This window comes from Capra hircus, chromosome 19, assembly GCF_001704415.2.
Source record: "Capra hircus breed San Clemente chromosome 19, ASM170441v1, whole genome shotgun sequence".
Classification (NCBI taxonomy): Eukaryota; Metazoa; Chordata; class Mammalia; order Artiodactyla; family Bovidae; genus Capra; species Capra hircus.
This window is the reverse complement of record NC_030826.1, coordinates 19,058,808-19,180,164: the sequence shown is the minus strand read 5'-3', so window position 1 is coordinate 19,180,164 and position 121,357 is coordinate 19,058,808. Positions and strand designations below refer to the sequence as shown.

Here is a 121,357-nt window from a genome sequence, read left to right as displayed (position 1 = left end):
TTTCGAAGATACCCATCTTGTGTAAACACATCACCAGTTGTATGACAACTTCTAAGTGAGCACCCAGTCTGGCCTCACCCATGACATTCTCCTTCCTGGGAAGCTTTGGGGGTACCTAGGTAACCATGTGTGGGGCCCCACATGTCTCTTCCTGCTCCTTGGTCCCTGCTTAACCACCCCAACCTTGAACCCTAGTAAGGGCCCCCACTCCCACCTCCCATTTGGACGATCTCCATATGTAGCCCTCAGGACTTGAGAATAATAATCCTTTTTTTTTTTTTCAAAGCTCCCAGACAGTTGTTGCTGAGCTGCATCCTGTAACAGGAGTAAGAACCACAAGGGCCAGTCCAGCCACTGCACTGGCTCCAGCTGGGCTAATGACCTGGGGGCTCCCACAGGTTCTAAAGACCCACGTGAGTGCCTCCAGATGTTCCTAAACTGACAGCATCACCATGCATAGGCTGAGATGGATGTCACAAAACAGTATGGAGGTTCCTCTAAAAACTCAACATAGCATTACAATATGATCCAGCAATTCCACTTCTGGGTATAAACCCTAAAGAACTGAAGGCAGGGACTTGAGATGTTGGGACACCCATGTTCATGGTATTATTTACAACAGCCAAGAGACAGAACCAGCCCAAGTGTCTATCATGGATGACTAGATAAGCAAAACGTGGTCCAAACACACAATGCAATGTCATTCAGCCTTGAAAGGAGGGGAATTCTGACCCAGGTTTCAGCATGTGTGGACTTTGATGATGTTGAGGAAGGAAGAAATTTTCCTCTACCCGTCTAGGTTCTTCTGGCCAGTATAAGAATTAAATTGACAGGAGACAGATTAACAGGAGAAAATCTAACAAAAGTTTAATAACACATATACACGGGAGAGACCCAGAAGAACTAACTCACCAAAATGGCCAAAGCCCTCACCTTAAATACCACCTTGAGCTAAGACAGGAGAGAATGTTGAGGGTAATGATTGGGATTTCAATGAGGAAGAAGCCAGATAAGCAAATGCTTGGTAAATAAGTGCTTGCTGGGTGCAGAGTGAACTCTGATCTGTACAGGTGAAACCCAGCACACCTCACCCATGTTCTGTAAATATCTTAGGTCACGGCTCTATTATTGGAACAGGTACTTTATCTACATTCTTTGCTTCAGTTGAGGGGGAGTAACAAGAAAATCTTCAGGTCATCAGGTTCTTGAAAAATTCAGCCTAAATGAATCCTCATGCCCAAGTGACGCATTTGGGGATGGCAAATTTTGCTTCCCTACACCGATTCAGTCTTTCATCATTGCAAGATGTAGCCTGTTGCAGGCCTTATTTGATATGATTGTCATGAGCATTGATTGAGCTGAGGCTGGAAAGCACTTAGTTTGGCTGTGACTCACCAAACTGAGTCCCAGTTGTCTTCCATCAGGAGATTTGACACCACTAGGAGCAAAGACTCCCCTTTAACCTCCTTGGAAGGGACTGTACTAGGTCGTCCCAACTAACCAGATGGCAGTCAAGCTCCAGGAACTTGAACCTTGGATACACATCTCACAACTGAAGAAGACCCCACCCTGTACCTGGTGCTGTTCGAATGTTGGAGACCTTGAACCAAACTGAGGAGGAAGAGTAGCTAACATTCAGGTAAACTGCTTCTGCCCAAGATGATGAGTCAACTCTTTAATTAAGCATGGGACCCTTCCTCCTTTTCCCTTTCCTTTCCTCCAGCATTGACCTGGAAAGACAATACCCTCATCTAAACCCCCCAAGCCATTGCTAAGGAAGGTAATCTTTGAACTGAATTTATCATCTAAGTTTCCAATCCATCTGTAACTAGATCAGATTTACCTCCGCTCACTAACAGCTCACCCACCTGCAGTAAAGCTGATCTACTGACACTGGGTGGCAGGGAAGGAAAGCACAGCATTTACTGCAGGCGCCAAGCAAGGAGTCCAGACAGCTAACGCTTGAAAGGCCTAAACGCTCCCACAGCTTTCAGAAACAGGTTTTAAAGACAGGGTGAGGTAGAGGGTTGAGTGGGGCATGATCAGCTCATGGATATCTTCTGATTGTTGGTGTTGGCTAAAAAAAGATGTACAAATGAGAGTTGTGAGTTAAGTTTTATTTGGGGCAAAATGAGGATTATAGCCTGGGAGGCACCATCTCAGATAGCTGTGAATTCAGTTCAGTTCAGTTCAGTTCAGTCGCTCAGTTGTGTCCAGGTCTTCGCGACCCCATGAATCACAGCACGTCAGGCCTCCCTGTCCATCAGCAATTCCCAGAGTTCACTCAGACTCATGTCCATCGAGTCGGTGATGCCATCCAGCCATCTCATCCTCTGTCGTCCCCTTCTCCTCCTGCCCTCAATCCCTCCCAGCATCAGAGTCTTTTCCAATGAGTCAACTCTTCACATGAGGTGGCCAAAGTATTGGAGTTTCAGCTTTAGCATCATTCCTTCCAAAGAAATCCCAGGGCTGATCTCCTTCAGAATGGACTGGTTGGATCTCCTTGCAGTTCAAGGGACTCTCAAGAGTCTTCTCCAACACCACAGTTCAAAAGCATCAATTCTTCAGCACTCAGCTTTCTTCACAGTCCAACTCTCACATCCGTACATGACCACAGGAAAAACCATAGCCTTGACTAGACGGACCTTTGTTGGCAAAGTAATGTCTCTGCTTCTGAATATGCTATCTAGGTTGGTCATAACTTTCCTTCCAAGGAGTAAGTGTCTTTTAATTTCATGGCTGCAATCACCATCTGCAGTGATTTTGGAGCCCCCCAAAATAAAGTCTGACAATGTTTTCACTGTTTCGCCATCTATTTCCCATGAAGTGATGGGACCAGATGCCATGATCTTTGTTTTCTGAATGTTGAGCTTTAAGCCAGCTTTTTCACTCTCCTCTTTCACTTTCATCAAGAGGCTTTTTAGTTCCTCTTCACTTTCTGCCATAAGGGTGGTGTCATATCTGAGGTTATTGATATTTCTCCCGGCAATCTTGATTCCAGCTTGTGCTTCTTCCAGCCCAGCATTTCTCATGATGTTCTCTGCATAGAAGTTAAATAAGCAGGGTGACAATATACAGCCTTGATGTACTCCTTTTCCTGTTTGGAACCAGTCTGTTGTTCCATGTCCAGTTCTAACTGTTGCTTCCTAACCTGCAAACAGGTTTCTCAAGAGGCAGGTCATGTGGTCTGGTATTCCCATCTCTTTCAGAATTCTCCACAGTTTATTATGATCCACACAGTCAAAGGCTTTGGCGTAGTCAATAAAGCAGAAATAGATGTTTTTCTGGAACTCTTGCTTTTTCGATGATCCAGCAGATGTTAGCAATTTGATCTCTGGTTCCTCTGCCTTTTCTAAAACCAGCTTGAACATCTGGAAATTCACAGTTCACCTATTGCTGAAGCCTGGCTTGGAGAATTTTGAGCATTACTTTACTAGTGTGTGAGATGAGTGCAATTGTGCGGTAGTTTGAGCATTCTTTGGCATTGCCTTTCTTTGGGATTGGAATGAAAACTGACCTTTTCCAGTCCTGTGGCCACTGCTGAGTTTTCCAAATTTGCTGGCGTATTGAGTGCAGCACTTTCACAGCATCATCTTTTAGGATTTGAACTAGCTTAAGTGGAATTCCATCACATCCAATAGCTTTGTTCATAGTGATGCTTTCTAAGGCCCACTTGACTTCACATTCCAAGATGTCTGGCTCTAGATGAGTGATCACACCATCGTGATTATCTGGGTCATGAAGCTCTTTTTTGTACAGTTCTTCTGTGTATTCTTGCCACCTCTTCTTAATATCTTCTGCTTCTGTTAGGTCCGTACCATTTTTGTCCTTTATTGAGCCCATCTTTGCATGAAATGTTCCCTTGGTATGTCTAATTTTCTTGAAGAGATCTCTAGTCTTTCCCATTCTGTTGTTATCCTCTATTTCTTTGCATTGTTTGGTGAGGAAGGCTTCCTTATATTCTTGCTTTTCTTTGGAACTCTGCATTTGGATGCTTATAGCTTTCCTTTTCTCCTTTGCCTTTTGCTTCTCTTCTTTTCACAGCTATTTGTAAGGCCTCCCCAGACAGCCATTTTGCTTTTTTGCATTTCTTTTCCATGGGGATGGGCTTGATTCCTGTCTCCTGTACAATGTCATGAAGCTCCGTCCAAAGTTCATCAGGTACTCTGTGTATCAGATCTAGTCCCTTAAATCTACTTCTCACTTCCACTGTATAAGCATAAGGAATTTAATTTAGGTCATACCTGAATGGTCTACTGGTTTTCCCTATTTTCTTCAATTTATGTCTGAATTTGGCAATAAGGAGTTCATGATCTGAGCCGCAGTCAGCTCCCGGTCTTGTTTTTGCTGACTGTATAGAGCTTCTCCATCTTTATCTGCCGTGCAGATAGCTCTGAGAGACTGCTCCAAAGCCGCAGTGGGAAAAGGTCAATATGTAAGGTTTTGGTGAAGAGGGAGTTCAATACCATGAAACACTCATTTTACAAAAGGCTTTTTGTTAGTCATGAGGATCTGATGTCACCTTGAAGAGGGTTAGTGCTTCTCTAGATATAGGGCTTCCTGGTGGCTCAGATGGTTAAGCGCCTGCCTGCAACGTGGGAGACCCAGGTTCAATCCCTGGGTCAGGAAGATCCCCTGGAGGAGGAAATGGCAACCCACTCCAGTACTCTTGCCTGGAAAATTCCATGGATGGAGGAGCCTGGTAGGCTACAGCCCATGAGGTCACAAACAGTCGGACATGACTGAGCGACTTCCCTCCCTAGATATGAGGAGATGCAAGCATTGAGATAATAAAATCTGTTCCTAAAAGCGGAGAAGGCAATGGCAGCCCACTCCAGTACTCTTCCCTGGAAAATTCCATGGGTGGAGGAGCCTGCTAGGCTACAGTCCATGGGGTTGCTAAGAGTCGGACACGACTGAGCGGCTTCACTTTAACTTTTCACTTTCATGCATTGGGGAAGGAAATGGCAACGCACTCCAGTGTTCTTGCCTGGAGAATCCCCGGGATGGGCGAGCCTGGTGGGCTGCCATCTATGGGGTCACACAGAGTTGGACACGACTGAAGTGACTTAGCAGTAGCAGTAGCAGTTCCTAAAAGCATCCAACTATCTGAAGACCTGTCCCACCTGATTCCCTGGAGCACAGAGTGCCTCCCTCCACCCTGTACTCCCTCGGGGTTGTTGAAGGTCATCGGCAGCATGGGGTTCGCCCTCCGTAGAGGCAGATGGCAAACGCCTTTGCTGTTCCGTCTTTGACAATGCTCTTGGTAAGTGACAATTTGTAGTTGACAGTGGAGAGGTAATGGGAGTCAGTATCATCAAGCTTCTGGTTCCAGCCTGTTTGAGGTCTACATGCGTGTGGGTGGCATAGAGATAGCTCCTTCCACCTAGTGGAGGTTTCTACGTCTGCAAAACAACACAGAGGATTTGGCTCAGAATATTATGTATCGCCCCTGAGGAAGAACTAAAGGAGCTAAACACACAGACCATGTTTAATGGCTAAACTATTGTCATTTTGACCTATTTGACTGTTTTCCTCCGTTTCTGCACTTTTCTCACTTCTTCGATTAAATTTTTTTCCTTGGACTTGGGGAAGGCCTAGGAGGCTAACATTTTTACTACAGACAGGGAGGTAGGGGTGGGTCTGTCACGGGAAGACTCCATTGGCCCTGCTCCGTTACAAATGTCACGGAAATTAAACAAAAACATCATGACCACTGAATACCATATCAGAGGTCAACAAAGCGGTGGGGACTCCAGATCAGTTATTGAGAGTAACGCCAATGCCTTATCTCTTGGTTAACCTGAGAGTTTGCTCAAAAGTGGGGAATATTTAAAGAGAAAACCACAAGGTCAAAATGAAGACACTTTTGCTAAAGCCTTTGATACCAAACCTGGATGTAATACCTGGCCTACTTACAGCTTCCACCTTCCCCAGAAATGTAGTCTTAATCAGCCAGTTTGGAATTTTCTGGTCAGCACCCTGGAGGTTATCTGCCTCCTGGGCTCTCTCCATCCTCAGGAGGAAGAAGCAATCTCTCTGACCTTTTTTTTTCCCCTAAATGGTGGTGAAATGCACATCACAAAGAACTGACCATCTTTAGTATTTTAACTGTACAGTCTAGCGATGTGAAGTTGACTCCTATAGACGGGGAGCCAACAAACCACCCTGTAGCTCTAGAATTTTTCATCTTGCAAAACAGCTCCTGACCTTTTCTTTTTTTAAAAAAAATTATTTAATTTTAATGGAGGATAATTCCTTTACAATATTGTAAAGCAATATTGCTGGTTTCTGTGTTGATTTCTGCCATACATCAACAAGAATCAGCCATAGGTATGCATATGACCCCTCCCTCTTGAACCTCCCTCTCATCTCCCATTCCTCATTACCATAAGTAAAATAGATAGCCCCTGGGAATTCGCTGTATGACTCAGGGAGCTCAGCTTGATGCTTTGTGACATTCTGCCCTTTATGAATTGTAGACATTCAAGAATTTGAAAACACAGAGAGGGTCAAATAGACTCAGCTGTGACCCAGACAGACTATTCTGTGCCCCCTGATGTAGAGTGCCTCATCGAACTCACATGAAAACCCCTGGGACAGCAGACCATGCTCCTTCCACAGGTGAGCAAACCGAGGATGGGAGAGGTGAAGTCATTTCTGAGATCTCCCAGCCGATGAGAATGTCAGAACTGGAGACTCAAACCGGATTCAGTTTTATTTCCAAGTCTGGGTTCTTTCTAGAACCACACGGCCACCTAACCAGGATAGGGGATGGAGAATGGGAAGAGATGAGTGGCCAGCTCCCCTCCCGTCTCCCCAAGCCCAGAGACACCTCTGCTTGCAAAAGCAATGTGCAATGCCCTGCAGAACTAAGCAACAATGTAACAGAAAAACAAATGTTCCCAGGGACCTGACCTGGGAGAAGGGCTAGAGCAGAGGAATGGAAATAGTTTGAACATTAGACTCCAGAGGCCAAAAAGCACTGTGGTGATTTATCTGGTGCTTATTTCCAGAGTAAAGAAAGGAACAGGTGTACCTTTACAGATGCAGGTGAAAATGTGTAAGGGGACTGCAGCCTTACAAGGAAACGGTCCTCTTTTCTGTACAAAGGTGTTGCTCACGTGACTGTTTAAAGACTGCTCAATGGGCCTGACTAAGCTGGGGGACAGGCAGCTGAAGCGAAGAGAGGAGAGTTCCAACTTACCTTGAACTCCGAGCTCTGTTAGTGGAAGCAGAGCTCAAACGGACCTTCCCTCTGGAAAGGAATCTCCCAGATCCTCACCTCAGTCCCCCATTTCCCTTCTTGCCTTGTGTTGCAGACCACACACTTGTTACGTTTAAACTGAGGGTTGAAGTGGAAGACATTGTCATTGTCGCTGGTTTGAAAGCCCGCAGCAAACCTGGATGGTGGGAAATCAGACAGTGTGCTGGCTGACTGCCAAGGGCGGGAACAGGAGGTGCTCACACTTTGACTGGCACCCGTCTGGGAACCTGCGAGCAATCTGCGTGGCTGGTTGGTGCCGCGCCTGGTTTGCTGCCGTCGCTTTTGTCTACCTAATTGCATTTAGTGTGTTTTGGTGCAGTTACCACAGTTTGCCCTTAGAGTGTGATTTTCGAAAAATAAGGAGGGAATGGGTAAAGAAATTTGTGTCCAAGATGGAAGGGGAGAGATGTGCCTGGTTATGAGAGTCTTTGGGGACAAGTGGCAGTTCACAGGAGGCCAGCCCAGGTCTGCTCAGCTGGTAAAGAAGAGGACAAATAGAAAGAACAGGTGCATTGATGGGACACCTACAGAGATGGTGTCTAAAGGAGACACAATAAACACTAGGTCTCCAGGTGTTGGGATCTCAGAGTGTGTGTCTGCCCTTCAGTGGAGGCTGTTGTGTGTCCACCTGACCTGAGTGAGGTCAGCAGGCCTGGACCCTGACCCCAGCGCTGCACTCTTTGTCACTTGCAGTGACCTTGCTATCCTCAAGCTGCCTCACCCAGAGAGGGGGTGACTGCCTTCCTTTGGGAATGATGACTGAGGCAGCCCAAGTATGCTCCCGAGCAAGTAACACATTCTCAACTCTCCTCTGAGAGAGCCCCTCACGTCTCAATTTTCTCTGAGTACAGCCGTGACTATAAGAAGCGTGAACACAAAAGGAGCTTCCAAGGGACCTGACTCACCAAGCATGCGTAGTCAATCGGTCCTGTCCAACTCTTTGAGATCCTTTGGACTGTAGCCTGCCAGGCTCTTCTGTCCATGGGGTTTTTCAGGCAAGAATACTGGAGTGGGTTGCCATTTCCTCCTCCAGGGGCTCTCTCCAAGCAAGGGAAGGAACCCGTGTCTTTCGTGTCTCGCACGTTGCAGACGTAAACTTTATTTGCTGAGCTATCAGGGAGAGGGCACAGTAAATGTTTGTTTTGCCTTTTTCCAGTTAGCACTCACTCATGTTTCCAAATCAAGTCCGTCCAATCTGAGTTTCTCCAGGGAGTGAGGGTCTGACTTCCACCACCTTGCCTGAACCCAGTACCTCTATGTTTCGCAGCTTCCTGGGGTCACTCAGGCTCCCTAGCTAACACACGGAAGTCAGACAGATGCCTCGGCCCCACGTCCTCCCCACAGGGCTAGGTGCTGGACCACACCCATGGGTGGCCCTTGATGGATATTCTACCTGGAGATCCTGTGTTTTGTTTCGGTTTTTAGTTTTTGCGGCTTGGCTTGCAAGACGTCAGTCTCCCAGTCAGGGATGGAACCTGCGCCCTCTCCACTGGGAGCATGGAGTCTTAATCACTGGACCACCAGGGAATTCCTGAGAACCTGTTTGCTTTCTTACTTAAGGGGGCAAGTTCTGGATGCTGTCCTCAACACTGGGACACTCTGTAAGCACTCAACCAGCAGGCCCCATGGGAGCTGGCTTAAAGCTGAACCTAGCTGCTCCCTCTGGAAAAACCAAAAGGAAAGGAAGCTCTGGGTGATCCTAGAACAAGAAAATCTAAGTTCCTTCTCCTCTTAAAATGAAGAGTGTTTCTGAAATATCTCTGGGGGTCGTTTTCCCTTTGCAGTCCCCCAGCTTCACTGTGGTGTTCCTTTGAAAATTCCGTCCCCGGGAAGGAGAGAACAAGAGCTCCCACCAGAAAGGGGACCCTCGGAGGTAGAGACAGGCTCTATTAGACAGAGTGGGAGTAGCAAGCCGTCCTGTGCTGGGAGGAAGGGTCAGCAGAGGGAGAGAGAGAGGGATGGAAGTTCAGAGTCAAGGGGCTGATTCCCCTGCTGGGAAGGTTTCTGGGGACTTGGGTGCCTCACTTCCCTCCGAGTCCTCTGGGTGCACGCAGAGCTCTCAGAGTCCCATGGTCAGTGTGGCTGTGTCACCTGGCAGGGGAGGCAGTGGCAGAGGAAATCATCCAGAATCCAGGTGCAGAGGTAGGGCTGTGGGGGAGGGGCCTGGAAGGATCCAGAAGGTCCTGAGCCCCATGCAAAGTGATGAGAGGACCAGTGAGGGCAGAAGCCAGCTGAGATTGCACAGAGAGGCTTGCAAGATAGGCCACATGTCCAGAGGGGCTCCCGTGGGAACTGTGGACCTCAGGGTGCAGCCCATGAGAACCCCACCCAAACTAGGCACAGGTCCCAGGCCTCCCAGCCCCCGGAGCTCAGTAGAGCTCCTTGTGAACACCTGAGGACCCCTCCCAGCTCTGAGAATATGTGCAAGTTCTCTGTTCCCAGACAGCCCACCTTGGGAAGGAGGGAGATGGGAAACAGAGCTGAGATACTAATGTTTTGAATTGGCTTAGCATTTTCCAGAAATGATCTTGAAACTGAAAGAGACCAAATTACAACTGTGAGGCAAGTTTAAATGTGTCCACGTCAGCCCACACGAGGTTCCCGAAGTCGATGCGGGCAGCTGTAGGAAGGAAGGAAGTTGATGTGTCTGAGACGCTGGGCCATCGTGTATAAAGTTCAGTCCTAGAACTTCTTCCTCTGGGCTGGCCTGCTTCCTCCCTAGACCGTGAGCCTCCATTCCCCTCTTTCTCTGGGGAGTCTGCTTAACGGTGCCCTGGATGCTGCGGACAGGGGGCAGGGGTGCCGAGCATTGCTGGCAGGGCCGGGCCTTCCCCTGAGCCAGATGTGGGTGCTCAGAGGATGCTGGGGGACCCTTCTGAGCTGAGAGCACTGTGGCTCCCTTAGGGGTGAGGCTGAGAGACACCACAATTTCCGGTACCTGTTTTTGTCTGAGGGAAGAAAGGTCTCGATGATGTGACCTTATATCCATCCTGGAGACCCCCTGCTATCATCCCTGTGCAGGACAGGGGCTGCGGGGAGAACACAGTGGTCAGTGGGCCCGCCTCCTTCTCTTTGTGGGCTTGAGCGTGAGCTTCAGCAGCCCCCCAGCACTTGCTGCCCCCCTTCCACCCCCACCTGTGAAGGGCTCCATCAGCCCACCTGTCCAGCCTCTCAGGAAGCTGAGGCCGGAAGAGGCTCCTACTGCAGGGCCGGGCCAGGACACAGGGAGCATAGCAACCTCCTGGGACCTGGGCTGCTGCCGCCTGCCTGCCTCCTCCTCTCCCAGGGCTCTCTCTGTGGGCACCTCCTTCCTCAGCCACTTGCTATCTAGGGACCTTTGACAAGTTGCGTCTACCTCTATAAAACTCAGTTTTATGTGTATGATATGGGGATGATAAGGATTTAAACCAGCTGTCCCCAACCTTTGGTAGCAGGTTCTGGTATCATGGGAGACAATGTTTCTAAGCTCGTGGGGATGGGAGTGATGGGGAGTGGCTGGAAATACAGACAAAATTTTTCTAACTCTCTTGCCACCCAACTCCTGCTGTGCAGCCTGGTTCCTAACAGGCCAGAGACCAATACCAGTCTGTGGGCTGGGGTTTGGGGAACCCTGGTTTAAGCAAGGCTTCCTAAGACAGTGCCTTCACAAAGGAAGCAAAAAGGCAGCCATTTGTGCCCCCACAGTGCAGAGGCACCTGCTTCCCTGACCCCTGACCCTTGACCCGCCCTGCCTTGCTCTCAGCAGGCTGACACCTCTTCAGGAGGGCTTCCCTGCTGTCCGCAGACTCCTGACAATTTAAAACACCTCCGTGGCATCCACGGTCGGGTAGACACCATTCAAGTTCTCTTAATGGACTAAGTCACTTATCTTCCCCCCAGCCCTGGGCGGTGACTGGAGGATTATCCCCATTATACAGATACAGAAACTGAGGCCCATTTGCTTGACGTCACCCAGTTATTAAGTGGCTGAACCCAGGGAGGACTTCTTAAGGTAAGTACCCTTTGCTGCCATGGTGAGTTGTTACTCTCCCAGAGGCTCTGCTTGCCTCTCCCTTCATGCAAAACAATAAAAAAAAAAAAAAAAAAAAAACCAGCATCTCCTTCCTAGTTGTTACGTAGGTCCTTCTTGCTCCTCTGAGCACCTAGAACAGGAGAGGCACCTGGAGAGAGCTCAGGAAACGTGTGTCACATGCACAAACATGCGCTCCACACCCGCTCCAACCCAGAGTGACACCTGGGACACGGGGGTGGGGCACAAGTGTGTAAGGTTGCCATAGCTGGCGTATCTGTCCTTGCGTTTTCTTTAGGACGCCACCCTCCCCCCAACCCCCAGTCACCAGCAGGAGCTGTTTCCTCAGAGCCCCAGAGCTGCTGCTTCCCGCCCGCTGAGGCTGCCCCCAGCCTGGGATCTCACTGGATTCACATAGGCAGCCTGGGTGTCCACGAAGGGCATCTCACTACCACCTCTGTGCCCACTGCCACTTTGCACGCTGAGTGATCAGGCCCTGCAAGAGGAGGACGTAACGAGATGCAGAATCCAAAACGACGCAGCAGTTCTCCAACGGGGAGGCGCCAGGAGTAAGACGATGTGGGCTTAGAGAAGAGGAGAAAGGCAGGGTGGAGGGCGGAGGGTGGAAGTGGGTGCTCCTCAGCCAGGACCCTTTCTCTCTGCTCTCCTCCTGCTCTCTGATCTGAGACTAGATAATTCATAGAGGTTCATGTATGTTCAGGAATCTTCACCACATGCACACCACAGCGAGCTTCTAGAAGACACTGCCCCTGAGCGAGTGGCTGTGTCATGAATGTCCAGACAACAAGCCCGAGTGATGGGACCTGCCTGTGTATGGGATGGCAGTGCTCCTGGGAAGGCCTGGTTATACCCATTTTGCAGACAGGGGAACTGAGGCTCAGAGACTCTATGGGTCATGCCCAAGGTCACACAGCTCATTAGTGGCAGCCTGAGCCATATGAGGCTACTTTGGTTCTTAAAGTGATCTTCCTCCCCTTTAAAATTCTATTCCTCACATATAAACATTATCATGTAGAAAGAAATGTCTTGCAAATAGAAAACCTCGTACTGGAGGTTCCCTTATCCTTGTGTACAATGATGTTCTGGGAGCTTCTGATCCCCCCTCTCTATGAATTTCTCTCTTCTCTCTCTTAAATCTGGGCTTTAGAATGGGGAACAGAGAGGTCTCAGACATAATACAAAATTTCAAGTGACATGACAGTGGGTGCAATATATTGAATGAACTGTTTTTAATGGGCACCAGCACCTTGTTAAAGGAAATGATTATCTGAACCAGAGACTCAGGATCAGCTGGGTAAGGATGCAGGGTGGGGAGGAAAGACATAAAGACGATAGACTTCCATGATGTCAAGTGGGTCCCACCGTGCCCTAAGGACAGGGCCCTAGGGTCCAGCCCGGACAGGCAGCTGACATCCTACAGGCACTGAGGGGGAGCAGGTGTCCCTAGGTCCGCACATGGGTCCACACCTCTCTCCCTTCTGGCACTTACCTGGGTGTGCCAGAATTTGCAAAGACTGACTTCTTTGACGTGTTCCTATAGACTGAACCAATTTGCTTCCTCTATCTACCCTCCATCCCAAGCAGATCCCTGGATCAACCGGAATTCAAATGGATTTAAGATGCAGAAGACACAGCTGGAGCAAAAAGGAGGAAAAGAAGGACGCATTCTTTGCAATCCTCTTCGACGCCAGGGCAGCAGGGACCATTTCCTCACTGACTGGGATACACAGCATCTGGAACTCATTCACTGCAGGTTGGAGTGTGAAACAACAGTATCGAAAACATGTTGGTGGGTCTAAATCAGGTCAGACCTCTACCTCTCCTGTGTCCTGGCTCTTCTGCTCCTAGATATTTACCCAAGAGAGACGGGAGCATATGCACACGTGCATAACAGCGTCACTCATCACAGCCCCGCACTGGAAGCACACCGCTGTTTCCAAGTCGGAGAAAGAAAAAATGAATGGTGATATACCTACAGCGTACTAGCCCTCTGCAATAAAAAGGGACTGAGGATACAGGCAAGGTCATCAACGAACCTCACGGTTGAGCCCATGAGCCAGACACAGCTGAGCACAGGCTGGGAGCATTTTGATGACATAAAATCCAACAACCAAGCAGAAAAGTGGTTACTCGTGTGGGAGCCAACTATGAGAGACCTGCAGGAGCCATCTGGGTGCTGAGGATGTCTGGAGCTCTGTCCGGATGGTGATGACACAGCTGTTTACAACCTGAAATCTCATCCAGCAGCCTAGCTCTGGGAATGTTAAGTGGTGAGGCTGTGATGGGAAATGCAGGGCTGTGCCTGATCCTAAGGGCCTAGCATTAAGCATCTCTTTGCTCAAGCATCCTTTTCAAAGACACGTCTTGAATAAACATCTCCAGCTGGAGACAACGTCAATGCAAGGTGCCAGGCCAGCCTAGCCCATGAAGTTCTGATTTCTAGAAAACCTTGGGGAACCTAGATAATCATGGGAGAGAACTCAAATGTCTCTTCCCGCCCCCTGGCTCCTGCCTAAGCACCCCATCCTTCCATTCAGCTCAGTTCAGTTCAGTCACTCAGTCCGACTTTTTGCAACCCCACAGACTACAGCTGGGCAGGCTTCCCTGTCCATCACCAACTCCCGGAGCTTGCTCAAACTCTTGTCCATCGACTCAGTGTTGCCGTCCAACCATCTCATCCTCTGTCATCCCCTTCTCCTCTTGCCTTCAATTTAGGACCGATTTCCTTTAGGATTGACTGGTTGGATCTCCTTGCAGTCCAAGGCACTCTCAAGAGTCTTCTCCAACACCACAGTTCAAAAGCATCAATTCTTTGGTGCTCAACTTTCTTTGCAGTCCAACTCTCACATTCATACATGACCACTGGAAAAACCATAGCTTTGACTATGCAGATGTTTGTCAGCAAGGTAATGTCTCTGCTTTTAAATATGCTGTCTATGTTTGCCCTAGCTTTCTTCCAAGGAGCAAATGTCTTTTAATTTCATGGCTGCAGTCACCATCGTCAGTGATCTGGGAGCCCAAGAGAAAATCTGTCACTGTTTCCATTGTTTCCCCCTCTATTTGCCATGAAGTGATGGGATCAGATGCGATGATCTTCGTTTTCTGAATGCTGAGTTTAAGCCAACTTTTCACTCTCCTCTTTCACTTTCATCAAAAGGCTCTTTAGTTTCTCTTTGCTTTCTGCCTTAAGGATGGTGTCATCTGCATGTTTGAGGTTACTGATATTTGGTTTTTATTTGGGGTTCAAGGAACCCCACCCTCGGACCCCAAAAAAGGCAGAACTCCAGGTCTGTACTCACTCCCTCTCCTCTCCACTGCCCATCATCGCTGTGTGGCCCTCAGGCCCCGAGAGTAATAATCCTTGAGCTCCATGATGATCGTCGCTAATCTGTGTCTTGCAACCGTAAAAGGAACTCCAAGGTCCTGTAGGTCCCGGTCTCCAGCTGGGGAAATGCTTTTGGCCACTCCCACCAGTGGTAATGGCCCCTGTGAAGGCCCCAGGTATTCCTGAATGGCTAGCATCACTGTGCATAGGCTGAGATGGACAACAAACAGTACGAAGATTCCTCCAAAAACTAAACATAGAATTCCCGTATGATCCAAAAACTCCCCTCCTGGGTATATACCCTGAAAAACGGAAAGCAGGGACTTGAAGAGATATATGTACCCGTCATGGATGACCAGATAAGTAAAATGTGGTCTGTACATGCAATGAGATATCACTCAGCTGTGGAAAGGAAGGGAATTCTGGGAATTACTTGCTGGTCAAGTGGTTAGGACTCTGCCCACTTACCACCAAGGGTGTGAATTTAATCCTTGGTCAGGAAACTAATCTCATGCTCTGCGCAGCACAGCCAGAAAAATAAATGAATAAATAAATAAAGGGAAGGAAATTCTGACACAACATGGATGTTGGGGAAGGGAGAAATTTTCCCGTACCTGACTAGGTTCTTCTGGCTGGTCTAAGAAATGAATTGACATGAAACAGATTAACAGGAGAAAAATCTAACAAGGGTTTAATAACACATATACAAGAGAGAGATACAGAAGAACTAACCCAACAAAAGAGTCAAAGCCCTCACCTTAAACGCCACTTTCAGCTAAAGACACCAGGGACTGTTGAGGATAATGTTTAGGGACTTCAATGAGGAGGAAGGCTATGCACAGAAAAACAAATGTTTGGTAAATAAATGCTTGCTGGGCACAGGGTTGACTCCAATCTCGAGGCTCTTCCAGGTTCCCCCACCACACCTCGCCCATGTTCTTCCACAGATATCACTGGTCATTGCTCTTTTTCTGGAACAGACCCTTTACATTCTTTCTGGCATTGAGTGGCAGGAGGAGAAGGGGACAACAGATGATGAGAGAGTTGGATGGCATTGCCAACTCAATGGACATGAGTTTGAGCAAGCTCTGGGAGATGGTGAAGGACAGGGAAGCCTGGCGTGCTGCAATGCTTGGGATCACAAAAAGTCGGACACAACTGAGTGGCTGAACAACAGCAAGAAAACTTTGGGTCTTCCGTTTCTGAAAAAGAATCAGCCTGGGGACTTCCCTGGTTTTCCTGTGGCTAAGGCTGTGTGTTCCTGCCCTTCCACTGCAGGGTCACAGGTTTGATTCCTGCTCAGGGGAACTAAGATCCCGCTTGCCCTGATGCAAAAAAAAAAAAAAAAAAAAAAAAATCAGTTTAAATGAATCCTCATGGGAAAGCAAAAGCACATATTTGGGGGTGACAAAATTTGCTCCCCTACATCTCTCTAAAGGTTTTCCAAGTGGCTCAGGGTAAAGAATCTGCCTGCCAAATGGGGGCTCAGGTTCCATCCCTGGGTCAGGAAGATCACCTGAAGATCTGAATGCATTCCAATATTCTTGCCTGGGAATTCCAGGGACAGAGGAGCCTGGTGGGCTACAGTCCATGGCGTCCCAAGAGTTGAACACTGCTTAGTGATTGAACAACACCACCGCCACTCTCTAAGCCTCGGTATTTGCTCTTCTGTGAGAAGCAGCTAATCCTGGGCCTTATTTTATATGACTGCTGTGAGCACTGAATGAGCTAAAGCTTCTAAGGCACTTAGCTGATGCCTGACACAAAGCAAGTACCCCATAGATTCCATCTGTGCCCTCCGGTATCTGACCTGCGAGGCCCTGAGAGCATTCAGAGAGGAGGCGGCCCTTGGGCTGGGCTCTGGAGGGTTGGAGGTTCCTCTTCACTTTCTGCCATAAGGATGGTGTCAGCTGCATATCTGAGGTTATTGACATTTCCCCTGGCAATCTTGATTCCAGCTTGTGCTTCTTCCAGCCCAGTGTTTCTCATGATGTATTCTGCATAGAAGTTAAATAAGCAGGGTGACAATATACAGCCTTGACATACTCCTTTTCCTGTGTGGAACCAGTCTGTTGTTCCATGTCCAGTTCTAACTGTTGATTCTTGAACTGCATACAGATTTCTCAGAAGGCAGGTCAGGTGGTCTGGTATTCCCATCTCTTTCAGAATTTTCCAGTTTGTTGTGGCACACATAGTCAAAGGCTTTGGCATAGTCAATAAAGCAGAAATAGATGTTTTTCTAGAACTCTCTTGTTTTTTCAATGATCCAGTGGATGTTGGCAATTTGATCTCTGGTTCCTCTGCCTTTTCTAAAACCAGCTTGAACATCTGGAAGTTCACGGTTCATGTATTGCTGAATCCTGGCTTGGGGGGAATTTTGAGCATTACTTTACTAGCGTGTGAGATGAGTGCAACTGTGCAGTAGTTTGAGCATTCTTTGGCATTGCCTTTCTTTGGGATTGGAATGAAAACTGACCTTTTCTAGTCCTGTGGCCACTGCTGAGTTTTCCAAGTTTGCTGGCATATTGAGTGCAGCACTTTCACACCATCATCTTTCAGGATTTGAAATAGCTCAACTGGAATTCCATCACGTCCACTAGCTTTGTTCTTAGTGGTGCTTTCTAAGGCCCACTTGCCTTCACATTCCAGGATGTCTGGCTCTAGGTGAGTGATCACACCTTCGTGATTATCTGGGTCATGAAGATCTTTTTTGTACAGTTCTCCTGTATTTTTTTGCCACCTCTTCTTAATATCTTCTGCTACTATTAGGTCTGTACCACTTCTGTCCTTTATCGATCCCATCTTCCTGAAATGTTCCCTTGGTATCTCTAATTTTCTTGAAGCTATCTCTAGTCTTTCCCATTCTATTGTTTTCCTCTCTTTCTTTACATTGATCACTGAGGAAGGCTTTCTTATTTCTCCTTGCTGTTCTTTGGAACTCTGCATTCAGATGCTTATATCTTTCCTTTTCTCCTTTGTTTTTCCCTTCTCTTCTTTTCACAGTAAGTCCTCGTCAGACAAGCATTTTGCTTTTTTGCATTTCTTTTCCATGGGGATGGTCTTGATCCCTGTCTCCTGTACAGTGTCACGAACCTCTATCCATAGTTCATCAGGCACTCTGTCTATCAGATCTAGTCTTTAAATCTAATTCTCACTTTCACTGTATAATCATAAGGGGTTTGATTTAGCAGTACATGCATGGGATCTTTTGAAGGAGGTCACCATTATCTTCATTACCTCAACCATAGTTAGGCCCCAGGTAAATAGCAGGGAGGGAACACAGCCCACCCAACAAGAGAAAATTGGATTAAGGAGTTACTGAGTATGGCCCCACCCATCAGAACAAAACCCATTTTCTTCCTCAGTCAGTCTCTCCCATTAGAGGCTTCCATAAGCCTCTTATCCTTCTCCATCAGAGGACAGACAGACTGAAAACCACAATCACAGAAAACTAACCAATCGAATCACATGGACCACAGCCTTGTCTAACTCAATGAAACTATGAGCCATGCGTTTAGGACCACCCAAGACAGACGGGTCACGGTGGAGAGCTCTGACAAAATGTGGTTCATTGGAGAAGGGAATGGCAAACCGCTTCAGTATTCTTGCCTTGAGAACCCCATGAACAGTATGAAAAGGGAAAAGGATAGGATACTGAAAGAGGAACTCCCCAGATGGGTAGGTGCCCAATATGCTACTGGAGATCGGTGGAGAAATAACTCCAGAAAGAATGAAGAGATGGAGCCAAAGCAAAAACAATACCCATTTGTGGATGTGACTGGTGATGGAAGCAAGGTCTGATGTTGTAAAAAGCAACATTGCATAGGAACCTGGAATGTTAGGTCCATGAATCAAGGCAAATTGGAAGGGGTCAAACAGGAGATGGCAAGAGTGAACATTGACATTTTAGGAATCAGCGAACTAAAATGGACTGGAATTTGTGAATTTAACTCCAATGACCATTATATCTACTACTGTGGGCAAGAATCCCTCAGAAGAAATGGAGTAGCCATCATGATCAACAAAAGAGTCCGAAATACAGTACTTAGATGCAGTCTCACAAACGGCAGTCTGCTCTCTGTTCATTTCGGAGGCAATCCATTCAATATCATGGTAATCCAAGTCTATGCCCCGACCAGTAATGCTGAAGAAGCTGAAGTTGTACGGTTCTATGAAGACTTACAAGACCTTTCAGAACCAACACTCAAAAAAGATGTCCTTTTCATTATAGGGGACTGGAATGCAAAAGTAGGAAGTCAAGAAACACCTGGAGTAACAGGCAAATTTGGCCTCGGAGTACAGAATGAAGCAGAGCAAAGGCTAACAGAGTTTTGCCAAGAGAACGCACTGGTCACAGCAAACACCCTCTTCCAACAACACAAGAGAAGACTCTACACATGGACATCACCAGATGGTGAACACCAAAATCAGATTGATTATATTCTTTGCAGCCAAAGATGGAGAAGCTCTATCCAGTCAGCAAAAACAAGACCTGGAGCTGACTGTGGCTCAGATCATGAACCCCTTATTGCCAAATTCAGACTTAAATTGAAGAAAGTAGGGAAAACCACTAGACCATTCAGGTATGACCTGAATCAAATCCCTTATGAAGTGGAGAATAGTGAAAGGGAAAACCACAGGCTTTGCTAAAGCCCATGATAGCAAACCCAGGTTTAACATCTGACATAACAATAGCTTTGATCTTCCCCAGGAATGTAGGCTTAATCACTCAGTCTAGAAATTCTGATTAGTACCCTGGAAGAAATTTGTATCCTGGGCCCTCTCCATACTCAGGAGGAAGAAGCGATCTGCCTGACTTTTTTTTTTTTTTCTCTATATGATGGTGAAATGCACATTACATAAAACTGATTATCTAAGTATTTTTAACCATGCAGTTTAATAGTATAGAGTCAACTCCCATAGTTGTGGAACCAACACCACCACCAGGCAGCTTCTTTCATCTTGCAAACTGCTCCTGACCTCCTAAACGTTTTGAATTGTAGATATTAAAAAAGTTGAAAGCACTGAGAGGGTCAGATAGACTCAGGTGGGGCCCAGACAGGCTCTTCTGTGCCTCCTGGCATGTATCGCCTCACTGAACTCACACAAAGACCCATGAGACAGCAGAGACCGTGCTCCTTCTACAGATAAGGAAACCGAGGCTGGGAGAGGTGAAGTCACGTGTCTAAGATCCCCCCAGCCGGTGGGAATGGCAGAGCTGGCGCTCTGAGCTGGATTCAGTTTAAGTCCCAAGCCGGGTTCTTTCTACCACCACACGGCCTCCTAAGCAGAGTGGGGCTAGAGAGAAACAGAGACGAGTGGCCAAGGAGTCCAGGAGACTGAGCGGGTGTCCCAGACAGAGACAGCGACACAAGAGGACAGCACAGGGGAGCTGGAGGCGTATCCCCAGAGTCACCTGGATAGGAGACTGGCTGGCACCTCTGGGTTCATGCAGCAGACCCTGGGCACAAAGAAGGGGACCCCAGCCCCAGGGACAGGTATCAGGTGGGCAGACTGACCTGGAAACTTCTGCGGGCATGGTGCCCATGATGTAGATGGTGTTGACTTCATTGAAGGGCACGTGGTGAAGAGGTCCCCATACACCATCACCTATCGAGATGTGAGCACATGCCAGGAAGGGTCTCCAGCCAGGTGGGAGGACACCCGAGCCTCTGGGACGCCTGCTATCAGAACTTTAAACCTGAGTCTCGTTTTCATGTTTATTCCCTGTAGGTCTGGTCATCAGCCTTTGGAGCTGTGCCAGTTACAGGAACATGCTTGGGACCCAAAGGGCATCCAAACACAGTCTCCACATGGATTTGGTTGTTGGCTTTTTAATTCTTCTGGTTGTTGGTTTATCACAGTAGGTTTACCTTTCTAGTCCTGGCTCACCTGGGTTCGACAAATGTTTCTGGGGAGCAGAGGAGAGGTGAGATCACATTGCATGATGAGAGGGTGGGGACATTCATGTTCACACAGAGAAACACAGACACAGATGGACTCCCCCCACTTCCCACCCCCCCCAAGCCCAGAGACAGTGCTCTGCTTGCAAAAGCCATGTGAAATGTCCTGTAAAGCTAAGCCATTAATAACACCTGGATAAAGGTAGCAACCAGGTAACAGAAAAAGTAATGTTCCCAGGGACCTGGAGGGGAAGAAGGGCTACACAGAGGACTGGAAATAACTTGAACTTTGAACACCCAGGAGGCCAAAAAGCACCACAGTGACTTATCTAGTGCTTATTTCTGAAGTAAAATAATAGGTGTGCCCGTAGATGCAGGTGAAGGTGTGTCAGGAGACTGCAGTCTTGTAAGGAAATACTTCTCTGTACAAAGATGGTGCTCACCTGACTAGTTAAAGGCTGCTCCCTGGGTCTGATTGAGCTGAGGGACAGGCAGTTGAAGTGAAGAGAGAGGAGAGTTCCAACTCACCTTGAACTCCGAGCTCTCTACCTGGAAGCAGAGCTCAAACTTACTCCCTCTTCTGGAAGGGCATCTCACAAATCCTCTCCTCAGTACCCCATTTTCCTTCCTGCCTTGTGTTGCAGATCACATAGTCACTGCTGTCATCTTCAAACTGAGCATAGAAGTAGAAGGAGAAGGCAATGTCATTGTCCCCAGAGTCTGTTTGAAGGTCCACAGCACACCTGGGGGAGAGGGAAACCAGACAGTGAGAGAGGCGCTTCATAGACCTTCCACCTGTAGACCCTGGTTTTTGTTTCTGTGTTTCTGTGGATTGACTTGCAAGATTTTAGTTTCTCTACCAGGGATCGAACCGTTGCACTCTGCAGTGCAAGCATGGAATCCTGAGCACTGGGCTTCAGGGAAGTTTCCAGACCCCTTTGCTTTCTCGCCTAAGGGGGTGAGGCTTCCCTCATAGCTCAGCTGGTAAAGATGGGTTGGGAAGATCCCCTGGAGAAGGGAAAGGCTACCCACTCCAGTATTCTGACCTGGAGAATTCTATGGACTGTATAGTCCATGGGGTCACAAAGAGTTGGACACGACTGAGAGACTTTCACTTTCACTTTTTCACTAAGGGGGTGATTTATGGATGCATCCTGAACACCAGGGTGCTGTGTGAGCTCTCGGCCATCAGGGCCCTTGGGAACTGTGGTAAATTGGAGCCTAACTGCTCCCTCTGGGAATACAGAAAGGAAAGGAAACTCCAAGTGACTCTAGAGTGAGAAAATTTAAGTCCCTGTTCCTCTTAAAATTGGAGAATAATGTTTCTGAAATCAGTCAGTTCAGTTGCTCAGTCGTGTCCGACTCGTTGTGACCCCATGGACTGCAGCATGCCAGGCCTCCCTGTCCATTACCAACTCTTGGAGTCCACCCAAACCCATGTCCATTGAGTTGGTGATGCCATCCAACCATCTCATCCTCTGTCATCCCCTTCTCCTCCTGCCCTGAATCTTTCCCAGCATCAGGGTCTTTTCCAATGAGTCAGCTCTTCACATCAGGTGGCCAAAGTATTGGAGTCTCAGCTTCAACATCAGTCCTTCCAATGAAACACTCAGGACTGATCTCCTTTAGGATGGATTGGTTGGATTTCCTTGCAGTCCAAGGGACTCTCAAGAGTCTTCTCCAACACCACAAAAGCATCCATTCTTCTGCGCTCAGCTTTCTTTATAGTCCAACTCTCGCATCCATACATGACCCCTGGAAAAACCATAGCCGTGACTAGATGGACCTTTGTTTCTGAAATATCTGGGTGTAATTTTCCCTTTGCCACTCTCTAGCTTCATTGCTGGGTTCCCTTGAAAATTCCACCCCAGGGAAGGACAGAACAGCAGCTCCCATTGGAAGAGGGACCCTCGGAGGTAGAGATAGGCTCTATAGACAGAGTGGGAATAGAGAGCCATCCTGTGCCGGGAGGAAGGGTCTGCAGAGGGAGAGGGAGGGAGAGGGAGAGAAAGGGATGGAAGTTCAGAGTCAAGGCGCCGATTCCCCTGCTGGGAGGGTTTCTGGGGAACTGGGTGCCTCGCTTCCCTCCGAGTCCCCTGGGGGCACTAGAGCTCTCAGAGTCCCGTGGTCAGTGTGGCTGTGTCACCTGGCAGGGGACGTGGCGGAGGAAGTTATCTAGAATGGACGTGTGAAGGTAGGGTTGAGGCGGGAGGGGCCTGGAAGGATCCAGAAGGTCCCAGACCCCATGCAAAGTAATGAGAGGGCCAGCAGGGACAAAAGCCAGCTGGAATTGGACAGAGAGGCTTCAGAGAGAGACCACATGTCCAGAGGGGCGTCGGTGGACTGTGGACCTCAAGGTGCAGCCCATGTGCACCCCACACATATGGGGCACAGGTCCCAGGCCTCCCCGCCACCTGGAGCTCAGCAGAGTTCCGCCAGGGCTGCGTGAACACCTGAGCACCCTGCCAACTCTGAGAATGTGTGTAGGCCCTCCTCTGTTCCCAGATAGGCCCCTCGGGAAGGCGGGGGATAGGAAACAGAGCTGAGATATTTATATTTCGAATTGATTTTAAGGTCTTTGCAGCAAACACCTTAAAACTGAAAGAGATTGAATTACAACTTTGATGACAAGTTTAACTATGTCCAGATCACCTCAAATGAGGTTTCTGAAGTAGATGAGGGTGGGTGTAGGAAACAGAACCAGTTGCTGTTTCTATAACTCTGGGTCATCTTGTAGGAATTTCAGCCCCAGAACTCTGCCTCTGGGCTGGCCTGCTTCCTTCCCTAACCGTGAGCCTCCATCCCCCCGTCTCTGGAGAGTCTGGTTAGTGGTGCTCTGGATGCTATGGCGGGTGGCAGGGGTCTTGTTGGCAGGGCCGGCCCTTCCCATCCCCTGAGCCAGGCGTGGGTGCTCAGAGGATGCTGGGTGGACCCTCCTGAGCTGACAGCATTGTGGTTCACTCAGGGGTGAGGCTGAGAGACAGTTTCCGGTGCCTGTTTCTGCCTGAGGGAAGAACAATCCCGGCAATGGTGACCCTGTGTCCATCCTGGAGACCCCCTGCTATCATCCCTGTGAAGGACAGGATCTGTGGGGAGAAGACGGTGGTCAGTGAGTGTTTTCCCGAAAGTCTTCACTTCCGTCTCAGGTTCAAAGGATTTGTTAACAAAATAAGCCACTCATTGAAAAGTGAAAGTGAAGTCGCTCAGTAGTGTCTGACTCTTTGTGACCCCATGGACTGTAGCCTATCAGGCTCCTCAGTCCATGGGATTTTTCAGGCAAGAATACTGGAGTGGGTTGTCATTTCCTTCCCCAGGGGATCTTCCTGACCCAGGGATCGAAGCTGGGTCTCCTGCATTGTAGGCAGACGCTTTACCGTCGAGCTACCAGGGAAGCCACTCATTATACACAAATAAATAATACCAGTATTTATTAGGGAATTATCTAGCTTACTTTCAATATACTAACATTAAAAGCAAAGAGAAATAGAAACAGCAGAAAATACATCACCCAACTGGGTTTCGACCTCCAGACTCAAACAGCGCTGGCAAGTCCTGTGATACAGCACAGCTGGAGTCCCAGTTGGGAAAGGGTCCCAGGCAGCATGTCTGCTCCATGGGTGAGAGTTCAAAGGTTGCAGTCTGGGGTTCCCACTTACAATCCCAGGACACAAACTGATATCATCACCAATCTGTGAGCAAATTGCAGCTCTGGTTTCATGGTAATACTGTTGCTTTATCTTATAAAACTTAGACTATGGCTAAGCCTGGGGCTTGGTTGACCTGGGCTCCTCCAAGGGTTCAACAGTTTCAAGATTTGTCCACTATCTTATCTATGGCGCCACAGGTCTTGTATTCTGAGCAAACAGTCAGGGCACTCACAGTCAGGGCAGTGTCCAGGCAGCTTAGAAGCAAGGTCAGAGGCCTGTTCTGCTTTGTCTTTGAAGCCTGAACAAGACTACTTATATAATTTGCCTAACGGTGGGCCTGCCTCCTTCTCTACATCCCCTTCAGCGCTGGCCTGGGAATGGGGCACCAGGCTAGGGGCCAAGTGCAGCTGTGAACGGAACAGGAGGCTCAGCTCCACGGACCTTCCCGGCCTGGAGTGAGGAAGTTACGCAGATATTCTGAGGTTGAGAGGAGCCCCTCAGGCTCTGAGAGGATGTGACAGGGTCCGACTTGTGTAGGGAATAGGCTACGCACAGGCCTGTACTGTAATTAACAGGGCTTCTTTGAAAAGTAAGAATGACTCTCTCGTCACCCCCAGGTGAAGGGCTGGGAGCAGTAAAAGGCACAGCGTGGAAAGACACCTTGAAAACAAGGAGTCAAAGTGCTGATGTGACTGATGGAAAACCGTTAGTGACTGTTCCCTTAAGCAGAGCCTTGAGGGAGTCGCTGAGAAAGGGCGTCACTAGCCAAAGGGCTAAACCAAGTCATGAAAGCCTGAGGGTTTGACACTGAGGATTGTGCATTGTGTATCTTTATCCCTGATCTGAGATTGTAAAGAACAGATATCTCTAGAGCATGGACTGAGGAAGTGGATGTTAACAATTAAAGGCATGCTAGGACTAGGATCTGGGCTTTTGCCTGTGAATGGCATCAGCCCCCCTGACCCCCCACTTTATTTCTGAGTCTTCTTTTTCCTTATTCTTCTGCGGCACCGCTTCCTCAGGTCAGTTCATTGTAGGGCTGGTCCCAACATCTGGCGCCCAAACAGGGTCCTGAGAGTGCAAGCAGTTTTTGAGGCTTTTTTTTGACAGTGCCAGAAGACGCGGGGAATTCCAGCCGAGAGATCAGAGGACAGAGGAAGCACTTGGTGAGTACCGCACCCTCCCTGCCCTGTGGATTTGTCAATCAGGGACACAATGGGGCAATCACCTCCTAAGCATGCTGACTATATTGTGCTTCTAAAAACCTTTACTACATAAGCTCTGGAGTGAGAGTGAAAGAAGAGAATTTTTTGGAAACTATTTCAGGCAATTCATAATCACTGTCACTGGTTGGACCCAGAAAAGGGGACTTTGCGTCTTAATGAGGGGCAAGAAGTGATGCGTTGTTTGTGTAGAGCCTGTCAGTCTGAGGAACGCATTCCTGTAAGTGTGTGGCCTCTGCGTAACCTTGTTTATATTCCTCCGGCTCCTTTACAATCTGAACGGTCTGACTCTTCTGATTCAGAATCTGATGCTCCTGCTCCTCCTGTATCTCAGGAGTTGCCTGTCCGGCCGCCTCATATTTATGAAAATCTGGATAAAGGAAGGGGAGAGAGTCTCCATTTTTGAGTCCTAAATCCCATGTTAAACGGGACACCGTCCTGAAGCTTTCCCTCTATCACCAGTCTCCCAGCCTTCGGCTCCTTGGCCGGAGCCCCTATAGCTCACTAGATCCCAATACACAGGAGATGGGGTATGTAGAGCTGTGGTCACAACACCGAAGACATCTGCACCTACTCTCTCATCTTTTCAGCAAGCTGTACAAGCAGCGAGGCGGGAAGGCGACCTTGATGCTTTGGTTTTGCCTGTTATCGTGACTGAGGTGCCCCCTAATGTTCAACTTCCACAAGGCGGAGTACAATGTGAACATACTCCTCTCTCTCTTTCAAAACCATTAAGGAGATTAAGCAGGCATGCACACACTATGGAACTACGTCTCCTTACACCACAGGTCTTGTTCAGGGGTTGGCTCAGTCTGATGACTCATTCCATATGATTGGGAAATGATTGCTAGAACCTGCTTATCCACTTCAGAATTTTTACAATTCTGAACCTCGTGGCAAGGTAAAGCCTCTCAACAAGCTCAAAGAAATGTAGCTGCTAATCCTCCTCTTAATATTACTGTGGAGCAATTAATAGGGTCAGGGGCATATCAAAGGATGCAGAGACAACTACAATTCAATGGCCAACTTATAAGTCAAATTAGATTTATTTGTCTTAGGGCATGGGAAAAGGTTAGCCCCCCGGGACAGTCTTATTCTTCTTTTGTTAATGTAAAACAATCTCATGGAGAAACTTATACTGATTTTATTGCCCAATTAAAACAAAATCTGGTGAGAACTATTGCTCAAACTGAATTAAGGGATATGTTATTACCGATGCTTGCTTATGATAATGCAAATTCAGAATGTCCAAAGGTTTTACAGCCTCTCAAAGCACAAGGAAGGCCTCTAGAAAATTATATTAAGGTTTGTCATGATATTGGATCAGAACCCTATAAGATGCAATTGTTGGCTCAAGCCATTACGGGCTTGAAACAACAAGCGAATCAGCAGGTTAAATGTTTTAGTTGTCATAAGAGAGGACATGCACAGAAAAATTGCAAGACGAATAAAAATATACCTAATAAGCCTACTCCCTTGGAAGGAAAGTTATGACCAACCTAGACAGCATATTAAAAAGCAGAGACATCAGTTTGTTAATAAAGGTCCGTCTAGCCAAGGCTATGGTTTTTCCAGTGGTCATGTATGGATGTGAGAGTTGGACTGTGAAGAAAGCTGAGTGCTGAAGAATTGATGCTTTTGAACTGTGGTGTTGGAGAAGACTCTTGAGAGTCCCTTGGACTGCAAGGAGATCCAACCTGCCCATCCTAAAGAAGATCAGTCCCGGGTGTTTCATTGGAAGGACTGGTGTTGAAGCTGAAACTCCAGTACTTTGGCCATGTGATGCCAAGAGCTGACTCATTTGAAAAGACCCTGATGCTGGGAAAGTTTGAGGGCAGGAGGAGAAGGGGACGATAGAGGATGAGGTGGTTGGATGGCATCACTGACTCAATGGACATGGGTTTGGGTGGACTCCAGGAGTTGGTAATGGACAGGGAGGCCTGGTGTGCTGCAGTTCATGGGGTCGCAAAGAATCGGACAGGACTGAGCGACTGAACTGAACTGAACTGAAGCTTACTCCCACAAATGAAAAGATACCTGGATTGTGCCCTTGCTGTAATAAAGGCAATCATTGGGCTAATCAGTGTAGAGCTAAATTTCATAAAAATGGATCCCCTTTGTCCGGAAACTGGAAGAAGGGCCCCGCTCAAACAATATGAGCTCTCAACAAACCTGGAATGCTGCCCCTCTTGTGTACCCAGGCAGCGAACAGCAACCGCATCCAGCCCTTCCAAACCATACACCTGGGCTGCCAACCTCTTTCCTGCAACGTCCGAGAGTGCAGCGTTAGATATTCCAGCCATTGATAATTTACTTCTTATGCCAGCTGTGGCAATTCATAAAATCCCTACTGGAATTAAAGTTCCAATACCTAAAGGAAGTGTGGGATTATTATTAGGATGCAGCAGTTTAACAAGTCAGAGAAGGCAATGGCACCCCACTCCAGTACTCTTGCCTGGAAAATCCCATGGATGGAGGAGCCTGGTGGGCTGCAGTCCATGGGGTCGCTAAGAGTCAGACACGACTGAAGCAACAGCATTTTAACAAGTAACAGAGTTCTAGTCCTAGTGGGGATTATAGATGAAGATTATGAGGGTGAAATTTCTATTATGATGAAAACAGAGTATCCTTATCAAATAATAAAAGGAGATCATATTGCTCAAGGGTTATTATTACCTTATATCACTACTAGTAAATCTCATATTAAAAGAACTGGAGGATTTGGAAGTACAGGAAAACAGCTATATTGGCAAACTTTTGTATCTGATTCTAGACCTACATTATCTGTATTTATTAATCATAAGCAATTTTCAGGACTTGTAGATTCTGGAGCTGATGTTTCAATAATATCTAAAAAGCATTGGCCAATTTCTTGGCCTTTAACAGATGCTCCTATTATGTTAACTGGAATTGGAACTATGCAAAATATTCAAAAAAGTACTAATATTTTGACCTTTTCAGGTCCCGGCCAACAACCTGCCACTTTACAATCCTTAATTGCAGATATCCCTACTAATTTATGGGGACGAGATCTATTGATGCGGTGGGGAACTTATGTAACAATTCCTACATATCTTCTCAAGCTAAACGAATTATGACAAATATGGGATGCAATCCTGTTCAAAATACACAGGCTTCTTAGTGGAGGCCACTGCCGAACAACAAAACAACAGCACTTAAATTGACATGGAAATCTGATGAGCCTACTTGGACAGAGCAGTGGCCCCTATCACATGAAAAGGCGCAGGCTCTTGAACAGCTAGTAGAGGAACAGTCATCTCTTAATCATCTTGCCTCAACTCCTAGTCCTTGGAATTCTCCTCTCTCTGTTATTAAGAAGAAGTCTGGGAAATGGAGAATGTTAACTGATTTAAGAAAAGTTAGTGTTATAATCATGCCTGTGGGTGCTTTACAACCAGGCATTCCATCACCTTCTATGATACCACAAAATCGGAAACTGAAAATCATTGATCTTAAAGATTGTTTCTATACTATTCCCCTGCAAGAACCGGATGCTCTCCATCTGGCTTTTACCGTACCATCAATTAATAATAAAAAAGCAATGTCTCGATATTACTGGCAGGTACTGCCACAAGGAATGCTTAATAGTCCTACATTATGTCAATTATATGTCTCCCATCCACTTGAACTTATTAGAAAACAATTCCCTCATGTTTATATTATCCATTATATGGATGACATACTTTTAGCTTCTCCTTCTGCCAAGGAACGTCAACATATTTTCTTAAATACAGAGATTAAATTAAAAGAATGTGGGTTACATATTGCTGTTGATAAATTACAAGAGCAGGAACCATATAGCTATTTAGGATATATATTGCAAAGAAATATTATTAAACAAAAAAAAATACAAATTCAAACTGATTCCTTAAAAACTTTAAATGATTCTCAGAAATCATTAGGAGATATAAATTGGTTGTGACCATCTTTAAGAATTCTTATTCATTCCTTGACACACCGATTTCAAATCCTACAAGGAGACTCTGATTTAAATACCCCCGGGGTACTAACAGAACAGGCTAAACAGGAATTGGATCTTGTAAATAAAGCTATACGGCAAAGACAAATTACATAAGTAGATTTGACTGTACCAATTTCTTGACTTATTCTTCCTACTTTAGATTCCCCTACAGGAATATAATGGCAACTGCAGGGTATCCTTGAATGGGGATTTTTATCCCACACTCCTAAGAAAATAATGACTACTTATATAATGCTCATTTCCTTTCCTGTTTCAAAAATGAGATCCAGATGTATACAACTTTCTGGTTATGACCCATATGAAATTGTTCTTCCTTTCACTAATGATCAAACCCATAGATTATTTGTTACCAGAATGGAATGGCAAATTGCCCCTGCTGGTTTCATAGGTGAGGTTCATAACGATTTTCCAAAATCACCTTTGATTACTATTCCTGCTAAACACAAATGGATAATTCTTATTATTACGAAAAAAATTCCTCTTGCTACCTCCCCTGTGTATTTTACTGACGCAAATAAAACTCTCAAAGCCGGTTATACTGGACCCGCAACAAAGATTTCGCAATCTACCATAGCTTCTGCTCAACAGAGGCTGCTGCTGCTGCTAAGTCACTTCAATCGTGTCTGACTCTGTGCTACCTTACTACAGAGTATTTCTATAGCATTAAATATTGTATCAGATTCTCAATATGCTGTACAGGTAATACAAATTATTGAAAGCGTACCTCTACCAAAGGCTTCTTCTAAATCATCTATTATTATACAATATTATCTCAATCGCAAAATGTAGTAAGGCTTCGTTCTGCCCCTTTTTACATTACACGTATCAGATCTCATTCTAATTTGCCCGGACCGTTGGCAAAGGGCAATGATTCCATCGACTCTTTGTTAACTGCTTGTCTTACTCCTTATGAATTTCATCAACTCACAGGTGTAATACACATGGTTTGATGAATGAATTTCGATTATCCAGACAAGAAGCCCGAGGTATTGTTTCTGCCTGCCCCACATGGACTGTTACTCACCACGTTCCTACAACTACAGGGGTTAATCCCAGAGGCCTTTATCCCAGTGATATTTGGCAGACTGATGTTACTCATGTCCCTTCTTTTGGGCATCTGGGAGCTGTTCATGCTTTTATGGATACTTATTTGGGCATAGTTTATGCCTCTGCTCATTCTGGAGAAACATCTGCTGATGTTATCTCATATTTTTCGCAAGCCTTTTCTTACATGGGCCTAGAAAAACATGTTAAAATTGATAATGGGCCTGCATATGTGAGTCATGGTTTTGCAAAATTTCTATCTGATTGGAATATTTCTCATTCTACAGGTATTCCATATAATTTTCAAGGCCAGGCTATTACACACTCATCGTACTCTGCTCGAGAAGGCGAGGGTGGGATGATTTGAGAGAATAGCATTGAAACATGTATATTACCATATGTGAAACGGATCGCCAGTCCAGGTTCAATGCATGAGACAGGGTGCTCAGGGCTGGTGCTCTGGGATGACCCCGAGGGATGGGATGGGGAGGCAGGTGGGAGGGGGGTTCAGGATGGGGAACACATGTACACCCATGGCTGATTCATGTGGATGTATGGCAAAAACCACCATGATATTGTAAAGTAATTAGCCTCCAATTAAATTTTTTTTTAAAAGTCGAGGGACAACAGCAGCAATTAACAATTATCGCTTTGGCTGCTATGATCACCAATCATCACCAAAAATAAGCTTCAAAAAATAAAAAAGGGAGATGCATAGGGAATAGGCTATGCACAGGCCTGTATTATAATCAACAGGGCTTCTTTGAAAAGTAAGAATGACTCTCTCATCACCCCCAGGTGAAGGGCTGGGAGCAGTTAAAAGTACATGACACTGAAGTACTGATGTGACTGATGGAAAACCGTTAGTGACTGTTCCCTTAACCGGAGCCTTGAGGGAGTTGCTGAGAAAGGGCGTCACTAGCCAAAGGGCTAAACAAAGTCATGAAAGGCCTGAGGGTTTGACACTGAGGACGGCACATTGTGTATCTTTATCCCTAATCTGAGATTGTAAAGAACAGATATCTCTAGAGCACAAGGAAGTAGATGTCAACAATGAAAGCCATGCGAGGATTAGGATCTGGGCTTTTGCCTGTGAATGGCATCAGCCCCCTGACCCCCACCTTATTTCTGAGTCTTCTTTTCCCTTATTCTTCTGTGGCACCACTCCCTCAGGTCGGTTAGTTTCTGGGCTGGTCCCGACAGTTGGCAGCTTCTAAGAGGAAAAAGTTACAGGAACGGATTGGCGGCTGCTAAGAGGAAGAAGTGGCGTGTGCACAGCCCTGAGACGGGAAAAGAACCAGGGGAGTGAGGGGGTGGCTGGACCCCAGCCCAAGCTCCTACAAAGTCCCCAAGCCCTTGCTGGGGATTCAGGGGCCCCAGAGACCCAAAGGGCATCCCAGTTGTTCTCGAGGATAAACCTTCTGCTCACCTGAGCAGGCCAAGAAGTCATCCGGCCCCTCCTGCCCACCCCAGCCAGAGAACAATGGTGACTTTGACCTTTACTCCCCCACAGCCTCTTTCCCAGGTACTCTCTGCAGCTAGGGGGGCAGCCCCTCTTCTGCTCCTGCTCCTGGGCTCCCATCCTTCCTCCAGGCCCCGGGAAGCCTCCCAAGTCCTCACTGGCATCTCCACGCCTCCTGGGCCCCATCACTTTGTCATGTTCCCTTTCCTGAGCCTCTTTAAAGGACCCAGGCTTATGGTGAAGATGCTTCATTTTAGAGCCAGACAACCTCCAGGTTTGAATCTTAATCCTGCTGCTCAGTACCTGAGTGGACTTGAGAAGCTTGTTTAACTTCTCTTTGTCTCAGTTTCCTCATCTGTGAGATAGGGATAAATCCCACCTTCTGGGTGAACTTGTGACTGAGAAAAGTCTGTGGATAAGAATGGCGTGTAGGTTGTCTCTCTACCACCCGCTGCTTCCACCCTGGTCCCTCTAAACAAAATTTCCAGATTGATTATGTCTCTACTTGTCAAGCTTCCTTTCAGAATGCCTTTTATTTAATGTGGTTTTGAAGGAGGAAACAGACAGAACAGGCTCTATCTTGAAAGCAGGACTCCATCTTGGGCCAGACTGTGGACTTTGAGCTAAATGCCCAGTGTCTATGGAAATGACATGCCAACTGGAAAACCAGGCCCTCCTCCAGATGGGAGAGCCCCAGGGCTCATACCTAGACTTTCTGTCACCTAAAAGAATACCCTAACTATCTGTGTAACCGAATAGAATCATAAATTCTATTACACTTATTGGGGTATGACCACAGGCCTATTGATAATTGCCCACTGTTAACTATCTAGGCTTAAGGCATATGAATCGGGGGTTAACTTTGTGTCTTTCTTTGGGGAATTTGGGGAGGTGGGTTTGGGCACCCACACTTAAGGTATATAAGGTTTTCACAAAAACTGGGTGGGGTCCTTGGCTAAGAGGAGACCCTGCCTTGGGCCCGCCGGTGTAATAAGCTGCACTCCACTATCTGCATTGTCCTTCTGAGTGAGTTTGTTTCCCGGAATGCGTGGCTACAACAGTTTCACAAAGTGCCTTCAACACAGTTCTATCTCATAGTCCATTTTCACATGTTTCAAGTTGTTGAAGTCTTTCCTGCCTTCTCCTTTAAGTCAGTTTCGTACAAAACTTCAATGCTTAGAGGAGCCAGGCAGGTGATAAGTATAGGTGAGCTGGCCAGGTATGGTACAGTAGGGAGTGGTGGGGACTGCAGCAAAGTAGGCATCATCTTCCTTATCTAAAGAGCAGTGTCCACTCAGCTGTAACCCGTGATTACCTTCCAGTCCAGTGTGAGCAGAGTTTCCAAGTCCTTAGGAGGAGACAGAAATCTAGAATACTTTTTTTCTGTAAAACTTTCTAATTTGTGGAGAAGAGCCTTTATAAGGAGAAAGAAATGGCAACCCACTCCAGTGATCTTGCCTGGAGAATCCTGTGGGCAGAGGAGCCTGGTGGGTGGTCATCTATGGGGTCACACAGAGTCGGACATGACTCAAGCGACTTAGCAGCAGCAGCAGTAAGCCTTTATAAAGGATTGTAGAAGAGTTTCTTTGTGATAGAGCGTTATGAATATTTGCAATGAGATAATATATCTAGATTTGCTGCCAAACAATCCAGGAGTGGAAAGGGAAGGAGGGTTGGATAGAAGTGAAGCAGATAGGTCAAGAGTTGAAACTGAGGGATGGGTGTATATTGTTGATGATACTGTTCTCTCCACATTATACATTTTCTTTGGCAGCAAATTAGAGTAAACACTGTGCAGGTCAAACAAAAAAGCACCCACAAGCCCAATTCAGTCCTGCCCCGTGTCCTTGAGGCGCACAACCACTCAGAATCCAGGGAAGCCCCTCCGAGCCCAGTGTGCACAGCTGGCCCTGGGAGGTAACCAGTGATGCCAGGATCCCATTCAGACAGACTGTGCTCCCCATGGGCCTTGGGCAGAGGTGTCTTTTGTGGCCCCCCAGGTCAGGTCTGAACTCTGCCAGTAGATACTTTGGTGACCTTAAGCAAATCACAACGTCTCTGCACCTCTGAGTTCTTTCTGTAGTCTGTCCATGTCAGTGATTTTGGAGTAGAATCAGCCTGACCCAGTTAGACTGACCAGCATGGTGCTCTTCCCTGAAAAAGAATCCCCTCATTTGTTAGGGCTTGAAATTCTCTTAAAAGTCTTTGAGAGACAAGGCTTGAAATGCATCTTCCTGGCAGCATGGGCGCCTCCCTTAAGCATATTCACACCAACGTATAAAGAACTGAAAGCGCAGTGTGATGCGATGAGGTCCTCAGGGCACAGAAGGAAGGCGGGATGGAGGAAGCCCTGTGTGGGCCACGGGGGCGGGATGTAGAGGTTAATAAGGAGAGATTCCCCCTGAAAAGTTTTATGAGATTTTAATGTCTTAAAAAAAGAAACCGTCACTCAGTCGTGTCTGACTCTTTGCGACCCCATGGACTGTAGCCAACCAGGCTCCTCCGTCCGTGGGATTCTCCAGGCAAGAGTACTGGAGTGGGTTGCCATTTCCTTCTCCACAAAAGGTGCCCTCAAATTCTGAAACACAAAATGATTTCAGATTGAGTATAACCCTAAAGACAAGATTACTCATTGGTGCATTGTAATTGCAAAGAATTGGCAACAAATCCAAAGTTCACCAGGAAGAAATAGTGAAATTGATTATGATACCCGATCCAGTCAAAAATAAATAGTTTTTTTTTTAAAGAAAGACAAAGAGGAAGCCAAAAACCAGGGCAAGCGGGCAGCCTCTGGAAATTGGAAATGGCAAGGAAACATTCTCCCCTGAAGCCTTGCTAACACTTGATTTTAGATTTCTGACCTCAGAACTGTAACAGAGTAAATTTGTACTGTTTTAAGCCTGAGTGGCCCAGGACTCCTCTGTGCGTGTGTGTGTATGTGTGATGTTTGTAAGAAACAGCAGCACCTGTAGGACTCAGGAAGACAGATTTTTATTTTTTCCTTTCAAACTTTGTATTTTGTATCAGGGTAATGCCCATAAACAATGTTGATAGTTTCAGATGAACAGTGAAGAGACTCAGCCATACATATACATGTATCCATTCCCCCCCTAACCCTCCAAGAGGATGGGTTTTTATGTTGGATTTATGGTCCTATAGCATGGACTTGCCTCCCAGCTCCCCAAGCTGGTAGCTCTGATGCTGACCAAGTCACGTGAACTGTCTGTGCCCTAGTTCCCTGCTCAGAACAGTGAGACACTAGCGAGGCCAGCCTGGTGGTGTCCTTAGGAGGATTAGGTGAAAGGCAAGTGGAAAGCCCTTGGCTGGAAGGGCGTGACAATGGCATCTCTGCATCAGAATGACTTAATCCTTCTGCTGGTTGGGAATTTGGTCTCAGCTCCTGGCCATGCCTGGAGGATGAGGTTCTTTCCCTCCTCTTTAACTCCCTCCAGAAAGAGAAACCAGGCCCTGCTGGCCAGGGGTGGGCAGCCCCCTCCTGGAGACCCAGTGTCACAGAGGCCACCCAGCCATAGCTGGCGAGGGGGCTCACCCGCAGGGGGCAGCACCGCTCCCCTCCTGGTGACCTCCCTTCCGTGTCTGAGTTAACTCATCTTCCCAGCACTGCTGGTCACTATTAGCACCACGTTTACAGATGAGGAAACAGGAACGAGAAGGTTGCCTAACTTTCCCCAGATCACTCAGCTGGGCAGTGATACAGACAGGTTTGAATCACAGCGCCACGCTCTTAGCCCCGACCCGGGCCGCTTCTCTCAGTGAAGCCCAGGACATCCTCACTCTCCTGGACCCAACAGCAAGTCCTGTCCTGACTGTGAGGCCAGCTACCCTCCTGGCCCTCTGGGGGCTGGGCCAGATGGGGCTGGCAGGGTGGCTGAGGAATGGGGGGGCCGGTGCTCCCGAGGCAGGTCCTAGAGACGTTGACTCAGCCGATCAGCTGAGCGGGTGACCTTCCTGACCCACTTTGGAGGAAGTGAGGTCCCAGGCACTGGAGGTCACTGGGTGCCCTGGGAGAATGTGACCTCGTGGGGTGGACAGTGCTCTGGGCGCCTATGGGGGCAGCACCAGCCTCTCTCTCATCGAGACTCCAAGGCCCTGTTTTAACTCTCTGCTGCCCATGGAAGAAGTTCCCATCTTTGACTTTTGAATGCAAGGATGAGAAAGTCATGTCATCAGAATAATAAAATGTCGGGGCCTGGAAGGGGCTCCGGGCCCCCCATCTGATGGAGAACAAGACCCAGGTGATGCATCCAGAGCCGAGGACCCTGTGGAAGCACCCAGGGGGCAGCCCAGCTTCCTCCAGCCCCACCTGGCTGCCCCCACAGGGAGAATCGAGGAGCACTAGCAACTGCCCAGAGCAGAGAGGCCGAGCCAAGACCCTGGGGAGGTGGGCTCGGGCGTGAGCCTCAGCGGACCCCCAGCATCTGCTGCCCCGCCCCTCTCCTGCCCCAGGTAGGGTTCCTTCAGCCCACCTGCCCAACCTTTCAGGAAGCAGAGCTGGGCCCAGGACATTGTGACCCTAGAACGTCCTGGGACCCAGACTGCTGCCTGTCAGCCTCCTCCTCCCCGGGGCTCTCTCTATGGGCTCCTCCTTACTGCAGGGTGGGGGAAATTGTTTTAAATTTATTTATTTTTAATTGGAGGATATTGCTTTACCGCATTGATTTCTGCCATACGTCAACATGAATTAGCCACAGGTATTCATATGTGTCCTCCCTGAACCTCCCTCCCATATCCCACCCTTTCCCATGCTTCTAGGTTGTTACCGAGCCCTGTTTGAGTTCCCAGAGTCATAGAGCAAATTTCCGTTGGCTATCTGTTTCACAAATGGAGTGCATATGCTTCATGCCGCTCTCTCCATGCATCTCGCAGGGACGGGGGATTTAAGGACCCTCCCTCCTCAGCCACTTACCCTCTGGGCACCTTGGACAAGTGGCCTCCACCTCTCCATCAGTTTTACATGTATGATGTGGGGATGATAAGTGTTTAAGTCAGCTGGTCCCAACTTTTTGGCACTAGGGACAGGTTTCGTGGAAGGAAATTTTTCCAAGGACTGGTGAGGGGATGGGAGTGACAGGGTGAGGCCGTAAATACAGATGAAGCTTCGCTCTCTCCCCACTCACATCCTGCTGTGCAGCCTAGTTCCTAACAGGCCTTGGATCCATACCAGTCCACGGCCTGAGGGTTGGGGACCCCGGGTTTAAAGAAGACCCCCTATGACAGGGCCTCCATACTGGAAGCAAAAAGCCACAGAAGGCAACCATTTGCGCCTCACAGTTCAGGAGCACTCTGTTCCCCTTTAACTCCCGAAATGGTCCTTCTCAGACACCCTTGACCTGCCCTGCCTTGCTCTGTCAGCCCTCAGATGTTGGACCCCTGCTCGGGAGGCCTTCCCAGCTGCCCCCACACTCCTAACCATTTAAACACTTTCAGAGCCCCCGCAGTGGGCCAGACACCATTCAAGCTCTCTTGCTGTGCTACCTTGCTTAAACCCTCCCTCAGCCCTGGGTGGTGACTTGAGGATTATCCCCATTACACAGATACAGAAACTGAGGGGCACCTGGAGAGAGCTCCGTAAATGTGTGTCAGATGCACAAAACCTGGGGATACTCACCTGCGCCGGGCCTGAGTGGCACCAGAGAGATGGGCATGGAGCAGAAGTTGTGTCTGCCCTTCTAAGTTCTCTTTGGAATACCACTACCCTCCCCACCCTCTGATCACCAGCAGGAGCTGTTTCCTCAGAGCCCCAGAGATTCTTCCCGCCCACTGAAGCCACCCCCAGCCCCAGCACTCATTGGATTCAGGAAGGGAGCCTGGGGGTTGACGAAGGGCATCTCTCCACCACCTCTGTGCCCACTTCTGCTTTGCAGTCTGGCTAATGAGGCCCTGCACTGGAGAGGACTTAACAAGATATAGAATCCAAAATAACTTGGTGGTTATTCAATGGGGAGGAGCCAGGAGCAAGATAATGTGGGTTTAGAGAAGAGGAGAAAGGTAGGGAGGATGGCAGAGGGTGGAAAGCGGGTGCTCCTCATCCACGACCCTTTCTCTCTGCTTCCAGCAATGCCACTTCTGGGTGTATACCCTAAAGGACTGAAAACAGGGACTTTAGGAGATACTTGTACTTCATGTTCATGGTATTCTTTATGATAACCAAAGACAGAAGCAAGCCAAGTGTCCATCAGTGGATGACTAGATAAACAAAATGAGATCTATACATACAAAGCAGTATCATTAGTCTTAAAAAGGAAGGGCATTCTGACTCAGGTTACAACATGGATGAACTATGATGATGTTGAGGAAGGCAGAAATTTTCCTCTACCCCTCTAGATTCTTCTGGCCAGTCTAAGAATGAAATTGACAGGAGACAGTTGAATGAGAGAAAAATCTAACAAAAGTTTAATAGCATGTATACATGGGAGAGACACAGGAGAACTAACTCACCACAATGGTCAAAGCCCTCTGCTTAAACACCACCTTTAGCTAAGACAGAAGAGGATGTTGAGGGTAATGGTTTGGGACTTCAGAGAGGAGGAAGGCAACTCACATGGGACAGAAAAGCAAATGCTTGGTAAATAAGTGCTTGCTGGATAGAAAGTAAACTCTGATCTCTAGGCTCTGCTGGGTTCTCCCACCACACCTCACCCAGATTCTTCTGTACCTATCACTGGTCACGGTTCTATTCCCGCAACAGGCCCCTTATCTACATTCTTTGTAGCAGTTGATATGGTGGTAACAAGAAAAATGGAAATCTTTTTATTTTTTCTTAAAAAAGCATCAGCCTAGAGCTTCCCTAGTGGTTCAGTGGTTAAGAATCTGCCTTGCAAGGCAGAGGGCTCAGGTTCGATTCCTGGTCTGGGAAGATCCCCCATGTGGTGGAGCAACTATGCCCGTGTGCCACAGCTACTGGACCCACGCTCTAGAGCCTGAGAGGCGCAAAACTGAAGCCCATGTTCCTGGGGCCCATGCTCTGCAACAAGAGAAGCCACCACAAGGAGAAGCCCGAGGGCTGCAACTAGAACATGGCCCCCGCTCGCCGCAGCCAGAGAAAGCTCGTGTGCAGCAACAGAGACCCACCACGGCCAGAATAAGAAAAGAATTTAAAAAAAGAATCATCTTAAATAAATCCTCATGCCGGAGGATACATTCTGGGGTGGCTACGGAGAAGGCAATGGCACCCCACTCCAGTACTCTTGCCTGGAAATTTCCAGGGACAGAGGAGCCTGGTAGGCTGCAGTCCATGGGGTTGCTAAGAGTCGGACAGGACTGAGCGACTTCCCTTTCACTTTTCACTTTCCTGCATTGGAGAAGGAAATGGCAACCCACTCCGGTGTTCTTGCCTGGAGAATCCCAGGGAGGGGGGAGCCTGGTGGGCTGCCGTCTATGGGGTCGTACAGAGTCGGACACGACTGAAACGACTTAGCAGTGTTGCTCCTCTGTATTCTCTAAGCCTCAGTCTTTCCTCATCTATGAGATGTATTAAATAGCTAATCACAGACCTTATTTTACAAGTTTGTTGTGAGCACTGAATGAGCTAAGGCTTGTATGACACTTAGTGGATGCCAGGCACAGAGCGAGGAACCCGTAGATTCCGTCCGTGTCCCTGTGTATCTGACCTGTGTATGCTGAGCCCCTGAGAGAGTTCAGAGAGGCGGTGCCTTGGGCTGCATCTTAAAGTGTCAGTGGCGTCGCTTCCATGTATGGCAGGGGCAAGGATCAAGAAGTATTGGGTTGGCCAAAAGGTTCATTCAGTTTCCCTTGTAAGATGGCTGTAGTAGCGCTTAGTGGTCTTTAACTTCATTAGAGGCAATTTTATTAGATTATATTGTGACAGCTAGCATATCAGCATGCATTAAAAATACTTATCAAAATCGGTGAATTTCTGTGTAGCTATTTAATATTGAAGTAAAAAAAGCAACAATTTTGGCATATTTATGCTCTATTATTAATATTTCAAGAAAGCTAAAAACGCAAGTGAAATGGAAAAAGGATCTGTGTAGTGTATGGAGAAGGTGCTGTGACTGATTGAATGTGTCAAGAGTGGTTTGCAAAGTTTCGGGCTGGAGATTTCCCTCTGGACGATGCTCCACTGTCAAGTAGACCAGTTGAAGTTGATAGCGATCAAATCAGAACATTAACTGAGAAAAATCAATGTTACACCCCATGAGAGATAGCAGACATACTCAAAATATCCACATGACACATTGAAAATCATTTGCACCAGCTTGGTTATGTTAACTGCTTTGACGTTTGGGTTCCCCATACGTTCAGCAGAAAAAAAAAAAAAAAAAAAAAAAAAAAAAAAAACACCTTCTTGGCCATATTTTCACATGTGATTCTCTACTTAAAAGTAATGAAAATATTCCACTTTTAAAACAAATTGTGACAGGTGATGGAAAGCAGATAGTGTAAAATCATGTGGAATGGAAAGGATCGTGGGCCGAGTGAAATGAACCACCACCACACATACCAAAGGCTGGTCTTCATCCAAAGAAGGTGATGTTGTGTATATGGTGGGATTGGAAGGGAACCCTCTATTATGAACTCCTTCCTGAAAACCAAGTAATTAATTCCAACAAGTACTGCTTCCAATTAGCCCAACTGAAAGGAGTACTTGAGAAAAAGTGTCCAGAATTAGTCCACAGAAGACACACAATCTTCCATTAGCATGACACAAGATCACGTTTCTTTGATGACCAGGTAAAAGCTTTTATAGCTTGGCTGTGAAGTTCTGATTCATCTGCCATTTTCAGTAGACATTGTAACTTCAGATTTCCATTTATTTCAGTCTTTAAAAAATTATCAATGGAAAAAAAATTTGATTCCCTGGAAGACTGTATAAGGCATCTGTAACAGTTCTTTGCTCCAAAAGATAAAAACTTTGGGGAAGATGGAATCATGAAGTTGCCTGAAACATGGCGGAAGGTCGTGGAACAAAATGGTGATGATGTTGCTCAGTAAAGTCCTTGGGGAAAATGAAAACTGTTGTCTCTCATTTTTACAAGCGTTTGGGCAACCCAACACTTGCAGCCACAGGATGCAGCACACTCAGTCACTGGTCACACGTCCTCCCTAGGGAAGCCACGTGAGCAAACATTCAGCACCAGACATGCAAAGGATCAGCACTGAGTCAGCTGACTAATCAGACACACAGGTGCTGCTGCCTTCAGGCTTGTGTGGCTTGCCTGGGACCAGCCTTACTTCCCAGTTTCCTATAAACAAACTTATATGCATTTATCTAAAAAGCAAATGCTATGTCGTGACCGTAAATGGAAACCATTACCTCTTCCATATATAAAAACTGCTGATGGGGCTTCCCTGGGGATCCAGTGTTCAAGAATCCTCCTTGCAATGCAGGGGACGCAGATTCAATTCCTGATCAGGAAACTAAGGTTCCCCATGCTGTGGAGCAAGTAAGCTCAAGGGCCACAACCACTGAGCCCTCCTCATGCTGCAGCTAGACTCCTATACGTGACAACAAAGATCTCCTGTGCCAGAACTGAGACCCCAGGCAGTCAAATAAAGAAACAAATCAATATTCTTAAAATGAAGGGCTTCCGTGGCAACTCAGCTTGTAAAGAATCCACCTGCAATGCAAGAGACCCCGATTCGATCCGCTGGAGAGGGGATAGGCTACCCACTCCAGTATTCTTGGGCTTCCCTGGTGGCTCAGCTGATAAAGAATCCGCCTGCAATGAGGGAGACCTGGGTTTGATCTTTGGGTCAGGATCCCTGGTTCAATCCCCTTGGAGAAGGGAATGGCTACCTACTCCAGTATTCGGGCTACCTACTCCAAAATTCCATGGACTATATAGTCCATGGGGTCACAAAGAGTTAGACACAATTGAGTGACTTTCCTTTCACTCAAGGGCCACAACTACGGAGCCCTCACATCACAACTAGACCCCTATATGCCACAACAAACATCCCACGTGCCAGAACTAAGGCCCCAGGCGGCCAAGTAAATAAATATTTTCTAAAACAAAGATGAAAAATTACTTGTGGCTAAAATGGGTGATAGTGGTCATGTAAATTTGGGGGGGGCGGGTACACCATACCGGAACCATCAGTTCAGTTCAGTTCAGTCGCTCAGTCGTGTCTGACTCTTTGTGACCCCATGAATCGCAGCACGCCAGGCCTCCCTGTCCATCACCAACTCCCGGAGTTCACTCAGACTCACGTCCGTCGAGTCAGTGATGCCATCCAGCCATCAAATCCTCTGTCGTCTCCTTCTCCTCCTGCCCCCAATCCCTCCCAGCATCAGAGTCTTTTCCAATGAGTCAACTCTTCGCATGAGGTGGCCAAAGTACTGGAGTTTCAGCTTTAGCATCATTCCCTCCAAAGAAATCCCAGGGTTGATCTCCTTCAGAATGGATTGGTTGGATCTCCTTGCAGTCCCAGGGACTCTCAAGAGTCTTCTCCAACACCACATTTCAAAAGCATCAATTCTTCGGTGCTCAGCTTTCTTCACAGTTCCACTCTCATATCCATACATGACCACAGGAAAAACCATAGCCTTGACTAGACGGACCTTGTTGGCAAAGTAATGTCTCTGCTTTTCAATATGCACTTGAACCATAGCAGTTAACAAATACTCCAAACATCACAAAATTCAGGAAAATAATAGTTTTCTTCACAAATATCCTAGAAATTTAGTACTTTCCAGCTTTTTGGCTGCTCTTTGCTTCTTCATGTGATGAAGATTCGACATGTTCTCTACAGAGAAAGCAGAGAGATCATTCTGTCTTTCCAACGTCCTTCTCTTCTCCACTGCTCACGTACTTTGGGACCCAGGCATGGGACGCATCCCTTCATGACACACCTCATCGAGTCTCCAGTCGATCCATAACTGTCTAGATCAGCCTTACCTCTCCTCCTAAGAGCTGGTTCCCACTCAGTGAAGCCACTCTACTGCCACCAGGTGGTGCTGAAGGAAAATGCAGCATTTATTGCAGGCAGCAAGCAAGGAGTCCCGACAGTTAGACACTAAGGCACAGAAACTCCCAGGAGCTTTCAGAGAAAGGTTTTTAAGCATAGGGTGAGGGAGAAGGTTGCAGGGTCTGTGATCCGCTCATGCATACCTTCTGATCGGTGTGTGGTGAGGAATCAGGAATCAGTATCATCAAGCTTCCAGGTTCTATGTCTTTGTGGGCAGCACACAGTTAGCTTCTTCTCCCTGGTGGGGTTTTCTATTCCTGCAAAACAGCACAAAGGATTTAGCTCAAAATATTATCAACAACTCTTGAGAAGGAAGTAAATGTCCTTGGTTATGTTGAATGGTTATCACTTTGTTTTTCTTGACTGTTTTCCTTTATTTCTGCATTTTCTCACTTCTCTAATTAAAGTTTTTCCTTGGAATTTGGGGACGGCCTGGAAAGTTAAAGGATTATTACAAACATGGAGGGTAGGGCTGTCCCAGAAAGCCCCCATAGGGTCCTGCTTGGTTACAAATGTCACAGGGACTAAGCCAAAAGTCATGACCTCTGGATACCACATCAAGGGTCAACAAAGCTGTGGGTTCTATAAATTGGTAGCTGAGAGTGATGCTAATGCCTTAAATTCTTATTGCATTTCTTGGTTAGGCTGAGAGTTTGCTCAAAAGTGGGGAATAGTTAAAGAGAAAACCACAGGCATCACTTTTGCGAATCCCTAACTTGGGTATAACACGAGACCTAACTGTAGCTTCCACCTTCTCCGGGAAAGTTGTCTTAATTAGAAAGTTTGGAATTTTCTAGTCAGCACCTGGGAGGCAATGAATCTCCTGGGCCCTCTCCATCCCAGGGAGGAAGAAGCAATCTGCCTGACCTCTTTTCCTAAACAGTGGTGAAATATATATCAGGTGAAATTGACCATATTAAGTATACCAAAAGTTCAGTGGTGTTTAATTCACTCTCATAATTGTCCAACCATCACCACCACCCAACTCCAGAACTTTTTCACTTTGTAAAACTGCTCCTGACCTTTTTAGGTGTTGTAGATCCAAGGGATCAGATCTGACAGACAAAGTGCCTGAAGAACTATGGATGGAGGTTCATGAGATTGTACAGGAGGCAGGGACCAAGACCATCCCCAAGAAAAAGCCATGAAAAAGGCAACATGGTTGTCTGAGGAGGCCTTACAAATAGCTGTGAAATGAAGTGAAACGAAACGCAAAGGAGAAAAGGAAAGTATACCCATTTGAACTCGGTGATCAGTGCAAAGAAATAGGGAAAACAACAGAATGGGAAAGACTCGAGATCTCTTCAAGAAAATTAGAGATACCAAGGGAACATTTCATGAAAGGGAGGGAAGTCGCTCAGTTGTGTCCGACTCTTTGTAACCCCATTGGCTGTAGCCTACCAGGCTCCTCTGTCCATGGAATTTTCCAGGCAAGAGTACTGGAGTGGGCTGCCATTTCCTTCTCCAGGGTATCTTCCTGACCCAGGGATTGAACCTGGGTCTCCTACATTGCAGGCAGACGCTTAACCATCTGAGCCCCCAGGGAAGCCCCTGCAAAGATGGCCACAATAAAGGACAGAAATGGTATGGAACTAGAAGAAGCAGAGCATACTAAGAAGAGGTGGCGAGAATACACAGAGGAACTAGATGCTTGACTGAAACAGAGACCCAGGAGCAGGTTTTGCAGAGAAGAGGGGTGGGGAGTAGACACAGCAGCAGCAGACTGAGCTGGAGTCACGAGGGTCCCTGCCATGTGCAGGAGACAGGGAGCCCACGAACATAGAGTCAGCAGCCCAAGAAAATAGAGTCTGCCACTGTCTCCATTGCTTCCCCACCTATTCGCCACAAAGTGATGGGACCAGGTGCCATGAGCTTTGTGTTTTGAATGTTGAGTTGTTTTTTTTTTTCTTGAAATATACATATTTTATTTTTTTTTAATTTTTTTAATTTTTACTTTATTTTACTTTACAATACTGTATTGGTTTTGCCATACATTGACATGAATCCACCAGGGGTGTACATGAGTTTTAAGCCAGCTTTTTCACTCTCCTCTTTCACTCTCATCAAGAGGCTCTTTAGTTTCTCTTAACTTTCTGCCATTAGAGTGGTATCATCGCGTTCTAAGGTTATTGATATTTTCCCCAGCAATCTTGATTTCAGCTTGTGCTTCATCCAGCCCTGAATTTCTCATAATGTACTTTGCATAGAAATTAAATAAGCAGGGTGGCAATATACAGCCTTGTCTTACTCCTTTCCCAATTTTAGTGCTTTTGAACTGTGGTGTTGGAGAAGACTCTTGAGAGTCCCTTGGACAGCAAAGAGGTTAAACCAGTCAATCCTAAATGAAATCAATCCTGAATATTCACGGAAGGACTGATGCTGAAGTTGAAGCTCCAATACTTTGGCCACCTGATGTGAAAAGCTGACTCATTAGAAAAGACCCTGATGCTGGGAAAGATGGAAGGCAGGAGAAGGGGATGACAGAGGACAAGATTGTTGGATGGCATCACCGATTCAATGGACATGAGTTTGAGTCAGCTCCGAGAGATGGTGAAGGACAGGGAAGCCTGGTGTGTTGTAGTCCATGGGGTCGAAAAGATTGGACATGACTGAGTGACTGAATCACAGTAACAACAATGTACAGCCTTGTCTTACTCCTTTTCCAGTTTTAGCCCGTCAGTTGTTTCATGTCCACGTCTAACTGCTGCTTCTTGACTCTCATACAGGTTTCTCAGGAGACAGGTAAGGTGGCCTGGTACTCCCATCTCTTTAAGAATTTTTCACTTTGTGGTGATCCACGTAGCTAAAGGTCATAGTGTTGTTGGTGAAGCAGAAGATATTTTTCTGGAATTTCTTCACTTTGTCCATGATCAACAACTGTTGGAAATTTGATCTCTGGTTCCTCTGCATTTTCTGAAGCTGATTGTACATCTGGAAGTTGTCAGTTCACACACTACTGAAGCCTAGCTTGAAGGATTTTGCTCATAACCTTGCTAGCATGTGAAATGAGCACAACTGAGTGACAGTGAATCGAATCCAAAAAGAAGAGCCCACAGCCCTCTGCCCACATTTGTCAGTTTTTGGTTTTTGAGAGTGTGAGGGGGTTGACCTAGTCAATAAAGCAGAAATTGATGTTTTTCTGGAACTCTCTTGCTTTTTCCATGATCCAGCAGATGTTGGCAGTTTGATGTCTGGTTCCTCTGCCTTTTCTAAAACCAGCTTGAACGTCAGGGAGTTCACGGTTCATGTATTGCTGAAACCTGGCTTGGAGAATTTTGAGCATTACTTTACTAGCGTGTGAGATGAGTGCAATTGTGCAGTAGTTTGAGCATTCTTGGGCATTGCCTTTCTTTGGAATTGGAATGAAAACTGCCCTTTTCCAGTCCTGTGGCCACTGCTGAGTTTTCCAAATTTGCTGGCATATTGATTGCAGCACTTTCACAGCATCATCTTTCAGGATTTGAAACAGCTCAATTGGAATTCTATCCCCTCCACTAGCTTTGTTTGTAGTGATGCTTTCTAAGGCCCACTTGACTTCACATTCCAAGATGTCTGGTTCTAGATTAGTGATCACATCATCATGATTATCTGGGTCATGAAGATCTTTTTTTTTTTTTCTACAGTTCTTCTGTGTATTCTTGCCACCTCTTAAACTAACTATAATCCAGTTGCAATAATCAAGCAACCAAAGGAGCCACACTGATTTTATGAGCTCTCTGCAGTTTCATTGTACCAGCTATTCACACTTAATGCACAGCTTACCCTTTGAGACAAGCATATGTATTAGTGGCAGGATCACCCAGGTAGAGAGAATAAAACAAATCTATCCTTAACTATCTAGATTAGATTAGCCACCACTTACTAATAACTCATCCATGTGCAATAAAGCCAACCTACTGACTGCAGTGGGCAGGGAAGGAAAGTACAGGGTTTGCTGCCGGCAGCAAACAAGGAATCCAGGCAGCTAGTGCTTAAAAAACCCAATCTCCCTGATGGCTTTCAGGAAAAGGTTGTTAAAGACAGTGAAGGAGAGGGTTGCAGTGTGTGGAATCAGCTCATGGATGTCTTCTGATTGGTTGGGGGTGAGGTAATCGGGAGTCAACATCATCAAGGTTCCAGGTTCTATGTCCTTGTGAGGAGCATACAGTTAACTCCTTCCACCTGGAGGGGGTTTCCGTACCTGCAAAGAGCACAAAGAATTTGGCTCAGAATATTTTCTATAGTCCTTGAGGAAGAACCAGAGGTCCTTGAGTATTGAGTGGATAAACCAGTATTATGTTGTCCTCCTTGACTGTTTTCCTTTGTTTCTGCATTTTCTCACTTTGCTGATTAAATTTTTTCCTTGGAACTGGGGAAAGCCTAGGAGGCTAAAGGTTTATTACAAACATGGGGTGTAAGGATGTCTTAGGAAGCCCCCAAGGGTCCTGCTCAGTTACAAACATCACAGGGATTAAGGTAAAAAGTCATGACCTCTGGATACCACACAGAGTATCCACAAAGCTACAGTGACTATAGATTGGTAGCTGACAGTGATGATAAGACCTCAAATTTCTTTTTTTTAATTAATGTATTTATTTTAATTGGAGGCTAATTACTTTCCCATATTGTAGTGGTTTTTGCCATACATTGACATAAATCAGCCATGGGTGTACATGTGTTCCCCATCCTTAAAACCCCCACCCAGTTCCCTCCCCATCCCATCCCTCAGGGTCATCCCAGTACACTGGCCCTGAGCGCCCTGTCTCATGCATTGAACCTGGACTGGTGATCTATTTCACATATGGTAATATACATGTTTCAATGCTATTCTCTCAAATCATCCCACCCTCGCCTTCTCAAGCAGTCCAAAACTCTGTTCTTTACATCTGTGTCTCTTTTGCTGTCTTGCATATAGGGTCATCGTTCAGTTCACTTCAGTCGCTCATTCGTGTCCAACTCCTTGCGACCCCATGAATCGCAGCACGCCAGGCCTCCCTGTCTATCACCAACTCCCGGAGTTCACTCAGACTCATGTCCATCGAGTCCGTGATGCCATGCAGCCATCTCATCCTCTGTCGTCCCTTTCTTCTCCTGCCCCCAATCCCTCCCAGCATCAGAGTCTTTTCCAACGAGTCATCTCTTCACATGAGGTGGCCAAAATACTGGAGTTTCAGCTTCAGCATCATTCCTTCCAAAGAAATCCCAGGGCTGATCTCCTTTAGAATGGACTGGTTGGATCTCCTTGCAGTCCAAGGGACTCTCAAGGGTCTTCTCCAACACCACAGTTCAAAAGCATCAATTCTTCAGTGCTCAGCCTTCTTCACAGTCCAACTCTCACATCCATACATGTCTACTGGAAAAACCATAGCCTTGACTAGACGGACCTTTGTTGGCAAAGTAATGTCTCTGCTTTTGAATATGCTATCTAGGTTGCTCATAACTTTCCTTCCAAGGAGTAAGCGTCTTTTAATTTCATGGCTGCAATCACCATCTGCAGTGATTTTGGAGCCCCAAAAAATAAAGTCTCACACTGTCTCCAGTGTTTCCCCATCTATTTCCCATGCAGTGATGGGACCGGATGCCATGATCTTCGTTTTCTGAATGTTGAGCTTTAAGCCAACTTTTTCGCTCTCCTCTTTTACTTTCACTAAGCGCAGGTGGTGGCGGCGGCCGGCGCACTAAGCGTGGCTGAGAGCTACCCCACTTCCGAGGTCAGGGGCAGCGGCCTAGAGTGCCAGGCTGCGACAGCACAGGAACGGCTGAGAGGAGCTACCCCGCATCCGAGGCCAGGGGCGGCGGCCGGGAGAAGCAACTCCATGGCCAAGGAGTGGTGGCTGTGTGGGCGCAGGAGGGCCTAAAGAAGCCATCCCACGTTGAAGGTCAGGAAGGGTGGCATGAGGAGATACCCCTCATCCAAGGTAAGGAGCAGCAGCTGTGCTTTGCTGGAGCAGCCATGAAGAGATACCCCATGCCCAAGGTAAGAGAAACCCAAGGATGATGGTAGGTGTTGCAAGAGGGCATCAGAGGGCAGACACACTGAAACCATACTCACAGAAAACTAGGCAATCTGATCACACTAGGACCACAGCCTTGTCTAACTCAGTGAAACTAAGCCATGCCCACTGGGCAACCCAAGACGGGCAGGTCATGGTGGAGAGGTCTGACAGAATGTGGTCCTCTGGAGAAGGGAATGGCAAACCACTTCAGTATTCTTGCCTTGAGAACCCCATGAACAGTATGAAAAGGCAAAATGATAGGATACTGAAAGAGGAACTCCCCAGGTCAGTAGGTGCCCAATATGCTACTGGAGATCAGTGGAGGAATAACTCCAGAAAGAATGAAGGGATGAAGCCAAAGCAAAAACAACACCCAGTTGTGGATGTGACTGGTGATAGAAGCAAGGTTCAGTGCTGTAAAGAGCAATATTGCATAGGAACCTGGAATGTCAGGTCCATGAATCAAGGCAAATTGGAAGTGGTCAAACAGAAGATGGCAAGAGAGAACGTCGACATCCTAGGAATCAGTTCAGTTCAGTCGCTCAGTCGTGTCCGACTCTTTGCGATCCCATGAATCACAGCACACCAGGCCTCCCTGGCCATCACCAACACCCGGAGTTCACTCAGACTCACGTTCATCGAGTAAGTGATGCCATTCAGCCATCTCATCCTCAGTCGTCCCCTTCTCCTCCTGCCCCCAATCCCTCCCAGCATCAGAGTCTTTTCCAATGAGTCATCTCTTCACATGAGGTGGCCAAAGTACTGGAGTTTCAGCTTTAGCATCGTTCCTTTCAAAGAAATCCCAGGGCTGATCTCCTTCAGAATGGACTGATTGGATCTCCTTGCAGTCCAAGGGACCTTCAAGAGTCTTCTCCAACACCTCAGCTCGAAAGCATCAATTCTTTGGCGCTCAGCCTTCTTCACAGTCCAACTCTCACATCCATACATGACCACAGGAAAAACCATAGCCTTGGCTAGATGGACCTTAGTCGGCAAAGTAATGTCTCTGCTTTTGAATATACTATCTAGGTTGGTCATAACTTTTCTTCCAAGCAGTAAGTGTCTCTTAATTTCATGGCTGCAGTCACCATCTGCAGTGAGTTTGGAGCCCCCCAAATAAAGTCTGACACTGTTTCCACTGTTTCCCCATCTATTTCCCATGAAGTGATGGGACCAGATGCCATGATCTTCGTTTTCTGAATGTTGAGCTTTAAGCCAACTTTTTCACTCTCCTCTTTCACTTTCATCAAGAGGCTTTTTAGTTCCTCTTCACTTTCTGCCATAAGGGTGGTGTCATCTGCATATCTGAGGTTATTGATATTTCTCCCAGCAATCTTGAACCAACTTGTGTTTCTTCCAGCCCAGCGTTTCTCATGATGTACTCTGCATAGAAGTTAAATAAGCAGGGTGACAATATACAGCCTTGACATACTCCTTTCCTGTTTGGAACCAGTCTGTTGTTCCATGTCCAGTTCTAACTGTTGCTTCCTGACCTGCATACAGATTTCTCAAGAGGCAGGTTAGGTGGTCTGGTATTCCCATCTCTTTCAGAATTTTCCACAGGTTATTGTGATCCACACAGTCAAAGGCTTTGGCATAGTCAATAAAGCAGAAATAGATGTGTTTCTGGAACTCTGTTGCTTTTTCCATGATCCAGTGGATGTTGGCAATTTGATCTCTGGTTCCTCTGCCTTTTCTAAAACCAGCTTGAACGTCAGGGAGTTCACGGTACATGTATTGCTGAAGCCTGGCTTGGAGAATTTTGAGCATTACTTTACTAGCGTGTGAGATGAGTGCAATTGTGTGGTAGTTTGAGCATTCCTTGGCATTGCCTTTCTTTGGGATTGGAATGAAAACTGACCTTTTCCAGTCCTGTGGCCACTGCTGAGTTTTCCAAATCTGCTGACATATTGAGTGCAGCACTTTCACAGCATCATCTTTCATGATTTGAAACAGCTCAACTGGAATGCCATCATCTCCACTAGCTTTGTTCATGGTGATGCTTTCTAAAGCCCACTTTACTTCACATTCCAAGACATCTGGCTCTAGATTAGTGATCACATCATCATGATTATCTGGGTCGTGAAGATCTTTTTTGTACAGTTCTTCCGTGTATTCGTGCCACCTCTTCTTAATATTTTCTGCTTCTGTTAGGTCCATACTATTTCTGTCCTTTATTAAGCCCATCTTTGCATGAAATGTTCCCTTGGTATCTCTAATTTTCTTGAAGAGATCTCTAGTCTTTCCCATTCTGTTGTTTTCCTCTATTTCTTTGCATTGATTGCTGAAGAAGGCTTTCTTATCTCTTCTTGCTATTCTTTGGAACTCTGCATTCAGATGCTTATATCTTTCCTTTTTTCCTTTGCTTTTCACCTCTCTTCTGTTCACAGCTATTTGTAAGGCCTCTCCAGACAACCATTTTGCTTTTTTGCATTTCTTTTCCATGGGGATGGTCTTGATCCCTGTCTCCTGTACAATGTCACAAACTTCATTCCATCAGGCACTCTATTTATCAGATCTAGGCCCTTACATTTATTTCTCACTTCCACTGTATAATCATAAGGGACTTGATTTAGGTCAGTGAACTAAAATGGACTGGAATGTGTGAATTTAACTCAGATGACCATTATATCTACTACTGTGGGCAGGAATCCCTCAGAAGAAATGGAGTAGCCATCATGGTCAACAAAACAGTCTGAAATGCAGTACTTGGATGCAATCTCAAAAAGGACAGGGTCATCGTTACCATCTTTCTAAATTCCATCATAATATACTGTATTGGTGTTTTTCTTTCTGACTTCCTTCGCTCTGTAGGATAGGCTCCAGTTTCATCCACCTCATTAGAACTGATATAAATGCATTTTTTAATAGCTGTGTAATATTCCATTGTATATATGTATCACAGCTTTCCTATCCATTCGTCTGCTGATGGACATCTAGGTTGCTTCCATGTCAGAGCTATTGTAAACAGTGCTGTGATGAACCTTGTGGTACAGGTTCTCTTTCAATTCTGAAGACCTCAAATTCTGATTGATCTCTTGGTTAGGTTGAAAGTTTGCTCAATAAGCGGGGAACAGTTAAAGAGAAAACCACAGGCTCAAAATGGCATCACTGTCGCTGAAGCCCATGATACCAAACTGAGGTGTGACACCTGACCTAGCTGGTAGCTTCCACCTTCCCCGGGAATGAAGACTTAGTCAGCCAGTCTGGGAATTTCTGGTGAGCACCCTGGAGGTAATCTGTCTCCTAGGGCCTTTCCATCCTCAGGAGGAAGAAGCAATCTGCCTCATCTCTTTCCCTAAACAGTGCTGAAATGCATATCACTGAAAATTGACCATACTAAGAGTAAATACATTTCAACTGTGTTAAATTCACCCCCATTACCACTGTCCAGCTCCAGAAAATTTTCATCTTGCAAAATTACAACTGACCTTTTAGATGTTGGTGAAACATTCAAAGACTGTAAAACACAGAGATGACCAAATAGACTCGAGTGTCCCCAGCAGGCTACTTCGTGCTCTTTGACCTGTGTCGCTTCACTGAACTCACACAGCGAGCTGTGGGGCTGCAGACTGGTCATGCCACAGGGGAGAAAACCAAGGCTTTGAAAGGTGCAGTCACGTGTCTAAGACCCCCCAGCCGATGAGAATGGCAGAGCTGGGGATCTGAGCAGGATTCAGTTTGATTCCCAAGCCCAGGTTCTTCTAAGTACCCCATGGCCTCGTAAGCAGGGTGGGGACAGAGAGTGACAGAGACACGTGCCCTGCTAGTCCAGCAGACTGAGCAGATATCCCAGAGAGACACGGGACACAAGAAGGACAGGACAAGCGAGCCAGAGGTGTCCCCAGAGCCGCTGCGTAGAAGAATGGCTGGTGACTTCGGGTCCACCCAGCAGGGCCCCGACACAGAGGACAGGGCCCCACACCCAGCCCCGGGCAGGGGACAGCCTGACCTGGAAGCTGATGGAGGACAGCCGCACAGATTCCATGCCTCAGATGGTGGTGACTTGACCAAAGGGCACGCAGCGTTCATATTGCGTGAAGCTCTTCCCGTTGACCATCACTTGCCGAGATGAGAGCACACGCCAGTGGTGGTCCCTGGCCAGGTGGGAGCACACTCGAGCCTCTGGGACCCCTGCCTCTAGAGGTTTTGACCCGTGTCTATAGTTTTCACATCAATCCTCTGTAGGTCTGGGCATCCGTCTTGAGATCTGTATCAGTTACAAGAATACGCTTTGGACCCGAAATGCATCCAAGCACAACCTGGACGTTTACGTCAGGTAGCAGGATGAGGGGGTGGGGACAACCACGTTCACACAGAGAAGCAGGGACACGGATGTACTCACTCCCCTTCCCATCTCTCCAAGCCCGGAGATACTGCTCTACTTCCAAAAGCAACGTGCAATGCCCTGCAAAACAAGGCCATTAATAACATCTGGATAAAGGCAGCAACCGTGTAACAGAAACTCTGATGTTCCCAGGGACCTAGAGCAGAAGAAGAGCCACAACAGAATATTGGAATTAATTTGGATTTAAAGACCCTGGAGGCCAAAAAGCACCATGGTGACTTATCTAGTGCTTATTTCCAGAGCAAGAGAAGCAAGAGGTGCACCTGGAGTTGCAGCTGAAGGTGTGGAAGGAGACTGCAGCCTTCGCCTTCCAAGGAAATGGTCCTCTTCTCTGTGCAAAGGTGTTGCTCACGTGGCTGTTTAAAGACTGTCCACACCACCCGATGTGGCTGCGGGACAAGCAGCTGAAGGGAAGAGAGGAGAGTTCCTGCTCACCCTGAACTCTGAGCTCTGTACCTAGAAGCAGAACTCAAACTGACTCCCCCACTGGGAGGGCGTCTGCATCTTCCTCTCCTCGGGCTCCAGCTTCTCTCCTGCTTCTTGTTGCAGACCACATACCCACTGTTTTCAAACCGAGGGTTGAAGGGGAAGGCAATGTCATTGTCATTGCACTTGGTCTGAAAGTTCCCAGCAAATGTTTGTGGAGGGAAGTCAGACAGGGCTCCGTGACCTGGGTACTGCCAAGGGAGGGATCAGGAGGCACTGCCACTTTGCCTGACACCCATCTGGGAACACGCATACAGCCTGTGTGGCTGGTTGGTACCCGCCTCTAGTCTGTTGCCATCACTCTTGTTCATCTAATTTGACTTAGTGTGTTTTCGTGCAATTGCCACATTCTGCCCTTAAAGTATCACTTTCTAAAAATAAGGAGGAAAGGGGGAAAGATTTGTGTCCAAGATGGAAGCAGAGAAATGTGCCTAGAAGTGAGAGGCTTTGGGGTCAAGTGGCGGCTCCTTAGAGGCCGGCCTGTGTCTGCTCAGCTGGGAAAGGGGACAGCTGGAAAGGACAGGTGACACTGATGGCACAGGAACAGATTTGGTGTCCAAAAGGGAGACAGAATAAACAGTAGCTCTCGAAGGACAGGGACCTCAGTGTGCGTGTCTTTCCCTCAGTGGAGGCTGGTGTGTGTCTAGGAAGCCCTCTTCTCTCCCACGCCCAGGAAGCCCTCAGTCAGGCCACTTGCCCAGCCTCTTGGGACGCCGAGGTAGGGAGAGGCTCCTACTGAAGCGTCGGGCCCAGCACACGGTGAGCACAGAAACCGCTTGCGCTGGGGCCGTCCCCTCTTTGCCTGTATCCTCCCTCAGGGCTCTCTCTGTGGGCACCTCCTTTCTCCAGGTTCGGGGAATTAAGGCACCTCCCTGTGGGCCAGATACCATTCAAGCTCACTTAGTCTTTTCCCCAGATCTGGGCAGGGACTCCAGGATGAACCCCATTATATAGATGCAGAAACTGAGGCCCAGAGAGGGAAAGTAACTTGCTTGAGGTCATCCAACTAGTAAATGGTTCAGCACAGAGAGGCCATCTTTAAAGTATGTCCCTTGCTGCCATGCTGGCTTGTTACCTGTTATGCTCCGAGCCCATATCTCCGAACCGACCGAGAGAGAGAGCAAGTCCACCACGGTACTGCAAGGGTAAGAAGGGAGTTTATCTCTAGCGCACTAGGGCCCAAGTCTCATCCCACACAAGGGAATCCTACAAGAGCCTCGAACAAAGGAGTATGGCGGCTTATATACAGGCAGTCTTTGTCTCAGTTACAGGAGTAGCTGGCATTACATGATTGGCCAGGCAGGATGAGTGCATATCTTGTCTGTTTCTGGTAAACATGACTCAGGTCCTAGAGACTGTCGTTTGGTCCCTAACGTTCCCCCCTGTCCTTAGATCATATAGAGGAATCTTCCTCTCGGTCCTGAGACACAGTTTGATATTGTTGTCGAAGCACAAACAGCTGTACTGTATTTATGCGTTCCTTTACAAAGGCTACAAGTCTATTGATAATACATGGGCCGAAGGTAAGCATTAGTCAAGGTACTAGCAGGGGTCCTAGCAAGGTGGAGATTAAGGTAGTCAGCCAAGGGGATTGTTGAAACCAAGATTTAAACCATCCCTGTTGAGCCTCACGTTTTTGTTTACGTTGGGGTAGTCTTTTTTTCACTTTGGCCATAGATTTTTTAACTATTTTTGTATGATCCGCATAGAAACAGCACTCTTCTCCTAGCGCAGCACAGAGTCCCCTTTGTTGCAGAAAGAGCAGATCTAATCCCCTCCTGTTTGTTATTTTTTGGATTGAACCTTATTTTGACTTTTGCATAATTGCAACTTTCACAGCTAAAAGTTGGATCTCCGAGGACCCTAGGGAGGCGCTTGGCGAATGAAAAATTAAGTAAATCTCGATTTTTTTATTTCCCAGCGCCGAGGTCCATCATTAGAAGTAACACAATCCCAAGTTTTACAATGAGTCTTGTGCCCCCCCCCTCCCCCCCGCCACAGGTCTTTCAGTCATGTCTGGGTGCGCCTGGGCATGCCCAGAACCCTTGTTTTTGGAGATAACCCCTAGCCCAAGGCACATTTACCATCGGCTTAAGGTCAAAGTACAAGTCTGGCCACCATGTGTTTGGTGGATGTATTGCGGTAGTGGAGTTTAGCACCTCTCGTGTTAGTCCATTTTGCAGCTTCCAGGTGATTTTGACGGGTTGATGCGGGTTCACGCTGGCAACTCCGGAGCAGAGTAACTGGGTCATCCACAAGATGGCCCAGCCGAGTTGTCCTGGTCCTGTTGGCGCCTTCGAAGCTTTAGCCTCAGGGGGTTGGACGGGTGCAGAGATGCTTTTCATTTTTTTTTAGCGTCTTCTGTTCTGCTGAAGCAGCTGGGCATACATAGTTGCAATGCACCCAAGGCCCGATACCGTTGACCTTTAGGGCAGTTGGGGTGGTAAGAAGAACAACATAAGGACCCTTTTATTTGGGTTTTAGTGCCTTGGTTTGGTGCCTTTTGACCCATACCCAGTCTCCTGGGCCAATGTCATGTGAGGGAATAGTTCCCTTATTTTGACCCACATGTATTTTCCGGAGCAGTTTCCAGACACGAGAGTGCACCTTGCTTAAGGCCATCAAGGCCTCTTGGAATTGCCCCAACGTGGGAGGCGGTAGTTTTTTTTTTTTTTAATATTGGACATACAGGGGGAGGTCTCCCATACAGAATTTTAAATGGGGTCAGATTAAGTTGATAAGGACTATTATGCGCACGGAAGAGGGCGAAGGGAAGGAGGGTCACCCAGTCCCCGCCAGTCTCTATAGCCAATTTAGTTAAAGTTTTTTAGAGTCTGATTTACTTTTTTTACTTGCTGTGAGCTCTGTGGACTGTATTTATAATGTAACTTTTATTTAGTCCCCAGGGCTAGGGCAAGGCTCTGAACTATTTGACTCACAAAAGCAGGTCTATTATCAGAGCCGATGGTCACTGGCAGGCCAAACCTGGGAACTATTTTTTTTTTTAAATCTTTTTTGCCACTATCATCGCGGTTTTTCCCTTTGTAGGAAAAGCCTCCACCCACCCTGAGAAGGTATCCACCAACACTAACAAGTACCGGTAACCATACTTGCCTGGCCTTATTTCGGTGAAATCTATTTTTCAGTGTTGCCCTGGTCCTTCTCCCCGATACCTCAGTCCTGTATGTTGTCCTTTTCCTGGCCTCATCTGTTGACACGGCTTACAAGCATGCACTATGTTCTTTACAGTTGTCTGGTGCTGGGGAAATCGCAGGCGCGCAGTCTGAAAGAGCATCAGAGTCTTTTTTTTTTTTTCAGATGAGTAGACAAATGCAAATATTTACATAGTTGCCTTCCCAACTGAGCAGGGATTATCAAGTAGCTGTCTGAGTCTCGGTACCATCCATCTTTATCTTTTTGAAGGTTGGTGTGTTTTTGGATCCAAGCAAAGTCTGTGGATGAATACTCAGGGGTTGGGGGCAGAGTTCCCATACCTGGAGGTGGAAGTCTGATCGCCAACACAGGGGTGATGAAATCTTCATCAGCTACTTTTTGAGCTGCCAGGTCTGCGGCACGATTCTCTCGTGCCGTGGGCTGTCACCCTTCTGATGTCGAGGTACGTGTACTATTGACACAGCCTGAGGCATCTGTACAGCCTCTAAAAGACTACAGATTTTAGGCAAGTTTTTAATTTTTTTTTTTTTTTTTTAGCTGTCAAAAACCCCCGTTCCCAATATATTGGGCCCTGGATGTGTACCGTGCCAAAAGCATAGCGACTGTCAGTGAAAATAGTTATTATTATTATTATTTTTTGGCTCTCTTTAATGCTTGAATCAGGGCAATTAACTCTGCCTTTTGTGCTGAGGTATCCGGGGGAAGGGCCTCTGCCCATATTGTTTGTCCAGAGTCATCTACTACTGCGGCTCCCGCCCGTCTCTGTCCATCTTTTATATAACTGCTGCCATCTGTGAACCATTTTAGCTCGCTGTTATCTAGTGGAGTATCAGTTAAGTCTTTTCACATTGCTGTTACCCCGGCCAGTATCTCATCACAATCATGGAGGGGGCTATTTTTTTCCGGATTGGGCAAAAGAGTGGCCGGATTTAGAGTGCAGGGCATTTGGAAATGAATCCGTGGGGTGTCAAGTAGCAAGGCCTGGTAGTGCATCAAGTGGGCATTAGAAATCCATTTACCTGGGGGTTGCTTTAAAACTCTCTCTATGGCATGAGGAGTGTAGACCAAGAGTCTCTGTCTATAAGTTAGTTTATCAGCATCGTGGACTAAGAGCGCAGTGGCCGCGATGATACGGAGGCAAGGTGGCCATCTGGCTGCCACTGGATCCAGTCTCTTGGAAAGGTAAGCTACAGGTCTCTTCCATGTCCCCATCTCTGTGTTAGTACCCCTTTTTTTGATCCCCCGCTCTTCATCTACAAATAATTGGAAAGGCTTAGATGGATCAGGGAGGGCAAGGGCAGGAGCTTCTAGCAAGTCTTGCCTGAGCTCTTGGAAGGCCTCTTTTATTGGCTCAGTCCATTTTCAGTCCTTGTTTTTTTTGGTCCCTTCACATAGGGGCCTGGCTTTTTTTTTTTTTTTAATCTTTTTAATTTTAAAATCTTTAATTCTTACATGCGTTCCCAAACATGAACCCCCCTCCCACCTCCCTCCCCATAACATCTCTCTGGGTCATCCCCATGCACCAGCCCCAAGCATGCTGTATCCTGCGTCAGACATAGACTGGCGATTCGATTCTTACATGATAGTATACATGTTAGAATGCCATCCTCCCAAATCATCCCACCCTCTCCCTCTCCCTCTGAGTCCAAAAGTCCGTTATACACAGCTGTGTCTTTTTTGCTGTCTTGCATACAGGGTCATCATTGCCATCTTTCTAAATTCCATATATATGTGTTAGTATACTGTATTGGTGTATTTCTTTCTGGCTTACTTCACTCTGTATAATCGGCTCCAGTTTCATCCATCTCATCAGAACTGATTCAAATGAATTCTTTTTAACGGCTGAGTAATACTCCATTGTGTATATGTACCACAGCGTTCTTATCCATTCATCTGCTGCTGGACATCTAGGTTGTTTCCATGTCCTGGCTATTATAAACAGTGCTGCAATGAACATTGGGGTACATGTGTCTCTTTCAATTCTGGTTTCCTCGGTGTGTATGCCCAGAAGTGGGATTGCTGGGTCATAAGGTAGTTCTATTTGCAATTTTTTAAGGAATCTCCACACTGTTCTCCATAGTGGCTGTACTAGTTTGCATTCCCACCAACAGTGTAGGAGGGTTCCCTTTTCTCCACACCCTCTCCAGCATTTATTGCTTGCAGATTTTTGGATCGCAGACATTCTGACTGGTGTGAAGTGGTACCTCATTGTGGTTTTGATTTGCATTTCTCTAATAATGAGTGATGTTGAGCATCTTTTCATGTGTTTGTTAGCCATCCATATGTCTTCTTTGGAGAAATGTCTATTTAGTTCTTTGGCCCATTTTTTGATTGGGTTGTTTATTTTTCTGGAATTGAGCTGCATAAGTTGCTTGTATATTTTTGAGATTAGTTGTTTGTCAGTTGCTTCATTTGCTATTATTTTCTCCCATTCAGAAGGCTGTCTTTTCACCTTGCTTATATTTTCTTTTGTTGTGCAGAAGCTTTTAATTTTAATTAGATCCCATTTGTTTATTTTTGCTTTTATTTCCAGAATTCTGGGAGGTGGATCATAGAGGATCCTGCTGTGATTTATGTCGGAGAGTGTTTTGCCTATGTTCTCCTCTAGGAGTTTTATAGTTTCTGGTCTTACATTTAGATCTTTAATCCATTTTGAGTTTATTTTTGTGTGCGGTGTTAGAAAGTAATCTAGTTTCATTCTTTTACAAGTGGTTGGCCAGTTTTCCCAGCACCACTTGTTAAAGAGATTGTCTTTACTCCATTGTATATTCTTGCCTCCTTTGTCAAAGATAAGGTGTCCATATGTGTGTGGATTTATCTCTGGGCTTTCTATTTTGTTCCATTGATCTATATGTCTGTCTTTGTGTCAGTACCATACTGTTTTGATGACTGTGGCTTTGTAGTAGAGCCTGAAGCCAGGCAAGTTGATTCCTCCAGTTCCATTCTTCTTTCTCAAGATTGCTTTGGCTATTCGAGGTTTTTTTGTATTTCCATACAAATCTTGAAATTATTTGTTCTAGCTCTGTGAAAAATATGGCTGGTAGCTTGATAGGGATTGCATTGAATTTGTAAATTGCTTTGGGTAGTATACTCATTTTCACTATATTGATTCTTCTGATCCATGAACATGGTATATTTCTCCATTTATTAGTGTCCTCTTTGATTTCTTTCATCAGTGTTTTATAGTTTTCGATATATAGGTCTTTAGTTTCTTTAGGTAGATATATTCCTAAGTATTTTATTCTTTTCGTTGCAATGGTGAATGGAATTGCTTGCTTAATTTCTTTTTCTACTTTCTCATTATTAGTGTATAGGAATGCAAGGGATTTCTGTGTGTTGATTTTATATCCTGCAACTTTACTATATTCATTGATGAGCTCTAGTAATTTTCTGGTGGAGTCTTTAGGGTTTTCCATGTAGAGGATCATGTCATCTGCAAACAGTGAGAGTTTTACTTCTTCTTTTCCAATTTGGATTCCTTTTATTTCTTTTTCTGCTCTGATTGCTGTGGCCCAAACTTCCAGAACTATGTTGAATAGTAGCGGTGAAAGTGGGCACCCTTGCCTTGTTCCTGACTTTAGTGGAAATGCTTTCAATTTTTCACCATTGAGGATAATGTTTGCTGTGTGTTTGTCATATATAGCTTTTATTATGTTGAGGTATGTTCCTTCTATTCCTGCTTTCTGGAGAGTTTTTATCATAAATGGATGTTGAATTTTGTCAAAGGCCTTCTCTGCATCTATTGAGATAATCATATGGCTTTTATTTTTCAGTTTGTTAATGTGGTGAATTACATTGATTGATTTGCGGATATTGAAGAATCCTTGCATCCCTGGGATAAAGCCCACTTGGTCATGGTGTATGATCTTTTTAATGTGTTGTTGGATTCTGATTACTAGAATTTTGTTGAGGATTTTTGCATCTATGTTCATCAGTGATACTGGCCTGTAGTTTTCTTTTTTTGTGTCATCTTTGTCAGGTTTTGGTATTAGGGTGATGGTGGCCTCATAGAATGAGTTTGGAAGTTTACCTTCCTCTGCAATTTTCTGGAAGAGTTTAAGTAGGATAGGTGTTAGCTCTTCTCGAAATTTTTGGTAGAATTCAGCTGTGAAGCCGTCTGGACCTGGGCTTTTGTTTGCTGGAAGATTTCTGATTACAGTTTCAATTTCCGTGCTTGTGATGGGTCTGTTAAGATTTTCTATTTCTTCCTGGTTCAGTTTTGGAAAGTTGTACTTTTCTAAGAATTTGTCCATTTCTTCCACGTTGTCCATTTTATTGGCATACAATTGCTGATAGTAGTCTCTTATGATCCTTTGTATTTCTGTGTTGTCTGTTGTGATCTCTCCATTTTCATTTCTAATTTTATTGATTTGATTTTTCTCTCTCTGCTTCTTGATGAGTCTGGCTAATGGTTTGTCAATTTTATTTATCCTTTCAAAGAACCAGCTTTTGGCTTTGTTGATTTTTGCTATGGTCTCTTTTGTTTCTTTTGCATTTATTTCTGCCCTAATTTTTAAGATTTCTTTCCTTCTACTAACTCTGGGGTTCTCCAATTCTTCCTTTTCTAGTTGCTTTAGATGTAGAGTTAGGTTATTTATTTGACTTTTTTCTTGTTTCTTGAGGTATGCCTGTATTGCTATGAACTTTCCTCTTAACACTGCTTTTATAGTGTCCCACAGGTTTTGGGTTGTTGCGTTTTCATTTTCATTAATTTCTATGCATATTTTGATTTCTTTTTTGATTTCTTCTGTGATTTTTCGGTTATTCAGAAGTGTGTTGTTCAACCTCCATATGTTGTAATTTTTAATAGTTTTTCTCCTGTAATTGAGATCTAATCTTAATGCATTATGGTCAGAAAACATGCTTGGAATGATTTCGATTTCTTTAAATTTATCAAGTTTAGATTTATGGCCCAGGATGTGTTCTATCCTGGAGAAGGTTCCGTGAGCACTTGAGAAAAAGGTGAAATTCATTGTTTTGGGGTGAAATGTCCTATAGATATCAATTAGGTCTAACTGGTCTAATGTATCATTTAAAATTTGCGTTTCTTTGTTAATTTTCTGTTTAGTTGATCTGTCCATAGGTGTGAGTGGGGTATTAAAGTCTCCCACTATTATTGTGTTATTGTTAATTTCCCCTTTCATACTTGTTAGCATTTGTCTTACATATTGCGGTGCTCCTATATTGGGTGCATATATATTTATAATTGTTATATCTTCTTCTTGGATTGATCCTTTGATCATTATGTAGTGGCCTTCTTTGTCTCTTTTCACAGCCTTTGTTTTAAAGTCTATTTTATCGGATATAAGTATTGCCACCCCTGCTTTCTTTTGGTCTCTATTTGCGTGGTATATCTTTTTCCAGCCCTTCACTTTCAGTCTGTATGTGTCCCTTGTTTTGAGGTGGGTCTCTTGTAAGCAGCATATAGAGGGGTCTTGTTTTTGTATCCATTCGGCCAGTCTTTGCCTTTTGGTTGGGGCGTTCAACCCATTTACGTTTAAGGTAATTATTGATAAGTATGATCCTGTTACCATTTACTTTATTGTTTTGGGTTCGGGTTTATACACCCTTTTCGTGTTTCCTGTCTAGAGAATATCCTTTAGAATTTGTTGGAGAGCTGGTTTGGTGGTGCTGAATTCTCTCAGCTTTTGCTTGTCTGTAAAGCTTTTGATTTCTCCTTCATATTTGAATGAGATCCTTGCTGGGTACAGTAATCTGGGCTGCAGGTTATTGTCTTTCATCACTTTAAGTATGTCTTGCCATTCCCTCCTGGCCTGAAGAGTTTCTATTGAAAGATCAGCTGTTATCCTTATGGGAATCCCCTTGTGTGTTATTTGTTGTTTTTCCCTTGCTGCTTTTAATATTTGTTCTTTGTGTTTGATCTTTGTTAATTTGATTAATATGTGTCTTGGGGTGTTTCGCCTTGGGTTTACCCTATTTGGAACTCTCTGTGTTTCTTGGACTTGGGTAATTATTTCCTTGCCCATTTTAGGGAAGTTTTCAACTATTATCTCCTCAAGGATTTTCTCATGATCTTTCTTTCTGTCTTCTTCTTCTGGGACTCCTATAATTCGAATGTTGGAGTGTTTCATATTGTCCTGGAGGTCTCTGAGATTGTCCTTGTTTCTTTTAATTCGTTTTTCATGTTTCATTTCTGATTCATTTATTTCTACCATTCTATCTTCTATTTCACTAATCCTATCTTCTGCCTCCGTTATTCTACTATTTGTTGCCTCCAGAGTGTTTCTGATCTCATTTATTGCGTTATTCATTATATTTTGACTCTTTTTTATTTCTTCTAGGTCCTTATTAAACCTTTCTTGCATCTTCTCAATCCTTGTCTCTAGGCTATTTATCTGTGATTTCATTTTGATTTCAAGATTTTTGATCATTTTCACTATCAATATTCAGAATTCCTTCTCAGGTAGATTCCCTACTTCTTCCTCTTTTGTTTGGTTTGGTGGGCAACTCTCCTGTTCCTTTACCTGCTGAGTATTCCTCTGTCTCTTTCTTGGTCGTATTGCTGCGTTTGGGGTGGCCTTTTTATATTCTGGTAATTTGTGGAGTTCTCTTTATTATGGAGCTTCCTCACTGTGGGTGGGGTTCTATCAGTGGCTTGTCAAGGTTTTCTGGTTAGGGAGGCTTGTGTTGGAGTTCTGGTGGGTGGAACTGGGTTTCTTCTCTCTGGAGTGCAGTGGAGTGACCCGTAATGGGTTATGAGACATCAGAGGTTTTGGAATAATTTTGAGCTGCCTGTATATTGAAGCTCAGGGGAGTGTTCCTGTGTTGCTGGAGAATTTGCATGGTATGTCTTGTTTTGGAACTGTTGGCCCTTGGGTGGAGCTTGGTTTTGGTGTAGGTATGAAGGCAGTTGATGAGCTCCTATTGCTTAATGTTCCCTGAATTCAAGAGTTCTCTAATGTTTTCAGGCTTTGGATTTAAGCCTCCTGCTTCTGGTTTTCAGTTTTATTTTTACAGTAGCCTCTAGACTTCTCCATCTATACAGCACTGATGATAAAACATCTAGGTTAAAGATGAAAAGTTTCTCCACATTGAGGGACACTCAGAGAGGTTCACTGAGTTATGAGGAGAAGAGAAGAGGGAGGGGGTAGTTAGAGGTGACTGGAATGAGATGCAGTGAGATCAAAAGAGGAGAGAGCCAGCTAGCCAGTAGTCACTTCCTTATGTGCGCTCTATAGTCTGGACCGCTCAGAGGTATTTACAGAGTTATACAGGGAAGAGGAGAGGGAGGAAGTAGACAGAGGTGGCCAGGAGGATAAGAGAGAGGAAAGAGAAGGAGAGAGACAAATCCTGCCAGTAACCAGTTCCTTAGGTGTTCTCCACTGTCTGGAACACACAGAGATTCAGAGTTGGATAGAGAAGAGATGGGGGAGAAAAGAGACAGAGGCCACCTGGTAGAGAAAAAGGAGAGTCCAAAGGAGGAGAGAGTGGTCAAGCCAGTAATCTCACTCTCAGGTAAACTTGGGTAGTGAAGTTTGGGTTTTTAAATGTACAAAATTGACAACAAAAACCTAAGCGCATAGATTAAAAATGTAGCATAGAGGTTGGATTTTCAAAAATACAATATTAAAGAAAAGAAGCAGAAGGAAAAAGGAGGAAAGAAAGAAAAAAAAAGAATTATTAAAAAAAAAAAACCACCAACAACCATCCAAAGACTATATATGGTGTTTGCCTTAAAAAAAAAAAAAAAGACTTTTTTTTAGTAATAGTAGGTTATAGAAATAAAAATTAGAGGAGAAATACAAGACTTAACAATTAAAAAAAAGTTAGAAAAAAAACCAAACCAAACAAAACAAAACAAAAAAAAGGAATGATTTTAAAAATAGTAAAAATATATCTGGCCCTTCTCTGATGTTGTGGGCCATGTGGGATCACTTCCAAGATGGTTCCCTCTGTTTAACTTCTTCTGTTTGCTGGTTTTTTAGGCTCACTAGTTCAGTCGCGCTGTGGGGAGGGGGGATGCTGCAAACAAATAGCACTGTCATGTGCACGCAGTGTCTCAGCCCCGCTTAACCTGTCCCTTCTCGCAGCGCACAAACCGCTCCGACTCTACAATGCTCAGCCAGGAACCGTCTGAGGCCGGCCCTAGGCTGCGTGCACTTCCGCGGTCCAAGCCGCTCAGGTTCGGCGCTCAGGCAGCCCTCAGAGGCACAGATTCGGCTGGGACTGCGCTTTGTGCCCTTCCCAGGTCCTAGTAGCTCAGGAGTTTGGCAAGCGCGATCGCCGCGGCTTGTCACCTTTTCTGCCGCTGCTGCTCAGCTTTCTGGGTGGACCGCTGGCGCCCCCCGTGAGGCAGACTGTGACTGTCCAGCACCCCCAGAAGTCTTAGCAAAGAAGCCTGCTAGCAGTTAGGTAAGTAAAGTCTCTCCGGGTCTACAATTGCCCCTTTCCAGTCCTTATGGCTCTGGCTGCCTGTCCCCGGCGGGTGATGGTCTGCAGCTGGCTTTTTCCGCTCCGTCCTTTGTTCTGTGCTCGGTCCTGGCGGTGTCTTATGTTCGAGCTTTTCGTGTGGTAGCTATCCCACAGTCTGGTTTGCTAGCCCAAGTTAGATTGTTCAAGGGCCTGGCCTTTTTTGCAAACCCCAAGATCTATAACCGGCAATATCTCACAGTTCCCAGAAATTTTCTCACTTGTCTAGGGTTAGCTGGCTCAGTGATATGGAGGATGGGTTTTTTTATAGCCTGTGTTAGCCACCTCTGGCCCTGTTTTATCTTATAACCGAGGTATGTAACCTCTTGCTTGGCAATCTGGGCCTTTTTGGCACTGGCCCTGTAACCTAAAGTCCCCAAGGTTTGGAGAAGGTCACCTGTTGCCTCTTGGCGCTCTTTTTCTGTAGCCGCTGCCAGCATAAGGTCATCAACATATTGTAATAAAACAATGGTAGGGTGTTCAACCCGATACTCATGGAGGTCTTCATCCAGGGCCTCGTTAAATAACGTGGGCGAGTTTTTGGAATCCTGTGGTAAGCGAGTCCATGTCAGCTGCACAGGGGTCTGACTACCGTCTTCCTGCCATTCGAAGGCAAAGATCTCTTGGCTTGCAGGAGCAAGAGGCAAACTGAAAAGGGCATCTTTTAAATCTAAAACAGTGTACCAAATGTAGTTTGGAGGCAAGTTGCTTAGCAATGTATAAGGGTTAGGAACCATAGGATGAATATCATTTACCCGTTTGTTGACTTTTCATAGATCTTGAACCGGTCTAAAATCAGTTCCCCCAGGCTTTTTCGAAGGCAACAGGGGAGTGTTCCATGGGGACCGGCACCTTTTTAGGACCCCAGCATCTATGAGGCGTTGTATATGAGGAGTAATTTTTTGTCGAGCCTCCTGACTCATGGGATACTGTCGTACCCTCACCGGGGAAGCACTGGCTTTTAGTTTCACAATGATAGGGGGCCTCTGTTTGGCCAGCCCCATTTCTGCTGTTTTAGCCCAGGCTTGAGGGTATCTTTGAACCCATGGTTGTACTTTGGGGCTTATTGTCGCTGGGGCCTCTGGCAAGTAGAGTCTGTATTCATCTTTTAATGCCAGACACAGGACCTGAAGAGGATGCCCAGTCCCATCTAAAATTGACACTTGTCCGTGGTCGAAATGAATTTGGGCATTTACTTTAGACAGTAAATCTCTTCCCAACAAGGACGCTGGACACTCAGGTATCACCAGAAAAGAATGGGTCACCTGGTGGGCCCCCAAGTTCACATACCGTTTTGTAGTCCATCCATATCGTTTAGTCCCGGTTGTTCTCTGCACCCAGCTACTTTTTTTAGACATGGGTCCATGTTTTTGGTTTAAGACTGAGTATTGGGCTCCCGTGTCCACCATGAAGCCAACCGGTTTTCCCTCTACATTTATAGTTACCCAGGACTCGGGGAGGGGCTTCGAGCCCTGACCCCCCTAGTCGCTATCTTCACCTGCGTAAAGGATATGACTGTCTGGAGAGGGAGTCTTGTTTTTGGGGTTCTTGGGCCCCTCTTTTAGATTTTTTTGGGGGCATTTATCTTTCTAATGTCTAAACTCTTTACAAAATGCACATTGGTTTTTTTCAAGCTTACGCCTTGTCGTTTTTTCTTCAGTTTTTGAGTCCAATTTTTTCTCTTTTTGGAACCTGTTTTTGTTTTTAACCCCAACAAAAAATATCTGGGCCAGCTCTTTTTGATTTTTACAGTTTTTTTTAAGCTCTAAATTTTCTTTTTCTTTTTTTTTAATGCAGTCTTTTCTCTCTTCTGGGGTCTCTCTATGATTAAAAACTCTCTCAGCTGCCCTCACTAGATCTTGCAAGGATTGTTCATTTAACCTCTCTATCTTTTGTAACTTTTTTTTAATATCGGGGGCTGCTTGATTTACAAATGCTAACATAACTGCCGCTCGTGACTCATCTGCCTGTGGGTCCATAGGGGTATACTGTCTAAAAGCTTCCATTATCTTTTTCAGGAAGGCTGCTGGGCTCTCATTTGGCTCTTGTCTCACTGGATTTATTTTGGCCAAATTAGTTGGCTTTTTGGCGGCTGCTCTAAGGCCAGCCATGAGAGTCTGACGGTACACTTGGAGACGCTCCTTACCTTCAGCGCGTTTGAAGTCCCAGTTGGGTCGCACCAAGGGGATCCCCTCCTCAATGAGGTTAGGCTGTATTGTGGGCCTCCCATCCACCCCTGGCACATTTTTCCAGGCTTCTGACAGGATCCGTTCGTGCTCCTCTGTAGTAAAAAGTACCTGTAACAGTTGCTGACAATCATCCCAAGTGGGATTGTGAGTAAACAGAATAGACTCTAAAAGATCAATAAGACCCTGCGGTTTTTCAGAGAAGGAGGGAGTCTGGGTTTTTTAATTGTACAAATCACTAGTGGAGAAGGGCCAATACTGATATGTCCATTCTCCACCCTCTCTGGCTGGCCCTGCCCGGACCGGAAACGCATGAATGGTGGAGGAGGGAACCTCCGGGTCTTCTTCTGCTACACCCGCCGGCCATTTTTTTTTTTTTTTTTTTTTGCCTTTTTTCGAGTTCTCTAGGCAGGGCCCCTTTTTTTGGGGAGGAGCTGAAGTCTTGGTTTTCTTTTTGGCTTTTCCCGATGAAACCTGTGGAACCTGTGGAAGCAAGGGCGGGGAAGAGGGAAGGGAAGTGAGGGGCTGAAAAACAAAAGGTTTTAGCCAGGCCAGGGGGTTTTCCACCAGGTCCTGTCAGACCAAAATGTATGGAGTTTGGTCTGGCTGGGTGTCCTGAAGGGTAGGGGGCGAGCACCTTCTCTCTGACCGCTTGAATAGTAGGCAGGCTGAAGGTGCCTTTTTGTGGCCAGCTGACATCAAAAGCAGGCCACTCGGCAGAACAAAAAGTTACTAACTTGCTTTTTTTCACCAGCAATGATAGATTCTGTGCTCTAGACTTGAAATCAGAGAAGTGGTTAATCATAAGAGATAAAGGAGTAGAAGTTGTTTGATTGTTTACAGCCCCTCAACCTCAGGAGGCACGAAGCTTAAAGCATCTTAAAGATATAGAGCCCTTTTCAAAGAACTAAGAATTATATCACTGTAGGTTTTCATTGTTAATGACTGCCACCAGCCCTCCATATTCTTTATCTTTTAGGCACCTGGAGGATATTAATCAATGTAATTGGGATGTAGAAAAAACAATATAGTAGTTTTGATGTTAGCAATACTAGACTTTTGAGTTAATGAATTTTCTCTTTGTTATAAATCACTGTACTCCTCTTTCTTTGTTGTAAATTGTTGTGTCCTTGCTATGTAAGAACATAACCTTAATTAGGGCTTTCTGAGAGTGGCACCAGACTTTAGGAAGAACAACACTTTTAGAGCAAATAAGTTTTCTGGTTGACCACCCTTATCAGAATAGGGCCATAAAATGCTAACAGACCTCCTGGTCAGAAGATGATGTAAATCACCTAAGACCTGTGTATATAGCTAGGTATGCAGAGAAAAAGCCCAGGGCTGCAAACCCTGCATGACTTTGTATTATCCATTGATCTCTATGTACAACCAAAAGTATAAAAAGCTTTCCTGGAAAATAAAGGAGGGACCAGTTTCTCGGAAATCTGGCTCCCCCCATGTCTTCTTTTCTTATTCTCCTTTTCAGGCTAAATTCCCATTTGGAACATAGAGGCTCACCGCGTCTACTTATTTGCCTGGGCTTCTAAGACTCATGCAAGAGGGAGATCAAGGTAGGGCAAGCGGCCGCCTGTGGCCCAACATAGACGGTGCAAACTCCTTGTCTCGGAGTTTTATTGGCTTTCTATGTAAACAAAGGAATACAGCCTCTTTCTCTCCTCTATTTTAACTGCAACATTCTTTCTTTATCTCTCTATATATCTTTAAATAAATCCTTATCTCCTTCTATATCAGTCAATCAATCAGTCGCCAACACTGTCACACCTCGGATACCCTGGGTCCAACCCGGGCTGCACCCCTGCAGTTACATTTTCATTGTGTTTAATGATGCCCAGGAGCTTCTGATGCCCCCTCTCTAAGACTTTCTCTCTCCCTTTTTTTCTCTTCCCTCCCTTCCTTCTGGGCTCTAGACTGGGAAGTAGAGAAGATTTAGACATTCTAGAACTTTCTGAATGACATGGAGGTGGGTCACTGTGTGGAATAAATGTCTCTAATTGGCTCCAGCACCTTGTTAAAGGAAATGATTAACTAAAACAGAGACTAGGATCAGCTGGGTAGCAAAGTGGGGTAGGGAGGAAACGCATAGCTTACCTGAAGTCAAGTGGGACCCACTGTGTGCTTGAGAGGTGGCCCTGGGGTGCAGCCTGGATGAGCAGCTGAGGGTCCTACAGGCACCAAGTGGGGAGCAGGGGAGCAGGTGCCCCAGGGCCACACACGGGTCTGCACCTCTCTCCCTTCTGTCTCTTGCTTAGGTCCTCAGAATTTGCAAAGACTGACTTCTCTGAGACGTTCTCATAGACGGAGCCCACTTGCCTCCTCCATCCACCCTCCATCCCCACTAGATTCCTGAATCAACTAGAATATGACTGGATTTAAGGGGCAGATGGCACAGTTGGAACAGAAAGGGGGAAAAGAAGGAGAGATTCTTTGCAATCCTCTTCAAAACCGGGGATATGGGAAATTTTTCCTCATTGATTAGAATAGGAAACAACTGGAACTCATTCACCACAGGCTGGAGTGTAAAATACAACAGCATTGCAAACTTGGTGGATTATAATAAAGTTAATCCTCTACCTCTCTTATGTCCTGGCTCTTCTTCTCCTAGATATTCATCAAAGAGAGATCAGAACAGATGTACATGTGCTTAACAGCTTCACTCATCACAGCCCCTCACTGGAAACAACACCACTGTTTAAAACAGGAGAAGGGGAACAGTGAATGCTCTTTGCAAACCCTTGGTCTATAGCCCACCAGACTCCTCTGCCTGTGGATTTATCCAGGCGAGAATATTGGTACAGGTTGCCATTCTCTCCTTCAGGGGATGTCCCCAACTCAGAGATCCAACCCATGTCTCCTGGGTCCCCTGCATTGGCAGGCAGATGCTTTAGTACTGAGCCACCTGGGAATTGCCTGCTATGGACTAGCCCTCAGCAAGAAAATGAGACTGAGGATAAAGGCAAGGTCTTCAGTGACCCTCACCATTGAGCAAAAGAGCCAGACACAAGTGAGCACACACTGGGAGCATTCTGATCACAGAAAATCCAGAAACGGGTTAGAAAAGCAATGGCTTATGAGGGGCACCACATGGGAGGGACCCGAAGGAGTCATCTGGTGCTGGGATTGTCCTGGAGCTTGACCTGGATGGTGGTCATACAGCTGTTTACAGCATTAAAAACTCATCCAGCAGACTAGGGTCTGTGTGTTTACATGGACTGTACCTCAATAAGGTACTGTTTAAACAACACCGCAGGCCATGTACAGTGGCACAGTGCGTGAGAATCCACCTCACCATGCAGAGAACGTGGGTTTGATCCTTGGTCCTGGGAGACTCCACACGCTGTGGAGCAAGTAAGTCCACGTGCCACAATTACTGAGCCCAGGTTCTAGAGGCCACTTGCTGTAAATACTGAATCTCACACCCCTACAGCCTGGCTCAGCAATGAGAAACCATACAAGGCACTGAAGAAGCCCTCACTTGCTGAAACTAGAGAAAGCCAGTGCAAGGCAACAAAGAATAAGCGCAGCCAAAGGAAAATATGTAAGGGAACTTTTAAAAATTTAGAAACCACCCCAAAACTCTCAGAGCCCAGGGAGAAACAGGGACAGCTCGAGTTCCAGCGGACATGCACTTTGACATCTCCAGATGATTTGGAAGTGAGTTGCAGTGAGTCCAGCCCAAAAAGGAGAGCCCAGGGGCCTCTGCTTCAGCCCTGTAGGGAGGGCCTACTGAAAACCCAAAGGCCAGTGGGTTTTTGGATGAATAAAGGCTGTAAGGAGGTGTCTCCAAGACCCAGTGGCTGGCACAGCTGACCTCAGCAACCTGGCGTCACCATGTGTGCAGTCACTGAAACCCTTGCCCAGGACCTGGCTTGGGGTGAGAGGCAGCCCTCAAGCTCCGTTATTTAAAGTCCAGACACTTGTCTGAGGTTCGCTGTTCTCTGCATTGTAGACCATAGGATCTGTTCTGAATGTGTCGGCCAATTCACCCTCTCAAAAAGCCAGAAACTGACAAGTGTGAATGAGGACAAGGAGAAAGGAGGCCTTTTGTTCTGTTGGTGGGATGCTAAACGGTGAGGCTGTGATGGGAAACACAGTGTACGTGCTTGACCCTAAGAGACTGGCATTAAGCTTCTGATTGCTAAAGCTTCCATTTCAAAGACACTCGTCTCTTGTAAACATGGTGCTGGCTGTGTGACAGCTTCTAGATAAGCTGCCACGCTTGCCCCACCCATCAAGTTCTCGTTTCTAGGAAACCCTGGGCAACCTATATAACTGAGTGACCCCACATGTCGCTTCCTGCCCCCTGGTTCCTGCGTAACTACCCTACCTTTCAGTTCAGTTCAGTTTGCTCAGTCATGCCCGACTCTTTGCGACCCCAAGAATCGCAGCACACCAGGCCTCCGTGTCCATCTCCACGTCCCAGAGTTCCCTCAAGCTCACGTCCATCAAGTCGGTGATGCCATCCAGCCATCTCATCCTCTGTCGTCCCCTTTTCCTCCTACTCCACCTTTGGACCCCAATAAAATCGGAGCCCCAACCTGTGCTCTCACCCCCTCCTTCCCACTGGCCACTGTGCTATGTGGCCCTTAGGACTTGAGAGTAATAATCCTCGTTTTCTTCAAAGCTACCTGATGGTTGTTGCTGAGCTGTGTCTTGAAGTCGTGATAAGGACCACAGGGGCCCATCTGGCCACAGAGCTAGCTCCAGCTGGCCTAATGTCTTTGGGGCTCCCAAGAGTAGTAAAGACCCACGAGAGTGTCCCCTGTGTTTCTGAACAGAGAGCATCACTGTGCATAGTCTGAGACCGACCCTATAAAACAGTACGGATGTTCCTTTAACAACTAAACACAGAATTACCATCTTGTCCAGCAATTCCACATCTGGGTTAGATGGTAAAGAATCTGCCTGTAATGCAGGACATCTGGGTTTGATCCCTGGGTCAGAAAGATCTCCCAGAGAAGATCAGGGCAACCCACTCCAGTACTCTTGCCAGGAGAATCCCATGGACAGAAGAGCCTGGCAGGCTACAGGCCATAGTGTCGCAAAAGGTCAGACACAACTGAAGCAACTTACCACTGCCAGCAATTCCATGTCTGGCTATATACCCTAAGGAACTGAAAGCAGAGGCTTGAAGAGATACGTGTACATGCATGTACCTGGTATTATTTACAACAGCCAAAAGATACAGGCAACACGGGTGTCCATCGATGGATGACTAGCTAAACAAAATGAGGTCTATACATAGAATGCAATAACATTCAGCCCTAAAAAGGAAGTGAATTCTGCCTCAAGTTACAACATGAATGTTGGGGAATGAAGAAGTTTTCTTCTACTCTTCTAGGTTCTTCTGGCTGGTCTAAGATCAGAGTGACATGAGACATATTAAAACGGAAAAAATCTAACAAAGGTATAGTAACACTTGCATACATAGGAGAGACCCAGGGGAACTACCCACCAAATGGTCAAAACCATCACTTTAAACGCCACCTTCAGCTAAAGTCACAAGAGGACGTTGAGGGCAATGGTTTGGGACTTCAAAGATGAGGAAGGCTACTCACAGAAGAGTCAGTGTTTGGTGTGTCGTGTTTGGTTGCCGTGTTTGCTGGGTGCAGAGTGGGCTCTGACCTCCACACCTCGCTGTGCTCTTCTGTGGACACCTCTGCTCGCGGCTCTATTTCTGCAGCAGGTCCTTTGTCTGCGTTCTTTGCTGCAGGTGTTCAGTTCCGTCGCTCAGTCGTGTCCGACTCTTTGCAACCTCGTGTTGAGGAGGAGGTAAAGGAAACACTTTGAGTCTTCAGTTTCTTGAGAAGCATCAGCCTAAATGAATACTCATGCCAAAGTGACACATGTAGGGGTGGCAACCTTTGCTCCCCTGCACTCTCTAAGTTTCGGTCTTTCCTCTTTTGTGAGATGTAGCTAATCACGGGCCTCCTTTGATATGACTGTCGTGAGCACTGTGTGAGCTGAGGCTTGGAGGGCACTTAGTCTGACTACAACTCCCCAAACTCAGTACCAGTTGTCTGATTTGGAATCACTAAGAGCAAAAACTTCCCTTTAATCTCCTTGAAAGGGACTGTACCAAACCATCCCAACTGCATGGATGACAGTCAAGCTTTTGAACCTTGGATATATGTCTCAGGACTGAAGAAGACCCCACATGGCACCTGGTCATGTCCAAGTGATGGAGACTTCAGAATCTGAGTGCGGGGGAAGAGCAGTAGATGACGATCAGGTTGGCTGCCTGGGCCCGAGAGAACGGATCAAGTCTTCACACTTTAGCTAAACATGACACCCTTTCTCCTTCTTTTCCTGTCTTTTTCTCTGCCACTGACTAGGAAAGAGAAAGCCCCACTCTGTAACCCCCCATACATTGCTAAAGAAAGGAATCTTTCAAATGAATTCATCATCAGAATTTCCAGTCCATCCGTCACTATTTAGATCAGATTTACCTCCACTTACTACGACTCATCCACGCAGAGTAAAACCAACCTACTGACACAGGGTTATGATGAAGGAAAGCGCAGCATTTATTGCAGGTACCAAGCAAGGAGCCCAGGCAAGCTTCAAAACCCCAGATTCCACGATGACTTTCAGGGAAATGGTCTTAAACACAGGGTGAGGGAGAGGGTGAGGGATGTGTGATCAGCTCATGGATGTCTTCTGATTGGTTGGTGGTGAGGTAATCAGCAGCCAATATCATCAAGCTTCTGGGTTCTATGACCGTGTGAGCACCATGCAGTGAACATCTTCCACACGGTAGGGATTTCTATATCTGTAAAACAGCACCAAGAATTTGGTTCAGATACTGCCTATAGCTCTTGAGGAGGAACTAAAGGTCCTTGATGCTGTTTAATGGTTAACCTATTATTACTTTGTTTTGCTTAAGTGTAACCCTGTGCTTCTGCATTTTCTCACTTCAATTTTATCCTTGGACTTGGGGAAGGCCTAGGAGGCTGAAGGTTTATAACCCTCATGGGTCATAGGGCTGTCCCAGGATGCCTCCACAGGGTCCTGCTGGGTTACACATGTCAGAGGGATTAAACCAAACAGTCATGGCCATGGAGACCACACCAAGGGTGAACAAAGCTGTGGGGACTCTATATTGGTAGCTGAGAGTGATGCTGATGCCTTACATTCTGATGATATCTTTGGGTTAGGCTGAGAGTTTGCTACAAAGGGGGGCATAGTTAAAGAGAAAACCACAGGTTCAAACTGGCCTCACTTTTGTTGAAGCCCATGATACCAAGCCTAGGTGTAACACCTGACCTAACTGTAGCTTTGACCTTCCCCAGGAATGTAGTCTTAATCAGCCAGTCTGGAATTTTCTAGTCAGCATCCTTGAGGTGATTAGTCTCCTGGGACCTCTCCAACTTCAGGAGGAAGAAGAAATCTACCTGATCTCTTTTGCTAAACAGTGGTGAAATGCACATCACGTAAATTTGATCGTTTTCAGTGTACTAACTCAGACTGTAAAGAATCCACCTGCAATGTGGGAGACCTGGGTTTGATCCCTGGGTTGGGAAGATCCCTGGGTTGGGAAGATCCCCTGGAGGAGGGCCTGGCAACCCAGCCCCGTAGTTTTGACTGGAGAAGCGCCATGGACAGAGGAGCCTGGTGGGCTCCATTCCACGGGGTCGCGATGAGTCGGGCATGACAGAGCAAACAGGCACACACACTAGTGTACCTACAGTCCAGTGTCCATGCCTGTGGTTGTGCAAAAATCACCACCATTCAACTCCAGAACTCTTTCATTTTGCAAAATTGGTCCTGACCTTTTAGATGTTGCTAACACATTTGACCCTCTTTATAATACACAAAGAGGGTCAAATAAACCCGCGAATGGCCACAGAAAAGATATACTTGCCCTTCGATGTGTATGGTCTCATTGAACTCACACAACGACCTGTGGGGCGGCCGATCGTGCTCATTCCATAGGTGAGGAGACTAACACTGGGAGAGGTGAAGTCGCTCGCCTAAGATTCCCCAGCCGATGAAAATGGCAGAGCCGGGGATCTGAGCTGGATTCAGTTTGATTCCAGGTTCTTTCTAGAAGCCCAGGGCCTCCTCACCAGGGGGATGACAGAGAGTGACAGAGACAAGAAACCCTCTAGTCCAGGAGCCTGAGCGGGTGTCCCAGACAGAGACAGTGACACAAGAAGGACAGACTGGGGCAGCCAGAGGTGTGAACCCAGAACCACCTGGAGACAGGACTGGCTGCACCTTTGGGTTCACACAGCAGGACCCGCAAGGGGATGGGGCCCCACAACCAGCCCCTGGGATGAGTGCTGGATGGAGTCTGACCTGGAAGTAGATGTCGGACACTTCCACGCAGCCCTTGATGGTGATGGCGTTTACTTCATGCCAGGGCACACGGTGTACATAAAAAAGGAAGATGCTGCCATTCACCATCACCTGTTGAGATGAGCACACATGGCAGGAGGGGCTCCAAGACCAGGTGGGAGCAAACCCGTGCTGCTGGGACCCCTGCTTCCAGATGTTCAGACCTGTATCTAGTTCTTGCATCAATCCCCTGCAGCTCAGGGCAACATCCTGCAGAGCTGTGCCAGTTGCAGGAACATGCTCGGGACCCTAAGTGCATCGAAGGGCAACCTCCACCTGACTCTAGTCCTTGGCTGCTTCGTTCCTCTGGTGTGTGTTTATCACAGTAGGTCTGTCTTTCTAGTCTCAGCTCTCCTGTGGTGTTATTGAAATATACATGCAAATGTCCATGGGGAGCAGAGAAGAGGTGATCTCAGGTTGTATGATGGGGGGTGGGGACATTCATGTTCACACAGAGAAAAAAGACACAGATGTACTCAGTTCCCCTCCCATCTCCCCAAGCCCAGAGACACCGCTCTGCTTGCAAAACCAATGTGCAATACCAGGCAGAACTAAGTCTTTAATAATACCTGCATAAATGCAGCAACAAGGTAACAGAAAAACAAATACTCCCAGGGACCTGGAGTGGAAGAAGGGCTATGACAGAGAAATGGAAATAACCTGGACTGAAGGGCCCAGGAGGCCAAAGAGCATCACGGTGACTTCCCCAGTGCTTACTTCCAGAGTAAAAGGAGCAACAGGTGAAGGTGTGTAAGGAGGTGAACGTGTGTAAGGAGACGGCGGCCTCACAGGAAACAGTCCTCTTCTCTGTACAAAGTGTTGCTCACATGACTATTTAAAGACTGCTTGCAGCACCTTATGGGGCTGGGGAACAGACAGCTGAGGAGAGGAGAGTTCCCACTCACCTTGAACGCGGACCTGTCTACCTTGAAGCAGATCTCAAATGGACTCCCCTTCTGGAAGGGCATCTGCATCTTCATCTCCTCCAGCCCCCAGTTTCCTAGCTGCTTCGTGTTGCAGACCACATACCCGCTTCCTTCAAACCGAGGGCTGAAGTGGAAGGCAATGTTGTACGTGTCTCTGATGCCAATATGAAAGTTCACTTCAAACCTAGGTCAAGGAACATCAGAGAGTATCCTAGCTTACTGCCAAGGGTGGGAACAGGAGGTGCTCACTCTTTGACTGACATCGTCTGGGAGCCTGCGTACAACCTGCGCGGCTGGTTGGTGCCCATCCCTAGTCTCGCCCCATCCCTTTGGCTCACCGACTTTGCACTGTGTGTTTGTGCAGTTACCACATTTTGCCCTTACACTGTGGTTTCCTAAAAGTAAGGAGGAAATGGGAAAAGAAATTTGTGTCCAAGTTGGAAGTAGAGGAATGTGCCTAGAAGTGAGTCTTTGGGGCCAAGTGGTGGCTCCCTGGAGGTCAGCCTGTGTCTGCTCAGTTGGGAAAGAGGACAAATGGAAAGAACAAGTGCATTGATGGGACACCAACAGAGATGGTGTCTAAAGGGGAGACGCAGAAAAAGCCCTAGGTCTCTGGGCATGGTGACCTCAGAGTGTGCGTCTGTCCCTCTTCAGAGGATGCCATGTGCCCACCTGACCTGAGTGAGGTCAGCAGGCCTGGACCCTGACCCCAGATCTGCCCTATTTGTCATCTGCAATGACCCAGGACCATGCTATCCTCAAACTGCCCCATGCAGAAAAGGGGTGACTGCCTTCCTTCAGGGATGACAACTGAAACAGCCCAAGGGCACCCCTAAATAAGTATCTCTTGTTCCCATCTCACCTCAGAGGAAGCCCCTCACCATCTCCACCTCTTTTGGACATAGCTGAAAATGTAAGGTGAGGAGGGAAGATAAAAGGAGCTTCCAAGGGGCTTAGCTCACCAAAGGGATGCAACAAATCCTTGTTCTGCTTTTTCCCAGATGGAGCTCATGCCTGTCCCCTAACCAAGGTCCAGCCTGAATTATCCAATGAGCATCTCTCTCCCAACACCTTGCCTGAACTCAGTCCCCGTGTGGTTCCCAGTCTGCTTCTTGGGGTCCCTCAGGCTCCCAGCTAACACACAACAATCAGACAGCACGTCTGGCTCCCATGTCATCACCACAGAACCAGGCTCCGCCCCACACCCACGGGTGGCCCTCAGTGGACATTCTACCTGCAGAGTGCTCTGTTTCGCTTGTTTATCTGGGGTTTCTTTTGGCTTCATGGATAGAGGATCTTAGTTCTCTGATCAGGGATCAAATGCATGACCTCTGCAGTGGAAGACTGGAGTCCTGACCCTTGGACCACCAGGAAACACCCAGAGCCCATTTGCTTTTGTGGATAAGGGTGTGAGTTCTGAATGCCGTCTTAAATACCAGGATGCTCTGTGAGCCCTCAGCCATCGGGCAAGAGGAACTGGTGTGTTTCTGAACCTGGCAGCCCTCCCTCCAATGAAAACGAAGCTCCAAGTGACCCTGAAATGAGAAATTTTAAGTTCCTATTTCTCTTAAAGTGGAGATGAGTGTTTCTGACATGTCTCTGGGTGTCATTTTCCCCTTGTAGTCCCCCAGCTTCATTCTTGTGTTCCTTTGAAAATTCTGCCCCAGGGAAGGAGAGAACAGCAGCTCCCATCGGAAGGGGGACCCTCGGAGGTAGAGGCAGGCTCTATTGGACAGAGTGGGAGTAGAAAGCCCTCCTGTGCTGGGAGGAAGGGTTGGCACAGGGAGGGGGAGAGAGGGGTGGAGTTCATAGTCAAGGTCCTGGGTTCCCCTGCGGGCAGGGTTTCAGAACCGGGTGCCTCAATTCCCTCACAGTCCCCTGCAGGCACTGAGGGTTCTCAGAGTCCCACATCACTGTGGCCGTGTCACCTGGCAGGGGAGGCAGTGGCAGAGGAAGTCATCTAGAAGCCAGATGTAGAAGTAGGGCTGTAGTGGGGAGGGGCCTGAAGGGATCCTGAAGGTCCCCAGGCCCCATGAAAAGTAATGAGAGGAACAGCGGGGGTAAAAATTAGCTGGGATTGGACAGAGAGGCTTCTGAGAGAGGCCACATGTCCAGAGGGGCCCCCGTGGGCATGGCAGACCTCAGGGTGCACAGGTCCCAGGCCTCCACACCACCTGGAGCTCAATAGAGTTCAGCGAGAGCTGCATGAACTCCTGAGGACCTGTCACCTCTGGATTATGGGCAAGCTCTTCTCTGTCCCCAGACAGTCCCCCTCGGGAGAAAGGCAATGGGAAACAGCTGTGTTATCTATATCATGAACCTACTTTAGAGAGAAAAACCTTGAGACTGAAAGAGACCAAATACAACTTTGATGGCACGTTTAAATATTTCCAGGTCACCTCAAGTGAAGTTTCCAAAGGAGATGAGACTGGCTAGAGGAAATGAAGGGCGCTGACGCATCTGCAGCTCTGGGTCACTGTATACGAAGTTCAGTCCCAGAACTCCACCTCTGCGCTGGCCTGCTTCCCTCCCTAGACTGTGAGCCTCCATTCCCCCTGTCTCTGGGGAGTCTGGTTAATGGTGCCCTGGATGCTACAGGTAGGTGCTAGGGGGCGCTGAGCATTGTTGGCAGGGCCAGGCCCTTCCCATCCCCTGAACTGGGTGTGGGTAGCTTGGAGGAAGCTGTGTGGACCATCCTGAGCTGACAGCACCCTGTTCACTCAGGGGTGAGGTCAAGAGAGACAACAATCCCCCATACCTGTTTTCGTCTGTGGAAAGAACACGCCCTGTGATGGTGACCATGTGTCCTTCCCGGAGACCCCCTACGATCCTCCCCGTGAAGGGAATATGCTGTGGAGAGGAGACAGCGTCAGTTGGCCTGCCTTCTTCTCTCCATCCTTATCAGCCCTGGCCGGGGCTGGCCTGGGAGTCGGGCAGCAGCCTAGGGACCCAGTGCAGCCACGAACAGGACAGAAGGAGCCTCAGCTCCACCGACCTTCCAGCCCTGGAGCGAGGAAGTGACACAGATATTCTGAGGTTGGGAGAAGGAGCCCCTCAGGCTCTGAGAGGATGTGACAAGGTCAGATTGGCAGCTGCAAGGGAAGAAGTGGCGAGTATGCAGCCCTGAGATGGGAAGGAACCAGGGGAGAGAGGGGCGTGGCTGGACCCCAAGCCAAGCTGCTGGTAAAGACCCAAGTCCTGGCTGGGGACTTAGGGGTCCACCATGGACCAAAGAGACCCACCCACCTGTTCTCGAGGATAAACCTTCTGCTCAGCTGAGCAGGCCAAAAAGTCATCCTCCCCCTCCTGCCCACGCCACTCAGAGAACAGTGGTGACCTTAATCTTTGTCCCCCCTGAGCCTCAGAAAGTGCCACTTTTCCAGGTGCTCTCTGCAACCAGGGGGCAGTCCCCTCTTCTGCTCCAGCTCCAGAGCTCCCATCCTTCACCTAGGTCCCGGGAAGCCTCCCAAGTCCTCACCAACATCTCCACACCTCTTGGGCCCCATCACCTTGTCATGCTCTCTTTCCAGAGCCTTTTTAAAGGACCCAGGCTTATGGTGAAGATGCTTCATTTTAGAGTCAGGCATCCTTCAGGTTTGAATCTTGATTCTGCTGCTCATTACCTGAGTGGCCTTCAGAAGCTTATTTAACTTCTCTTTGCCTCAGTTTCTTCATCCATGAAATGAGAACAAGTCCCAGCTTCTGGGTGACACTGATGATTAATGAGAAAATGTCTGTGGGGAGAGACTGGCGCATCCTTCCAGAATGCTTTCTATCTAACGTGGTTCTACAACTGCCTTCAACACAGCTCTGTCTCCAAGTCAATTTTCACATTTTCACACTGTTGGAGTATTTTCTACCTTCTCCTCTAAGTAATATTTTACAAAGATTAAATGCTTACAGGACCCAGGCAGGTGATTTGCATAGTTGAACTGGCCAAGTAGGGGGCAGTCGGGAGTGGTAGAGACTGCAGCAAAGGAGGCATCATGCCCCTCATCTAAAGAGCAGCGTCCACTCGGCTGTGACCCGATCACCTTCCAGGCCCGGTGCTGTCAGAGCTTCCAAGTCTTCAGGAGAAGACAGAAACCTGAGGTTTTTCTTCTGTAAAACTTTCCCATTTGGGGGGCGAAATGCATTGAAAAGGCTTGTAGTAGGTTTCCTTTGCTATAGGTGACATATAAGCAAATATTTGCATTGAATTGATATATCTAAATTTGCTTCAAAGGAATCCAGGGGTGGAAAGGAAAGTAGAGCTGGGCAGAGATAAAGCAGATAGTCCATGAGTTGAAACTGAGTGACTGGTATGTGTTGTTTATTATACTAATATCTCTGTATTATACTTTCTCTTTGGCAATGAGTTAAACAGTCTGCAGGCCAAACAAAACAAAATACGCACCAGCTCAACTCAGTCCTAGTCCATGTCCTTCAGTATAGGACCACCCAGAATCCAGGGAAGCCCCTCTGAGCCCAGTGTGCACAGCTGGCCCTGGGAGATAACCAGTGATGCCAGAACCCAATTCAGACAGTCTGTGCTGCAGGACGTTGGGCAGAGGTGTCTTTTGTGGCCTCCAGGTCTGGTCTGAATTCTGCCGTTAAAAACTTTGATGACATTAAGCAAATCACAACGTCTCTGCATCTCTGAGTTCTTTCTGTCAAAATCCCTGTCAGTGATTTTGGAGAAGTAGAATCAGCCTACCACAGGCTGACTAGCATGGTGCTCTTCCCTGAATCCCCTCATTGGTTGGAGTTTGAAATCCCCCTAAGAGCCTTTCTCACCATCAGGAGAGACAAGGCTGAAAATGTATCCACCTGGCACCATGGGCTTCTCCCTGAAGCATATTCACACTAAGGTATAGAGTGACAGGACGGGTCCTCAGGGCACAGAAGGAAGGCAGGATGGAGGAAGCCCTGTGTGGATCATGGGGGCGGGCAGTACAGGTTAGTCTTAGGGAATGATTCCCCTCAAAAAACTTCATGAGATTTTAATGTCTTAAATGGTGCCCTCACATTCTGAAACACAAGATGATTTCAAATTGAGTATAATCCAAAGACAGGATTACTCATTACTGCGTTCTAATAGCAAAGAATTGGAAATGAATCCAGAAGTCCACCAGGAAGACAATGGTGAAATTAATTATGGTATTTCCACACAACAGATTCTAGGGAGACTTAACAAGAAAAGAGGAAGAAGGGACCACTTTCAGAACTAATAAGTAATATTGCCCTCTGTACTATTTTTTAAATGGGTAGAAATGGCTATATACACATATTTACTTACTATAAATAAAACTTTTCTGGAAAGATTCAAAGAAACCACTAGTATTTATGACTCCAAGAAGGTTATGGTAGACTGAGTAATTACACCCTCTCCCGTTTCCCCACCAAAAATGTCAACATTATAATTCCTAGAAGTTGTGAATATGTTCCTTTACCCAGCAATAGGGACTCTGCAGGTATGATTAAGAATCTTGAGATTGTGGGGGTGGGGGTTATCTGGAATATCTGCGTGGGCCCAACAGTCACAGGGTCTGCAAAGAGGGAGGCAGAGGAGGAGAGTCAGTTGTAGGAGATGTGACAGCAGAAGCAAGAAGCTGCGGCTTTAGAGAAGGAGGCAAGTGATGAGTTCCCCGGGGGTCCAGCAGTGGTTAAGTATCTGCCGTCCAATGCCGCAACTGAGGGTTAGATCCTGGTTGTGGAACTAAGATCACACATGGGCCACAGCTAGAGAGCCCACGGGCCACAATGAAGATGCCTTGTGCTGCAACTGAGACCTGACACAGACAAAAAAAAAAAAAAAAATCGCAGGAGGAGGAAGGGGCCACAAGCCAAAGCAAGCAGGCAGCCTCTGGAAGTTGGAAAAGACAAGGACACATTCTCCCTTGAAGGCTCCAGAAAGAAACAGCTTTGCTGACATTAGATTTTAGATATCTAACCTAAGAACTGTAAGGAAATACATTTGTATGGTTTAAGCCTGGTGCGGCCGATGGCCCCTCTGTGCGTGTGCGTGTGCGTGTTTGTGTGTGATCTTAGCAGGAAAGAGCAGCACAGGCCTTTGCTTCCTATGACCCAGCAAGATGGGTTTTTATGTTGGATTTGTAGCCTCACAGATTAGGCTGGCCTCCCAGCTCCCTGTGCTGGCAGCTCTGATGTCACCAAGTCTCGTGACCTGTCTACAGTTGGGCTTTTGAATCCAAGTATTAGAGAGTAAAAACATGTCATCAGAATAATAAAATGGCTGAACCTGGAAGCGGCTCTGGGTTCCCCAACTGATGGAGAACAAGACCCAGGCGACACATCCTGACTCAGACCACTGTGGAGGCACCCACCAGGCAGCCCAGCTTCCTCCAGCCCCAACGGGAGCCCTCACTAGACGGGCTGAAGGGCATTGGTCATTGCACGGAGCACACAGGCCACACCAGGGCTCCTGGGGAGGTGAGCTTGAGTGGGGACCAAGCAGCTCCCCAGCACCTGATGCCCCTTGCACCCCTCCCCACGAAGGGCTCCGTCAGCCCACCTGCCCAGCCTCTCAAGAATCTGAGCCTGGGAGAGGCTCCTACTGCAGGGCCAGGCCAGGATGCAGTGAGCTCAGAAAGTTCTAGGACCCAGGCTGCCACCTGCCTGCCTCTTCCTCCCCCAGGGTGCTCTCTGTGGACACTCCCTTTCCCCAGGATGGGGGAAATAAGACACCTCCCTCCTCAGCCCTTTATCACCTGAGAACCTTATAAGTGGCCTCCACCTCTGTGAGACTCAGTAATACATACACGTTGTGGAGATGATAAGGGTTTAAACCAGCTGTCCCAATCTTTCTGGCACCAGGCACTAGTTTCAAGAGAGACAATTTTTACAAGGCTGGGAAGATGTGAGCGATGGGAACGGGCTATAAATACAGATGGAGCGTCACTAGCTTACGAGCTGCTCACCTCCTGCCGTGCAGCCCACTTCCTACCGGGCCAAGCACAAACACCAGTCCATGCCTGGAGGTGGGGGACCGCTGGTTTAAACAAGGCTGCCTATGACAAGACCTCCACACAGGGGGTAAAAGTGCCCAGAAGAGAGCCCTTTGCACCTCACAGCCCGCTCCCCCCTCCTGGGACAGTCTTTCTCAGACACCCTTGACCTGCCCTGCCTAGCTCTCTCAACCCTCAGATGCCAGACACCTGTTCGGAAGGGCTTTCCTCCTGCACCCAGACTCCTAACAATTCTAAACACTTTCAGAGCCCCCCACAGTGGGCCAGATACCTTTCAAACGCTCTCAACGTGCTACCTTGCTTGATCCTTAGCCGAGCTCTGGGTGGTGACTTGATTATTCCCATTAGATCCAAGCAGAAACTGAGGCCCAAAGACGTAAAGTAACTTGCTTGAGGTCATCCAGCTAGTAAATGGCTGAACCCAGGAAGGTCATCTTCCAAGAAAGTGCCCTTAAGTGCCATGTTCCATTGTTATCCTCCCCAGAAGACATTTACCTTCCTTCATGTTAAAAAAAAAAAAAATGGAAATTCACTTTTCTATTTATTACTTAGAGTCTTCCTCCCCCACTGAGCACCCAGAACAAGAGAGATCAGGAGGAAGCTCAGGAAACATCTGTCCCACGCACAAATCCTGGTGCCCCTCGGCCTTGAGCAGCACCGAGGAGACGGGCACAGGCAGGAGTGGGGCCAGGGCCGCCCTGGTTGGTGTGTCTGCCCTTCGTCTGTTCTCTCTGGAACGAGGCCTCCCCCAGCCTCCTGTCACCCCAGCAGGAGCTGTTTCCTCCGTGCCCCAGAGCTGCATCCCCCTGGCCAAGGCCTCCCCAGCCCTGGAACTCACTGGGTTTATGTAGGGGACCTGGGTCTCCCTGAATTCCAGTTCTTCATCGCTGTCGTAACCACTGGCGCTTTGCATGCTGTCCAGGTAGACCTCTGCAACAGGAATGACTCACCAAGATACAGAATTCAGTGCAGTTTATCTGTTATTCAATGGGGAGGAGCCAGGAGCAGGAGAAAGTCAGTTTAGAGGAAGGGGGAAAGGTAGGGAGGAAGACAGAGGACAGAAGTGGGTGCTCCTCTCCAGGGCCTTCTCCCCTCTGCTCTCCTCCTACCCTCCACCCCAAGTCAGAATAGTTCACGTAGGCTCAGACATTCTCACCTCGTGCACAGCTTCTAGAAGACACTGCTCCTGAGCGTGTGGCTGTGTCATGTCCAGACAACAGTGTGTGTGATGGGGCGCTGCCTGGGCATGGGGTGGCAGTGCTGCAGGAAGGCCCAGTTATACCCATTTTGCAGACCGGAAAACTAAGGCTCAGAGAATCTACAGGTCATATCCAAGGTCACATAGCTCACTAGCGGCAGCTTGAGCCATATATGGCTACTCCACTTCTTAAAAAGGTATTCCTCTCATTTAAAATTCTACTCACATAAAAGCATAATCATGGAAAAAGAAATGTTTTGCAAATAGAAAACCCGGTGGTGGAGGTTCCCTTATCTTTGTGCATAACGATGCCCCGGGAACTTCTGAACCCTCTTCTCTGTGAATTTCTCTCTCTCTTCTCTCTCTTGATTCTTGGCTTTAGAATGGGGAGCAGAGACATCTCAGACATAATAGAATATTCCAAGTGACACTGAGTTGGAGACAATTTATTGAATAACTGTCTTTAATTGGTTCCAGTACCTTGTTAATGGAAATGTTTGACTCAAACAGAGACTCATGATCAGCTTTTGTTGGAAAGGGGTTTGGGGAGGAAACACACAGCAACAACAGACTTAGCGGAGATTAAGTAGGCCCCCACCGTGTGCTAGAGACGGGACCCCGTGTCCAGCCAGGACAAGCAGCTGAGGGGCCTATGGGTACTGAGTGTGGAGCAGGGGCCCTGGGGCTGAGAACCTGTCTGCACCTCTCTCTATTCTTGGGCTTGCCTCGGTGCCCCAGAATTTGCAAAGACTGACTTATTTGAGATGTTCCCACAGACTGCGCACACATGCCTCCTCTGTCCACCCTCCGTCCCCACTACATTCCTAGATCAACCGCAATGTGACCGGATTTAAGGGGCCGATGGCACAGTTGAAGCAGAAAGGAGGAAAAGAACGGGAAATGCTTTGCAATCCTGTTTGACACCAGGAACACGGGGACCATTACCTCATCTACTGGGATAAAGATCACTGAACTCTCATTCAGTGCAGGTTGGAGTGTAAAATACAAGTGGGTTGAAGACTTGTTGGGGGGTCTTCTGCCTCTACTGTGTCCAGGCTCCTCTGCTTCTAGATGTTTACCCAAGAAAGATGAAAACATATGCATGCATGCATAACAGCCTCACTCACCGTAGCCCCACACTGGAATCACGCTGTCCATGAGCAACAGAAAGGAAACATGAATGAGGATGTGACCATAGGGGACTAGCCCTTGGCAATAAAAAGGGACCAAAGATATAGGCACGATCATCAGAGACACTCACAGCTGCACACAGGAGCCAGGTACGAGTGAGCACAGGCTGGGAGTCTTTTATTAGATAAAATCCAACAATGGGTCAGAAAAGCGATGACCCATGGGGGCCCCAACTGGGAGGAACCCGGGGGAATCATCTGGGTGCTGGAAATGTCCTGGAGCTTGACCCGGATGATGGTTACGCAGCTGTTTACAACATAAAAACTCATCCAACAGACTAGGGTCCATGTGTTTACTTGAACCATAACTCAATAAAATACTGTTTGGTTTTGTTTTTTAATTCTCAGAGCCCAGGGAGACACAGAGACAACTGAAGTTCCAGCAAACACTTTGGCATCACCAGACAACTTGGAAGCTGTCGTTCAGTCGTCAAGTTCTGTCTGACTCTTTGCAAATCCGTGGACTGCAGCGTGCCAGGCTCCTCTGTCCTACACTATCTCCTGGAGTTTGCTCAAATTCATCTCCATTGAGTCGGTGATGCTATCTAACCATCTCATCCTCTGTTGTCCCCTTCTCCTTTTGCCTCCAATCTTTCCCAGCATCAAGGCCTTTTCCAATGAATGGGCTCTTCACATCAGGTGGCCAAAGTACAGGAGCTTCAGCCTCAGCACAAGCTCTTCCAATGCATATTCCAGGTCAATTTCCTTTAGGTTTGATTGGTTTGATCACCTTGCTCTTCAAGGGACCCTCAAAGAGTCTGCTCCAGCACAATTCAAAAACATCTGTTCTCCAGCATCAACCTTCTTTATGGTCCAACATTCACAACTGTACTAACTACTGGAAAGACCATAGCTTTGACTATGAATATTTGTTGGCAAAGTGGTATCTCTGCTTTTTAAAGTGTTGTCTGGGTTTTTCATAGGTTTCCTTCCAAGGAGCAAGCATCTTTTAACTTCATAGATGCAGTGACCACCTGCAATGATTCTGGATCCCAAGAAAATGAAATCTGTCACTGTTTTCACATTTTCACATTCTATTTGCCATGAAGTGATGGGACCAGAGGCCATGATCTTAGGGTATTTTTATGTTGGATTTTAAGCCATCTTTTCCACTCTCCTCTTTCACTGTCATCAAGAGGCTCTTTAGTTCCTCTTCACTTTCTGCCATTAGAGTGGTACCATCTGCCTTTCTGAGGTTGTTATTTCTCCCAGCAATCTTGAGTCCAGATTATAATTCATCCAGCCTGGCATATCTCATAATGTACTTTGCATAAAGTTAAATAAGCAGGGTGACAACATACAGCCTTATCATACTCCTTTCCAAATTTTCAGCATGTCAGTTGTTCCATGTCGAGTTCTAACTATTGCTTCCTGACCCTCATACAGGATTTTGGGAGACAGGTACGGTGGTCTGATGAGTAAGTAAGGAAAGTTGCTCATTCGTGTAGGACTGTTTACCACCCCATGGATTATACAGTCCATGGAATTTTCCAGGCCAGGATCTAGAGTGGGTAACCTTTCCCTTCAGGGCATCTTCCCAACCCAGGGATCGAACCCAGGTCTCTCGCATTGCAGGTGGATTCTTTACCAGCTGAGCCACAAGGGAAGCCCTAGAATTCTGCAGTGGGGAGCCTATTCCTTTTCCAGCGGATCTTCCCGACCCAGGAATCCAACCGGGCTCTCCTGCATTGTCGGCAGATTCTTTACCAACTGAACTCTCAGGGAAGCCCAAGGTGATCTGGTGCTCTTTAAGAATTTTCCAGTTTGTTTTGTTCCGCACAGTCAAAGGCTTTAGTGTAGTCAGTGAAGCAGAAGTAGGTGTTTTCTTCTGGAATTTCCTTACTTTCTCTATGATCCAACAAATGTTGGCAATTTGATCTCTGGTTCCTCAACCTTTTCTCAACCCAGCTTGTACATCTGGGAGTTCTCAGTTCATGTCCCGCTAAAGCCTAGCTTGAAGGATTTTGAGCATGCCCTTGCTGGCCTCTGAAATGAGCACAACTGAGTCACAGTGAGTCCAACCCAAAAAGAAGAGCCCACGGCCCTGCTCCCACCCCACAGAGAGAGGCAACAGCCAAATATGACAGTCAGTGTATTTTCAGATGGATGGAGACAGTAGGGAGGCATCTCCAAAACCCAGTGCCTGGCGCAGTCGACTTCAGTAGCCTGGCATCACCGTGCAGTCACTGAGATCCTTTCCCAGGGCCTGGTTCTTGTCTTAAGGAGGTGAGAGGCAGCCCTCAGAGCTCTGTTATTCAAAGTTGCAGACACTTGTCTGAGGCTATCCGTTCTCTGCCCTAGAGACCATAGGATCTGTTCTCAATGTGTTGGCTACCTCACACTCTCAAGAAACTGACAAGTATTGATGGGGTCTTGGAGAAAGGAGGCCTTTGGCACTGTTGGAAACACAGTAAACATACCTGATCCTAAGGGACTAGTATTAAGCTTCTGATGGCTAAAGCTTCTATTTCAAACACGCATTTTGCATGAACACACTGTCAGCTGTACACCGGCTTCAAAGTAAGCCCCCACGCCTGCCTCACCCATCAGGTTCTCCTTTCTAGAAAACCTTGGGCAACCTAGGTTCTCCTTTCTAGAAAACCAGGTGTGAGTGACCCCACCTGTCTCTTCCTGCCCCTGGTTCTCGCTTCACCACCCCACCCTAGGACTCCAATAAAGGCAGAAGCCCAGTTCTGTGCTCCCTCCCCCTCCACACTGGCCACTGTCCTGCGTGGCCCTCAGGATGTGAGAGTAAGAATCCCTGTTTTAGCCAAGCTCCCCCTTGGTTGTTGCTGAGCTGCATCGTTCAACTGTAGTGGGAACCGTGACATTTGCACCAGCTGAGGAAATACCTGCGGGGACTCCCGCGAGTAGTAAAGCCCACATGAGGGCCCCCAGGTACTCCTGAACTGCCAGCATCTCCATCCACAATCAGAGACAAAAGCCACACAGATTACAGCACGGATGTTGGGGAATGAAGAGACTGTCCTGTATCCTTCTATGTTCTTCTGGCCGGTTTAAGAACTAAATTGACATGAGACAGATGAACAGGAGATAAATCTAAGAAGAGTTTATTAACACATATATATGGGAGACACCCAGGAGAATTAGCCCACCAAAACAGTCAAAGCTCTCAGCTTAAATAATCCCTGCAGTTAAAGACAGAAGAGAATGTTGAGGGTAATGGTTTGGGACTTCATAGAGGAGGCAGGATATTCACAGACAAGCAAATGTTTGGTGAATAAGTGCTTGCTGGGCTCAGAGTGGACTCTGGTCTCTAGGTCCTGCCGAGTTTCCCCACCACACCTCCCCCAGGGTCTTTCGGAGATATCACTGGTCAAGGCTCTATTTCTGGAACAGACCTGTTTCTTGAAAAAGAATCAGTCTAGGGACTTCCCTGAGTCCAGTGGTTAAGACCCAAGACTTCCATTGCAGGGAGTGTGGCCTTAATCCCTGGTGGGAGAACTAAGATCCCTCAAGCCACGTACCAACCCCCATGCCCCCACCCCGCCAAAAAAAAAAAAAAAAAAAGAATCAGCCTTAATGAATCCTCCTGGCAAAACTGGAAAGTCACATCAATGTGACTTCCTAGTCCCATTAGACCTGTGACCTTTCTCCAAAGGGCCAGAGTTTTCCTTCACAGGGGGAGCATCCCAAACTGGAGCTGAAGCTTCCGACTGTCAAAGTTACCTGGGGCTCCTGTAGGGAAATTAGAATCAGACACCTCAAGCTCAAAGGAGCTTCTGGGACTCTTCATTTATTATCATTGTGTCCCTCTCCTTTGCAAAGCATTTCTAACTTCAGTTCAGTTCAGCTCATTTCAGTTCAGTCGCTCATCGTGTCCTACTCTTTGGGACCCCATGAATCGCAGCACGCCAGGCCTCCCTGTTCATCACCATCTCCCGGAGTTCACTCAGACTCATGTCCATCGAGTCCGTGATGCGATCCAGCCATCTCATCCTCGGTCGTCCCCTTCTCCTCCTGCCCCCTATCCCTCCCAGCATCAGAGTCTTTTCCAATGAGTCAACTCTTCGCATCAGGTGGCCAAAGTACTGGAGTTTCAGCTTCAGCATCATTCCCTCCAAAGAAATCCCAGGGTTGATCTCCTTCAGAATGGATTGGTTGGATCTCCTTGCAGTCCAAGGGACTCTCAGAGTCTTCTCGAATACCACAGTTCAAAAGCATCAATTCTTCGGCGCTCAGCTTTCTTCACAGTCCAACTGTCACATCCATACATGACCACAGGAAAAACCATAGCCTTGACTAGGTGGACCTTAGTCGGCAAAATAATGTCCCTGCTTTTGAATATGCTATCTAGGTTGGTCATAACTTTCCTTCCAAGGAGTAAGCGTCTTTTAATTTCATGGCTGCAGTCACCATCTGCAGTGGTTTTGGAGCCCCCCAAAATAAAGTCTGACACTGTTTCCACTGTTTCCCCATCTATTTCCCAGGAAGTGATGGGACCAGATGCCATGATCCTTGTTTTCTGAATGCGGAGCTTTAAGCCAACTTTTTTCACTCTCCTCTTTCACTTTCATCAAGAGGCTTTTTAGTTCCTATTCACTTTCTGCCATAAGGGTGGTGTCATCTGCATATCTGAGGTGATTGATATTTCTCCCATCAAACTTGATTCCCGCTTGTGTTTCTTCCAGTCCAGCGTTTCTCTTGATGTACTCTGCATATAAGTTAAATAAGCAGGGTGACAATACACAGCCTTGATGTACTCCTTTTCCTGTTTGAAACCATTCTGTTGTTCCATGTCCAGTTCTGACTGTTGCTTCCTGACCTGAATACAGGTTTCTCAAGAGGCAGGTTAAGTGGTCTGGTATTCCCATCTCTTTCAGAATTTTCCACACTATATTGTGATCCACACAGTCAAAGGCTTTGGCATAGTCAATAAAGCAGAAAGAGATGTTTTTCTGGAACTCTCCTGCTTTTTCCATGATCCAGCAGATGTTGGCAATTTGATCTCTGGTTCCTCTGCTTTTTCTAAAACCAGCTTGAACATCAGGAAGTTCATGGTTCACGTATTGCTGAAGCCTGGCTTGGAGAATTTTGAGCATTACTTTACTAGCATGTGAGATGAGTGCAATTGTGCGGTAGTTTTAGCATTCTTTGGCATTGCCTTTCCTTGGGATTGGAATGAAAACTGACCTTTTCCAGTCCTGTGGCCACTGCTGAGTTCTCCAAATTTGCTGGCATATTGAGTGCAGCACTTTCACAGCATCATCTTTCAGGATTTGAAATAGCTCAACTGGAATTCCATCACCTCTACTAGCTTTGTTCGTAGTGGTGCTTTCTAAGGCCCACTTGACTTCACATTCCAGAATGTCTGGCTCTAGATTAGTGATCACATCATCATGATTATCTGGGTCATGAAGATCTTTTTTGTACAGTTCTTCTGTGTATTCTTGCCACCTCTTCTTAATATCTTCTGCTTCTGTTAAGTCCATACCATTTCTGTCCTTTATCAATCCCATCTTTGCATAAAATGTCCCCTTGGTATCTCTAATTTTCTTGAAGAGATCTCTAGTCTTTCCCATTCTGTTGTTTTCCTCGATTTCTTTGCATTGATCGCTGAAGAAGGCTTTCTTATCTCTTCTTCCTATTCTTTGCAACTCTGCATTCAAATGCTTATATCTTTCCTTTTCTCCTTTGCTTTTTTTTTTTAATTTTTTTTTAAATTTTAAAATCTTTAATTCTTACATGCATTCCCAAACATGAACCCCCCTCCCACCTCCCTCCCCATAACATCTCTCTGGGTCATCCCCATGCACCAGCTCCAAGCATGCTGTATCCTGCATCAGACATAGACTGGCGATTCAATTCTTACATGATAGTATACATGTTAGAATGTCATTCTCCCAAATCATCCCACCCTCTCCCTCTCCCTCTGAGTCCAAAAGTCCATTATACACATCTGTGTCTCTTCCCCTGTCTTGCATACAGGGTCGTCATTGCCATCTTCCTAAATTCCATATATATGTGTTAGTATACTGTATTGGTGTTTTTCTTTCTGGCTTACTTCACTCTGTATAATCGGCTCCAGTTTCATCCATCTCATCAGAACTGATTCAAATGAATTCTTTTTAACGGCTGAGTAATACTCCATTGTGTATATGTACCACAGCGTTCTTATCCATTCATCTGCTGCTGGACATCTAGGTTGTTTCCATGTCCTAGCTATTATAAACAGTGCTGCGATGAACATTGGGGTACATGTGTCTCTTTCAATTCTGGTTTCCTCGGTGTGTATGCCCAGAAGTGGGATTGCTGGGTCATAAGGTAGTTCTATTTGCAATTTTTTAAGGAATCTCCACACTGTTCTCCATAGTGGCTGTACTAGTTTGCATTCCCACCAACAGTGTAGGAGGGTTCCCTTTTCTCCACACCCTCTCCAGCATTTATTGCTTGCAGATTTTTGGATCGCAGACATTCTGACTGGTGTGAAGTGGTACCTCATTGTGGTTTTGATTTGCATTTCTCTAATAATGAGTGATGTTGAGTATCTTTTCATGTGTTTGTTAGCCATCCGTATGTCTTCTTTGGAGAAATGTCTATTTAGTTCTTTGGCCCATTTTTTGATTGGGTCGTTTATTTTTCTGGAATTGATGTGCAGAAGTTGTTTGTATATTTTTGAGATTAGTTGTTTGTCAGTTGCTTCATTTGCTATTATTTTCTCCCATTCAGAAGGCTGTCTTTTCACCTTGCTTATATTTTCCTTTGTTGTGCAGAAGCTTTTAATTTTAATTAGATCCCATTTGTTTATTTTTGCTTTTATTTCCAGAATTCTGGGAGGTGGATCATAGAGGATCCTGCTGTGATTTATGTCTGAGAGTGTTTTGCCTATGTTCTCCTCTAGGAGTTTTATAGTTTCTGGTCTTACATTTAGATCTTTAATCCATTTTGAGTTTATTTTTGTGTGCGGTGTTAGAAAGTGATCTAGTTTCATTCTTCTACAAGTGGTTGACCAGTTTTCCCAGCACCACTTGTTAAAGAGATTGTCTTTACTCCATTGTATATTCTTGCCTCCTTTGTCAAAGATAAGGTGTCCATATGTGTGTGGATTTATCTCTGGGCTTTCTATTTTGTTCCATTGATCTATATGTCTGTCTTTGTGCCAGTACCATACTGTTTTGATGACTGTGTAGTAGAGCCTGAAGTCAGGCAAGTTGATTCCTCCAGTTCCATTCTTCTTTCTCAAGATTGCTTTGGCTATTCGATGTTTTTTGTATTTCCATACAAATCTTGAAATTATTTGTTCTAGTTCTGTGAAAAATGTTGCTGGTAGCTTGATAGGGATTGCATTGAATTTGTAAATTGCTTTGGGTAGTATACTCATTTTCACTATATTGATTCTTCCGATCCATGAACATGGTATATTTCTCCATCTATTAGTGTCCTCTTTGATTTCTTTCATCAGTGTTTTATAGTTTTATATATATAGGTCTTTAGTTTCTTTAGGTAGATATATTCCTAAGTATTTTATTCTTTTCGTTGCAATGGTGAATGGAATTGTTTCCTTAATTTCTTTTTCTACTTTCTCATTATTAGTGTATAGGAATGCAAGGGATTTCTGTGTGTTGATTTTATATCCTGCAACTTTACTATATTCATTGATGAGCTCTAGTAATTTTCTGGTGGAATCTTTAGGGTTTTCCATGTAGAGGATCATGTCATCTGCAAACAGTGAGAGTTTTACTTCTTCTTTTCCAATTTGGATTCCTTTTATTTCTTTTTCTGCTCTGATTGCTGTGGCCCAAACTTCCAGAACTATGTTGAATAGTAGCGGTGAAAGTAGACACCCTTGTCTTGTTCCTGACTTTAGCGGAAATGCTTTCAATTTTTCACCATTGAGGATAATGTTTGCTGTGGGTTTGTCATAGATAGCTTTTATTATGTTGAGGTATGTTCCTTCTATTCCTGCTTTCTGGAGAGTTTTTATCATAAATGGATGTTGAATTTTGTCAAAGGCCTTCTCTGCATCTATTGAGATAATCATATGGTTTTTATTTTTCAGTTTGTTAATGTGGTGAATTACATTGATTGATTTGCGGATATTGAAGAATCCTTGCATCCCTGGGATAAAGCCCACTTGGTCATGGTGTATGATCTTTTTAATGTGTTGTTGGATTCTGATTGCTAGAATTTTGTTGAGGATTTTTGCATCTATGTTCATCAGTGATACTGGCCTGTAGTTTTCTTTTTTTGTGACATCTTTGTCAGGTTTTGGTATTAGGGTGATGGTGGCCTCATAGAATGAGTTTGGAAGTTTACCTTCCTCTGCAATTTTCTGGAAGAGTTTGAGGAGGATAGGTGTTAGCTCCTCTCGAAATTTTTGGTAGAACTCAGCTGTGAAGCCGTCTGGACCTGGGCTTTTGTTTGCTGGAAGATTTCTGATTACAGTTTCAATTTCTGTGCTTGTGATGGGTCTGTTAAGATTTTCTATTTCTTCCTGGTTCAGTTTTGGAAAATTGTACTTTTCTAAGAATTTGTCCATTTCTTCCACGTTGTCCATTTTATTGGCATACAATTGCTGATAGTAGTCTCTTATGATCCTTTGTATTTCTGTGTTGTCTGTTGTGATCTCTCCATTTTCATTTCTAATTTTATTGATTTGATTTTTCTCTCTTTGCTTCTTGATGAGTCTGGCTAATGGTTTGTCAATTTTATTTATCCTTTCAAAGAACCAGCTTTTGGCTTTGTTGATTTTTGCTATGGTCTCTTTTGTTTCTTTTGCATTTATTTCTGCCCTAATTTTTAAGATTTCTTTCCTTCTACTAACTCTGGGGTTCTCCAACTCTTCCTTTTCTAGTTGCTTTAGTTGTAGAGTTAGGTTACTTATTTGACTTTTTTCTTGTTTCTTGAGGTATGCCTGTATTGCTATGAACTTTCCTCTTAGCACTGCTTTTATAGTGTCCCACAGGTTTTGGGTTGTTGTGTTTTCATTTTCATTAGTTTCTATGCATATTTGATTTCTTTTATGATTTCTTCTGTGATTTGTTGGTTATTCAGAAGTGTGTTGTTCAACCTCCATATGTTGGAATTTTTAATAGTTTTTCTCCTGTAATTGAGATCTAATCTTAATGCATTATGGTCAGAAAAGATGCTTGGAATGATTTCGATTTTTTTGAATTTATCAAGTTTAGATTTATGGCCCAGGATGTGATCTATCCTGGAGAAGGTTCCATGAGCACTTGAAAAAAAGGTGAAATTCATTGTTTTGGAGTGAAATGTCCTATAGATATCAATTAGGTCTAACTGATCTAGTGTATCATTTAAAGTTTGCGTTTCTTTGTTAATTTTCTGTTTAGTTGATCTGTCCATAGGTGTGAGTGGGGTATTAAAGTCTCCCACTATTATTGTGTTATTGTTAATTTCCCCTTTCATACTTGTTAGCATTTGTCTTACATATTGCGGTGCTCCTATATTGGGTGCATATATATTTATAATTGTTATATCTTCTTCTTGGATTGATCCTTTGATCATTATGTAGTGGTCTTCTTTGTCTCTTTTCACAGCCTTTGTTTTAAAGTCTATTTTATGGGATATGAGTATTGCCACTCCTGCTTTCTTTTGGTCTCTGTTTGCGTGGTATATCTTTTTCCAGCCCTTCACTTTCAGTCTGTATGTGTCCCTTGTTTTGAGGTGGGTCTCTTGTAAGCAGCATATAGAGGGGTCTTGTTTTTGTATCCATTCGGCCAGTCTTTGTCTTTTGGTTGGGGCGTTCAACCCATTTACGTTTAAGGTGATTATTGATAAGTATGATCCCGTTACCATTTACTTTATTGTTTTGGGTTCGGGTTTATACACCCTTTTCATGTTTCCTGTCTAGAAAATATCCTTTAGAATTTGTTAGAGAGCTGGTTTGGTGGTGCTGAATTCTCTCAGCTTTTGCTTGTCTGTGAAGCTTTTGATTTCTCCTTCGTATTTGAATGAGATCCTTGCTGGATACAGTAATCTGGGCTGTAGGTTATTGTCTTTCATCACTTTAAGTATGTCTTGCCATTCCCTCCTGGCCTGAAAAGTTTCTATTGAAAGATCAGCTGTTATCCTTATGGGAATCCCCTTGTGTGTTATTTGTTGTTTTTCCCTTGCTGCTTTTAATATTTGTTCTTTGTGTTTGATCTTTGTTAATTTGATTAATATGTGTCTTGGGGTGTTTCGCCTTGGGTTTATCCTATTTGGAACTCTCTGTGTTTCTTGGACTTGGGTAATTATTTCCTTGCCCATTTTAGGGAAGTTTTCAACTATTATCTCCTCAAGGATTTTCTCATGATCTTTCTTTCTGTCTTCTTCTTCTGGGACTCCTATAATTCGAATGTTGGAGTGTTTCATATTGTCCTGGAGGTCTCTGAGATTGTCCTCATTTCTTTTAATTCGTTTTTCTTGTTTCCTCTCTGATTCATTTATTTCTACCATTCTATCTTCTATTTCACTAATCCTATCTTCTGCCTCTGTTATTCTACTATTTGTTGCCTCCAGAGTGTTTCTGATCTCATTTATTGCGTTATTCATTATATTTTGACTCTTTTTTATTTCTTCTAGGTCCTTGTTAAACCTTTCTTGCATCTTCTCAATCCTTGTCTCTAGGCTATTTATCTGTGTTTCCATTTTGATTTCAAGATTTTGGATCATTTTCACTATCAATATTCGGAATTCCTTCTCCGGTAGATTCCCTACTTCTTTCTCTTTTGTTTGGTTTGGTGGGCAACTCTCCTGTTCCTTTACCTGCTGAGTATTCCTCTGTCTCTTTCTTGGTTGTATTGCTGCGTTTGGGGTGGCCTTTTTATATTCTGGTAATTTGTGGAGTTCTCTTTATTATGGAACTTCCTCACTTTGGGTGGGGTTCTATCAGTGGCTTGTCAAGGTTTCCTGGTTAGGGAGGCTTGTGTTGGAGTTTTGGTGGGTGGAGCTGGGTTTCTTCTCTCTGGAGTGCAGTGGAGTGACCCGTAATGGGTTATGAGACATCAAAAGTTTTGGGATAATTTTGAGCTGCCTGTACATTGAAGCTCAGGGGAGTGTTCCTGTGTTGCTGGAGAATTTGCGTGGTATGTCTTGTTTTGGAACTTGTTGGCCCTTGGGTGGAGCTTGGTTTCGGTGTAGGTATGAAGGCATTTGATGAGCTCCTATTGCTTAATGTTCCCTGAATTCAAGAGTTCTCTAATGTTTTCAGGCTTTGGATTTAAGCTTCCTGCTCTGGTTTTCAGTTTTATTTTTACAGTAGCCTCTAGACTTCTCCATCTATACAGCACTGATGATAAAACATCTAGGTTAAAGATGAAAAGTTTCTCCACATTGAGGGACACTCAGAGAGGTTCACTGAGTTACAAGGAGAAGAGAAGATGGAGGGGGTAGTTAGAGGTAACTGGAATGAGATGCGGTGAGATCAAGAGAGGAGAGAGCAAGCTAGTCAGTAGTCACTTCCTTATGTGCACTCTATGGTCTGGACCACTCAGAGGTATTTACAGAGTTATACGGGGAAGAGGAGAGGTAGGAAGTAGACAGAGGTGACCAGGAGGATAAGAGAGAGGAATGAGTAGGAGAGAGACAAATCCTGCCAGTAACCAGTTCCTTAGGTGTTCTCTACCGTCTGGAACACACAGAGATTCACAGAGTTGGATAGAGAAGAGATGGGGGAGAAAAGAGACAGAGGCCACCTGGTGGAGAAAAAGGAGAGTCCAGAGGAGGAGAGAGTGGTCAAGCCAGTAATCTCGCTCTCAGGTAAACTTGGGTAGTGAAGTTTGGGTTTTTAAATGTACAAAATTGACAACAAAAGCCTAAGAGCAAAGATTAAAAATCTAGAGTAGAGGTTGGATTTTCAAAGATACAATATTAAAGAAAAGCAGAAGGAAAAAGGGAGAAAGAAAAAAAATTATTAAAAAACAAACAAACAAACAAAAGAAAAAAAAAAAAACACCAACAACCATCCAAAGAGTATATATGGTGTTTGCCTTAAAAAAAAAAATAGTAATAATAGGTTATAGAAATAAAAATTAGAGGAGAAATAGAAGACTTAACAATTTAAAAAAAGCTAGAAAAAAAAGAAAAAAAAAACAAAAAAGCAAAAAGCAAAAAAAAAAAAAAAAAAGGAATGATTTTAAAAATATTAAAAATATATCTAGCCCTTCTCTGATGTTATGGGCCGTGTGGGTTCACTTCCAAGGTGGTTCCCTCTGTTTTACTTCTTCTGTTTGCTGGTTTTTTAGGCTCACTAGTTCAGTCACGCTGTGGGGAGCGGGGATGCTGCAAACAAACAGCACTGTCGTGTGCACACCGCATCTCAGCCCCACTTGACCTGTCCTTTCTCGAGGCGCACAAACCGCTCCGGCTCTACGATGCTCAGCCAGGAACCGTCTGGGGCCGGCCCTAGGCTGCGTGCACTTCCCCGGTCCAAGCTGCTCAGGTTCGGCGCTCAGGCAGCCCTCAGAGGCACAGATTCAGCTGGGACTGCGCTTTGTGCCCTTCCCAGGTCCGAGTAGCTCAGGAGTTTGGCGAGCGCGATCGCCGCGGCTTGTCACCTTTTCCGCCGCTGCCGCTCAGCTCTCTGGGTGGACCGCTGGTGCACCCCGTGAGGCAGACTGTGACTGTCCAGCACCCCCAGAAGTCTTAGCAAAGGAGCCTGCTTGCAGTTAGGTAAGTAAAGTCTCTCCGGGTCTGCAATTGCCCCTTTCCAGTCCTTATGGCTCTGGCTGCCTGTCCCCGGCGGGGGATGGTCTGCAGCCGGCTTTTTCCGTTCCGTCCTTTGTTCTGTGCTCGGACCTGGCGGTGTCTTATGTTCAAGTTTTTCGCGTGGTAGCTATCCCACAGTCTGGTTTGCTAGCCCAAGTTAGATCGTTCTGGTTGCGCGTGGGGCGTTCCTGCCCGATTCTTACAAAGCTCTGCAGCCCGCGCCTCCCGCGCGTCCCTGCCCTGCCCCCACTTCCCAATGGCAGATGCAGGCGTCTGTGCTGCTTTTCCGCTGGGGGAGTTACTGTTGGGCTTGTAATCTGTTGGTTTTAATTATTTATCTATTTTTCCTTCCTGTTATGTTGCCCTCTGTGTTTCCAAGGCTCGCCACAGACTCGGCAGGGAGAGTGTTTCCTGGTGTTTGGAAACCTCTCTTCTTAAAATTCCCTTCTCGGGACGGTCTTCCCTTCCCGGGACAGAGCTCCCTCCCCACCTCCTTTGTCTCCTTTTTCGTCTTTTATATTTTTCTCTACCTGTTTTTGAAGACAATTGTCTGCTTTTCTGGTTGCCTGATGTCCTCTGCCAGCCTACAGAAGTTGTTTTGTGGAGTTTGCTCGGCGTTGAAATGTTCTTTTGAGGAATTTGTGAGGGAGAAAGTGATCTTCCCGTCCTATTCCTCCGCCATCTTTCCCCGACTCCCTCTCCTTTGCTTTTTGCCTCTCTCCTTTTCTCAGCTATTTGTAAGGCCTCCCCAGACAGCCATTTTGCTTTTTTGCATTTCTTTTCCATGGGGATGGTCTTGATCCCTGTCTCCTGTACAATGTCACAAACCTCAGTCCATAGTTCTTCAGGCACTCTATCTATCAGATCTAGGCCCTTAAATCTATTTCTCACTTCCACTGTATAATCATAAGGGATTTGATTTAGGTCATACATGAATGGTCTAGCGGTTTTCCCTACTTTCTTCAATTTAAGTCTGAATTTGGTAATAAGGAGTTCCTGATCTGAGCCACAGTCAGCTCCTGGTCTTGTTTTTGTTGACTGTATACAGCTTCTCCATCTTTGGCTGCAGAGAATATAATCAATCTGATTTCGGTTTGACCATCTGGTGATGTCCATGTGTAGAGTCTTCTCTTGTATTGTTGGAAGACGGTGTTTGCTATGATCAGTGCATTTTCTTGGCAAAATTAGTCTTCGCCTTGATTGATTCCATATTTCTAACTTCAAGATTGTATAAATGTGAGCCATTAAGGGGTCATTGCTCTCCTTATCTTAACATATCTAATCTATACCTCAAAGAGCTTTCCTTCAGGACAGATGAAATACTTCTTGTTTTTAACAGTTTGATAACACAAAACACAAAAGACATAGGAAAATTCCTACAAAGATGGCACAGATTCCATCATTGGTGTACAGATCAACCATTTCCCAAACCAGGTAAATAAATTACCCTACAAAACAAATGAGCTAGTTCTTAAGGCTGTTCCTACCCCCACAAGAACGAGTTCTCCCATGAACTGGTTCGGACTCAGAAACAGTTCAACCACAATTCCCCTTCTTCAAGGTTCAGTTCATTTCAGTTCAGCTCAGCCGCTGAGGGGAAACTCAGGCCGAGGAGGCAGTCGTCACCACCCAGGCAGGTGGAGAAGCAACTGACCATGAGGACAAAACACGCGGAAGAGAAAGGATGCGTCCCTGCCCCCAGACAGAGCTGGATTGTTCAGCTGTGAAGTTGGGGGTGAAGTGGGGCTCTGTGTGCACATGCCAGGATTATCTGCGTTCAGTTCATTTCAGTTCAGTCACTCAGTCATGTCCGACTCTTTGCAACCCCATGGATTGCAGCCTGCCAGGCCTCCCTGTCCATCACCATCTCCCGGAGTTCACTCAGACTCATGTCCATTGAGTTGGTGATGCCATCCAGCCATCTCATCCTCTGTCATCCCCTTCTCCTCCTGCCCCCAATCCCTCCCAGCATCAGAGTCTTTTCCAGTGAGTCAGCTCTTTGCATGAGGTGTCCAAAGTACTGGAGTTTCAGCTTTAGCATCTTTCCTTCCAAAGAAATCCCAGGGCTGATCTCCTTCAGAATGGACAGGTTGGATCTCTTTGCAGTCCAAGGGACTCTCAAGAGTCTTCTCCAACACCACAGTTCAAAAGCATCCATTCTTCGGCACTCAGCATTCTTCACAGTTCCACTCTCAAATCCATACATGACCAAAGGAAAAAACCATAGCCTTGACTAGATGGACTTTGTTGGCAAAGTAATGTCTCTGCTTTTTAATATGCTGTCTAGGTTGGTCATAACTTTCCTTCCAAGAGTATGTGTTTTTTAATTTCATGGCTGCAATCACATTTTACCCTTAAAGTTTCATTTTCTAAAAATAAGGAGAAAATGGGTATAGAAATCTGTGTCCAAGATGGAAGCGGAAATATGTGCCTAGAAGTGAGAGGCTTTGGGGTCAAGTGGCGGCTCCTTAGAGGCCGGCCTGTGTCTGCTCAGCTGGGAAAGGGGACAGCTGGAAAGGACAGGTGACACTAAGGGCACAGGAACAGATTGGTGTCTAAAAGGGAGACAGAATAAATAGTAGCTCTCCAAGGGCAGGGACCTCAGTGTGCGTGTCTTTCCCTCAGTGGAGGCTGGTGTGTGTCTAGGAAGCCCTCTTCTTCCCCATTCCAGGAAGCCCTCAGTCAGCCCACTTGCCCAGCCTCTTGGGACACCGAGGCTGGGAGAGGCTCCTACTGCAGCGTCAGGCCCAGCACACGGTGAGCACAGAAACCGCCTGCCCTGGGGCCGTCCCCTCTTTGCCTGTCTCCTTCGGCAGGGCTCTCTCTGTGGGCACCTTATTCTCCAGGTCTGGGGAATTAAGGCACCTCCCTCCTTGGCCACTTTCCACCTAGGGGCCTTGAACAAGTGGCTTCCACCTCTATGAGGCTCAATTTTACATGTATGACATGGAGTGATAAGGGTTTAAACCAGCTGGCCCCAAACTGTGTGGCAAAGGGACCGGTTTTGTGGAAGATTATTTTTCCAAGGACAAGGGGATATGAGTGATGGGGAGTGGCTGTAAATACAGATGAATCTTCACTAACTTGCCTGCCATTCACTGCCTGCCGTGGGGCCCAGTTCCTAAGAAGCCCTGGACCAACACTAGTATGTGACCTGGAGGTGGGGGACCCCTGGTTTCAACAAGGCATCCTGTGATGGGGCCTCCACACAGGAAGTCTAAAGGCACAGAAGGAAGCCCTCTGCAGCCCACAGTGCAGGGGCACCCAGCTCCCCCTTACTCCTGAGATGGCCCCTTCTCATACACCCTTGACCTGCCCTGCCTTGCTCTCTTGCCCCTCAGAAAGCAGACACTTCCTCAAGAAGGCTTCCTTGCTGTGCCCAGTCTCCTAACAACTCTAAACACTTTCAGAGCTCCTGCAGTGGGCCAGACACCATTCAAGCTCTCTCAATCTTCCTTCAAGCTCGCTTAGTCTTTCCCGCAGATCTGGGCAGTGACTCCAGGATTAACCTCATTATATAGATGCAGAAACTGAGGCCCAGAGAGGAAAAGTAACTTGCTTGAGGTCATCCAAATAGTAAATGGTTCAGCACAGAGAGGCCATCTTTAGAGTATGTCCCTTGCTGCCAAGCTGGCTTGTTACCCGCCCCAGAAGCCCTGCTCCCTTCATGCAAAACAACCATCATTTTCCCAGGTCTTACTTAGAACAGTGGAGGCACCCACCGTGAGCTCAGTAAACGTTTGTCAGATGCAGGAATCCTGGGGATGCTCATCCGCTGCCGTCCTAAGCAGCACCCAGGAGATGGTCACGGAGAAGTTGTGTCTGCCCTTCTGTGTTCTTTTCAGGTTGCTGTTCCCCTCCTCTGTCACCAGCAGGAGTTGTTTTCTTAGAGCCCCAGAGCTGCTTCCTGTCCACCGGGACGCACCCCACCCCCAGCCCTGGAACTCCCTGGTGTCTGTAAGGAGACTGTGTGTCCACGAGGGCCATCTCTCCACCGCCTCTGTGGTCACTGTCACTTTACACACTGGCCAGGAAGACCACTGTGCCCGGAAACTTAAAAATATATAGAAACCAAAGCAACTGGACTGTTACCCAATGGGGGAGGATCCAGGAGATGATGTAGGTTTAGAAACAGGGAGAAAGGTAGGGAGGGGAGGAGAGGGTGAAAGTGGGTGCTCCTCACCCAGGGCCCTTTCCCCTCTGCTGGCCTCCTGTGATCTGCACTGAGATCCAATAGTGCATAGAGGTTCATGTCGGCTCAGAGATCCTGACCACACTCATACTGCAGGGAGCTTCTAGATGTCACTGTTCCTGAGAACGTGGCTGTCTCTTGAGCGTCCAGAGAGAAACAGAGCTGCTTGGTGGGGCCCGGGCAGCTGGGTGCTACTGGTGCATGGAGTGGAGGTTGTGCTGGGAAGGCCTGGTTATACCCATTTTCCAGATAGGGAAACTGAGGCTCAGAGTGTTTAAAGGTCATTCCAAAAGTTACACAGTTCATTAGTGATAGCCTGAGCCATATGAGGCTTCTTGGGGCTTCAAAAAGGGATATATTCCCTCTAAAATTCTATTCCTCACATAAAAACCTAGTCATGGAGGGATTTCCCTGGTGGTTTAGTGGTGATGACTCTGTGTTTCCACTGCAGGGGGATGGGTTCAATACTTGGTCAGGGAACTAAGAACAGGCATATAGCATGGTGCAGTCAGAAAAGAGAGAGAGAGAGAAAAGAAAAACAAATCAATATATGATCAGATGGAAAGAAATGTGTTATAAATATGAATAGAAAACCTTATCATGAAGGTACCTTATCATTGTGTTTAATGATGCCGCAGGAGCTTCTGATCCCTGCTCTCTTAAGAATTTCTCTCTCCCTTCTTTTCTCTTCTCTCCCTTCCTTCTGGGCTCTAGACTGGGAGCGGAGAAGATTTAGACATACTAGATCTTTCTGAATGACATGGAGGTGGGTCACTGTGTGGAATAAATGTCTCATATTGGCTCCAGCACCTTGTTAAAGGAAATGATTGACTGAAACAGAGACTAGGATCAGCCGGGTAGCAAAGTGGGGTAGGGAGGAAACGCATAGCTTACCTGATGTCAAGTGGGACCCCGCTCTTTGTTCGAGAGGGGGCCCTGGGGTGCAGCCTGGATGAGCAGCTGAGGGTCCTACAGGCACCAAATGGGGAGCAGGGGAGCAGGTGCCCCGGGGCCACACACAGGTCTGCACCTCTCTCCCTTCTGGCTCTTGCCTGGGTTCTCAGAATTTGCAAAGACTGACTTCTCTGAGATGTTCTCATAGACGGAGCCCACTTGCCTCCTCCCTCCACCCTCCATCCCCACTAGATTCCTGAGTCAACTAGAATATGACTGGATTTAAGGGGAAGGTGACATACTTGGAACAGAAAGGAGGAAAAGAAGGAGAGATTCTTTGCAATCCTCTTCAAAACCCGGGATACGGGAAAATTTTCCTCATTGACTGGAATAGGAAGCAACTGGAACTCATTCACCACAGGTTGGAGTGTAAACTACAACAGCATTGGAAACTTGGTGGATTATAATAAAGTTAACCCTCTACCTCTCCTATGTCCTGGCTCTTCTGCTCTTAGATATTCACCAAAGAGAGATCAGAACAGATGTACATGTGCTTAACAGCTTCACTCGTCACAGCCCCTCACTGGAAACAGCACTGTTTAAAACAGGAGAAGGGGAACAGTGAATGCTCTTTGCAAACACTTGGGCTATAGGCCACCAGGCTCCTCTGCCTGTGGATTTATTGAGGCAAGAGTATTGGTACAGGTTGCCATTCTCTCCTCCAGGGGCTCTTCCAAACCCCGAGATCCAACCCATGTCTCCTGGGTCCCCTGCATTGTCAGGCAGATGCTTTACTACTGAGCCACCTGGGAATTGCCTGCTATGGACTAGCCCTGAGCAAGAAAATGGGACTGAGGATACAGGCAAGGTCTTCAGTGACCCTCACCGTTGAGCACAAGAATCAGACACAAGTGAGCACACACTGGGAGCATTCTGATCACAGAAAATCCAGAAACGGTTCAGAAAAGCAATGGCTTATGAGGGGCACCACATGGGAGGGACCCGAAGGAGCCATCTGGGTGCTGGGAATGTCCTGGAGCTTGACCTGGATGGTGGTCATACAGCTGTTTACAGCATAGAAACTCATCCAGCAGTCTAGGGTCTGTGTGTTTACATGGACCGCACCTCAATAAAGTACTGTTTAAAAAACACTGCAGGCCATGTGCATTGGCACAGTGCGTGAGAATCCACCTCACCATGCAGGGAAGGTGGGTTTGATACTTGGTCCTGGGAGACTCCATATGCGGTGCCATGATTACTGAGCCCAGGTTCTAGAGGCCACTTGCTGTAAATACTGAATCCCACCCCCCTAAGCCAGGCTCAGCAATGAGAAACCGTACGTGGCACTGAAGAAGCCCCCACTTGCTGAAACTAGAGAAAGCCAGTGCAAAGCAACAAAGAATAAGTACAGCCAAAGGAAAATAAGTGAGTGAACTTTTAAAAATTTAGAAACTACCCCAAAACTCTCAGAGCCCAGGGAGAAACAGGGACAGCTTGAGGTCAAGCGGACATGCACTGTGACATCTCCAGGTGATTTGGAAGTGAGTCACAGTGAGTCCAGCCCAAAAAGGAGAGCCCAGGGGCCTCTGCTCCAGCTCTGTAGGGAAGGCCTACTGAAAACCCAAAGGCCAGTGGGTTTTTGTATGAATAAAGGCTGTAAGGAGGTGTCTCCAAGACCCAGTGGCTGGCACAGCTGACCTCCGCAACCTGGCGTCACCGTGTGTGCAGTCACTGAGACCCTTGCCCAGGACCTGGCTTGAGGTGAGAGGCAGCCCTCGAGCTCCGTTATTTAAAGCCCAGACACTTGTCTGAGGTTCTCTGTTCTCTGCACTGTAGACCATGGGATCTGTTTGGAATGTGTCGGCCAATTCACCCTCTCAAAAAGCCAGAAACTGACAAGTGTGAATGAGGACAAGGAGAAAGGAGGCCTTTTGTACTGTTCGTGGGATGCTAAACGGTGAGGCTGTGATGAGAAACATAGTGTACGTGCTTGACCCTAAGAGACTGGCATTAAGCTTCTGATTGCTAAAGTGTCAATTTCGAAGACACTCATCTTTTGTAAACATGGTGCCGGCTGTGTGACAGCTTCTAGATAAGCCACCACACTTGCCCCATCCATCAAGTTCTCCTTTCTAGGAAACACTGGGCAACCTAGAAAACTGTTTGAGTGACCCCACATGTCGCTTCCTGCCCCCTGGTTCCTGCGTAACCACCCTACATTTGGACCCCAATAAAAGCGGAACCCCAACCTGTGCTCTCACCCCCTCCTTCCCACTGGCCACTGTGCTATGTGGCCCTTAGGGCTTGAGAGAAATAATCCTCATTTTTTTCAAAGCTACCCGATGGTTGTTGCTGAGCTGTGTCTTGAAGTCGTGATAAGGACCACAGGGGCCCATCTGGCCACAGTACTACCTCCAGCTGGCCTAATGTCTTTGGGGCTCCCATGAGTAGTAAAGACCCACGTGGGTGCCACCGGCATCCTGAACAGAGAGCATCACTATGCATAGTCTTAGACCGACCCTACAAAACAGTACGGATGTTCCTTTAACAACTAAACACAGAGTTACCATCTGGTCCAGCAATTCCACGTCTGGGTCAGATGGGAAAGAATCTGCCTGCAATGCAGGACACCTGGGTTTGATCCTTGGGGCAGGAAGATCCCCCGGAGAAGATCATGGCAACCCACTCCAGTACTCTGGCCAGGAGAATCCCATGGACAGAAGAGCCTGGCAGGCAGCAGGCCACAGGGTCGCAAAAAGTCAGACACAACTGAAGCAACTTACCAAGCCAGCAATTCCATGTCTGGCTATATAGCCTAAAGAACTGAAAGCAGAGGCTTGAAGAGAGATGTGTACACCCATGTACCCTGTATTATTTACAACAGCCAAGAGATAGAAGCAACACTGGTGTCTATGGATGGATGGCTAGATAAACAAAATGAGGTCTATACATACAATGCAATATCGTTTAGCCCTAAAAAGGAAGTGAATTGTGCCACAAGTTACAACATGAATGTTGGGGAATGAAGAATTTTTCCTCTACCCTTCTAGGTTCTTCTGGCTGGTCTAAGATCAGATTGACGCGAGACATATTAAAAGGGAAACAATCTAACAAAGGTATAGTAACACTTGCATACATAGGAGAGACCCAGGGGTACTACCCACCAAATGGTCAAAACCATCACTTTAAATACCACCTTCAGCTAAAGTCACAAGAGGACGTTGAGGGCAATGGTTTGGGACTTCAAAGATGAGGAAGGCTACTCACAGAAGAGTCAGTGTTTGGTTGCCGTGTTTGCTGGGTGCAGAGTGGGCTCTGACCTCCACACCTCGCTGTGCTCTTCTGTGGACACCTCTGCTCGCGGCTCTATTTCTGCAGCAGGTCCTTTGTCTGCGTTCTTTGCTGCAGGTGTTCAGTTCCGTTGCTCAGTCGTGTCCGACTCTTTGCAACCCCGTGATGAGGAGGAGGTAAAGGAAACACTTTGAGTCTTCAGTTTCTAGAGAAGAATCAGCCTAAATGAATACTCATGCCAAGGTGACACATTTACGGGCGGCACCCTTGGCCCCCCTGCACTCTCTAAGTTTCGGTCTCTCCTCATCTGTGAGATGTAGCTAATCACGGGCCTCCTTTGATATGACTGTCGTGAGCACTGGGTGAGCTGAGGCTTGGAGGGCACTTAGTCTGACTACAACTCACCAAACTCACTCCCAGTTATCTTCTACCTTCTGATTTGGAATCACTAAGAGCAAAACTTCCCTTTAATCTCCTTGAGAGGGACGGTACTAGATCATCCCAACTGCATGGATGACAGTCAAGCTCTTGAATCCTGGATATATGTCTCAGGACTGAAGAAGACCCTGCATGGCACCTGGTCCTGTCCAAGTGATGGAGACCAGAATCAAAGTTAGGATGAAGCGCAGTAGATGACGTTCAGGTTGGCTGCCTGGGCCCGAGAGAACGGATCAAGTCTTCACACTTTAACTAAACATGACACCCTTTCTCTTTCTTTTCCTTTCTTTTTCTCTGCCACTGACTAGGAAAGATAAAGCCCCACTCTGTAACCCCCCATACATTGCTAAAGAAAGGAATCTTTCAGCTGAATGTATCATCAGAATTTCCAGTCCATCCATCACTATTAGGTTTACTTCCACTCAGTAAGACTCATCCACGCACAGTAAAACCAACCTACTGACACAGGGTTATGATGAAGGAAAGCGCAGCATTTATTGCAGGTTCCAGGCAAGGAGCCCAGGCAGCTTAAAAACCCCAAATTCCACGATGACTTTCAGGGAAATGGTCTTAAACACAGGGTGAGGGTGAGGGTGAGGGGTGTGTGATCAGCTCAAGGATGTCTTCTGATTGGTTGGTGGTGACGTAATCGGGAGCCATATCATCAAGCTTCTGGGTTTTATGACCGTGTAAGCAATATACAGTGAACATCTTCAACATGGTAGCGGATTACATATCTGTAAAACAGCATCAAGAATTTGGTTCAGAATACTGTCAATAGCTCTTGCTTCTGTTGCTGCTGCTAAGTCACTTCAGTAGTGTCTGACTCTGTGTGACCCCATAGACAGCAGCCCACCAGGCTCCCCCGTCCCTGGGATTCTCCAGGCAAGAACACTGGAGTGGGTTGCCATTTCCTTCCCCAATGCAAGAAAGGGAAAAGTGAAAGTGAAGTCTCTCAGTCGTGTCCTACTCCTAGCGACCCCATGGACTGCAGCCCACCAGGCTCCTCTGTCCATGGGATTTTCCAGGCAAGAGTACTGGAGCAGGGTGTGGTTGCCTTCTCCCTACAGCTCTTGAGGAGGAACTAAAGGTCCTTGATGCTGATTAATGGTTAACCTATTATCACTTTGTTTTGCTTGACTGTTACCCTTTGCTTCTGCATTTGCTCACTTCAATTTTATCCTTGGAACTTGGGGAAGGCCTAGGAGGCTGAAGGTTTATAACCCTCATGGGTCAGAGGGCTGTCCCAGGATGCCCCCACAGGGTCCTACTGGGTGATACATGTCAGAGGGATTAAGCAAACGGTCATGGCCATGGAGACCACACCAAGGGTGAACAAAGCTGTGGGGACTCTACATCGGTACTGAGAGTGATGCTCATGCCTTACATTCTGATTATATCTCTTAGTTAGGCTGAGACTTTGCTACAAAGCAGGGCAAAGTTAAAGAGAAAACCACAAGTTCAAAATGGCCTCACTTTTGTTGAAGCCCATGACACCAATCCTAGGTGTAACACCTGACCTGACTGTAGCTTTGACCTTCCCCAGGAATGTAGTCTTAATCAGCCAGTTTAGAATTTTCTAGTCAGCATCCTTGAGGTGATCAGTCTCCTGGGACCTCTCCATCTTCAGGAGGAAGAAGAAATCTACCTGACCTCTTTTGCTAAGCAGTGGTGAAGTGCACGTCACGTAACATTGACCATCTTCAATGTACTAACTCAGACTGTAAAGAATCCACCTGCAATGTGGGAGACCTGGGTTTGATCCCCAGGTTGGGAAGATCCCCTGGAGGAGGGCCTGGCAACCCACTCCAGTATTTTTGCCTGGAGAAGCTCCATGGAGAGAGGAGCCTGGCAGGCTCCAGTCCATGGGGTTGCAAAGAGTCGGGCATGATGGAGCCACCAGGTACACACACGAGTGTGCCTACAGTCCAGTGTCCACTCCTGTGGTTGTGCAAAAGTCACCACCATCCAACTCCAGAACCTTTTCATTTTGCAAAATTGGTCCTGACCTTGTAGATGTTGCTAACACACTCAAAAGGCACCCCACTCCAGTACTCTTGCCTGGAGAATCCCCTGGACGATGGAGCCTGGTGGGCTGTAGTTCATGGGGTCGCTAGGAGTCGGACACAACTGACCGACTTCACTTTCACTTTCATGCATTGGAGAAGGAAATGGCAACCCACTCCAGTTATTCTTGCCTGGAGAATCCCAAGGACGGGGGAGCCTGATAGGCTACCGTCTATGGTGTTGCAGAGTCGGACACGACTGAAGTGACTTAGCAGAACACATTCAAAAATTATAATACACAAGAAGGTCAAATAAACCCAGGAATGGCCTTGGAAAGGATATACTGTGCCCTTCGATGTGTATGGTCTCATTGAACTCACACAATGGCCTGTGGGGCGGCTGGTCATGCTCATTCCACAGGTGAAGAGACTAAGGCTGGGAGAGGTGAAGTCGCTCGTCTAAGATTCCCCAGCCGATGAAAATGGCAGAGCCGGGGATCTGAGCTGGATTCAGTTTGATTCCAAGTTCTTTCAAGAAGCCCAGGGCCTCCTCACCAGGGGGATGACAGAGAGTGACAGAGACAAGAAACCTACTAGTCCAGGAGCCTGAGCGGGTGCCCCAGACAGAGACAGCGACAGAAGGACAGACTGGGGCAGCCAGAGGTGTGAACCCAGAACCACCTGGAGATGGGACTGGCTGGCACCTTGGGTTCACACAGCAGGACCCCCAAGGGGACTGGGCCCCACACAAAGCCCCTGGGGACGAGTGCTGGGTGGAGTCTGACCTGGAAGCTGATGTAGGACACATGCACGCAGCCGCAGATGGAGATGGCGTTGACTTTGTCGAAGGGCACACGGTGTACATAATCCAGGAAGATGCTCCCGTTCACCGTCACCTGTTGATGTGAGCACACATGGCAGGAGGGGGTCCAGGACCAGGTGGGAGCACACCCGTGCCGCTGGGACCCCTGCTTCCAGTCATTCAGACCTGCATCTAGTTGACCTGCATCAATCCCCTATAGGTCAGGGCAACAGCCTGCAGAGCTGTGCCGGTTGCAGGAACATGCTCGGGACCCTAAGTGCATCGAAGGGCAACTTCCACCTGACTCTAGTCCTTGGCTTCTTCGTTCCTCTGGTGTGTGTTTATCACAGTGGGTCTGTCTTTCTAGTCTCAGCTCTCCTGTGGTGTTATTGAAATATACATGCAAATGTCCATGGGGAGCAGAGAAGAAGTGATCTCAGGTTGTGTGATGAGGGGGTGGGGACATTCATGTTCACACAGAGAAAAAAGACACAGATGTGCTCAGCTCCCCTCCCATCTCCCCAAGCCCAGAGACACCACTCTGCTTGCAAAACCAATGTGCAATGCCAGGCGGAACTAAGTCTTTAATAACACCTGGATAAATGCAGCCACAAGGTAACAGGAAAACAAATATACCCAGGGACCTGGAGTGGAAGAAGGGCTACGACAGAGAAATGGAAATAACTTGGACTGAAGGACCCAGGAGGCCAAAGAGCATCACAGTGACTTCCCCAGTGCTTACTTCCAGAGTAAAAGAAGCAACATGTTAAGGTGTGTAAGGAGGTGAACGTGTGTAAGGAGACTGAGGCCTTACAGGAAATAGTCCTCTTCTCTGTACAAAGTGTTGCTCACGTGACTATTAAAAGGCTGCTCGCAGCACCTTATGTGGGGGCGGAACAGACAGCTGAAGAGAGGAGAGTTCCCACTCACCTTGAACGAGGACCTGTCTACATCGAAGCAGATCTCAAATTCACTCCCCTTCTGGAAGGGCATCTGCATCTTCTTCGCCTCCGACCCCCAGTTTCCTTGCTGCCTCGTGTTGCAGACCACATATCCGCCTCCATCAAACCGAGGGTTGAAGTGGAAGGCAATGTTGTTCGTGTCACTGATGCCCGTCTGAAAGTTCACTGAAAACCTAGGTCAGGGAAAATCAGACAGTGTCCTGGCTTACTGCCAAGGGTGGGAACAGGAAGTGCTCACTATGACTGACATCGTCTGGGAGCCTGCGAACAACCTGCGTGGCTGGTTGGTACCCATCCCTAGTCTCGTCCCATCCCTTTGGTTCACCGAATTTGCAGTGTGTTTTGTGCAGTTACCACATTTTGCCTTTACACTGTGGTTTTCTATAAGTAAGGAGGAAATGGGTAAAGAAATTTGTGTCCAAGATGGAAGTAGAGGAATGTGCCTAGAAGTGAGAGTCTTTGGGGCCAAGTGGTGGCTCCCTGGAGGTCAGCCTGTGTCTGCTGAGTTGGGAAAGAGGACAAATGGAAAGAACAAGTGTATTGATGGGACACCTACAGAGATGGTGTCTAAAGGGGAGACATAGAAAAAGCCCTAGGTCTCTGGGCATGGGGACCTCAGAGTGTGTGTGTCTCCCTCTTCAGAGGGTGTCGTGTGTCCACCTGACCTGAGTGAGGTCAGCAGGCCTGGACCCTGACCCCAGATCTGCCCTGTTTGTCGTCTGCAATGCCCCAGGACCATGCTATCCTCAAACTGCCCCATGCAGAAAAGGGGTGACTGCCTTCCTTCAGGGATGACAACTGAAACAGCCCAAGGGCACCCCTAAATAAGTATCTCTTGTTCCCATCTCACCTCAGAGGAAGCCCCTCACCATCTCCACCTCTTTTGGCTATAGCTGAAACATAAGGTGAGGAGGGAAGACAAAAGGAGCTTCCAAGGGGCCTAGCTCACCAAAGGGATGCAACAAGTCCTTGTTCTGCTCTTTCCCAGATGGAGCTCATGCCTGTCCCCCAACCAAGGTCCAGCCTGAATTATCCAATGAGCATCTCTCTCCCAACACCTTGCCTGAACTCAGTCCCCATGTGGTTCCCAGTCTGCTTCTCGGGGTCACTCAGGCTCCCAGCTAACACACAGCAGTCAGACGGCACGTCTGGCTCCCACGCCATCCCCACAGGACCAGGCTCCGCCCCACACCCGTGGGCGGCCCTCCGGGGACATTCTCCCAGCAGAGTGCTCTGTTTCGCTTGTTTATCTGGGGTTTCTTTTGGCTTCATGGCTCGAGCTCCGGGTCATTGTATACGAAGTTCAGTCCCAGACTCCACCTCTGGGCTGGCCTGCTTCCCTCCCTAGACCATGAGCCTCCATTCCCCCTGTCTCTGGGGAGTCTGGTTAATGGTGCCCCAGATGCTACAGGTAGGTGGTAGGGGGCCTGAGCATTGTTGGCAGGCCGGGCCCTTGCCATCCCCTGAACTGGGTGTGGGCATCTTGGAGGAAGCTGTGTGGACCCTCTGAGCTGACAGCACCCTGGTTCACTCAGGGCTGAGGCTGAGAGAGACAGCAATCCCCTGTACCTGTTTTCGTCTGTGGAAAGAACACGCCCCATGACGGTGACCTTGTGTCCATCCTGGAGACCCCCTTCAATCCTCCCAGTGAAGGGAACAGGCTGTGGAGAGGAGACAGCGGTCAGTTGGCCTGCCTCCTTTTCTCCATCCTCTCCAGCCCTGGCCGGGGCTGGCCTGGGTGTGGGGCAGCAGCCTAGGGACCCAGTGCAGCCACGAACAGGACAGAAGGAGCCTCAGCTTATGGACCTTCCAGTCCTGGAGTGAGGAAGTGACACAGATATTCTGAGGTTAGGAGAAGGAGCCCCTCAGGCTCTGAGAGGAGGTGACAAGGTCAGATTGGCAGCTGACAAAGGAGGAAGCAGCGAGTACACAGCCCTGAGATGGGAAGGAACCAGGGGAGAGAGGGGGGTGGCTGGACCCCAAGCCAAGCTACTGCTAAAGACCCAAGTCCTGGCTGGGGACTAGGGGTCCACCATGGACCGGAGAGACCCACCCACCTGTCCTCGAGGATACACCTTCTGCTCAGCTGAGCAGGCCAAGAAGAGGTAGGTCATCCTCCCCGTCCTGCCCACCCCACCCAGAGAACAATGTTGACCTTGACCTTTGCCCCCCCCACAGCCTCAGAAAGTGCCTCTTCCCGGGTGCTCTCTGCAGCCAGGGGCAGCCCCCTTTCTGCTCCTGCTCCTGGGCTCCCATCCTTCCTCCAGGCCCCGGGAAGCCTCCCAAGTCATCACTGGCGTCTCCACACACCTATTCCCCATCACTTTGTCGTGTTCTCTTTCCTGAGCCTCTTTAAGCACCCAGGCTTATGGTGAAGATGCTTCGTTTTAGAGCCAGGCATCCTTCAGGTTGGAATCCTGATTCTGCTGTTCATTACCTGAGTGGCCTTGGGAAGCTTATTAAACTTCTCTTTGCCTCAATTTCTTCATCCATGAAATGAGAACAAGTCGCAGCTTCTGGGTGACTTTGATGATTAATGAGAAAATATCTGTGGGGAGAGACTGGCGCATCCTTCCAGAATGCTGTTTATCTAACATGGTTGTACAAACTGCCTTCAACTCAGCTCTGTCTCCAAGTCAATTTTCCATTTTCACACTGTTGAAGTATTTTCTACCTTCTCCTCTAAGTAATATTTTACAAAGATTAAATGCTTACAGGACCCAGGCAGGTGCATAGTTGACCTGGCCAGGTAGGGGGCAGTTGGGAGTGGTGGAGACTGCAGCAAAGGAGGCACCATCCCCCTCATCTAAAGAGCAGCGTCCACTCGGCTGTGACCCGATCACCTTCCAGGCCCGGTGCTGTCAGAGCTTCCAAGTCTTCAGGAGGAGACAGAAATCTGAGCTTTTCCTTCTGTAAAACTTTCTAATTTGGGAGGCGAAATGCTCTGAAAAGGATTGTAGTAGGTTTCCTTTGCTATAAGAGACATATAATGAAATATTTGCATTGGATTGATATATCTAAATTTTCTTCAAAGCAATCCTGGGGTGGAAAGGAAAGTTGAGCTGGGCAGAAATAGAGCAGATAGTCCATGAGTTGAAACTGAGTGACTGGTATGTGTGGATTATGATACTAATATCTCTGTATTGTACTTTCTCTTTGGCAATGAGTTAAAACACTGTCCTCAGGCCAAACAAGAAACAATGTGCACCAGGTCAATTCAGTCCTAGTCCATGTCCTTCAGTTGTAGGATCACCCAGGATCCAGGGAAGCCCCTCCGAGCCCAGTGTGCACAGCTGGTCCTGGGAGATACCCGTTGATGCCAGAACCCCATTCAGACTGTACTCCTAGACCTTGGGTAGAGGTGTCTTTTGTGGCCCTCAGGTCTGGTCTGAATTCTGCCATTAAAAACTTTGGTGACATTAAGCAAATCACAACGTCTCTGCATCTCTGAGTTCTTTCTGTCAAAATCCATGTCAGTGATTTTGGAGAAGTAGAATCAGCCTACCACAGGCTGACTAGAATGGTGCTCTTCCCTAATGAAGAATCGCCTCATTTGTTGGAGTTTGAAATCCCCCTAAGAGCCTTTCTCACCATCAGGAGAGACAAGGCTTAAAATGTATCCACCTGGCAGCATGGTCTCCTCCCTCAAGCATATTCACACTAAGGTATAGAGTGATAGGAGGGGTCCTCAGGGCACAGAAGGAAGGCAGGATGGTGGAAGCCCTGTGGGGATCATGGGGGCGGGCAGTACAGGTTAATCTTAAGGAATGATTCCCCCCAAAAAAACTTCATGAGATTTTAATGTCTTAAATGGTGCCCTCACATTCTGAAACACAAGATGATTTCAAATTGAGTATAACCCGAAGACAAGATTACGCATTACTGCATTCTAATAGCAAAGAATTAGAAATGAATCCAGAAGTCCACCAGGAAGAAAATGGTGAAATTAATTATGGTATTTCCACACAACAGATTCTAGGGAGACTTAATAAGAAAAGAGGAAGAAGGGACTACTTTGAGAACTGATAAGTAATATTGCCCTCTGTATTATTTTTCAAATGGATAGGAGTGGCTATATACATATATTTACTTATTATAAAGAAAACTTTTCTGGAAAGATTCAAAGAAACCACTAATATTTATTGACTCCAAGAAGGTTATGGTAGACTGAGTAATTACACCCTCTCCCATTGCCCACCAAAAATGTAAACAGTATGATTCCTAGAAGTTGTGATTATGTTCCTTTACCCAGCAAAAGGGACTCTGCAGGTATGATTAAGAATCTTGAGACTGTGGGGGTGGGGGTTATCTGGAATATCTGTGTGGGCCCAATCGTCACAGGGTCTGCAAAGAGGGAGGCAGAGGAGGAGAGTCGGCTGTAGGTGATGTGACAGCAGAAGCAAGAAGCTGCAGCTTTAGAGAAGGAGGAAAGTGAAGAGTTCCCTGGGGGTCCAGCAGCGGTTAAGTATCTGCCTCCAATGCAGCCATTGAAGGTTAGATCCCTGGTTGTGGAACTAAGATCCCACATGGGCCACAGCTAGAGAGCCCACGGACCACAGTGAAAATGCCTTGTGCCACAGTTGAGACCTGACACAGTCCAAAAAAAAAAAAAAATCGCAGGAGGAGGAAGGGGCCACAAGCCAAGGCAAGGGGGCAGCCTCTGGAAGTTGGAAAAAACAAGGACACATTCTCCCCTGAGGCTCCAGAAGGAAAAACTTTGCTGACATCGGATTTTAGATTTCCATCCTCAGAACTGTAAGGAAATACATTCATATGCTTTAAGCCTGGTGTGGCCGAAGACCCCTCTGTGCGTGCATGTGTGTGTGTGATCTTAGCAGGAAAGACCAGCACAGGCCTTTGCTTCCTATGACCCAGCAAGATGGGTTTTTATGTTGGATTTATAGCCTCACAGATTACGCTGGCCTCCCAACTCCCTGTGCTGGCAGCTCTGATGTCACCAAGTCTCGTGACCTGTCTACAGTTGTGCTTTTGATTCCAAGGATTAGACAGTAAAAACATGTCATCAGAGTAATAAACTGGTTGAAACTGGAAGCGTCTCCGGGTCCCCCATCTGATGGAGAACAAGACCCAAGTGACACATCCTGACTCAGACCCCTGTGGAGGCACCCACCAGGCAGCCCAGCTTCCTCCAGCCCCACCAGGAGCCCTCACTAGACGGGCTGAAGGGCACTGGTCATTGCACAGAGCACACAGGCCACGCCAGAGCTCCAGGGGAGGTGGGCTTGAGTGGGGACCAAGCAGCTCCCCAGCACCTGATGCCCCATGCACCGCTCCCCATGAACGGCTCTGTCAGCCCACCTGCACAGCCTCTCAGGAAGCTGAGCCCAGGAGAGGCTCGTACCGCAGGGCCAGGCCAGGATGCCGTGAACTAAGAAAGTCCTGGGACCCAGGCTACCGCCTGCCTGCCTCCTCCTCCCCCAGGGTACTCTCTGTGGACAACCCCTTCCCCCAGGATGGGGGAAATCAAGACACCTCCCTCCTCAGCCCTTATCACCTAGGAACCTTACAAATGGCCTGCACCTCTGTGAGCCTCAGTAATACATATGTGTTGTGGAGATGATAAGGGTTTAAACCAGCTGTCCCAGTCTTTCTGGCCCCAGGGACTAGTTTCACGGGAGACAATTTTTACAAGGCTGGGAAGATGTGAGCGATGGGGAGTGGCTATAAATACAGACGGAGCGTCACTAGCTCATGAGCTGCTCACCTCCTGCCATGCAGCCCACTGCCTACCAGGCCATGCACAAACACCAGTCCATGCCTGGAGGTGGGGACTGCGGGATTAAACAAGGCTGCCTATGACAAGACCTCCACACGGGGGGTAAAAGTGCGCAGAAGAAAGCCCTTTGCACCTCACAGTGCTGGGGCAGCCTGCTCCCCGCTCCTGGGACAGTCTTTCTCAGACACCCTTGACCTGCCCTGGCTCGCTCTCTCAACCCTCAGATGCCAGATATCTCTTCAGGAGGTCTTTCCTCCTGCGCTCAGACTCCTAGAAATTCTAAACACTTTCAGAGCCCCCCACAGTGGGCCAGACAGCTTTCAAACTCTCTCAACGTGCTACCTTGCTTGATCCTTAGCCGAGCTCTGGGTGGTGACTTGATTATTCCCATTATAGTCAAGCAGAAACTGAGACCCAGGGAGGTAAAGTGACTTGCTTGAGGTCATCCAGCTAGTAAATGGCTGAACCCAGGGAGATCATCTTCCAAGTAAGTGCCCTGAAGTGCCATGTTCCATAGTTATCCAGCCTGGAAGATGTTTATCCTCCTTCGTTAAAATAAAAATGGAAATTCACTTTTCTATTTATTACTTAGACTCTTCTTCCCCCACTGAGCACCGAGAACAGGAGAGAGATCAGGAGGAAGCTCAAGAAACAGTTGTCCCACGCACAAATCCTGGTGCCCCCTGGCCTTGAGCGGCACCGAGGAGATGGGCACAGGCAGAAGTGGGGGCAGGGCCGCCCTGGCTGGTGTGTCTGCCCTTCGTCTGTTCTCTTTGGAACGAGGCCTCCCCCGGCCTCCTGTCACCCCAGCAGGAGCTGTTTCCTCAGAGCCCCAGAGCTGAGTCCCCCTGGCCGAGGCCTCCCCCAGGCCTGGAACTCACAAGGTTTATGTAGGGAGGCTGGGTGTCCCTGAAGGCCAGTTCTTCATCGCCTTCGTGACCACTCTCACTTTGCATGCTGTCCAGGTAGACTTCTGCAACAGGAATGACTCACCAAGATACAGAATTCAATGCAATTTAACTGTTATTCAATGGGGAGGAGCCAGGAGGAGGAGAAAGTCAGTTTAGAGGAAGGAGAAAGGTAGGGAGGAAGACGGAGGACAGAAGTGGGTGCTCCTCTCCCAGGGCCTTCTCCCCTCTGCTCTCCTCCTTCCCTCCACCCCAAGTCAGAATAGTTCACGTAGGCTCAGACATTCTCACCACATGCACAGCTTCTGGAAGACACTGCCCCTGAGCGTCATATCCAGATAACAGTGTGTAGTATGGGGCGCTGCCTGGACATGGGGTGGCAGTGCTGCAGGAAGGCCTAGTTATACACATTTTGCAGACCGGGAAACTAAGGCTCAGAGAATCTACAGGTCATATCCAAGGTCACACAGCTCACTAGCAGCAGCTTGAGCCGTATAAGGCTACTCCACTTCTTCAAAAGGTATTCCTCCCCTTTAAAATTCTACTCCTCACCTAAAAGCACAATCATATAAAAAGAAATATTTTGCAAATAGAAAACCCGGTGGTGGAGGTTCCCTTATCTTTGTGCATAATGATGCCCCGGGAACTTCTGACCCCTCCTCTCTGTGAATTTCTCTCTCTTCTCTCTTGATTCTGGGCTTTAGAATGGGGAGCAGAGACATCTCAGACATAATAGAATATTCCAAGTGACATTGAGTTGGAGGCAATATATTGAAAACTGTCTTTAATTGGTTCCAGTACCTTGTTAATGGAAATGTTTGACTGAAACAGAGACTCACGATCAGCTTTTGTCGGAAAGGGGTTTGGGAGGAAACACACAGCAACAACAGACTTAGCGGAGATTAAGTAGGCCCCTACCGTGTGCTAGAGACGGGACCCATGTCCGGCCAGGACAAGCAGCTGAGGGGCCTATAGGTACTGAGTGTGGAGCAGGTGCCCCGGGGCTGAGAACCTGTCTGCACCTCTCTCTATTCTTGGGCTTGCCTCGGTGCCCCAGAATTTGCAAAGACTGACTTATTTGAGATGTTCCCACAGACTGCGCACACATGCCTCCTCTGTCCACCCTCCGTCCCCACTACATTCCTAGATCAACCACAATGTGACTGGATTTAAGGGGCCGATGGCACAGTTGAAGCAGAAAGGAGGAAAAGAAGGGGAAATGCTTTGCAATCCTGTTTGACACCAGGAACACGGGGACCATAACCTCATCTACTGGGATAAAGATCACTGAATTCTCATTCAGCGCAGGTTGGAGTGTAAAATGCAAGCGGGTTGGAGACTTGTTGGCGGGGCTTTTGCCTCTACTGTGTCCAGGCTCTTCTGCTTCTAGATATTTACCCAAGAGAGATGAAAACATATGCATGCATGCATAACAGCCTCACTCACCGTAGCCCCACACTGGAATCACGCTGTCCACGAGCAACAGAAAGGAAACATGAATGATGATGTGACCACAATGGACTAGGCCTTGGCAATAAAAAGGGACCAAAGATATAGGCACGATCATCAGAGACACTCACAGCTGCACACAGGAGCCAGGCACGAGTGAGCACAGGCTGGGAGTCTTTATTAGATAAAATCCAACAACAGTCAGAAAAGCGATGGCCCATGGTGGCCCCAACTGGGAGGAACCCGGAGGAATCATCTGGGCGCTGGGAATGTCCTGGAGCTTGACCCGGATGATGGTCACACAGCTGTTTACAACATAAAAACTCATCCAACAGACTAGAGTCCATGTGTTTACTTGAACCATAACTCAATAAATACTGTTTTGTTTTGTTTTTTTTTAATTCTCAGAGCCCAGGGAGACACAGAGACAGCTAGAGTTCCAGCAAAGACACTTTGGCATCATCAGACTACTTGGAAGCTGCCATTCACTCATCAAGTCGTGTCTGACTCTTTGCAACTCCATGGACTGAAGCGTGCCAGGCTCCTCTGTACTACACTATCTCCTGGAGCTTGCTCAAATTCATGTCCATTGAGCCAGTGATGCTATCTAACCATCACATCCTCTGTCGTCCCCTTCTCCTCCTGCCTCCAATCTTTCCCAGCATCAGGGCCTTTTCCAATGAATGGGCTCTTCGCATCAAGTGGCCAAAGTACTGGAGCTTCAGCCTCAGCACAAGTTCTTCCAATGCATATTCCAGGTCGATTTCCTTTAGGTTTGATTGGTTTGATCTCCTTGCTGTTCAAGGGACTCTCAAAGAGTCTGCTCCAGCACCACAATTCAAAAGCATCAGTTCTCCGGTGTCAACCTTCTTTATGGGCCAACATTCACATCTGTACATAGCTATTGGAAAGACCATAGCTTTGACTATGAGTATTTGTTGGCAAAGTGATGTCTCTGCTTTTTAAAATGCTGTCTGGGTTTTTCATAGCTTTCCTTCCAAGGAGCAAGCATCTTTTAACTTCATAGCTGCAGTCACCACCTGCAGTGATTTTGGATCCCAAGAAGCCCTGGACCAACACTAGTACGTGACCTGAAGGTGGGGGACCCCTGGTTTAAACAAGGCATCCTGTGATGGGGCCTCCACACTGGAAGTCAAAAGGTGCAGAAGGAAGCCCTCTGCAGCCCACAGTTCAGGAGCACCTGCCGGGGTCCAGCCCCGGTGGATCCAGGGAAATTCAAAGGGGAGATGGCGTGGTGAGGAAATCTTATTTATTTAAAAATATAAGATTAGGAAATAATAGTATAGTAGGAAAATTTAGTGGAAAAAAAGAGACTGAATAACTTGGTTTACGTGGAAAACCAATAAAACTTCAGGACAAGAAGTTTGCACCATCTACGTAGGCCACCGGCGCCCGTTTGAATATCGGAGGGTGCCCCACCTTGGGCTTCCTCTCTCACGGATCTTAGAAGCCAGGGCAAGTAAGTATACATGGTGAGCCTCCCTGCTCCAGATTGGAATTCAGCCTAAAAAGGAGAGAAGGAGAATAGACCACATGGGGGAAACCCGTCTTTCCAGTGACTGGCCCATCCTCTATTGTCCAGAAAGGCCTTTTATACCCCTTTTTTTTGTACATAGAGATCAATGGATAATATAAAATTATACAATGTCAACAGCCCTGACTCTCATCGAGACCAGGCTTTTTCTCTGCACACCTAGTTGTATATACAAGTCTTAGGTGATTTATATCATCTTCTGGCCAGAAGGCCAATTAGCATTTTACGGCCCTTTTTTCATAAGGGTTTGTCAACCTGAAGACTTATTGGCCCTAACAGTGTTGTTCTTCCCAAAGTCTGGTGCCACTCTCAGAAAGCACTAAATAAAGTTACATTCTTACATAGCAAGGATACA

General features: G+C 46.9%; 3 protein-coding genes and 1 long non-coding RNA gene across 6 annotated transcripts; all 4 read right to left on the bottom strand.

Annotated features, from left to right (window-relative positions):
• On the bottom strand, positions 5,128 to 8,210 carry LOC108638257. Of its 2 annotated transcripts, XR_001919679.1 has the most exons (4): positions 8,173 to 8,210; positions 7,208 to 7,403; positions 6,585 to 6,758; positions 5,128 to 5,405 (listed from the first exon to the last, which is right to left on the bottom strand). It is a non-coding gene; the product is annotated as an uncharacterized LOC108638257 (long non-coding RNA). The 2 variants fall into 2 exon arrangements; XR_001919678.1 differs by lacking the exon at positions 8,173 to 8,210 and having other exon boundaries at positions 7,208 to 8,166.
• LOC108638207 lies at positions 21,094 to 66,589 on the bottom strand (the record flags this gene model as incomplete). Its single annotated transcript, XM_018063989.1, is given in 3 exon segments — positions 21,094 to 21,268; positions 22,434 to 22,503; positions 65,668 to 66,589. Coding segments are annotated over 3 exon segments (1,167 nt in total), but the record flags the coding sequence as incomplete, so codon positions are not given.
• LOC102187127 (galectin-9) lies at positions 73,978 to 84,679 on the bottom strand. Of its 2 annotated transcripts, XM_018064288.1 has the most exons (5): positions 84,547 to 84,666; positions 79,499 to 79,590; positions 76,720 to 76,924; positions 75,776 to 75,886; positions 73,978 to 74,246 (listed from the first exon to the last, which is right to left on the bottom strand). In XM_018064288.1, exons 1-5 carry the CDS (start codon positions 84,619 to 84,621, stop codon positions 74,241 to 74,243), a joined length of 489 nt encoding a protein of 162 aa, XP_017919777.1. In that variant the 5' UTR covers positions 84,622 to 84,666; the 3' UTR covers positions 73,978 to 74,240. The 2 variants fall into 2 exon arrangements, with proteins under 2 accessions (XP_017919777.1, XP_017919776.1); XM_018064287.1 differs by lacking the exons at positions 73,978 to 74,246; positions 75,776 to 75,886 and having other exon boundaries at positions 76,573 to 76,924; positions 84,547 to 84,679.
• On the bottom strand, positions 108,054 to 112,625 carry LOC102186681 (galectin-9B). The gene is made up of 4 exons (XM_018063988.1): positions 112,546 to 112,625; positions 111,322 to 111,526; positions 110,375 to 110,485; positions 108,054 to 108,320 (listed from the first exon to the last, which is right to left on the bottom strand). The coding sequence occupies exons 1-4, from the start codon at positions 112,623 to 112,625 to the stop codon at positions 108,297 to 108,299; spliced, it is 420 nt and encodes a 139-aa protein (XP_017919477.1). The 3' UTR covers positions 108,054 to 108,296.

Bases quoted from the DNA above. Each gene is read 5' to 3' on its own strand.
- LOC102187127 (XM_018064287.1), bottom strand. From the start codon at position 84,621: ATGCAAAGCGCCAGTGGTTACGACAGCGATGAAGAACTGGAATTCAGG. The intron at 79,591-84,546 runs GTGAGTTCCAGG...TCCTCTCCACAG, and splicing joins AGGTCCCCTACATAAACCCA to CATATTCCCTTCACGGGGAG. The intron at 76,925-79,498 runs GTATGGGGGATT...TCCTTGACCTAG, and splicing joins CTTTCCACAGACGAAAACAG to GTTTGAAGTGAACTTTCATA.
- LOC102186681 (XM_018063988.1), bottom strand. From the start codon at position 112,625: ATGAAGCCAAAAGAAACCCCAGATAAACAAGCGAAACAGAGCACTCTG. The intron at 111,527-112,545 runs GTGTGGGGCGGA...TCCCTGACCTAG, and splicing joins CCCCGGAGGGCCGCCCACGG to GTTTTCAGTGAACTTTCAGA. The intron at 110,486-111,321 runs GTGAGTGGGAAC...TCACATCAACAG, and splicing joins TAGACAGGTCCTCGTTCAAG to GTGACGGTGAACGGGAGCAT.